This window comes from Sarcophilus harrisii, chromosome 1 (assembly GCF_902635505.1).
Source record: "Sarcophilus harrisii chromosome 1, mSarHar1.11, whole genome shotgun sequence".
Taxonomy (NCBI): domain Eukaryota; kingdom Metazoa; phylum Chordata; class Mammalia; order Dasyuromorphia; family Dasyuridae; genus Sarcophilus; species Sarcophilus harrisii.
The window spans coordinates 573624824-573769002 of record NC_045426.1 but is presented as its reverse complement, the minus strand read 5'-3'; the positions used below and the strand labels follow the sequence as shown (position 1 = coordinate 573769002).

Here is a 144179-nt window from a genome sequence, read left to right as displayed (position 1 = left end):
AAAGGAAGGAAGAAAACAAGCAAGGAGAAAAGTTTGTCTTCCATTGCTAGCTAGAAGAAATATCATTAGACTTCACAAATTTGCCAAGGGAATTCTCATAATTTACTTTCAGATTCATTAGCTATATGTAATTATGAAATGGATAATCAAACTTTTTATTCAAAAGATTTTTGCAAACAGAAGAATTAATGTCCCCATTGGTTGAAATGCTGGGTTTCTTTGGAGACATGAAAGGTTGCAATGTTATTTGGAGAAGTGATTTGATATGAACTGCTCCTTCACTAAATCTGGGAACTGTTTTCCCGGGTCCATATCTTACCTATAGGGTTTATTGCTTCTTCTTTTTTCTCTCTCTAGAATCCTTTGAATTCTCTTTTTATTTATTTTATGTTTTGAGGGAGAAAACTGCATGAAAGAGCTTAATGGCAAAAAATACATATTTTTGCCTAGAGATTCTTGTATATATAGAAGGTATCTCAATCACATGAATGTGAAATATTGATTTCAACTTCTCCATGATTCTCATTTTGTCTAATTTTTGTCAACATTATTCCATTTCTCCAAAAAAGGCCCATGTAACATGCTAATTGTCTACTTCTGGTTCTTTCTTTGGCTACTGTACTACAGATGGTATAAAATATAAGCAATCACGGCCATCTTGGAGACTAAGGGAAAGAGCATCAATGAGACAGAATAACTTACCACCTTTGAACTCTGATAAATGCATTTTGGTGGCTCATTTGCTTACTTTCTGCCATTTCTTGTGTTGTTTTCTAGTTCTATTATTTCTCCTCATCTAGTTATTTAACTACATCATATGAACTATTTCAGTAAAGAGCTTTAGAGTAGTTTTTTTGTTTGTTTTTTGTTTTTGCCTTTACATCTTTAGCATTTAGCACAGTGCCTGACACATTTGTGCTTGCTGTTAGTCATTCAATCACATCTGATTTTTCATGACCTCATATGGGTTTATTTGTTAGTTTGTTTTTTGACAAAAATACTGGAGTGATTTGCCATTTTCTAATTTCTAATGGATTAAGACAAACAAAGGTTAAGTTCCTTGACAAGGGTCACAGTGCCAGTGAGTGTCTTAGGCCCAATTTGAATTCAGGTCTTTCTGATTCTAGGCCCAGAGTTCTATTCACTAGTCTACCTAATATCTTTCTCCTGACACATAGTAAGTATTTAGTAAATACTTATTTACTGACTAATAACAATCAATCAACAAGCATCTATCATGTTCCAGATATTATACTAAGAGCTGCATATAAAAAAATCAAAAGCCAAAATGTCTTCCTTTTAAGAATCTTGCATTCTACCAAGGAGACTACATCTACCTATATGAGTATACATATTTGGATATTTTTTTAGAGGAAAGACATTAACAGTTGGGATATTGGGAAAGGTCTCATATAGGAGGTAGACCTTGAGCTGAGCTCTAAAATAAACTGGGGATGCAAAGAGAGAGAGGAAGAAGGGAGTATATTCCAAGCATGGGGAATAAGTAATTTGTAGAAAGGTAAGGAGTCTGGGGATTGAGTTTCATTTGTAAGGAAAACAGTGAAGTCTACTTGGGTGAAATTGAAAGGTATATGACGGGGGTGGGGCGGCACTGTGTCATGGCTGGAATGTTAGATTGTACCTAAGTTGTAAAGGACTTTAAATGCCAAATAAAAGAGTTTTTTATTGGATTATAAAAGCAATAGGGAGTCACTGGAATTTGTGAAGAAAGAGACTGACATGATCAGGTTTATACTTTAGGAAAAATTTTGTGGTAGCTGTATGGAAGGCAGACTGATAAAGGGAAGTGTGGGAAATCAATTAGAATTCTCCTGCAATGATTGAGGCAAGAAGCAATGAGAGCCTGAACTAGAGCCAGTAACATCACAGTACTTCCAATACGATGGATACTTTAATCCATCTTTCTCTTACTCTTTCTATTTATCTTTCTTGGGATTTCATAGATCTTTTTTTATTGGTGTTGTGATCTAGACATAAAGATACTGAGGACTGTGAAAAGAAGAATAGTAAAATTTGGCAGTATTGAGCCAGTCTATTTAACATTAAAAATTTTTCCTTTTGCCTCAGAACATTATTATTTTAGCAGGGCATATGCTTTTGTTGTTGTTTAGTTATTTCTGTGATGTCTGACTGAATGATTCCATTTGGGGTTTTCTTGGCAAGTGAGGAAATTGAGGCAAACAGGGTTAAATGACCAGTAAATGTCCAAACCCAGTGCTCTATCTACAGCAACACTCAGCTGGCCTTATGTATCTTTAAAATTCTTTTTAATCATTGACATTTACATAACATATTTAGGCTTATACAGAAACTTCTTTCCTTATCGGAAGCTAGGTGTTGCAGTGGACAGAGTGACAGGCTTGGCGTCAGGAAGGCTCATCTTCCTGAAATATAATCCAGCCTCAAACCCTTCCTAGCTGTGTGATCCTGGGCAAGTCACTTAATCCTGTTGATTTCCTCATCTGTAATCTGTGAGCTGGAGAAGGAAATGGCAAACCACTCCAGTACCGTTGTAAAAAAAAACCCCCAAAACCCCAAAGGGTCAGAAAGTGACTCATTGACAAACTTTGCTTATAGTGTCCCCTGTGAATTATGAATTTATGACCTATAATTTAAAGAAGAGGAAATTGAGACTCAGGGTATTAACTTGTCTAGAGTCATAATGCTAGCAAATGTCAGACACAAGTCTTGAACCTAAAGTTCTTTGAGTAAATATCCAGAGATCTTTTTACTACATCAGCTGGGGATGAGATGTGGAGGAAGTGAGAGGAAAAAAATATATGCATAAAATATATTTTTTTCCATTAGAAATAATTGTATTATCCATAGTGAACATTCTGATTATAGATGTTAGAATGATCAGGGAAAATGACAGCTATCTCAGAGAGAAAATATTAAAATAAGGATTAAGTGCTTGTGATGAAACAGATGATAACAATGAAAGCTGTTGCTTTTAAAAACACGGTCAGTCTTATTCATGAAAGGTTAATATGGTGACATACAAATTAGTGGTGAGTTGAGTTGTAAAGAACAAATGTCTCACTTAGGAATTTTTACAAAAGAACCAGTGATGGATATTCAGAATATCTTGTATCTCATCACCCAGCAACACCTCTATTACTTTTTATCATAAAAGAATTATGTTACTCCATATATGAAAAATGCATTCTTGAACCAGTATGAATTAGTTTTTAATGTACTGTGACCTTGGATTGCCCTGGGATATTAATACTAAATGATTACTTCTGAATGCTTTTAGAATAGCTGCATAGTGCAATTAAATGTGCCATATATCACGGATGACATAGCTAAACGCCTCCTCTGGTCAAGGAGCCTAAACAGATCTTGAGAATGATGATAATTCTGCATTGCTGAAAATGTTGGGGGGAGAGGGGAAGGAATCACTTGTTCATCCTGAAATAAACATAAGCTGAGTTAGGTGATAACCTTTGCCTGGGGTTAGTCAAAGTGAAATAAATTTTTGATGAATATCTAGAAAGAAAGATGATTTCTCTCAGTTGCCAAACCAGTGTCCCATTATATTCTGCCATCTTCCCAGAATAAGAAAGTAACACTCATCAGTCTTTCTGAGTGACAAGTAGCTCGTGTGTGTGCATGCGTGTGTGTGTGTGTGTGTGTGTGTGTATATGTGTGTGTGTGGGGGAGATAAAAGAATGAAGAATATGGTTCATATTCTAGCTCACTCCCCCCACTTTCCTATAATGGGTAAATTGAATTACACTTTGTCTCAGTGTGAAACCTCGTAAATCTTACACTTTATAAAATCTCTTTTTATCAAATTAGCAGTCCCTGGGAAACAATGACTGATGAAAGGATGGTGAGGAGGAGATATAATGAGGTCCAGAGTATTTCACCCGTAGGTCAAGGGTTTAAATCCAACCTTGTTTGCTGGTGGCTGAAAGCGATTATAGTCCAGCTGTTTGCAGACAGGTGTCCACAGCCTAATTGTCAGCGTCCTGGATGGAGCCCAAGGGCTCAATGTGCCTCCAGTCTGGACTGTGTTCCTTCTTAGGAGTGGTCCCTCCCCAGTACTCAGATGCAAGGGCTGCTTGAAGGGAAAGGAACCTGCTTCCCAGCAGCCTGTTGTTGAAGCTGTTTGGTGAGTGATCAGGAGACTTCAATCTTCTGGGACGTCGACCAGGGGGCATTTGTAACAAACAGGGAACTCACTTAATTTTTCTTTAAGTGATGACATTTTAAAAGGAAAGCATTAATTAGGACTTTGGTTTGCTGCCATGAACATGAGCTACAGTTGTATTAGTCGATATGACTTTAGAAAGCAGCCCTGAATACATCAGTTGAGCTCAGACCTGTGTCTGGGCCAACCCCCAGGGTTTTCTGATATATTTATCCCCAGCACCTTATAGCAATGCAACCTAATAGCCAGAACCGATATTAAATCCAATATGGCATTTCCAAGCTTCCATGGCTTCCTCTGAGCCTAGAGATTGACCAATAAGTCCTTTCTCTTGGACAACTAGGAGTCCATCACCATGACCTTTCCTGTTGGCTACATAAATAGCACCCCATAACAATGAAGTGCTCTTTATGAATGTCTATCCTTTCCTCTTCCTATCCATATGCACTTCTATGTCCATATTAATTTGGAAATAAGTATATAAAAATATCCTTCACTAGTTCCTTGAGAGTAGAGGATGTTTTATCCTTTTTCTTTGTATCTTCAGGAGCTTCCGGTGACCAGCACATAGTAGGTGACTAATAAATGCTTGACTGATTCACTAAAGCCCTCTCTGGGACTCACTTTTCTTTCTATCTAGAAAATGAAAGTACTACACTAGTCCAGGAATTCTTAACCCTTTTTATATGTCATAACCCATTCTGGGGGCAGTCTGGTATAGCCTATGGCCTCTTCTCAGGAAAAAATGGTTTTAAATTTATAAAAATATTTAAGCTTACAAAGAAACCCAGTTATATTGAAATAGTTATTAAAATATATCCCAAAAAACAAATTCCTGGAACATAGGCCAAGAATCACTGAAATGGATAAATTTCTAGGATCCTTCTAGGTTTGGTTGTATGATTCCCTATTTCTAATTTAAAAATCTTTTTTCTTATCTGCTTTGATAATATACTTCTGGAATAGAGTCTAATATGAATAATACATTATATTCCAATTAGATATGTACTTTTAAAGATTCTTTTAGATCACAGAAACATGTATCTAAGAATGTGCAAATCACTTGAATTTCATAATAATCTCATGAGATAATGAGGACATGGCTATTCTCATTTTATAGAAAGAAAAACAGATTTAGAGGATGGAGAATGTGTTTCTTGCCCAAATGGAGAGCCCAAGGGAACTCAGCCATGAAACAAAGGGACCAGCATGGCAGAGGGATGTTCCAGGATGAGGAAGTTCTAAATACTGAGATAAGTTTCAGGATGAGACCACAGCCAAAACATGATAGCAAAGTTTAGAAAGTTAGAGGCAGAACAAGGAGGGAAATAACCTAAAATAGAAAAGAAATATCCAGTGATTCTAGAAAAAAAATACTGTAGCATGTAATAAGCATCATGTAGCATGAAAAGAATTCTCAATTTAGAATCAGGAGAACTAGATTTGAGGTCCAGAACCTGTCCCTTACTTCAATAAGCTTCCTAGATTCTTGGAATCTGATTTTTCTCATCTGTGTAATACAGATGATACTTGGTACTAAATATTTCACAGGATTGTTGTGAGGGACAATGAGAGTATGAAAAGTAATAGTGTCACATTATGTAAATTGTTATTGTTGTTATTATTTACCACTCAAGAAAAGCTAGTTTTTTAATGCCTCCTTTTTTTTCATTCCTTATTAGAGACCACATATGTTTCAGAAATGAGTTTTAAAAATGAGTCTAAGATTTGCATAAAAAGTCTTTGATACACTGCAACAATTTACTAACTAATAAGTCACAAACTCCAAAGCAATCATTTACCAGGTTAGGAGATAACCATTTGGGGCGGGGAACCACATACACATACACACACATTATGAAAATCATGTAATAAATTCATGTTTTTTCTTTTGTTTAATTATAAATAACATCACAGCTCAGTTAAGATTAATACTTTTATTTTAAGTTCAGAAAAGCTATTATATTTAAAATTTAGCCAATCAGGAGCTCATTTCTCAATGCCTTATGTTTCCATTGTGAAGTCTTTCTGCCCTGTTCTCTCTCCACGTTATTAGAACTAGAAATTTAAGCAGTGTTAGCCTTATGAGAAGAAGTCTGGGCAGAATCTTTAAGACTGAACCACTGGCACGGGCTGGGAGCCAGGAGGAATCAATCCTGCATTCAATCAGCAAAAGCTAATCGGATCCTTAGGCAACCCTGGCAGTGAACTGAAGGGGAAGGGGCAGACTTCTTTGAAAATATTGCCATTGTCCTTTCCTGGGGGAGGAAAGATCTTACTTCATAGTTAACTGACTGTAGATATCTAGGAGAGGCCATCCTATGGCTTGGGTGGATTGGATTTTTGAATTTACCTTATCTTTTTATGAAGGACAGAAGGCTCATGTAGTTTGGTTATCCTTTACACGTGGAGTTTCTCTCCTCAGTGCCCAAATGGAGACCCAAGGGGAACTCAGCCACAAGACAAAGGGATCAGCATGGCAGAGTGATGTTTTAAATCCAAGTGTCATAAATTAACTTCTGGGATGGAAAGAGAATGTTCACCATCGAAGAGCTCCCATATGTTAAATGGAGCAAGGCACATCTAAAGATCTAGCCTCATTTATATAGTTCTATCATCATAGTATTCTTCACTAAATTCAATCAGTCAACATTGACTTTGTCAACATTTAGAATGGTGTGTGGAACATTGTTAGCACTTAATAAGCACATGTTGACTGATTCCCCTCTCCCAGACATGGAAAAACACCTATTCTCTCCCAGGAAAGAACAATGGCAATGTTTAAATGCATAAAATCATCGAGACAAGTAGAGGTTATAATAGATAGAATTCTGGACTTGGAGTCAGGAAGACTAATCTAGTTCTAATCTAGCTCCAGAAGTTACCACCTGATTGGATCTAGGCAAGTCAATTGATTTTTTTCAGCCTTGACTTCCTCAGGATAATAATAGCACTTTTTTTTTCATGGGCTTTTTGTGAGGAACAAGTGCAATGATATTTGTAAAAAATTAAAAACATTATAGAAATATCAATTATGATTATTTTTCAAAATACAGCATCTTAATAGTACTTTAGTACCAAGTTTTGAGATGACTCTGACGCTGATAAATGCCTTTTCAAAACGGAACCAATTTCTCACAGAATAGCATAACCCTTCTTCATTGCAGCCCTGAAGCTTCTTAGCTTTGATGGTTTCTGCTTGAACCTTTGGGAAGTCTTGTGATCTCCGTGTTTTCGGTAGTTGAAGTTAATATGACTCAAAGAAATTCTATCTAAGCTCTAGTTTTATCTGGTGTCAAGACAAGATTCTATCCTTATTTCCTATCTTTTTTTTTTTAGTGCAAATATTCATTATCTTGCTTATTTTTTAATTTTTAAATGACTGTATCATCTTCATCATTGTTGCAATTATCATTGCTGTATGACCAGAGCTGAATATATAATTCTCAAAGGGGCACAGCCACAAAATTACGTAATATATGCACAATGGATTAATGCTGTTCATTTTAAATGTAAAATTATAAATCAATTACAATAGTGGCAAAACCCCTTTCCTGACATGCCACAATTTACTTCCAAAGACATTTAAACCTATCTTGCATGCTGAACAATCTGTAATAAATTGTGATTTTTTTTTTTGCTTCAGAAATGAAGCTATAATTATGACAGTTGAATTCTTGTTCTGGGGAATAAGGTGGCATTTAATTCCTTGAGAACAAATGACACTCACAAAGGAACAGTTAATTATTCTCAGCTGCAAAAAAGGGGGGGGGGGAGGAGAAAAATTATGAAAGAGGACATGGTGGTGGCACTTTATGTGAAGAGTCTATTAACCAATCCTTAACTAAGGTTGAATGACAATAGGAAGTCTGTGGCTGTCTTTAAGACCAGTCCCCCTTCTGATAGGTGCAGAGAACTGTGGATAGAGTACTGAATTTGTAACCAAGAATACTAAGGTTCAAACCCTATCTTTGATATTCAGAACTTCACAATTGGGGTCAGGTTGTTCGCTCTATCTTATCTTCAATGCTCTCATTTATAAAATTGAGATAGAATTGGAAATTGCAGGGATCATTATCAATTGGGGAATGGCTGAAAAAGTTTTGTGTATGATTGTGATAGAATACTACTGTGCTATAAGAAATGATGAGCTCAGTGACCTTAGAAAAATATGGAAAGACTTGCAGAAAATAATGAAGAGCAAAATGAGCAGAACCAAGACAACATTGTATATAGTAACAGCGATACTATTTTAAAAATGACTTTGAGCAAATAAGTTACTTTGTCTATTATAAATATCCATATTAAATATAAAAAAATATGAAAAAAGATACTATCTGTATCCAGAGAAAGAATGATAAATAGAAGTACTTCTAGAATAATTTTACACATATATTTTTATTTTCATTATATATACATATATATTTTATGTGTGTTTATATATGTTTATAGACACACACATACCCATTTGTATCTAATGGTAACCATCTCTAGGGTGAGAAGAAAAAAATAGAAATTCACACAATAATTTTGTTGTATATTTAAAAGGAATGGCAAATTGGGCATGGTGGATTTGCAGTTTCATGTACAGTCATTTAAAAAAATTATACTATGTTATGAAAATGCTTGTTTTATTCCATAAATTAAAAACAAAACAAACAAAAAAAAAAGAAATAAAGATGACACCTCTAGATAATTATCTCCAGGACTGCTGTGGGGCTCACATCAGTTTATATATGTAACATGTTTTTAAAAATTAAGGGCTATGTAAATGTTTCAACTCTCAATGAGGAACTTGAACACAAGAGAACTACTCCCACTGCCCCATTTCAAGAAGCTTTATGTACTTGCTATCACAAATCTGTTGACCATTTGCTTTTAGCTGGACCTGAAGGAGCCTGACTCTCAAACACAAATAAAGCAGATAGAAGAGAAAGAGGTGTTTTCAATCTTGTTGCATAGACTTAGAGTAGAAAGGACCTTTTTAGAAATCACTGGTGCCAAAGAGATCTTAAAGGAAGGACAGGGACCTACATGTGCAAAAATGCTGTGGCAGCCCTTTTTGTAGTGGCTAGAAATCAGAAACTGAATGTATGCTCATCAGTTGGAGAATGACTGAATAAGTTATGGTATATGAATGTTATAGAATATTATTGTTCTGTAAGAAATGACCAGCAGGATGATTTCAGAGAGGCCTGGAGAGACTTTTATGAACTGATGCTGAGTGAAATAAGCAGAACTTGGAGTTCATTGTACACAGCAACAACAAAATTATTCAATGATCAATTCTGATGGAGGTGGCTCTCTTCAGCAATGAGATGATTTAGGCCAGTTCCAATGAAAGCCATCTGAACCCGGAGAGAGGACTGTGGGAACTGAGTGGATCACAACATAGCATTTTCACTTCTTTTGTTGTTGTTTGCTTGAATTTTATTTTCTTTCTAATTTTTTTTCTTTTTTGATATGATTTTTCTTGTGCAGCAAGATAATTGTGAAAATATGTATGCCTTTATTGAATTTACCTATATATATACATATATATAAAACATACAATAAATTATATAACATACAATATATAACATATATTGTATTACTTGCCATCTAGGGAAGGGGGTGCACAGAAGAGAAAGGAAATTGGAACAAAAGCTTTTGCAAGGGTCAATAGTGAAAAATTATCCTTGCATATGTTTTGAAAATAAAGAGCTTCAATAAAAAAATAGTCCTTCTATATCACAGAGATAACTGTAAACTCTATAGCTATGATAGTAAAGAAACAAATCAGCCTTATGTGAGTCAATAGAGGACTTTAGAAAGGGGAGAGGATTTGGACCAGAAGAAGTTGTGGGTTTGAATTCTGATTTTGGCATTTACTTGCCAAAAGTTTAATCCTGAGCAAGTCCCAAACTAGGGCTCAGTCCCCTCTTCTGTAAGGTCAAGAGGCTGGCCCCAGTGATTATTTTTTTCCACTCCTTTTTTTTAATTGAAGCTTTTTATTTTCAAAATATATGCAAGGATAAAAGAAGTTAAAAAAAAAAAAAAAAGAAATCACTGGGGCCAGACTCTTGACTTTACAGAAGAGGGGACTGAGCCCTAGTTTGAGATTTGCTATCCTGTCCCTTAGTATTTCTCTGCTAGAAATGTCAATAATAGTTCCACTGGCATTCAGAAGGGTCTTTTCTAATTTCCCCTTGATCAAACAATTTGGAAATCTGCTTCAGATCTGTAGAATTTGAGAGTTTAAAAACACTCAGAGACCACCTACTTCAAACGCTTCATTTTTAAGACAAGGAAATAGAGGCCCAGTGTTATCTGATGGCAAAACAAGGCATAGGATTGTTGTTCAGTTGTGTCTGATTCTTTATGATCCCATGATACCTACTTACAGCTATACACATCAACACACCAACTGGACCACACCTCACAGCTAATCGCTACATCAACAACTGCCATTTGAATAGCAAGTCATTAAAGTTATCACTTCCTTAGACTTGCCTTTTTTTCCCCAGGACCAATAGCTCTTCTGGAGAAGGTCCCCGCTGAGTCAAGTTCCCCATTTTGACTGCAATTAAGGATTGTAACTTGATTGATTTTGGGGCCTCTCTGAAACATAGCAGGATCAACACAGTTGCACACAAAACAAGGCATAATCCACTGGGTTAAATTAACGTTAAATCAGAGATGATTGGATTAATTGCTATTACATTTTATCTTCAGAACACATGTGCTCTTGGCAAGCTTTCAGAGCCTTTTTAAAATTAGCTTAGGATGGCATGGAAGAAGTACAGGTGCAAATGATTTGTACACTGAGTCTTTCCAGCACACACTGAGTCCAGAAGGAGGTATAATTTTTTTCCTCTCAAATTTGATTTTAAAAGTTTTTTTTTTTTTTTAAACAAAATCTATACCAAGAAAAAGCTTCACCCCTTACCATAGTCAACCTGTAGGTTTGTCAAGGAACATGATAACACTGCTGGATGAAGACAATCTGGAAATCTGCTTCAGATGTGTACAGTTTGAGAGTTTAAAAAGACCTCAGAGACCACTTACTTTAAATCCTTCATTTTAAAGATAGGGAAATTGAGGCCGAGTGTTATCTGGTAGCAAAACAAGGCATAGGATTTTTGTTCAATTGTGTCTGATTCTTCATGACCCCAAATAGGGTTTTCTTGGCAAAAATACCAGAGTAGTTTAGTATTTCCTTAGCCAGCTTATTTTATAGTCACTTCACACAACTCCTAAATATCTGAGGCCAGATTTGAATTCAGACTGTGAATTCAGGCCTGGGATCTATCCAAAGTGCCATGTGGAGTACATGTGTACTAAGATCCATTTCAGTACTTCACATAAAGTTGCATTTGTTATTGTTATGTTTTTTTTTTCTGTTTTTGCTGAGGTAATTGGGGTTAAGTGACTTGCCCAGGGTCACCAGGTAGGAAGTATTAAGTGTCTGAGGCTAGATTTGGTTCTCTTGACTTCAAGACTGGTGCTCTATCCATTGCAGCAACTAGCTGCCCCAATAAGGTTCCATTTTTAAGACTATAGGGGACCCTTTTCATATTTTTTCTCTTCATACTCATTCCGGTAGATACCACCTTCCTTCTTGGCATCTAGAAGTTGAAGGAGGTTATGTTGTCTCAAGACAGACTCTCCATCACTAAAAAGTCAGCAAATATTTCTTGAATGTTTATTTTGAGCAAGATATTCTGGAGGCAAAAACAAATCAAGCCAAGCTAACTTACTGAATAATAGGACCATTGACATTTTCAGGAGGGTCCTGTCCAATTCACTCTTGGAAAAATTTCTCTTCAAGTGTATACACTAACCTACCAACTGGACCAACCTACTCCAGTAGCAGCAAGTCATTAGAGATCACTTCCTTAGATTTGCCTTTTTTCCCTAGGACCAAAGGCTCCTCTGGTTCCTACAATATCTAGAGTGAAGCTGTGGGACCTTTGTCACAATGAGAAATTTGGAATGTCCTAGAATTTTTTTTAATCTTTATTGATCTAGGATTAGCTTTCCACTGGGTGATTTTTTTCTCCCCTTTCACTAGGCTAAAAATTCCTCAAGGATACATTTCTGGAATCAAGAAGACTCATCTTGAGTTAAATTAAGCCTCAGATACTTAATAGCTGAGTGACCCTAGGCAAGTCACTTTACCCTGTTTGCCTAAGTTTCCTCATCAGTAAAATGAGCTGGAGAAGGAAATGACAAACCCACTCCAGTATCTTTGCCAAGAAAATCTCAAATGGGATCACAGAGTTGGATATGATTGAAATAAAATTTTCTTTTTGGCCATACATCTAGGTTCCCATTTTTCCTTCCCTCTTAATGTCTTTTCCTGCTTCTTCCAGATATATAAGTTGCTAGTTTCTGTCAACAGGAGGACACAAAGAAATAGAAAGTAGGTGTTGGTGTTAGGATTGGGTAAGATAAGTCAATCAGTCACTCTATAAATTCAGGGATTCGATAAACAGAACTTCAAAATATTGCTTTTCACATATGCATATAATTTAAAAGCCAGAAAAATTTTGCTTTTTAAGGCTTATAGATATTTATTCTGTGATAGGTCAAATCACAAGTGCTATATGTAACAGGGGCCTAAAGCCTCTGATGGACTGCCTCATTCATAACAAGGACAATTCATATCTTGCCTAGGGCAGACAAATGCATTCTCCAGGTGCTATGGTTGGGGTTGCACTAGGCCAAAGAACCCAAGTTCATGAGTTTGATCCTGATGTACGCCAATGAGCTTTGATCCATTCTTCTCATCTACTTGTGTACCTGTACATATAGACTAAATTCCTTGTCATCAACTGTGTTGGCCACATCTAGGATCCACTGAGAATTTGGATGGGTCAATCCAAATCTCTCATGAGAACTGGAACAATGAGACCAAATATGTGTACAACTCCTGTGGTTCATGTCTAAAAGAAAGCTTATTAAGAGATTGAAACATAGCTACCTGTATCCATATCTACAGTCACACATCTATTAAGATCCCTTTGCATGTTTTTGTATAGAAAAGTAAAAAGCTCAGACTATGTGAGTACAGGTGCTAACAGAAACACCGTGGTATCTGTAACATTCTAGTGCTGTATTTGTAATGTGACAAATGAGTGACATACCTATTCTTTACTTTATCACCTTTACATTCATGCTTGATTAAACCTCCTCAGAAGGAGGGCTGTAGGCTAACCCAACCCCTGTGGAAAAATCAGAAGGTTGGGCAATTGACTTTATTTTTGCACACAGTTTGGGGAGAAAGCTGAAGATTTATTGATGTAATGTAAAATATTAGCTGGCAGGTAAAAATAAGCCTGTTAATGAATATGATTAGAATAGCAGCTGGAATGAATTGCAGTGTTTGCAACATCAATGGAATTAATAGACCTTAAAATATTCAGGGAATCAATTAAAAGTCATCTTTGAGATTAAATGTTCACATGTTTAACTTTAAAGTGAACCCCAAGAAAAGAACTGCCAGGTCAATGTTAAGGAATGAGGTCAAAGATTCCAAGGATGTCTCCTTGCTCCCAGTTTAAGTTTAGGAAGCATGAATTATGAAAAACTCCACAGCACAAAATCCAGATGTTCTTCCCTTCAATGGGTTGAGAAATGAGCAAGAGGGCAATTGAACTGGGCATAATTGTTATTCTCCCTGAAGAATTTGTCACACTATTGGCCTTCAAGAAGATCACAACTCTTCACCAAGATGAAACAGTGCAAGAGGTTTATACTTTTTCTAGATATGGTTTGCAGTGAAAAGGACTGCTGCAAAGAGATCAGAAAGTTTAAAAAAACCAAAGTGTTAAGTTGAATATTTTTTATTTAAAAGCAAAAATAAGTGAGCAGAACAAGGAAAATATTTTATATGGTAGCAACAATATTGTAGAATGATCAACTTGGATTGATCCAAGACAATTCCAAATGACCTATGCTGAAAAATGTCCACCTCCAGAAAAATAACTGATACAATTTGAATGCAGATCAAAATATACTTTTTTAAAAAAATTTCCTTATTTTTCTTGTTTGTTTTCTTTGGTCTGTGTTTTTTCTTTAAGCATGGTTAATTTGGAAATGTTTTGCATTCTTACACATTTATAACCTATGTAAATCAATTTCCTTATCTTCTTAAGGAGGGAGTAGGGAGAGAGGGAGAGAATTTGAAACAAATTTTAAAAATAATAATTTTTTTTGTTTATAATTAAATTAAAAAAGGAAAATAAAAGGAATTAATTTAAGAAGGAATTGAAAGGAATTAATCTAAGAATTTACCATGATTGATATTATCTAATATTAAAAGATTATTTAAACTCTGCTTCTTCAATGAATACACATAATATTAAGAAACCTTTTTAAACTCTGCTTTTCTCTGAGAAGTATCCAGTGGAGAAATTCATGAGTCCCATAATTGTGCAAATGCCATTATTTGTCTTCAAAGGAAAAATAAAATAGGAATATAAGATATTAAGGCATCAGAATCAGATCTGAATCAGATGCAGACCATTTGATCCAATAAAATATTGATCTGTCCAGACATGTAGTTAAATAAAGAGGGGAATGATCAGTCAGCAGTCATCTTAAGAGGATGCTGTCTTACTTTTTCCTGTTTTGAGAGATCAAGATGGTACAGCGGACAAAGTGTTGGATCTGGAATCAGAAAGAGTTGTGAATAAAGTGCCTTATAAATCTTAAAGTGATATAGAAATGCCAGTTATCAGAGATATTATCATTGTTATTATTATCATTAATCCCAGTAATAAATGGTATGAATAGAACTAATATCCAGACATCATTCAAAGGTAAAAATCACTTTTCCTACACTACAATGTCTCTCATAATAATATTTTACATTTATATTGTCATTGCCAGCTGAAGCTTATAAACTCTGTGCATGAGGAGTTGGGCTTGAAAAGCTGACGATTCCCAGCAGTCTTTTTTTTTTTTTTTTTTTTTTTTTAAATTTTGCCTTTTATTTACAGGATATATACATGGTAACTTTAGCATTACAATTGCCAAACCTCTTGTTCCAATTTTCACCTCTTACCCCTCCACCCCTCCCTAGATGGCAGGATGACCAGTAGATTTAAATATATTAAATATAAATTAGATACACAATAAGTATACCACTAAAAGTTATTTTGCTGTAGAAAAGAATCAGACTCTGAAATATTGTACAATTAGCTTGTGAAGAAATCAAAATAGGTGTGCATAAATATAGGGATTGGAATTCAATGTAATGGTTTTAGTCATCTCCCAGAGTTCTTTTCGGCATAGCTAGTTAGTTCATTACTGCTCCATTAGAAATGATTTGGTTGATCTCGTTGCTGAGGATGGCCTGGTCCATCAGAACTGGTCATCATATAGTATTGTTGTTGAAGTATATAATGATCTCCTGGTCCTGCTCATTTCACTCAGCATCAGTTCATGTAAGTCTCTCCAGGCCTTTCTGAAATTATCCTGTTGGTCATTTCTTACAGAACAGTAATATTCCATAATTTTCATATATCACAATTTATTCAACCATTCTCCAATTGATGGACATCCATTCAGTTTCCAGTTTTTAGCCACTACAAAAAGGGCTGCCACAAACATTGATTCCCAGCAGTCTTTGAGCAAACAAAGCATCTTTCTCTTTTCTTTACCTGTAAATCTTATTCTATGTTTATGTTTTTGAAAATGCTAAGCAATAATTATACATGCAGAAAATGCAGGCCAGTCTTTCTTCTAGAGGAGAAGGTGAGAGGGTTAGAGGCAAAAAATCTTTCCTAGTTTATCTGAAAGAATCAACATTTTACTGGAAGAATAAAAGCTGTTCAAGAAGAAACATTAAAGAAGAGAAAATATATTTACCAATTAAGATTTCCTTCCTTCCTTCTTTCCTTCTTTCTTTCTTTTTTCCCTCCCTCCTCCCTTCCTCCCTCTCTCCCTTCTTCCTCCTCCTCCTCCTCTTCCTCCTCCTCCTTCTCCTCCTCTTCCTTCCTCCTCCTCCTCCTCCTCCTCCTCCTCCTCCTCCTCCTCCTTCTCCTCCCTCCTCCTCCTCCTCACTTTCCTCCCTCCTCTTCCTTCTCCTTTTTCTTCCTCCTCCTCCTCCCCTTCCTCCTCCTTCTCCTCCTCCTCTTCCTCCTCCTCCTCCTCCTTCTTCTCCTCTCTCTCTCTCTCTCTCTCTCTCTCTCTCTCTCTCTCTCTCTCTCTTTCTCTCTCTCTCTCTCTTTCTCTCTCTCTCTCTCCAGGAAGATAAGTCTTTTTTTACTCCAGACCCAGCACTCCATTCACTGTACCACCCAGCTAACCCTAGAAACAACAATAAAAATTACATTTGTATTTTTAGCAAGGTGAGGACAAAGTTTTGCACAATATTTTGTAGCTGAGATGGAGAAACTTGTGTTGTATTATATAGCATTATTAGACTAATTCTACATTAGCTCAATGCCTGGGTCTAAAGAATGATGATTAAAGGATAAACATCAAAATAGAGTAGTCTCCATTTAAGTGGTCTAAATATTGGCTTTTTTATACTCTGGTGTTCAACATTTTTGATCAATTATTAAGTGGAGGCATAACTCATATAGTAATCAAATTTGTGGAGGTCACAAAGCCCAGAGGGACAGTTCACACAACAGGCCACAAGTTCTCAAAAGGCTAGAAGGATGGGCCATATATGTATAATAAGACTAATTTGGATAACTCAGACTAAAAAAATGAACTAACTTATTTAAGTGGAGAATGGAGGAGATGTGGCTAGACAATTGTTCATATGAAAAACATGTTGGGATTTAGTCAACTATAAGCAATAGTTGAATCAACAGAGTGACAGGTGAACCCTAAAAAGTAATGTGAATGAAGGAGTAATATCCTTGCTCTATTCTTTCTCTGACCACATAGAAGATTATATTTAATTCTGAACTGAAGCTGGTTTGAATCCAGATGCTGAGGGGACCAAAGACTATACCATATAGTAATAAGTTGAAGAATTATAGAATTATGAGTAGTAACTCAGTTCCCTAGAGACTATCTAGTCAATCACCTTTTTACAAATGAAGAAAATGACACTTGTGAAAGTGAAATAATTTATCCAGGGTCATAGGGGACAGTAAATTGCTCCTTTTAGTGTACCAGCAAAAGAATTGGAGATGTTTTACCAGTGCAGAGATTTATTTTAAAGGGGCTTGGCAATGTTCTTTACATGTTTGAAATAATGGAATAGATAAGAGGAATTTGTCCATTTCTTCTTGATCCTGGAAGAGTGGAAGCTTTAGAAAGACAGATTTATTTCATCTTGATGAGCACATACTCTCCTCCTTTTCCCTTTCCTTTTCCCTCTTCCTCTCTCTCTCCCTCCCTCCCTCCCTTCTCCTTTCCTCTCTCCCTCTCTCCCTTCTCTTTGCCTCCCTCTCTCCCTCCCTTCCTCCCTCCTTTTCTCCCTCTCTTCCTCCCTCCCTTGCTCTCTCTCTCTCTCTCTCTCTCTCTCTCTCTCTCCCTCTCCCCTATTTTTGAGGATACAAGATGTTTTCAGTGTGGTTAAAGAGTGATTTTCTGTTTAGATATGGTTTGTATTCCATAACCTCACAGGTTCCCTTGCTTTGAGATTCTGTGGTGATTTGACTATTATCTCTGTACTATCCCATACTATTTCCTCTGTATATATTCCTAGGATAGCATTCTCCTATTCTTGGCATATAGTCACTAACCTGAAAAAAAGGGTCTATTAGTAAATCTAAACATCTGGTATGGGTAATAAGATTCATTAAAAAGTTCCTAAAAATATACTCCATCCTGGAGATGTTTCTTTTGGCTTCCCTGAGGAACCACGATTTTAACAAGCATAAATTTTGCTTGGCATCTTGGAAAGAATGCTAGAAGAGGAGGAAGAAGACCTCAGGGTTGGTCTTTTCTTTGTCATTAACTGGCTGCATGATCTTGGGACCAGTTTAAGAAATGGAAAGATAAATGATCCCAAATGTGACCCCATGATGTTTTTAGTGGTCATTTGATAGATATCTCTAATGAGATAGTTTTATCTGTAAAATAAAGTATTTGAATTAGCCTTTCAGGTTCAATCAAAACCTAAATTTTTATGATTCAAAATTTGTCCTACCTCTCTAAAAGGCAATTAAAGTGATTATTCTTAATTAATAGATTGCACTAGATTCATGAATTGTTGTTGTCTGTCTTTTTTTTTTCTCAATGAGGACTATGACATCAGGGAGATGATACCATGATATGCAAGTGAATTGGATTTAAGTGAGGGAGGGCTGTACAAAGTCACCAGTCTCCCTATCTCCTTCAGAGCTATCTGGGTTCAGTTGGCCAGATAGAGATCAGGTCAATTAGAGATGGCTCTGGCTGCTGTGGGAGCCCTTAGCATGTTTAAGCTAAGGTCTTTAAAGTCTGAGGCAACACAAAGAGATCATAAAGAAGGGAAAGGGACCTGTATGTGCACGAATGTTTGTGGCAGCCCTCTTTGTAGTGGCTAGAAACTGGAAACCGAATGGATGTCCATCAGTTGGAGAATGGCTGAATAAATTGTGGTATATGAAAATTATGGAATATTATTGTTCTGTAAGAAATGACCAACAGGATGATTTCACAAAGGCCTGGAGAGACTTACACGAACTGATGCTGAGTGAAATGAGCAGGACCAGGAGATCATTATATACTTCAACAACAATACTAGATGATGACCAGTTCTGATGGACCTGGCCATCCTCAGCAACGAGATCAACCAAATCATTTCCAATGGAGCAGTAATGAACTGAACCAGCTACGCCCAGAGAAAGAACTCTGGGAGATGATTAAAAACCATTACATTGAACTTCCAGTCCCCATATTTTATGCCCACCTGCATTTTTGATTTCCTTCACAAGCTAATTGTACAATATTTCAGAGTCTGATTCTTTTTGTACAGCAAAATAACGTTTTGGTCATGTATACTTATTGTGTATCTAATTTATATTTAAATATATTTAACATCTACTGGTCATCCTGCCATCTGGGGGAGGGGGTGGGGCGTAAGAGGTGAAAAATTGGAACAACAGGTTTGGCAATTGTTAATGCTGTAAAGTTACCCATACATATAACCTGTAAATAAAAGGCTATTAAATAAAATAAAAAATATATATATATAAAGTCTGAGGCAACATCCATTCAATGAATAAGACTAGATAAGAAACAAATCAGAGAAAGGCCCTTTTTAGTTACTCAAAAAATAACAACAATCTGGGAGAAGATAATCAGAGTTTTAGTTCAAAACAGAAACAATTGCTATTTATGTTCATTCTAAGCCAATCAGAACCCTTGGCCTAGAACTTATTGTTGACCTATTTTTTGATTAATGGATTTTATGAGGTATGGGGTAGGGAAAGAAAGAGGACTGAACTAGAACCTGAATTTGAATCTGACTGCAAACCTGGGCAAAGTGTTTAAACTTTCTGGACCTTAATTATCTCATATGTAAAATGTGGGAATTGAATTAGATGATCTCTAAAGTTTCTTCTAATTCTGGATTTCTGATGGGAGGAACTAAATAAAATGACTTGAAAACTAGTGTTATACCAAATCAATAGTAATACTTCAATGGCATAATGATAGTTCAGTGGGCAAAGAATAAGGTAGACTAATCTTCTGGAGTTCAAATCTGACTTCAGGCACTTACTTGCTCTGTGATCCTGGGAAAGTTATTTAATCCTGTTAGCCTCAGTTCTTTATCTATAAAATGAGCTGGAGAAGGAATGGCAACTCACTGAAATATCTTTGTCAAGAAAACCCCAATGGTATTAAGAAGAGTTGGATATGGTTGAAAAATGAATGAAGAACAATAGCAAATGGCATAATGATAGGGGGAAATAGTTATCAAATTAGATGTTGACTGTCTAATGCTCAGTTGCTTCAGTTTCCTTCTCTGTCAAATAAGGATAATCAATAGTACCTATCTTCCAACATTGTCATGAGGATTAAGTGAGATAATGTGTATATATAATGCTTTGCAAATTTTAAAGGACTACATAAATGCTAGTTATTGTTGTGACTATTATTGTTATTATACTTCATATTTCAGTTCTCAATAGATCTGTGATCTTATTAAAGTTATTACCTCTAGTCAGAGGTAGTAGAGAAGATCAGAAGCCACCCATACCTTTTCAAAATGTGTGACTTTTATCAATGCTTTTGCATTAATTGTTCACAGGAAATGTATCCAATAAACTGGGAGCCTTCCCCTTCATCTCTTGATATTATATGAATGTCAGTGTAGGACACTGGATTTTTTTTTTTTTTGCTCTTTACCCTAGTGAGGGTAAAGGACAATAATAAATTATAATTACATAAATTATAAAATAATAAAGGAATAGGACCAGTCTATTTTCTTTCTTGGTCATACATTTCTATGGTATCTTTGAAATCACTTTTACACCATAAAACCATGTAGGTGGTACCGTGGATAAGTGCTGGACTTGGAGTCTGAAAGAACTGAATTCAGATTTGATCTCATAATCTTACTAGGTCTGTGACCCTTGGGCAAGCCACTTAACTGCTTTCTGTTTTAGTTCCCTCAAGTGTAGATTGGGGATCATAATGATATTTATGTATATACCATATATTTACATATACAAATAATATGTATATGTATCTATACATATGTATATGTGTATATGTATATGTGTATGTGTATGTGTATATGTATATGAGAGGGAGAGAGAGACCACAAGTGCAAGAGAGTGAGGCGAGTGAGAGTAAAAAGAGCAAGAATGAGAGGGAGAAAGCAAGAGCTGGAGAATGAGAGAAAGAAAGAGAGAGAGGAAGAAAGAGAGAGAAATAAGGAGGTGGGGGGAGGGATTAGAGAGTTTGCCTAGGAACAAAGAAGATCTGGGTTAAAGTCTGGCCATTCCACTTGTGTGCCTTGTATTAATGACAAAAGTCATTTAACCCTTCAGTGATCTCCATGTTCTTGCATGGAAGCTACTGACTGCATTGCAAAGGCAATTTCTCTCATTAGAAATTTCCTTTACCAATGAAATCATAAGTCTAGTCCTCACCTCTATGTGTAATATATATATATATATATATAATAAAATTAAACATTAATTTACACTCTGAGTAAAATATAAGGTTGAAATATAAAATACAAAAAGAAAGCTGCAAAGTGTTAAATTATTCTTAGAAAATGAATAGTAAAACTACCACATTTGAATCCAAGTACCATATTTGATAAATGGGGTAAGGGATTTTGAAAATTAAGTCACTTAATAGAGGCAATTTCTAATTTACAGATGCTCATTCATAGGTATACTGTTTGGAACTTGGAGGTAATTTTCTTAGAGAAATTATATTATAAGCTTGAAGAAATTCTACTTAACTCATAATGGAACTGAAATCCAATACTGCATATTTGCAAGGTAAAAATTGAAAATCATATCATTGTTACATTTATAATTAAACTTGAAATTTTCCTGGGGTAATTAATTGGGCAAAGATTGTAAGAGAGAGGGGAAAGGGGTAAGGTTAAAGTGTATTTGTGTTTATAGGAGAAAAGATTACTTGAAAGGAATAAACTGGGCTTTGAATGGTGAAAGGCAGAGTAGAAGGCGAAAGGTGAGGTAGGAATGATGGAATGAATCAGTGTGTTCTTAATTCCTCCTGAGAGAAAAAAAAGAGTAAAATAGGAAGTGGTATTGAGTCAATTAGTCCCCATGCTCACCACTAGGTGGCACCATGAGTCCAGGTCAGATTGCAGTTAGCATGATTAGGGGTAAGAGATAAGTCTTCCTTAGGAAAGATGGGGTAAAGGAGGCTGTTTGCTACAAACAATTTATGGGTATAGAATATTCAAAAAGCTACTATTTGTTATTTGGAAACATCTGTAACTGGAACATCTGTTATCAAAGTGACCAGCATCTTAAGCCAAGTTAATGACTTAACTTTCAAAATAAATAGTTTTAACATAATAGTTTATTACTTTTTAAAAACAAAATAGCAAGTATATTCTTATTCTTCTGTTTGATGCCTCATGGAGATGATCATGAATTTTTGGAAGCTGAATATGGAACATGAATAGTGGCAGGTCTTAGTGATGAGACTAAATACATGCTGCCTCTGTTCTCAGAGGACTATCCTAACTAAGCACAGGACAGAATTATCAAGAGAAGGCTGGCTAAGTGATAACTCTTTTTTTTGCTCATGATAAGCCATAAAACACAAAATGCAAAAAAAAACCTTTAGTCTTGCATAATTTTCTCATTCTATAATGTTAAAGACAGAGTGATAAAAATGAGTAGAGAGATTTAAGGATTTTGGAACTTTTAATTGCAACATGAATTTAATTCCTGCTATTCTTATTTGTATGATACATGGCACAGTGTATAGAGCATAGCATGTGGAGTTAAGAAAACCTAAGGATGAATCCTTTCTCAGACACTTTCCAGCTGTGTAACTCTGGGGAATTCATTTTTCCCTATTCAGACTCAGTTTCCTCATCTGTAAAATAGGATTATAAATAGCATCTACATCATGGATTTGTTATGAGAATTAAATGAGATATATAAGGTGTTTTACACACCTTACAATTCTATATGTTATCATTATTACTATGATTACTATTATTTAATCTTTTAGATTCTCATTTTCTTTATTCTTAAAATGAAGGAATTGGACTTGATGGTTTCTAAGGTCCCTTTGAGTCCTAAATTTATGATCCTATTTTGTCTAATAATCAATGAGCAGATTGTGATCCAAGAAATTGAACCATAGCCACATAGATAATTTTATTATAAATGATTTGAGATGTGCAGAGGGTTAATGGAAGACCAGTTTACAAGTTCTCCTATAGTGGTAAAAATCATCTTAGCAAGTGTAGTTTGAAATTAGGAAGTGAAAGAATAAAAAAAACCTTGTGAACTATTCAGTAGCCTCACAATAACAAATCATGGAAACTTTCTTTAAGAAGAGAGTTGTAAGGCATAAATTTGGTGCATAATGAACTACATCATGAATACAAAATCAAATTGTATCTTAGCAGAGAGTAAAGAACTGGATATCACCAAGGAAATTATTTCAGAATCAGATGAATATTTAGATTTTTAACTGATTATAGCAAAGATCACAATGTACAACAAATTTTGGGGAAAATTACAGATGAGAAAGTATTATATGAAATTATGGCTGTTCCAACCCAATTTTGTTCAAATAAATTATCCACCTTTAATAAAAGAATTACCAAAGGTAAAGACATAGATCCCAGTCAATGCCATTTCTTAGAAAAATTTAATGAATGGAAACTTGTTTCCAACAACAAAAAGAGATAGAAACCATTTAAATCAGTCAATACCCAATATCCTACCATGTCAGATAGGCACACCATCATTGGTCATGTTCCCAGTCCAGCCCTCATTGCTATCATCTGAGGAAACAATTCATTTGGGAGAAGGGGTCAGTCTACCCTCTGTAACTGTCAACCAACTTCTGAATGTGAGGCAGACAAGTCAGAGTAGATGAAATAGCTTGGCATTCTCAGAGAGAGATAGGAGGCAGTATAAACCCGACAAGTCAGATCACCACCACCACATCAGCCACCATCTTCCCTCAGATTCTGATAAAGGTATTATAGGATCTTGAACTGAAGAACCTCGGGAATAGCAATATTTATAACCCAGTGCTCCCAGAAATCTTCTTGGGAAGCATCTGTTGTATAGTTGCCACCTGACAACTGTTTTTACAGGTGCTATAACCATAGCAACTGAAAAATCTATAAAAGCAAGTTCCTGCCACCAAAATTCTTGGAGCTATCAAATGGTTTAATGTAGAAAGGTATACATCTTTGCTACTATGCCCTAAGAATCTTGGAGCTGACTTTTAGCTGAAAAGCTCTACCTTTATTTTCCTCCCATTAGATAAGAAGTTCTTTGAAAGAACTGTTTCACTTTTGCATTTGTGTTCCCAGAACTTAGCAAAATGTTTTGCACATAGCAAATGCTTAATAAATACTTTTATCCATCCATTTATCCATCTATTCATTCTTGCCAATAAGAGCTGAAGGCAATATTGGTTTAGAGAAAAATCCATTTGCAAAATATTGAGGAGGAAGAAAAGAATGAAAAATTATAGGAAATGAAGAGTAAAAAGAAGTTGAAGGGAAAATTAGTGTGCAGGAGATTTTGGCTATAATAGTCTAGCTCTACACTGATCTATGTTGATTGGTGATAGGACTGAAACCAGTACATTAATAATGTTTCCTCAGTTCCAAATGTGACATGTGAAGATTTTCCAGTGGCCCTTTAAAAATGGAACTTGAAAGCTAGACTTATATCTGCATGAATATCAATACCAATATCATCTATCTATCTATCTATCTTTCTATTTACTAGGTGGCACAGTGGATAGAGTGCCTGGTGTTGAGTGAGGAAGACTAACCTTGAATAAAATCTGGCCTCAGACACCTATTATTTGGGTGACCCTGTAAAAATCACTTAACCCTATTTGCCTCATTCTCCTCATCTATAAAATGAACTGGAGAAGGAAATGACCAACCATTCCAGGATCTTTGCCAAGAAAACCCTAAATGGGATTATAAAAAGTTAGACACGACTGAAATTTATGAGCAAAAGAAATATATGTATACATATTATATACATATATATGTACACATATATAGATATATGAAATTTATGCTGGAGGCAATTTCAAAATACTCAGTGATCAGTTTTCAAGATATGTCAAAGAAAAGGAGATTTTAAAATGATGAGAAAAGGCAGTGAAAGAAAAGAATTGAACGTGATATCAGGTCATACAATTTCCTATCTCTATAAAGTTTTAATAAGAATGGTCCATGTATGCAGACTATTGATGAAACTATGGGAAAAGAACAGGATGTTGTATAAATGATTTTTTGTAGCAGATTCTTGTCTCACATTGATATAAACAGAGGTGATAAAATCTTACTGATTCAATGGTTTGCTGATTTATAAAAAAAGACTAAAGATCCTAAAAGAATTTTCTCAAACTAGATATCTTCCCTACAGCGAGGTTTGATTAGAGTGGAATAGTCAGGGCTTTTATATAGTACTGTTTCCCCCTCCCCCTTTCTTCAGATTGTTGCATACCCCGCTACTGCTTTCTCTCAATTCCATTCCCTTGCTGGGATTACCCCCAAAAGGGCAAACTAGCTCTTGCATGTTTCCCCATGAAATTCAAATTATGTTATGGCCTGCATCTATTTTAAAGTCTTTTAATATTCTGTGATGAATATTGATGTGAAAATTACTTTTTTTAATGATTTACTAACAATATCAAATCAGGAGAAAAACAGGAAACATTCATTCACCTGAGGTCTTGAGCAGTACAAGAGAAGAAAGATTTATGACAAGTTTTTCACATGTTCCTATTTGTAGATGACATTATAATAATATTTGGATCTTTTCAGTGAAATCTAAATCATTCAAAATAATATGTACTAGAAAAACTAAGTAGATAAAAGTTTCATAAAGGCCAAATTATGATATCTAGAGACTTGATGGGGAACATAATGAATTTGTCCATTAAAGCCTGTATCTTAGGCAAAGGGCAGTTAGGTGGTACAATGGTTAGAACATTGGAATCAGGAAGACTCATCTTCATGAGTTACAATGAGTTACAAACTGGCCTCAGACACATTAACTGCATGAATCTGGACAAATCATTTAACCTTTTTTGCCTCAGTCCCTCATCTGTAAGATAAGTTAGAAAAGGGATACTCCAGGATCTTTGCCAAGAAAACCCCAAAATGGAGTCATGAAGAGTCAGACATGATTAAAACAATTGAACTATAACAATCTTAGATAAATGTTGGAAATAGATATTGAGTTGGAACTGGAATTGATTAGAGGAGGAAAATTGGGTCAAACTGCATTTGGGAAATTATATAATGGCTTTTCTGTTTATCTTATTATTAAGATTAATTTATTACTTTAATTACATTATTATTTCTACTTTATTTCTAAATATATCACTTTATCCTCACTTCCCCAGTCTACCACCCCTTATAATGAAGAACAATAAAAGGTGTTTGTGTAAGGGGAATAAAATCAAAACAACAGAATACATAAATAGGTAGCATTGTACAGAGGAGTATTGGCTGCAAAATTCAAGTTACTTTATTTTAAATTTAATATCATATTTTCCACTTAAAAAACCCAAACCTTCATAATAAATATACATAGTCAAACAAAAAAAAATCAGGAATCTCCAAAAATTTATGTTTCATTCTGTACCTTGAATTCATTTTTTCTATGACAGGAAGCAAGTAGAATACTTCATCACTAATTCTCTGGAATTATTGTTGGTCATTTATGGCACTAATTGGAATTCTTAAGTCTCTCCTACTTGCAAACATTCATCTTTTTAATACCAATATTCTCCTAGTGAGCTATTTGGTAGCAAATCATGTAATACCACCATATCAGAAAATTAGAATTGAAGGAGTCCCTAAAGAGTGCATATGATAAGTTAGAATACTGCATATTACTGTGATGAGTTATATGCATGAAGAAATATCAAAGAAATAATCAAGGATACATATGAAAATATGAGATAGTCATGTACAAAGAATGAGGGATAATAGCCTGAATCCTTTATTTTCATTCCTGAAATATTAAAAGAAAGAAAAAAGATTCCAGAACCTTGTGTGGAATGTCTATTGAGAATTTATTTAAAAGCCTGGACAACACAAGGCAGGTATGGAGGAGATGTAACCTGAATGGGAGAAGCACTTATACATACCAATGAGAATGTGGAGCCATTGAAATGTCATGGAAATGCACTGTTATTCTGGGAAAGCTACTGTCAGATATGGATGACTTTGCATCACTTATAACCAAGTACCCCCCATTTTCCTTTGCAAATGTTGAATGAGAGATTTTATGCATATCATGCAGATTTCTTGATTCCCCTTGCAGACATTAATGTACTTAAAGGTCAATGGAATGGTATGTGTTGTGGAAGATTATAATATAAGGCCTTTAAAAAATATAGATTTGACAGGTCTTTTGCAAGCTTCATTGTCTACAATGTAATGCTTAGTTTTAGAAAGATTAATATAGCCACAAAAGAAATCATTGCCAGTACTTTGACTACTGAATGGTTCCTTAGCCTTCTGTAACACTAGATCCATATTGAGTGAAGGTACATACAGCTCAGGAGCTTTTACAATATAACTCAGTTCCATGAGATTATGATGTTTAAGCAGCAAACAAGATCCAGAAGAAGTGTTTTTGCTATAATGTCGTCTCCAAATGGTACAGTGTTTGCTGATTTCCTAAGAAAATGCCAGTGTTCAAAATGACTGCTTGGTGTTGCAGGCAATGGGAATGTCTAGGGAGTAAGTAACATTTGTAATCCCTGAAGCAGACAGGAAAATGTTCTCTAGAATGCGAAATACAGGGGTCACTTTTAATGTAATAAATACTGACACACACAAACAGTTTTTAAGGTTTACATATCACTCAAAGAGATCAGATTAGAGCTAGAACAGGAAGAGAGGTCTTCTACTATTGTTTAAAAAAATCATAAAGGTGTTTGGTGCATAGACAGCATAGATATTATGCTTCTTTGGAAACTCAATGTACTTGAAGGCAAAATAATTTTTCACTTCCCAGCAAAGTATTACTACTGTTTCCAGTTTAATTGTCCCCTAAGAAAGGAATATATAAAATAACATGCATTCCTTAGCTGAGCTAAATGTGTTTCTTATCAGGTGTTTTATTAGCCCTCTCTTAAATCTTGATTTCAGAAACATTGTCATTGTTTTTTAAAAATATATTTTTATCAGTTATTTTTATTATTGGTTATAATTTTATCATAATGTATATACTATGTGATATTGAATATATACATTTGTTTACAATGTTCAAAATATGTATCTACATATTATATAGAAATATGTATTGAGCTATATCTTTATTTCTCTTTTCACTTATTCTCTCTCTCTCAGCTCTCTCTCTCTCTCTCTCTCTCTCTCTCTCTCTCTCTCTCTCTCTCTTCTAAAAATCCCTGAGGAAAACAGTGGTATAACACTGGCTGCCTAGTGGCCCCTTTTCCTGATACGCAGGCAGGAATCAAAATCTCCTTTTAAAAAAGATAAGCAATATGCCAGAAATACTGGTGCATGTCTCTCCATAAAGTGCATTTAGACACATCCATGTGGAAATACATATAATTTACTTGACCAACACTTGTGTCCTATACTTGCAACATCCCTGTGATTTCATTATAATTATTATGATTTCTTTCTAGAAAAAAGAGATAAATTAGTTATGTAGCAAGAGTGAAAGATAAAGATGTATAGTCTAAGTCTGCGAAAATGCAGAAATAGGAATCTAGTTCTTTGAGCTGGTCTTCCATGAGGTTTTATGGGAGGTCATATGGTTGTTACCCATCTAGGAGTTTTCTACAGAAGTGAAATTATCACCTTAGTCCCTATCCTTAACCTAAAGAAATTTGAGATGTGATTAATCCCTAAGTCTAGCCCCAAATTTATTATCTAGTAGAGTAAATCAGAATGCAATATTCCGTAACATCACCAACATTACTTTATACTTGATGGGTATGTATTTTCTGTTAATTTTTTCTGTACATTGTTTCCTCTAGTAGACTGTAAGCTCTTTGAGGGCAAGGGATTTTTTTGTCTTGTATCCCCACTGCCTTAGCATAATGCCCAGCACATCATAAATTGAACTGAACCGATTTGATCATATTGAGTCTTAACGTACTCCTTGATTTAGAAAACCACATATTAACATTGTGTCCTATTGTATTTTTATTTTTGTTAAATATTTTCCAATTACATTTTAATTAATTTTAATTTTAATTAATTTTAATTTTAATTACAATTTAATTTAAATTTGCAGTATAGTCTTTAGGCTGGATGTTTGACAGCTCAGACCTAGAGCATTAACATGTTAAGAATTTACTTAGGATTCCACAATGAACATGAGGACTTTAGCCAAGAGTTAGCCAAGAAAAGGACTTTCTGCCTCAAAAACCAACATCCCATCTAACATGGCATCTATGATGTCATTCTGCATCTTTATCTTGTGATACTATATGACATTCACCTCAACTCACCAGCATTTCTGATTGCATTCTTTTTTCATGTAAATTTATTTTTTCCTCTTTTCCTTCCCCCCCATACTAGAAATGATTGCTATTAAACACAAATATGTGTGTATATATGTGTGTGTGTGTGAATATATGTATATATATATATATAAAATCATTCTATCAGTTCTTTATCTGGATATAGATGGTATCTTACTTCATATGTCCTTTGTAGTTAGCTTGGAGATTTATAATAAAAATGACTTATTTGATCAAAGTTGTTCCTAAAACAATATTACTGTTATTGTATATAAAGTTATTATTTCTGCTCATTTTGCTCTTTTTTGTTTTGTAGAAGTTTATCCACATTTTTTTAAAGAGCATTGAGCTCATTATTTCTTATGGCACAGTAGTATTCCATCACAATCACTTATTATAACTTGTTCAGCTGCAAATTTCTGTTCTTTGTTACCATAGAGAGGTACTATAAATATTTTAGAACCTATATGTTCTTTTCCTTTTTTCCTAATCATCTTTGGAAATAGACTTAGTAGTATTATTGCTGAGTCAAAGAGTATAGGCAGTTTAATAATTCTTTGGGCATAATTCCAGATTTCCCTCAAATTTTATCAATTTACAACCGCACCAACAATGAATTAGAATCCCAATTTTTCCACATTCCCTACAACATTTGTCTGATTGTGTTTTAAGAAAATGTTATTCATTATTTAACTTCTAAAAAGTCCTTTTCTTGTAATAATCCACATTATAGACAAATTTTAGCTTGTGTCTTAAGAAGAGCATGTTATTGCTTTGGCTATGTACATCTAAACAGAACATTGATATGTTAATTAACATTGGTCATATGGACTCTTGATAAAAATAGTAACCATGCCCTTACGAGTTTTAAATAGTTGTAGAAGTATGGAGAATCATAGATGTCTGGAAATTCCTGTAGGATTGAGATAAACAAGTTGATTTGAGTCAATTCTTGTAGAGTTTCAGTGAAAAGAGTCAATCATAAAAGTTTTAGTGGTCATAGTGTAAATATCTGTACAACTAGGTGTGTGGAAGCTTGACTTTCTTCTCAATTAATTAAAGAAGAAACTAGGCAGGTTTGATTCACTAAAGCATTCCCTGGACTAGCAGCATTGTTAGCATATTTTGTATGGCCTCTTTTGAGGATACATTTGTGGGATGCTTAGAAAAACCTGGATGATGTCTAGAGCAGCTCAATTAACGAGTTTTTTATACTTTTGTTTTTAAGGTATGTACCACATAGCATGGGAGCAGCTGGGTGGACCAGTAAAGAGTATTGCTTCTGGAGTCAGGGAGACTCATATTCTGGAGTTTAATTTTGACAATTTGACTTCAGACATCTCATAGCTGTGTGACCTTGGGTCAATCCTTTAATCCTGTTTGCTTCAATTTTCTCATCTGCAAAATGAGTTGGAGAAGGAAATGAATGACCACTCCTGTATCTTTGCCAAGAAAATCCCTAAGTGGTTCACAAAGAGTCAGACATGACTCAACAACAACAACAACAACAACAACAACAACAACAACAACAACAACAACAACAACAACAACAACAACAACAACAACGCAACCTGCAGGTATACTAAAGTCCCTAAGTCTTCTGATATTAAATATCTTAGGGATCTCTTTAGTTCTCAAGGGAACCTTAATGGATGTTTGTCTATCAATGGATTGCTAAGTAACAAGAAATCTCTTGGGATCTGTGTAGATTATAACACAAAAATCTAGACAAAAATCATTGCATTTATCAAAGTAGGCTACCACTTTATGGACTATAACAATTGCCTCAGACTTTAAACATATGATTCTCTCAATGTATCTGTTGTCTCAGATTATTTCTTCAGGTTGCTTACTCTCAAATTGATAGTGGTCCTCCTGACCCCCAAATTATTTTGTATTTTATTTGTTCAAAAACATAGTTTTCTCCTAATAAAATAGAATTTTCTTAACAGCTGGGACATTTTTGTTTGTTTTTGTATTGTCTGTATATATAGCACAGTATCTGGCGCAAATGATTATTTAATAAGATAAGTAGGTGGTGTATTGGTTAGACTGCTGGACTTTGAGTCAGGGAGATGTGGTTAGGAAATATTATATAATTATATAAATTAATACATATCAAATGATAAGGACCCACTTCAGGACCCGGAGAAGCTGAAGTATGGAACCTCTTCTATCTTATGTGGCTACTCTGCTCTGGACTCACAAAGACTGTCTGACTAAGTTTAGTCCTAGAAAGTCTTATTTTATTTATTGTGTGACCTTGAAGAACTTATTTAACTTCTCTTTACCTAGGAAATTGGGGAAAAATTAGTCAGGTATTATGCTATGTACTGGTATAAAAATGGATAGAAAGAAAAAATTAGAAACAGTGCTGTCCTCAAGGTAGAGACTAGAGGATAACTGAGGTCTGTTCCCCATGTTATGAATGCACTCTTTACTAGAATCAATGATTCCAGGGATAGTAATCCATTCACATTTTATATATATATATATATATATATATATATATTTTCAGCAGTATGATATAAGCAAGAGTAATAGAATGCTATGATCTCAGGGGAATCAACATTGCAGGTAACTCAAAGGGCAATGGATAGATGAATTGTGAGTTGACTATAGCATATTTACTATGATAATTTGCACTGTATTTATGAAGTGAGGCAAGATGATCATGGACCATGAATTAAAGGAAAACAGGTGAACAACCAACCCAAGTTTAATACTTACACCCTTCAAATATGGTAATTACCAGGAAGAGATCTCCAGTGAGTTGGTTGAATTTTTTTGTGGAAAATTTATGGAAAAAATATAAACAAAAATGATGTAGAGAACCTGGGTTCTGCACTGGAGTAGATAGTGCCCACAAAGATATAAAAACCAAGGCAAATATTCGAGTTGTTATGTGAAGCTATGTAAGTATAAGTATTAGCATGACTATTGAGACACCTTCCATGAAGAATGGGTGAAGGTAGATTTATTGTGTCCCCTATCTCAGGAATCCATGAATTTATGGCATATGTTCTGCCTAGGAAAGCATGAGCCTAGGTTTTGGACTTTCCATTTTATATTTGATCTTTCCTAATCTTATGCTAATTCATGTCTGAGCTGAAATAACTGTATCTATGCAGTCTTGGGATTTGAGAGATCTGTAGGTTCTTTGTCCTTTCTGGTTGAAACTGTCAGGCAGTGAAGGAAGGCATCCCATGCAAGTATTCCAATGTTCTTAGAGAGAACAACCATCAATAAGAAGAAAGAACTCAGCTCATGCCCTGACTTGCTTTAAGACCTTGATTTTGAAGTCAACAAGCAATTATTAAGTTTGTTCAGACTTAGTCATGCAAATAGTTTCCTGATAGTTTTAGAAATGGTGTTAAATTCAAGTAGAAATGGACTTTGAATCAGAAACCTACAAATTAACATTGTCTATATTGTATTGTATTCTTACATCTTTTATTAAACATTTCCCAATAATATTTTAATGTGGTTCCAGAGCACTCAGTTTTACAGATGGAGACCTCCGGTTTTAAGTATCAATTTCACTACTACTACTACTACTACATTATTTGCTTATTGATTATATGTTGTTAAATGTATGCTGTGTTTTGTGTTTGTAGCAATTTAGTCATTTTAGTCATGTGTGATTCTTTGTGACCTTATTTGGGGTTTTCTTGGCAAGAATATTGACTGGTTTGCCATTTCTGGCTCATTTTTCAGATGAGAAAACTGAGGCAAATGGAGAATTGACTTGCCCAGGGTCATATAGCTAGTAAGTGTCTGAGTTCTGATTTGAACTCAGGAAGATGAGCCTTCCTAATTCCAAGCCCAGTGCTCTATCCATTATACTACCTATTTCTTTTTGTGTGTAGTGTCGAAATACTTGTCCTATGTTTCCCATTTTGGGGAGACCTAGATGTGAACCACAAAATAAGGCTTAAGCAAGTATTTATTGGGATCAAGGTTGAGGTTTAAATGAACTGATGAATGTGAGAAAGGGGGCCTAACCCTTCTTAGAAGTCAGGTTTCCTGGGGGAGGACCTAGACAGGCCAGAGCAGAGGGACCTTTTGGGAGAGAGAATGGTAGCAGTGGCTCTGTCCTTTGGAATGCAGTAGAGAATTCTTATATTGTTAGTTAATTATTGCATGTTATATAATTAAGTATATGATATTACCTAATAAAGTGTTAGATAGGTGTTAGGCAATATCAGGAGGGAGATAGAAGAGATATTAAGATATGCTTGAAGTAAATGCCTCACAGGAGGTGTTATAATGAAAAGTGTTTGGATTTTGCATTATATGAAGGTAAGTTGGTTTCATCATTAGCAGTTATTAGATTTCTGTGAGCTTCTGGACTTTTTTTCCTTGAAAACTAGATAGATTCATTAGATTCTGTGCAGATTATAAACCATGGAATTCTGTAATCATATACATATTCTATGCCCAGAAAACTGATGCCCTCTTAGGTCTATTGAGAGCAATTAAGATCATCTAAACATCTAAACTATCGATTAATGCAAAGATATTTGGATGAGACATCAAGTCAAAAACAGTGTTTGAAACTCCAGATGGAAAATGTGATTTCCACATAAAATCTTTTGCAATGAGTTCAGCTACTTCTTTTCAAAATCTGGGATTTCATGGAGAAGAGGATTATAAATATATAAAACTACAAGATACCTCAGAGACCGAGAGTCCAGTTTCTCATTTTAAAAATTAGGAAACTCAGGCACCTAAGGGTTAACTGACTTAGCCAAAGTCACACATGGCATATTAAATAAATGGGTTGTAAGTAAGGTGATAGAGTTTGAGGAAGTTCAGCTGTGCACCTGCATATATAGGAGCACACATCTGCTTAAAATTGCTAATTATTCTCGAAGCTATTTAAGAAGCTCCAAGATAAATTTTTGATACTAGTGTTAGAGAAGGTATCATGGTATATATGTAGCTCAGGAAATGTGAATTGCTTAATAGAGTGACTATAATTGAGAGTAAGAATAATTGCCAGGGAAAGAGTGATTCAGGAGAATTGAGTGAGTGGAGAAAACGGAATTGAGAATAAGAGAAAGTGAGTTGATAAGAGAAATAGGGAGTAAAGGAATGTCTCTGATATTGGATCTCCAAGTTTGTTCAGGACTCTAAACTAGAAAAAATGAAGCTAGTTGTGAGGAAAAATTTGACTTGAAGATAAACAGATAAAAATAATTAACCAAGAAGTTGTGAAAGACTTTTCAACTTTTTTATTCAGTGCAAATTTCTCTCTCCCTTCTAGTTAGGTTAAAGGAAATGAATTTTTTCATCTCCTACCATCACTTGGCAGATATCTTCTGCTCTACACAAATTACCTCATTTCCTTTTTAGATCAGGTTTGTGACTATTTATATAAAATTATAGAAATAATTATTTAAAAATTATATATAAAATTGCTGTCATCCCTTTGAAAAAATTCTAGAAAAATTTCCAGCAATCAATATTACAATGAGCAGTCTATAGTTTGAAATTTCTACTCTTTCTTTTCCTTCTCTTTCTCCTCCTCCTCCTCTTCTTCCTCCTACTTCTCCTCTTCCTCTTTCTCGTTCTCTTTCTTCTTCTTCTCCAACATTATCTATGCCCAAAGTATGAAGGTTTTGAAATACTGAAACAAATCCCAAGACCTTTTCTAGTTTGGACACTTTTCAAAACTCTTTAACCTGGTAACTAATATGTCTAGTACTGCCTTAGGTTGAGTTTTGTTTCAAGGCTAGGACAATGCAAATTGTTCTCTGTGGTACTGCTGAGCCGGAAATTATTGCCAGCAGAGGAAAATGTGATTTCTATCCAGAAAAAAGACCTGCAAATTGTTTGGGCCATCTTTTCATCTACAGTTTTGATTTTTAACCAATCACCAAACCTTGACTCTGATATAGAGCATTCAGAACAGCATCAGCAACTTACAAAGATGGCCCTATAAGCTGTAGGATATTCTGATGAACATTTGACATATTCTTGATCAAGAGTTATTAGTATTTAGAGTGAGAACCTGATTGAATGCCTGATATTATTAAAGCTATAACACTTCTATCTAGTGGCCATCAACTAAAATTAATATAATTCTTAAGGACAAATTGCAGTTTCATGGGGCCATAACAGGCAAATTCATCTTTCATCATATCAAAGAATTTCAAATGCTATGTGAATTCTTATAGATTACCTAGACTGATCAGATATTATATAGTCTTCTTTTTTATTAAAGCTTTTTATTTACAAAATATATGCATGGGTAATTTTTCAACATTGACCCTTGCAAAACCTTCTGTTCCAAATTTTTCTCTCCTTCCCCCATCCCATCCCCTAGATAACAAGTAGTCTAATACATGCTAAATATGTTAAAATGTATATGTTAAATTCAATATATGTATACATATTTATAGTTATCTTGCTGCACAAGAAAAATCAGATCAAGAAGGAAAAAAAAACCTGAGGAAAAAAAACAAAATCCAAGGAAACAACAACAGAAAGAGTGAAAATGTTATGTTGTGGTTCATACTCAGTTCCCACAGCCCACTCTCTGGGTGTATTCTTTTTGACAATTATCCTTTACAATATCTCCTGCCTAAACCCTCTTCTTTCTCTACATGCAACTACCATCCTAATTCAGGCTTTAACCACCACTCACCTAGACTATTATGACATCTTTCTAATAAAGCCTTCTGTTTGCAAGCCTCTCCCTACACTAATCTATTCCTCATCTAACTGCTAAAATGATTTTTCTGTAAGTATGGATACTTACTGTTTAACTCCCTTCCTTGATAAATATCAGAAACTTTCTGTTGTTTTTCTGTTTCAGAGAACAGAAACTCCCCTTTTTACTTTTACCTTACCCCAACCTATATTTCTAGGTTCATGATACAGCATTCCTCTTTCCACATTCTATCGTCCAGTTAAATCTTTTCTCTGTCTCCATAGCTGTACTCCATCTGTTGTCTTCATTTTTTTTGTACCCATGCTTGAACTATACTTCTCCCTCCTTTCAGCCTTTATAGATTCTTTAATTCCTTGGAGTTGCAGCTCAAACACAACACTTGACCAGATGTATCCAACTGTTAGTCCTCCCTCTCTCCTTTATAGTTAACTATCACATTTATTTTGCTTATATTCTATATATATTCATTCTGTAAATGCTTATGTAGCCCAGGCTTCTCTGGCCATGCCCATTTTGAGCATGGGATGCAAAGGAGGTACCTTTTGAGCATGCCCAGTTTGCCTAGTATGGAGCCTGTTGTATCCTCCTACCATGTGAATGGAGGTAGACTCCTTTGATTGGCTGCAGGTGTCTATTAAACTGGCAAGTCTGAAGTATTCATTCCTCCACTATCTTTTCAGTTGTGTTCTTTTCTACTATTCTTACTGTTATATTCTGCATGGACATCAAGATCTAGAGGGGAAGAGGGGAAGGGCTTCCCTTTCCTTCCCTTGCTTATCTCTCTCTTCCCCTCAATTCTGAGAAATAGGTTTGGTGTTGTTTGTTTCTGCCTTGTGTTGTTTGTCCTCAATTTCAAGTGCTGGAGGGATTCTCAAGAGGCTAAGAATTCTAGTGTGGCAGTTCTGCCACCAGGATGCAGGTAGGGTGGTGTAACTAGCCAACCCAGCATGGAAGCCCAGAGAAGTCAATGAGTCACTCATAAATATTGACTTGTCTCCATCAATAGTATCTAAGCTACTTGAATGCAAAGATTATTTCATTTTAAAAATCTGAAATCCCTAGCACAGTGGCTAGCATATAAAAAGTCCTTAAATGCTTATTGATTGATTGATGCTTGATCGATTCAACCCTACTTGAAACTAGTCAATTCAGGCACATTTGCTTATATACAGTGAACTAACACTGAAAACAAATTGGACTGTTCAAATTAAATTAATTTGATTAATTATTTAATTGCCCACTATGTGGCACAGTGGATAGGATGCCAGTCCTGGAGTCAGGAGAACCTGAGTTCAAATCCAGACATTAATTGTGTGACTCTGGGAAATTAAAGAAAGCTCTTTCTCTCAAGAGATTATTATACTTGACTGGGGAAAAAAAATCAAAGAGAAATTGGATTACTAAGCACAGATCTGATCATGTCAATCCTCTACTCAATACACTCCAGGAGTTTCCTATTGCCTCTGGGATCAAATACAAGATGCTGTTTAGCATTCAAAGACCTTCACAACCTAGGGCTCTCCCCTCACTTTTCAAGTCTTACACCATACTCTCAACATGTATTTTTTGATCCAGTAACACTAGACTCTTGGTTGTTCCAAAAACATGATACTCTATCCCTTGGTTCTGGCATTTTCCTTGGTTGTTCCCCATGTTGGAATGCTCTCCCTCCCCTGTTCTGACCTTTTCTGACTTTCTTTAAGTTCCAACTAAAATCCCACCTTTTCAATAAAACCTTCCCTACTTAGCCCTCTTAATTTCTATGCCTTCTCTTTGTTCTTTCTTTGGACATATTTTTTGAAATATATTATAATAGTTGTATTTTTCATTAGATGCTAAGTTCTTTGAAGGAAGGGACTGTCTTTTGCTTCTTTCTGTATCTCAGCACTTAGCATAATATCTGGCACATAATAAATACTTAATAAATGTTTTTTGATTAGCTTTTGGCTCTGTAGTTCTATCTAACTGGCCCACTTTCTGTTTCCCATATATTCCTTGTTTTCATATCCCAATCTCTAGGCTTTTGAATCAGCTATCTGTGTACCATTCCTGAAATAAACTTCCTTCTCACATCTGTTTCTTAGAATTCCTAGTTGCCTTCAAAGTCCAAATTAAATTCAAACTTTTATAGAACCTTTTCTTTCTAGAAAAAATAATTATACTTTATTTTAACATTATTATTTTTTAAACTTTGAATTCCAAATTACCCCTCTCATCCAGCTTCTCTTCCCTTCACTAAAAAGGCAAGCAATATGATATCAATTATACATGTGAAGTCATGCCAAACATATGTCCATATTAGCCATGTTGCAAAAAAGCAAGAAAAATAAAGTTAAAAAAGGGTGCTTCAATCTGCATTCAGAGTTCATCAGTTTTTTTTTTAAATCTGGATGTGAATAGCATTTTCCATTGTGAATTCTTTGGAATTGTCATGGATCATTGTATTGATGAGATTAGCTAAGACTTGCTGAGTTGATCATCATTGCAATATTGTTGTTATTATATCCAATGTTCTGGTTCTGTTCACTCCACTTTGAATCAATCCTTATAGATTTTCCCATGTTTTTCTGAAACCATCTCCCTTGTAATTCTTATAACACAATAGTATTTTATCACATTCCATATGCCACAGTTTTTATGGGAACCTAATCTTAATCCCTTCATTGTTTTATTTTTTTTCCTTAAAATTTTTATCTACATGTTTACCTTTTTTTCATGTTGTATTCTACTGGTAGCATAGAAAGTCAGTTCCTTGAGGACAGGAACTATTTATAAAATTTTTGGTATCTTTTGTTTTTACAACTCCTATTCTCACAGAGAGCATATGACTCTATTGAATCCTTTGCACAGTTATCTGTCCTTTTTAATATATAACTTAAGAGAAAAAAGAAAAAAAAAACTGCATTGTAAAATGAATTAATACATCAAAAAGTCTGACTGGATAATTTCACAACCAAAGTTCACTAATTCTGCAAAGAAAGGAAGGAAATTTTACATTCTCATATCTCTTTTATGGAACAAAGCATCATTAAAATTTCACAGTATTGTTTGTCAATGATTTCATTATTGTTTTATCCATTTACATTGTTAAAGTCACTTTGTATATTGTTTCCTTAGTTCTGCTTATTTTACTTTGCATCAGTTCATCCAAGTCTTCTCATGTTTCTCTATATTCAACATGTTCTTCATTTGTCATGGAAAACTTGCTATGATCCCCCAATTAATATATATAATTTGCTTCTAGTTTTTACTCCATCAGAATGTATAGAGAGGTATTAATTCATTTTTGTCAATTAATGTCTTGTATATGAAATGTTTAAAAGTGCTCATTGGCTTAAAATGGGAGATTTTAAAATTCTATAGTAGAAGCAGCTATGTGGCACAGTGGATAGGATGCCAGCCCTGGAGTCTGGAGAACCTGAGTTCAAATCCAGGCATTAATTGTATAACTCTGGGCAAGTCACTTGACTCTTTTTGCCTCAATTTCCTCATTTGTAAAATGATGTAGAAATGGCAAACTATATCAGTACCTTTGCCAAGAAAACCCTAAAAGGGTTCATGAGGAATCAAATATAACTAAAAAAAATTACTGAAGAACAAAACTTTTATAGAGGACCTAATTTTTTCTTCAGTTTGTTTATTTAATAGTTTATATTGTTTCATATGTCATATTAAGAAAAATCTATTTGAATTATCATAGATTTTAAGTGGACAGAGTTAAAAAAATAATCAGAATTTCTTGGCTTGTTCTTTGTTTCTCAATATGTTGTTACCTTAATGGTCCTTAAGAGACCCACATTCCATCTACACTTTGCCATGCAGGGACTACTGAGAAACTCTAAACCAGGACTGGCCATCAATGTTCCCACCTGTTATAATTATTCTATAATACTAGTGAATAGTTTACACTCAATATTGCCAGCTGGATGTAGTCTAGGGAGTTTTTGTCTCTAAGCCTTGCCCAAATTTTCACTTCTACCTTGAATCTAAAATGATATTTGTTATACAAAGCAATCTCAACTTTTAATGCAGCTAAATTTGGAGGCCTAAACACATTCTGAAATAATGAAGATTATACATTTGATCTGAGTCTTATCCAAACATTCTCTGCTTCATATATAATGATTTAAGGACTGTAACTAGTAATTCTGACATATAAGGAAGGCTAATAAAAAGGCACTTGTAAGTCAACTTTGGTGTAGATCCTAGGACTCTTCAAAGTTGCTTCTGTGAAGTCATCACTAAGGAAGGGAACTGAGCAGAGATAGATTAGAGAGGAGTTCAAATATGGTGTGATTGCATTCTACTTGGCAAAGTGTGTCATCTGCAAGGTTATTATTTTATCTATTCTACTAGATCTTAAAATCAGTTATTTCTTCCTGCTGAAGATCTATTGTGTTGCTGTTCAATTGTTTTTCAGCCATGAAGAGTTTGCTATCCATCCATGTCATATCCAAGTCTTCATGACCTCATTTGAAGTATTCTTGGAAAAAATACTGGAATAGTTTGCCAATTCCTTTTCCAAGTCATTTTTTCTATATGAGGAACTGAGACAAGCAGGGTTAAGCAACTTGCCCAAGGTCACACAGTGACAAAGTGTCTGAGGTTAGATTTGAACTCATGAACATGTCTTCCTGATTTCAAGCTCACTGTGATATCTAGCTGTCCCCTGAAGAACTGTGATTGTTGTGGAAACTCTCTAATTGTTTTTACCTGGAGCAACTCTTTATATGTTCTGCATTGGTTACATAGCCACATCTCTGGTTCTCTCAATTTATTTTTTTTCTCTCTATTTCTCTGTATCTGTCTTTGTCGCTGTTTGTCTCTTTCTTCCTTCCTCTTTCTCTCCTTCCCTCTTATCCCTGATCATTAGAAGTCCAACATTAATCCTCTACTCATATGCCATTCTCTAGTCTACGTATCACACTCCACAACTCTCAACCCTCTGAGACACAAGCATCAGAATTCCAACCATAATGATTGCATCAATTAACAGCATCAGGAAAATGATCTTGCAACTCTTTCAGCTTTCAGGGTAACTACCAATCCTAAGTAGTTATGTTTGTCTTTTGTTTTCTATATGTAGCCGTCTGCCCTTTCATAACATTTCACACCTAAGAGTAGGTATGGAATTCTATATAAATGATAACAGATGATGAAAGAACGTGGTACAATAGACCTGGGGTCATCTAATCAGAATTACTTGGTCATAGCAGCAAATTATCACTAAGTTTTTCTGTCCCTTAATTTTGCATCAAAATAGCATCACCACAGATCTTTTATTGACTTGCCTGAATGTTGTTGTTTTTGTTTTCTCCCAGATCCCCAGAGCAGAAATATACATGCCACAGACAGTCTTTATTCTGATATCTGGATTATGTTCTGGAACACACCACATGAGGGAAACATTAGGGTGGGGAAAGAAATTGTAGCAAGAAATAAAAAAAAATTCTTTGACAGATTGGCTGAACAGATTCTGAAGTCCCTGTTGTACACAAGGAGGCTTGCTGAGGTGCAGATGAAGTGGGTATTTTGCCAACTGTGGCATCAGTCAGAGTGTTGTCTAATGGTTTTAGCACTGAAATAAATACCAGGAATCCCAGGTTCTGTTCCTGATTCTATAAAGCCACTCTGCCTCCTTCTGCTGCCCTTTGGAAAAGGGAAACATGACATTTTTTCTCCTGAACAGGGTAGAGTAAAAAGGAGTATATAATTGGTATTTTACTCCTTTCTCCCTCTTATCATAAATCCTTTAAAAATTTGGAATGAACCATAATTTCTCATAAAAATGTACAATAGTAATAGAATAAAATAAGGAAGAAGAATTCATGGCAAGATCCCCAAATAATAGCAAAGCATATTTATATAGCTCTTTCCTGTAAAACTCCAGTACCTGAATGATTTGTCATCTCATTAATATAGTATCCCCTCCAAAGATACATATGGCTCTCCCTTTCCTATTGATGCCTGCCTATCCATGTTCTCCTATAAATCTGCTCCTGTGATGTCATCATATATTCTAGGGGTTTTCTTCATGGTCTCTTGGCATTGAGGGGATACTGATGGAAGATACAGATTATACAATGGCTGTGCCTGGCTCTCCCTATGTAACTAATTCATTTTTCCTACTCCAGGCATACAATTTTTTGATATAATCTTTTATACTCTTTCCCCTACCTAATTTTTGATCTGTAATATGTTTCAGACTACATATGAAGATTATGCACCATCCATTACTCTTTTGTGTACCCTAGTTATGGAGCATCTATCTGATAAGTGATAGTTCACTTTGATTCTTCTGAAACTGTAGCATTTCATGACTTGTAGTAATCCCCTATCCCCACAAGAGTTTTATTGTTGCTCCATCATTTCAATCATGTCTAACTCTTCATGACTCTATTTGGAGTTTTCTTGGCAAAAATACTGGAGTGGTTTTCTATTTCCTTCTCCAGCTTGTTTTACAGATGAGGAAACTGAGACAAACAGTATTAAGTGATTTTTTCAGGGTCACACAGTTACTAAGTTTCTAAAGTCAGATTTGAACTCAAGCTCAGTGTTCTATTCATTATGCTACCTAATACTCCATAAACCTCTTCAAGAGCCTGTTTTTGTTGTTTTTGCTCCATGATTTCAATCATATCTAACTCTTCATAACTCCATTTGGTGTTTTCTTGGCAAAGATATCAGAATGGTTTGCTATTTCCTATTCTAGTTCATTTTTACAGATAAAGAATTAAGGCAAACATGGTTAAATGAGAAGCTCAGGGTTATGCAACTAGGAAGTGCTTGAGGCCAAATTTGAATTTACAAAGATGAGTCTTCCTGATTTTAAGCCCATTGCACAACCTAGCTGCATCTCTTCCTCAAAAATGTTTATTTTTAAAGATGGATCTTTGCTTTAGGAAGAAGCTTAAAGAACTGTAGAAAACAAAAGAATAATCTACAAGGAAGAAAAAAAGATGGACATGTATGAATATAAACTCTTCTATTACTATATATGCTTTCTTGAACTGGAAATTTATTGTTACATATTGTGAATCATCACTGATATCCTTTTGGGCACATGACAATGTTTTGCTTTTTATATTCCTTTTCTGTCTTTTTCTATTTTGCTTTTTTCTTTTGTATTTAGTTTAATAAAAACATATTTAAAAAGAAACTATAATTTCTCAAAGGAAATCCAGTTTTTCTTCTTCAATAAGCTCAGGTGCTCAGTCATTGTCCAATTTCAATATCTGTCCCAGATTTAACTGATGCATAAAATCTATACATTTTCCATACAACCATGTATGATAGGGTAATAAGCATTTTTTATTCATTTGACTTTTATTATATGACATTTCACTATGGTGAGACTCTTCTAAATTTATTTCATAAGGCTCTTCAGGATTCTTTCAGTAGGTGCTTTAGTATTCTAAGATTTGGTGTAATCAACACAATGTCATAAAAATGTAGGATCCAGAAGACCTTATTAACTATAGGATATCGTTGACTGAATCCTTTGCAGAATTGCTTCCATAACAGTGCATATCCTTCTCTCATTTTATGCTTCATTTTATAGGAACAACCTGAGAGTAGCAGAACAAAGATATCATTTTTATTACTTCTTTTAAGGTACCTAGAAATTGGAGTGTGTTTTATCAAGATTCTTTAGCAACTGATTTTCTTCTAGTCCAGTGAAAAAAATCATAGAGAAAGAAGGGTAGATAAGATACAATAAATCTTTTAAAAAATTAATAATTTTTATGTTGAAAATACATGCAAAGATAGCTTTTAACATTTACCCTTGCGAAACCTTGTGTTCCAAATTTTTCTAGCTTCTTTTCCCTACCTCTTCCCCTAAATAGCAAGCAATCCAATATAGGTTAAATATGTGCAATTCTTCTAAACATATTTCCACATTTATCATGGGGTGCAAGCAAATGAAATCAAAAAGGGAAAAAAAATGAGAAAGAAAAAGCAAGTAAGTAACCAATAGCAAAAACTGCAACAGTACTATGTTGTGACCCACATTCAGTCCCCATAATTCTCTTTCTGAGTACAATTGACTGTCTCCATCACAAGTCTATTGGAATTGGCCTGAATCATCTCATTGTTGGAAAGAGCCAAGAACGTCGCAATTGATCATCATATAATCTTATTGTTGCTCTATGCAATGTTCTCTTGGTTCTACTCACTTCAGTTCACATCAGTTCATGTAAGTCTCTGCAGGACTTTCTGAAATCATCCTGCTGATCTTTTTTGTTTTTTATAGAACAATGGTATTCCATTACATTCAAATAGCATAACTTATTCAGCTATTCTCCCACCAATGGACATCCAGTCAGTTTGTAATTCCTTGTTACTACACAAAGGGCTGCTACAAACATTTTTGCATATGTGCGTACTTTTCTCTTTTTATGATCTCTTTGGGATACAAATCTACTAGAAACACTTCTGGATCAAAAGGTATGCTCTCCAAAATGGTTAGATCAGTTCACAACTCCACCAATAATGTATTAATGTCCTAGTTTTTCCACATCCTTTCCAACATTTATGATTATCTTTTTCTGTCATTTTAGCCAATTTGAGAGGTGTGAAGTGTTACCTCAGAGTTGTCTCAATTTGCATTTTTCTAATTAATAGTTATTTAGAGCATTTTTTCATATGACTAGAAATGGTTTTAATTGCTTCATCTTAAAATTGTCTATTCATATTCTTTAACCATTTATCTATTGGTGAATAGTTTGTATTCTTATAAATTTGAGCCAATTCTCTATATTTTTAGAAATGAGGCCTTTATTAGAGTTATTGGATGTAAAATTTTGCCCTAGTTTTCTTCTAATATTGGCTGCATTGGTTTTGTTGGTAGAAAAGCTTAAATTTAATGTAATAAAAATTATCCATTTTATATTTTAAAATATTTTTTTAGTTTTTCTTTGGCTGTAAATTAATCCCTTTTCCACAGATCTGAGAGATAGATTTTTCCTTGTTCTCCTAATATGCTTGTAATATCACCCTTTATGTCTAAATCATGAGTCCATTTCTACTTTACTTTGGTATAAGGTGTTAGGTATTGGTCAAGTTTCGGCCATACTATTTTCCAGCTTTCCCAGTAATTTTTGTCAAATAGTGAGTTCTTATACCAGAAGCTGGAGTTTGGGGGTTTATCAAATACTGGATTATTATTGTCATTGACTATTGTGAAGAGACAACGAGTCTTAAAGGTGGTACAAAAAAGAGTTTCAATCAATTCTAGGGTCAATGTTTTTAGTGGGTATGCTTTCCAAAACCTCCAGCATAGTTACCAGTATGATAATTAGCTGGTAGAACCAATTAACTCAAAGTAAAGATGTTTACTGAAATGGCCTCATAAGAATTAATTGCAAAACATTCCCCACATAAGCCTAGGATATATACTCCCATAACTATACATGATGTTGGGAGCATTAAGGGTGAAATTGGAGCCATTGTGACTTTTGTGGTGATGTTGTGCTCATAAATTTACTACATAGATCCTGCCATCAAAAATACAACATGAGGAAGATACCACCTAAGAGAGTAGAACAAAGAGGATTCTGTGACATCACAACAGAAATATGATTAGGGATAGGCAAAAAATCAGACAGAGCTGACTGACAGAGCTGACTTGTGTGTGCTATTGAGATGAGACAGACTGAGACAGAGACAGAGAACAGAGATAGAGCGACAGAGATTGAGAGACAGAAAGACAAAAACAGAGACAGTCAGAGGCAGATAGAAGAGGCAGCGAGAGATGGTAAGAAGAGATACAGAGAGAAACAGAGAGAATAGAGACAAAATGACAAAGAAGGAGAAAGACACAGAGGCAGAAAGACAGAAATAAAGACAAAAAGATGGAGAAAGAGAAACAGGAAACAGATATAGACACATACACACAGAGAAACAGAGACAGAGAGAAAGACAAAAGCAAGGAAGAGGGGAAGAAAGAGAAAGAGACAGAAAGGCACTCATACACAGATTTCATCTAACTACAGGGATATTCTCAAGTAGGGACTCAAGATGGATAAAAGTTTATATTGATCCATATTATAATAGTCTTCCCAAAACAGAGAAGAAAAGTGCATCTAGCTCAATACCCAGATGCATATGATCAGGTTGGTACTGCAGTCAGACAATTGGAGCTATTCTATGAAATGTTATCTCAGACATTTTCCCTCATTCTTTTTTCCTTCCCTTAGGGATTAAAAGGAAAACTCTTCCCCTTGAATGATGGACCTAAGGGTCCATCTAGCAGAATGTCAACACTACAAAGGGAGGAGCTGGAATATTGTAGTACTTCACACATACAGGTGGGAAACAACCAAGACAAAATAGTTAGGTTTTGCTCATCAGCCAAACATTTTCATTCCAGCCAGTCACTGAGAGCCAACTTTCATTTTTTTTACTCTAATTATATATCATGGTGGAGTGGAGAGTTGTGTACACTGAATTTGGAATCAACACTTGCTTCCTAGTTGTAAATGGGGTACTTTACTCCTTTGAATCTTATTTTCCTTATCTGTCAAATTAGGGATTAGAAGAATAATAAATTTAAGAATTTAAATCTCTACCAGCAGACATATTTCTAAAGTAGATCATCTGAGGCAATGAACCAGTGACTGGGCAGCAAGACTTGATAACTAGATGTGTTGCTAGTGCAGACCCGGGGCTCTTACATCACAATCTTGAAGGCAAAGTGAATAGTCTTCCTGTTTCTTTCTCCTAAGAATACTCATCAGGAGGCCATTGTGAGTTTTTTCTTTTTCCAAGAAGCCTTGATTTTATATTAAAATGGATTTCTACTAGCTAGAAATGTTGGATATGAGGAAAAGATTGGGCAGCTAGGTGGCACAGTGGATAAGAGTGCCAGATCTGAGTCCAAATCCAGACTCAGACACTTACTAGCTTTGTGATCATAGACAAATCACTTAACTTTGCCTCACTTCACTTGGCTGTAAAGTGAACTGAAGAAAGGAGATGGCAAAACCCATGTCTTTGCCAAGGAAACCCTAAGAAGGGGTCATGAAGTATTGAATGCAACTGGAAAACAACCATATAACATGAAGACAGGAAAATAGAGCACAAAATGTTTTTTTTTTTCTTTTTAGTACTTTATCGCCTGGAGTGACCATACAAAGCAGATCATGAAGGAGAGTGTGGTACGATATATAAAGTGATAGATTTGGTATCAAGAGATCTAGTTTTAACTCTTTCCAATTCTACTTAAAAAGTTCATGATCACAGGAAAACTACATAACCTCTTACAGTTTCAATCTGTGATGTAGAGATAATGATATTGACAATTTTCCTCAAAGGTTTGATTTCAGAAAAATACTTTTAAACTTAAAAACTCCATAACCATGTGAGAGGCAGCAAACATAGAGATTGGTAAGCACTGTACTTAAACTCAGGGAAACCTGGATTTGAATCTCATCTCTTGTCTTGCTATATATTAATATGAATTGGCAGGGCAAGCAACTTAATTTTGAGTTTTAGTTTTCTTATCTACAAAAGAAGGAAAATAATATCAACTTCAGGGCCTTTTTGAGGTTCAAATGAAACAGGATATATAAAGTGCTTTGAAAAATTTTAAAGTGCTATATAAATTTGAGTTATCATCTCATTAAAGACAAGGGTTGAAAGGGTATATTTATTATTTTATACTATGCAGCCCTGCTATTGCTATAGCCCCAAAGTGGAATAACAGCAGGGAGGTTCCAATTCTATAACTCTCACTGTTTTTCTATTTTCAGAAATAAGAAAATATACTCAATAAATCAGGCTATGCTTTCTGGCCCAAACTCAATCTGTATCAATACTTCATTCAAATTTTCAACTAATTCTAAATGCTCCTCCAATGCTTCTTAAATTGTGAGTTGTGACCCCATATAAGGTTGTGTGACTGAATTTGGAGATTATATAACTATGATTTATTATCAGTAAATGTTTGATTTGTATATCTATTTTATAAACCTATATCTGCAATATTGTGTAAAAAATTTCTAGGGTGAAAAGAGTTTGCAAGTGGAAAAAAAGAGCTTTTAAGAAGTTCTATGATACTCATCCTGAGGGCTTTGTCCCACATGTGGTTTGACTCTTGGATTTCATTAAACTATTGTGCAATGTCCTAATGTTCCAAAGATGTAGGAATTGCATTGAGGAGGGAGGAACATTAAAAACAGACAAAAACAAAACACAGTCAGAGAGACACATGGTCATGGCAGGGCACCAGCTTCACCAGATGTCCCAAAACTACTAACAGGCTGTAACTATCAGATTTCCATGGAGGGCATCACCGGACATATTTCCTACCTTTGTGTGGCTGTGCTGCTTGACTCCAGAGGGAGGGAGGACAGAATTAGGAACAATGAGTAGAAAGTAGTAAAGGGAGAGATCATGGAGAGACAAAAAAAATCTTTCTAAATAATCAGAGCTGTCCAAATGTGGAATAACTGTTTTGGCAAGAATGATTTTCTTGTTTTTAGAGGTCCTCAGACAGAGACTGGTTTAATTTCTGGAGTTGTTATAGGGGAAGGGAAAAAGAATCCCATTAATGTAAGAGTTGAACTAGGTGGCTTTTGGGGAACCTTCTGGTTTTTAAAAACTTGTGATTCTATATTCCCAGATAATCTCCTCTGGTCTTCTGGTCTATTCTCTTATAAATATTCTACTTTCTCTTGTTCTTGAATCCTAAAATGTGTATGGGGATACTAGTTTCAATTGTAGATTAAGTTTTCCGGATTCTGGAGTTGTGATATCCATTAGAATTCCTTATTCTAATGAGGAGAGTTTAATAAAAAGAGAAAAATGTGTGGTTTTTTCCTACAAAGATCTTCATTCCTCAAGAGAGTGGGGAAAACTATGAAATGCATCAGAAATGCTGCATATAGTTGATTATCCAACTAATCTTCAAGTTGAAAGGGATATCAGAAGTCATCTAGAACAAGATATATCTAAACAAAAATTACTATAGTATTCCTAAAAAGAGGTCACTCAGTCTTTTCTGGAAGATATTCAGTGGATGTGCAATCTCTTGACAGATTCCCCTTATTGTCCTCAGTTCTGGATGTGAGAAGAACAAGTCTCCTCCCTGTTTTGTGGCAGAGGCCTTCAAATTCCTGAAGATGACAATCATAATTCTTCTTGCCTATTTTTCCATGGCAAACATACACAGTTCCTTAAAGTGATATTCAAATGTAACAATTTCAATGCTTGTCACTAGCTCAGTTATCCTTAATGGATGGTCTCCAGTTTATCAATAGCCTTATTAAAATGTGGCCTCCACTTCTGAGTATAGGATTTTAGTTGTGATTTTATTTTTCAGGGCTGCTTGCTATGATCAATAAATCTGTTCACGAATAAAGTTCTTAATTCAACTGAATGTATGCAGATTACTTTTCAAAGACTCTATATGATGTCCTAGTTCTCCTGAGTTCTATTCCCAACACCATTGGCTGCCTATTGGATATTTTGAACAGTATGTATTATAAGCATCTCAAATTCAACACATTCTAAATAGCACTCATTATCTTTTCCTCACTTGTCTGTTTTCTGAATTTCCCTATTACTTTTGAGGCCATCACCCTTTCAAGAACCTGGGTTTGTAATCTTAACGTCATTCTTACGTGGGATCTTCCAGAATCATTCTTATTGTTCTCACTGACCCCTTTATCCAATCAATTGCCAAGTCTTACCTTTTCTATATTTACAACATCTCCAAAATCTACTTTTTTCCCAATCACATACCACTTTTTTCAGGCCCTTACCAACTCTTCCCTACATCACTGCAGTAGAATCCTCATGGTTTTCCCTGTCTGAGGGAAATATCTTCCCTTTATAATTTTTCATTCACATAGTTGTCAAAAGGACTCTTTTTACAAAGCACATCTGACTATATGTAACTTTTCTACTCTATAAATTCCAGTGGTTCTCTAGTACATCTAAGAAAAGTACAACATTTGTTTGGTGTTTAATAACTTTCGTAACTTGTTTCCCATCACCATTTCCAACTTTATTATTCAGCACTCCTCCTCATGAAGTTTGTGAGTCAACTAATCTAGTTCTCTTACCTGCCTTTTAGATAAATAACTCTCAACTCTGCACCTTTATATATATATATATATATATATATATATATATATATATATATATATATATGTATATATATATGTATATTTCCTCTTTGTCTAAAGTGCATGTTTTCCCTTCTTACAATCACTTAGTAGAATTCTCATTCTTCCTCAGAGCTCAGCTACATCAACTTTGCAGATCCCCCCAATTGCTAGTTCCTTGTATCCTTCTCATTACCTATATTATCTATATCTATCTATCGATATATATATATATATATATACATACATAAACATCAACAAAAATACAAATATGATATATATGCATATATATAACATGTAAATGTAAATGAGTAAATGTATATTTCTATTTTTTGCATTTGATTTATCTTTGAGGATAGAGAATCTTTTGTTTTTGTCTTTGTTTCTCCATTGTCTGATACAGTGCCTAAAACATAGTAGAATAAATAAAATTTTGTAGATTCATTGCTTGAGTATCTGTTTCCTCATCTGTAAAATGAAAGGATTGGAGTGGATGATTTCTGAATCCCCTCTTCACTATAGATCTACAATCCTAAAATCATCACCTTCCTAGTCTGAGATATGTTTCCTTTCATGTGGCTTAAAATTATAATAGCTTTTTTGATTACTATACTATATACTCTTGACCTATAGAGAGATTGTACTCCACCTAAAACCCAGATTTCTTTCATACAACCTGTTGTCTAGTCATGCTACAGTATCTTATGCTTTTAAAATTGATTTTTTAGACTAAAACATAAAATTTCACATTTATTCTTATTAATTGTTAAATTCTTATTTCATTCTATCTAATGTTCTAGCTTATCAAGAACTTTGAAATAGCTGGGTGATGCAGTAGATAGAGCACTGGGATTGGAATCAGGAAGACTCATTTTTCTCAGTTCAAATCTGGCCTTAGACACTTACTAGTTATGTGATCCTGAGCAGCTCATTTAAGCTTATTTACCTCGATTTCTTCATCTGTAAAATGAATTGGAGAAGAAAATGGCAAACCACCCTAGTATTTTTGCCAAGAAAACCCCAAATGGGGTCACAGAGTTAAACATGGCTGAAACCACTGAACAACAACAATCAAGATCTTTTGGAATCCTGAATCCTTGAGCCAGTAGCTAGTCTTCCTAATCTTGTGTCATTGATAAGAATATTAAACAGTTTGGGGCCAAGCATCAGTGCTTTGGGACATTCCCTTAGAGACTACCTTCTGTTGCCATTGAGCCATTAATGATTACTCTCTGAGATGGACCATTCAAGCATTTTGTAATTCATCTAACTGTATTATTGTCTAGGTCATATATGGCCATAACAGTCTAGTAACTTTGTAAAAAATGAAGATACTCTTTGACCTATTTTTGAAGCCTCTTTATAGTAACTTTTTTTTTTCTTCTAGATGCTCACTAATAATTACTTTACTGATACATTCTAGATCAGAGGTGCTCAGAAGGCCAAATCCAGTGCTACATTTTTATGGCAACAAGATAAGATGGCTTTTATATTTTAAAGCCATCTTTTTTAATATAAGAAACATTTTAGTTCCCTAGTCATGTAAAAATAGGACAACAGTAATTGACCTTTCAGCTGTAGTCTGCTCAATCCTATTCTAGAATTTCCAAGAAATAAAATCAACCTCACTCACCTAATTTGTAGACTCGATTCTCCTTTCTTTTCAAAAAGTGGGCTTTTTCCATTTGTCCAATAGTGTTGTACCTCTTCTGTTTTCCATGTTCTTTCAAAGCTCACTGACATTGTCTCATAATCATTTCCATCAATTCTTTTAGTACCCTATATTATAGTTTATCTGGTCCTAATTATACTGAGACACTGCCCTCACTGAGGGTAGCTAGATGCTTTTATTGTCTTCTTACTTGTATTTCAATTTCCTACTGTGCCTTTTTGTTTCTCCCTTTGAATCCAAAGACCATTCTTCTTGGCAGAGAAAACAGAAAGAAAATGAAAGTTGAAGTTGCTTTCTTCTCTCTATTTCTCATTATTCTTATTATATCCATGCTGAGCAGAGATCCTCTTCTAACTTTGACCTTGACATGCCATGCTGCCTCTATTAACACCATCAATTCCACTTCCTTCCCCAAATAACCTGGAATCTGTTCATAAGTCCTTTGGTTCTGACAGGTCAGCCTTTGCTTAGCTTGATGGAATTCAAGCCTTCATGGGACTTCTTTTATCTCTCTTTGCTATATTCCCTCCATTCCCTTTCTGTCTTTTTAGTAGCCTATGCTGTCTTTCTCCATTAGAATATAAGGTCCTTGAGGGACAGGACTGTTGCCTTAGAACAAATTTTGTAGCCTTAGCACAGGCAGCACTTAATAAATTAAGTATCCTTGTCTGTCTCTCTCTGTCTCTATCTCTCTGTTTCTGTCTTTCTCTTTATAGTCCCCTTTTCAAGGGATTTAATTTTCTTTTGCTGTTCCTCTCCTATTCTACACTCATATCAGTGATGACCTTTTATTTCTTGGATATCATTTAGTACCTCATTTGTTTATCTTTGAAGTCATAGCTACTAAATTATAGGATGGCTCAGGTTCTGACAAGGGGGAAGAAAAGGAAGGCTACCTTTCCCCCAGAGTCTCAGGCAGTTCCAGAACTCAGTTGGTGGCAGGAACACCTACCATCACTTGGGGATGGATTATCATGGCCCCTTATATTCCCATTGCCCTGCCCTGGGATATATCAAATCCAACCAGGGAAACAAATCAGGAAGTACATTTTCCCAAGGGTCACTCACCATTTTATCTTTCTATATTCCTGAATTTCTTGACACACAGTGTTCAAATGCAATGGACGTCAACAACTCAATTCCTTTTGAATTTATAGAGTTTTATCAGTCCTTTACTATCTGTTATCATTGCTTTCTAATATCCCCTCCATCTTACCTTCTATACCTTATTTTCATTTCTAGAAGTCCTCTGGCACTATCATCTGCCCCAAAGTTGTATCTTTTTGAACTTTCAGGTTTTTCACTGTCCCAGTAGGCCAATTTATTTAAAAAATGTATTTCCTCCCCCAATTAGAGTATGAGGTCCTGAAAAGAAGGAACTGTCTTTGTACCCCAGTTCTTAACAGTACTAGCAATATATTAAATGGTTAACAATTATTTTTCCATTCATTCATTCAACCATCCATCCATTTATACATGCATGCTTGCATTTCATATTGTGGTGTTTGTTTACATATCTTTTCTCCCTATTAAAGTGTAAGAGCTATGAGTACAGGGACCACATCTTAAACAAGTTTTGTACCCATTACCTACCACAGTGCCCTGAACACAGTGGATGCTTAAGAACTATTGTTGAATTAGAGGAAATCGTGATGTTTTTGAACAAAATGATTTGCTAGACTTCCTTCATATTGAGATGGAAAATTTTATTTGCACTTAATGTGTTTAAATGAGAATGAATGAGAAATATTAGGTTAGGTCTGAAGATCCCTCCTACTTCTAAATTCTATGAACTTACTATGAATATAAAGAATAACTTCTACAAATAGTCCTCCTGACCTAGAGAGAATAAAAAAAAAATCCAGCATGCCAAAAATGGCTAATTGAGCAAAAAGTAGAAATGACTTCACACAAAAGGCAGGTTAAGGCTTTTCTGAGCTGTTTGGCCCTATTCTGAACCTTTCTGGTAGATGACTCCCAAGCTTCTCTTCCAGCCAACATCTGTTGGCATTTTAACAATGAAGCTTCCCCCTTAATTAATCAATTTGAGACCACATGGAAGAGATTTGTGTTTACAGTGTCAAAAATCCTGACAAAAACATGCATGGGAGGAAACTAGGCATGCATAGGAAATGTAATTTATTTTTTAAATACATGCAAACAGTAATCTGTAAACCACATATATGCAAGAAATATGTGCCTACTTTTGCAAGTAAAATGTATTTATCATTTTTTAGAAAGGATATGTTTTGGTTAGCAGAATTAACCTTATATCACAGTATAGGGGTTATGGAAAAGGTGATATATTTAGGGAAGAAAAATAAAGTCCACAAAATAAGTTGTTAGACTTTGTATTTTTGAGAGAAGAGAAAGGAGGAGAGAGGGGATATAGTGACTTACAAACTGAATATAAATCAATCAGCACACTTTGCCCAGAAGAGCTGTTAATAAGTAAGTCTGATGTTGGGTTATATAAATAAGCGTAGAAATCAGAGTATTTTCCTATTACCCTTTATCACATAAGGAGGATATGTCCATTTTTGAGCTTTTCACTTTAAGAGGACCTTAGACTAGGTCCACAAAGGTAATTTCAAGGTTGGAAAATCAGAACTAAGGGAAAAAGTATTATCTAAACTAAAGAGGAAAGTGATTGACTTAATAACTGCACAGTTTATTTAATGGTTATTAAGGAGTGATAAAGAATGACTCTTCTATCTCTACTCAGGAGTATGAAGAAGTGAAATTTAAATGAAGCAACATGGATTTGGATTAGACCTGAGGAGATACTATCTGAGATGGCGCTTTGCTCAACCATGTAATGGACATCTGGCAGGGCCTAAAATTTCCTTTATATGAAAGTCTTTAACATGTTTGGATGGTATTTGGTATGCCTTGACATAAATTAGATTAGCAGTTCTCAAAGTATGGTCCTGTGATTCCTTAATGTCTTTTCAGGAAACTGCAAGGTCAAACCTATTTTCATAATAACATTAAGACACTGTTTATTAAAATACTCTGTTCTTTTCCGACTACCTATTTGTGCAAGACTGGTTTTTCTTCATCTACTTTACCTAAAACAACATATTGCAACAGATCGAATGCAGAAGTAGATATGAGAATCCAGCTGCCTTCTCTTTTTTATGAGTATTTTATTTTTTAAAATACATGTAAAGATAGTTTTCAACATTCATTTTTGTAAAACTTTGTGTTTCAAATTTTTCTTCTTCCTTCTGTTACCTCTCTCCTCAAGACATCAAGCATCTAATATAGGTTATACATGTACAATCCTTTGTCATGTTGTACAAGAAAAACCATATCACAAAGAAAAAACAAAAAAGAAAAAAGGCAAGCAGACAGCAACAAAAAAATGTAAAAATACTATACTTTAATCTACATTCAGGCTCCATAGTTCTCCCTCTGGATGCATATTAAATGTTCCTCCCAAGTCTATTGGAATTGTCTTGAATCACTGCATTATCAAAAAGAGCCAATTCCATCAAAGCTGATCATCATATAATCTTGTTGTTACTGTATACAGTGCTTTCTTGGTTTTACTTATTTCACTAGTCTTTCCAAGCTTTTCTGAAATAATTTTCCAGCTGCCTTTTCTCAAGCCAGATATGAACTACGAACTAAAGTTCTTCTCCCTAATTTTTTTTGGTTTGTTTTAGAAATATATCTCTATGCTAATGATTTTTTTGTTGTTAATGATTCTCAAATGCACTTAGCCATAGCTAATTTCTCTGTTGAACTTTAGTCTTGTATTTCCAGGTATTAATGGGACATCTTGAACTAGATGTCCTGTAGTCATCTTAAAACACTACAAAGTCAAAATTGAATTCATTATCTCCTCAAACCTCTCTCCCCTACAGACAATTTTCCTCCATTCCAAATTTCCCTGTGTAATATTAGGGGCTACTTAGTATCAAGGGCACCACTATCATCTCGGACATACAGGCTTTCAATGTAGAGATCACCCTCATTTTCTGTCCTTTTCCTTCTCCTGAATATTCAATCTGTTGACAAGTTGTGTTGGTTTTACTTCACTAATAGCTTTCTCATATGCTCCTTTCTCTCCTCTGACAGTGATGCCCCTGAATACTGGTCCTTGTCATTTCACACATGGGCTATTTCAATAGCCACACCTCTCTCTCTCTATTTAATTTTATCCTCCTCTTAGACATGTGCAGTGATGACCAAGCATTCTTTGCATGCTTATAAAGGCTAGTTCCTCTTTGGTCATTTACTCATTAAATTTGATAGATAGATGGTTGATAAATTGATGGATGGATAGACTGATAGATAAAATAAATACCACAGATACTTTGTTAAATTATTTATTAAGTACTTACTATGTGCCAAGTATTCATTTATGTGCTCAGAATACAAATTCATGCAAACTGGAGAGTTCCGGCTCTCACATTTTTTTCTTTGTAATGTGGAAGACAATACAAAAGTGAATATGAAAGAAGGTTAAGGGGGCAGAAGTAAGTGTGGTATCATCTTTTTGAAGTGGCTAGGAAGTGTCCTGAAGGCCTGCTTCCTTTTTGGTAAGACATGAAAAAAGTTCATCTATCAGCACCTGGAGTTTAAGGTTGCAGTCTGAGAAAAGATAAAGAGTGGCTAGAGTGTAGGCAGTATGTTGAGATTATTATTTTTGAACACAGTTCTTTATTGTCCAAGTTACATTTTCAAATTGTCATTTTCACATGTAGTGGTGCATTTTTTTCTTTAGAAATTATTAATATCCTTTGTTTTTACATTCATATGTATCTTTTCTATGTCTTACCCAGAAAACTAATAGAAGAGGATGTAAAAGAAAGTTAAATATTAGGGATACCTTTTTCTTTTTACTTTTTAAAGTATAATTCCCAATTATTCTTTAGAATTGTTGTACCAATTCATAGCTCTACCAACATGCTGCATTAATTTCTAAGTGCAAGGAAGAATCACATCAGAGAGGAAATGCCATAAACATCAGTACTTAAAATTGAAATTTTATTACATTTGATTCATATGATTATAGAGCTATAGATTTAGAGCTGGAAGAGACCAGAGGTCTAGTCCAAAGCTTCTTAAACTGTGGGTAATGACCTCGTGTGAGATTGCATAACTGAATGTAAAAGTCACTAAATTGTGATTTATTGTTAGTGAATGTTTGATTTGTACATCTATTTTATTTATGTATATACTTGGGGTTGCATAAGAATTTCTTGGATGAAACAGATGAAAAACAAGTGGAACAAGTGTAAGAAGCCCTGATCTAGTCTAACAGATGAAGCAACTGAGACTTGAGAAGTAAAGTGACCTGAACATGATCATAAAGGCAAATGGCAGATGTGTAGATATGCCTTCTTTTGTACTTTAAAATTACCCAGTAATTTGATTGTAATATTTTTATAATGTGTAATATCATTTTAATGGACATTTTCGGCATCTGATTATTTTTTTTCTTCCTGTAGGATTATATGGAGTAAACTATCCCCAAAATGTTAATATCTTTATAAGCTCCAGTAGTCTAAAACTGAACTGAGATTTTTGGAATACTTTGTATTATTTGAGGAGGGTTTTTTACCTCTTAAATCAAGCTATTAATTTTCTTTCCAACTTTTTATTTCAAAGGCTTTCTTTCCTACTTCTTTTCTCTATTGCTCTCATTTCACTTATTTTATTTTTAAAACTCTTTTTAAGCTTTGGAATTGTTCTAATTTTCTGATTCATCTCTTGAGCATCACTAGTACCATAATAGCTTTTTCTTTTCCTTTTCAGGTTTGCATTCTTTGGCTATTGAGAGGTATGCTCTAGTATCACAGGGCCAGTTTGATCAGGAGCTGTAGTCTTCTAGTAGGCTTTTTCATTAAGATCAAAGGCTCACAATTTGATTGCTATCATTATGAGCTTTCAAAGTTACAGGCCTAACTTTGGGTCTAAGCAATATAAGTTATAGATTTTTCTTTCTCTGGTATGGAGCTACCTATTCTGTTTAAGAGAATGGGCCTTTGATCCCCTCTGAGGACACTGCTGGTCTATTATTGTTCTCAACCTAGGTTAGAGTCCTATCACCTCTAGAAAATCCTGGGCTTCTGGTTCAGAGCTGAGTCTGTGATCTGCCTTAAACAACTGTGAGCTATATTATTGGTCCAATTCTTTTTGGAAACTTAGTGGTTGAGTTCATGATTCCAAAATGTACCTGTTCAGTTTTTGCCCTGATGGATTTGCCAATGGATTTAATTTGTGATTGTGGGCTAAAAAGATTACCTACTGTGCTTTTCTCTTAGATTTTTTTGATTACTACTTGGTCGGTCATTATTCTTAGACTTTTGTTGGAGTGGTTATGTTGAGAGAGAGAGAGCTGAACTCTTTTGATCTCTTCTGCTATCTTTCTTTGTCTCTCAATATTAGATTCACCAAGGTAAACACATATCTGAGGTGAATATATAAAAATTGCTAACATTTATATAAAACTTTGGGGTTTGCAAAATGCTTTCAGATAATTTTTTGTTTTGATTTTCATCATACTTTCAGAAATGATTTCTACAAGAAAAAAAGCAGCCCCACCATATGAAAGAAATCATACTAATATTTTATTTCAAGGGATAGTCTTCATCAGTGTGCCATCTGGCATTTAATGTGATTCAGGTGAAGAAGAACATAAAATGATTAATTTAATTACTACCTCAGTCCCCAAACTCACTATCCCAATATCATCATCATCATTATTAGCATCTCATTTTAATCGTGTCTTACTGAGTTCCTAAAGAAATACTGGGTGAATTCACTATTTTGCCATTATTCTCTTACTTCTAATGTTCTACAGACCTTTGTACAGGTGGGCAAAATAGCTATTTTCAATATTTTCATAAAAGAAGTGAAATTGAAAAGTCACAGCAAAAAGAGAACTAAACTTGTAATAACAAAACCCTCAATTCAGATCCAATTGCATACTTTTACTACCTATGTTACTCTGAGCAAATGATCTATCCACTTTCTGCCTCAGTTTCCTCATTTGTAAAATGAAGATAATAATAGCATCTACTTCCTAGGTCTGTTATGAAGATAAAAAATATGTACAAAGTGCTTTTGCAAACTTTAAAATACTATATAAATATTAGCTATTATTAAGTAATATTTTATTAGTGAAATCTATTTTGTACTTTTTTATGGATCACTTATGTTTAGATGATTATATACAATGGTTTTCTCTCTGATGGTGAGTTGGTTCCAAAATTGTTGTAGTCATTGTCTTCTTCTTGAGGACAAACATTCTGTAGTTTCTGATGCTGATAATCTGTTGTAAAACTTCCTTAACTTTTTAAAACAAAAGTCTATGACAACTTTTTAAGGATGCTTTTTTATTGACATAATACTAATCAATTTCATGCACTTTGCCTTTTGATTTCTCTTTTAGATCAATATTTCATAGACTCTATCCAGAAGTATGCTACTTTTACTCATATTGGATGGCCTTCTTTTATCTTAATTTGGGGATAGCTGCTTGTTCCAAAATTGTTTCAGTAAATTGTTTTTTACTTATTTACCATATGATCCTCCTCTTCCTCATTAATGGTATCCCCTTTAATATCAACCATTAGCTACAAAACAGTGTAAATTTTGGGGTTTAATTAATATTTGTTGCTAAAATCCTCTTCTAGTAACTTTTTTACCCCTGAGGCAATTGGGGTTAAGTGACTTGCCTAGGGTCATACAGGTAGGAAGTGTTAAGTGTCTGAGGACAGATTTAAACTCAGGTCCTCCTGATTTCAGGGCTGGGGCTCTATCCACTGCACCTCCTATCTGCCCCTTCTAGTAACTCTGCCCACATGGATATCTTTCCGGATTCTTAAAACCCACGCATAGTAGCAAAATTCAAGCTCTGGCAACTTCTACCAGAAGTGGTCCAGAAAATCTGAGAGCTCGTTGTCAAGGATCAATCTATTCCCTACCCAAGAATTAGGTGCTTTTTGATTCACTTTTTTTTTGTTATACCAATTCATTAAACTATCTCCTTAGATATGAAGAAGATATAATTTGCATTGATAGAGAGCGTGTGAATAAAATAAAAAAAATCTTCGAGAGAATGAAATAATATTTGTCTTTTAGGTTATGAAGACTTTACTCCATGATCAATGTTTTTGAAATTAAGGATTCTGAGATATCAAAAAATTCAATTAATTAACAATTTTTGCTATCTACTATGTAAAAAAAATTGTGCTGAGGTTAGGGTGAGATAGATAAAAATTAAACAGTACCTATTTTGAGAGAAATTACACTCTACTGGGAAGATACAATTTGTACACAAATAAATGTCAGAGTAAATGGAAATTAATAAAAAGTAATTTCAACAGGGAGAGAATGGTTATAATAGAGAAGAATAAAAAGAAAGCTCATGTAGATGGTGGCACCTCAATTGTGTTTTGTAGGAAATTAGAAAATCTACAAGGTAAAGGAAATGAGGGAGGACATTCTGGACATAAATACCATTCATGCAAAGGTCAGAGTTGGAATATCATGTATAGAGAATCAGTAATAGTACAGTTTTATTAGAACAGAGGGTATATAAAAGGTAGAATTCTGAAATGATTGAAAAGGTGAGTGGGAGCCAGATGGAAAAGAAAAGAGAAGAGAGGAAGAGAATAAATGTTTATCCAGCACCTACTACTATGTGCCTAGTGGGGGTAGCTAGGTGGGGCAGTAGATAGAATCCTGGCTTGAAGTCAGAAAAACCAGAGTTCAAATCCGATCTCAGATACTTACTAGCTGTTTAACCCAAGTCATTCAACTCCTTGCATAAAAGTGGAGAAGGAAATAGCAGACCACCTCAGTATCTTTGTCAGGAAAACCCCATGTCCCCAAATTAGACATGACTGAGCAACAATATGCTGGGCACTGTATTAATTGCTTTACAGATATCTTCTTTGATTCTCACAACCATTCTGTGAGGTAGATGCTATTATGATCCCCACTACACAGTTTAGGAAACTGAGGTAGAAGCAGAAATTTTTTTCTAGTTATATAGCTAATGTGTGAGAATGGATTTGAATTTAGGTTTTCCTAATTCTGAACCCAGCATTCTATCCATGGTGTTATCTAATTAGAGGGAAAGCCTTAAACTCTTGGGGTCAATATTTTGAATTTTAGTCTAGAGACAGTAGGGCAGCACTGAGAATTTTGGATAAAGTCAAATTGGAGACATTGAGGAAGAAGACCTAGACTAGAACTATGAACAACATTTGACTTTTAAGGAAGTGGACAAAGGACAAGGGACACAATTTTTAGAATTTTTGTCCAAAAGTTCTTGGACTAGATAACCTACAAAATCAATTCCAATGATATGATCCTTTGATTAGAAAATTTTAGAAGACCAATTGAGGAAATATCTTCAGAGAGCTTTTTGCCTTCATTTTCAATTAGCTTCTCTGCTTGGTTTCAACTCCACAATTGTGCCTTCTACCTGAAATCTCATCATTAAGCCAATTGACTCAATTTTGATGTTCAACATCTTCTCAATTGCCTTTTCCCAGTGATTGGGAAGGCTGAAGTGCAGAGCAGTAAACTCAAACTTCCTTTATAGAGAGCTCAAAACTTTCCAAGTTAGCTCTTCATTTTCTATCTAGGACTCTGCTTGGTTTCAGTTCCATGAATATCATCTCCCCTCCCCTTTTCTGAGTGTTCCTAGGTACTCCCCCTTTCAGCTTCCTTTTGTGTATCATTTTTCCTCCTTTGGATTGTAAATTCCTTCAAGTCAGGGTTTGATTTTCTTTTTCTTATTTGTATCTCCATCTCTTAGTGCTATGACTGACACATAGTATACATTTAACACATGTCTACTGACTATTGCAACAAAAAGAAAGACATCAAGAAGTAGTTGGGGATGTGTGATCATTGGAGATAATTGCTACACACAGATTTCAGTGATGGATTTTTAAAAAATACAATGTCTCTTGTTAAGTTCTGTCTGACTTTTTGTGACTCCATTTGCAATTTTCCTGGCAAAGATACTGGATTGGCTTGCCCTTTTCTTCTTCAGCTTATTTTATGGATGAGGAAGTGTCAGAGGCCAGATTTGAACTCAGGAATAATTATTCCTAAACCCAAGCACTCTATCATTTATGCCTGAGTTGCCACATTTCCTACATTTTTCTAACCTTTAATCACTGTAAGAGTTGCATCCATGGGAATGATTCTTTCTCTATTTTCTTACTCTTTACTTTCATTGCTACCTAACCTTAATTACTGAATGGATATATAACCTCAGTCAAATTAAGATCTGTTGAAGACTTAGATTAAAAAGGCCATGATCTGCCACTACTTCTAGGGCCATCTCCAGTTGCCCTGATAAATATCTTGCCGTTAGACCCAGATGGCTCTGGAGGGGAAAGTGAGGCAGTTGACCTTGAATAGTCTTCCTCACTTAAATCCAATCATGTGAAAGTCATGGCATCATTTCCCTGATATCATGGTCTTCTCAGAAAACAAAGGAAAAACCACAACCTACATTCTGTTCTCACTCTCTAAATAATATCAAGATGTTTAGGTAGCAGCCCAGTAGCTGTTCTCCCGGTCTATATATTGTCCTCACTTCAGAAATGACACTGCTGACAGTAGTATTTCTTGGGCAGTTTACATCCCCCAGAATGTGCTGAAGTTGTTTAGCAGCTTCTCTGATTAGGGTAATCATCCACACAGACACCAGTCATCATTCTGCACCTGCACAGCCACTGAATTCTGCATATTCCAGGCGTGCAGTAGTTGCCCAGGCAGAGAGCTGCTGGATTTTCCAACTCTCATCCATATTGCACTTGGCTATTTTGCTTGCTCACACACCTTAAAAGTCCCCTCCTTCTCCTGAGTGACTTATTTGGAAAGTGGAAGGCATGCAGTAAGTGGGGATGTTAGAGGGAGTTAGATGAGGCTGATTATTTAGCCTTGGCTCATGGTTCTATGGGAGAGTCATTTAAATGAAGAATGATGGGAGCACCTCTCACATCAAGATGAGAACTGTAACTAAGTCACAATAGATCTGTCTGTAAGGTTCCCATAATTTTCTTGAAAGCAGGAGTTATCTTTTACCATTTATTGTATCCCCAGAACTTAGCACAGTGACTGGCACATAGTGAACAACTCTGCCTTCTTTAATATACATACACACATTGTTATAGGAATTTCTAGGAATAAGTGATGCCTGAAGTCTAGAACCATAAAGAAAAATGAGGACTTGAGATGAATCCAAAAGAAAATAGGAAAGGAGAGGGGAGAGTATTTTGGGTAAATGAAATGGTATGAATAAAGACACAAATTGTTGGATATTTATATACTACATTTTTTTTTTTGGTTATTGTTTTATATCTTCTCAAAGTGGCAGGTGGTATAGTGGATAGAGCTCCCAGTTTGAGGTCAGGAAGTCATCTGATTTCAAATACAACCTCAGATACTTACTAGCTGCATGACATTGGGCAAGTCATCTAACTTCTGTCAGCCTCAGTTTTCTCATCTATAGAGGAGGATTAATAAAAGCCCTCCCCTCTTAAAGTTATTTTGAGGATCAACTGAGATAATAATTATGAATGCTATATAAATTTTAATTACTATGATAATAATAGTCATTATAATTTTGATGAAATGTTCTATTTCCTTTAAGAAGCCTGGTCATAAAATTCCAAATCATAGTGTGGCATCAAGTAACAGAGAATGGGCTTGAAAGAATTAAGATTTGTTGGGATGTAGATATTATGCATTCTATTTTTTTCTAGGTTTGTAAAGGAAGATTGAAGAGGAAGAGCCAGATGACATAGATAAATCAGAGAAAGCAGAGATAAACGCTCTTCAAAGTCTGCCAAATTTAGAATGTGGAAAAGAATCAGGTAGGGAGATTTGGAGAAAGGAGCTAAGAAGAATAATGTAAATATAAGTAGCAAGAAAGCATTAACATTGAATTTAATTATTTAACAAATTATAAGTAATGGACAAAGCCCTGAAGAAGGTATGGGGTATGCTGTTGAGGCATTAATAAAAATGATTAGCAACTTAAGGCTTATCACACCTAATTGACAAAGTATGCTTTTTATGCTTAGACTTTTAGAATCTCTTTGTGTGATAAATTGCCATTTATATTTAAACATATCTCTCTATATATTATATGCTACATGTATATGCAATGAAGTATATTTACATATATAGTATGGGTGTCTTAAGCAAGACAAACTATGATAAGAACGTGTGGATGGTTTTCCTTTATCCCAATGAGGGAAGGAACTACATCATGGTTTATAGACCAATGAACTTGGAGGGGGATCTGGGTTCAAATTCTAACTCAGAATCTTTCTAAATATATGACTATAAATAATACATTTATTCTTTCTGAATGTGTTTCCTGATCAGTAAAATGGACATACCTATCTGATAATTTTTTGTGGGAAAATGAAATGCTTACAATTATAAAAACTTCTTGATACTAATTGATATCACTGAACTATATTTAAGAATCAAATATATTTTATATGTTATTGTTCTAAATAAATAATCATGTTTCTCTTTGGAAAAATCCACCTCCCCCACATTGTAGTGTAAAAAATGGTATGAAGTTCAAATGACTTGCATTTCCTTTGCTTTTCATGATCAAAGAAAATTTTAATTGCTCAAAGCTTTGCTTATAATCCTCTGATGGTCTGTACCAGAAGGACAACCCTTGCCAGAATATTTTAGTGGATGTCCTAAAACTTTAATCTATAAAATATAAAAACATATCACATGTGGATACTTCATTTTCTCCTTTTTTTCAGACTAAATGTCTCCCCAAATGGGTGTTAAAGTCTCAACATAAAACCTACTTTTTGATTGCACTCTTTTCCTTTAAATATTTAATTTTAATAATATCTTCTTTTTATATTACTTTCATTTCTGAATGCATCTCTTCTTCTTTACCACTCAGTGAACTATCTCTTTTAAAAAACATGAAAGGGGAAAAAAGCAGTTTAGAGAAGCTAACCAAATAACGACTTTTGGTAAGTCATTTTTCAGTTGTATCTGATTGTAACCCTATTTAGTGTTTTCTTGGCAGAGATACCGGAATGTTTGTCATTTCCTTCTCCAGATCATTTTACAAATGAGGAAACTAAGTCATCAGGGTTAAGTGACTTGCCCAGAATTGCTAATAAGTGTCAGACTAGATTTGTGAGTCTTTCTGATTCCAGCCCCATTATTCTATACAGTATAATCTATACAGTATAATCACTATATATATGTGATATTCTAATACTTATTGTCATTGAACTTTGCAAAAAAAAAAAATAAAGAGATACATTTCCTCATTCCTTCTTAGGGTTCATTATAATTGAAAAGCAGTTTAATTTGGGTTTTTTTTTTTATTATTTCCTCTTTTTTGTCATTGTTTATATTGTCTTTCTGGTTCTATTTGCTTCCCATACATTTATATATCTTCCTATGCCTCCTTAAAATTTTCAAATCCACTCATAGATGCTATTCAGTTGTTTCAGCCATGTCCTACTCCTCATGACCTTATTTGGGGTGTTCTAGGCAAAGAAACTAGAATGGTTTGCCATTTCTTTCTCTAGCTCATTTTACAGATGAGGAAACTGAGGCAAACAGGATTAAGTGACTTCTCCAGAGTCACAGCTAGAAATATCAGATGTCATATTTGAGCTCAGATCCTTATGAAAAATAGTTCTCTATTCACTGAGTGACTTATCTTCTTATAGTGTATTAAAATTTCATTACATTTGTGTATCACAGTGTGGTCATTCCACAATTGATGGGTATCCACTTTTTTGTTTTAGTACTTTTGGTACAAAATATGCTCCTATAAATATTTTGGCATATGTGAGATTTTCTCTCTTTTACCTCCTTGGGATACATATCTAAATAGCATAGGGGAAAATCATATCTAGGTCAAAAAATACAGTTTAGTTACTATTGTAGTAAAATTCCAAATTGTTTTCCAAAATGGTTGAACTAATTCACAGCTTCACCAACAGAGTTTTAATGTGTCTTTCTTTTGCCAATTTCTTAAACATTGATTATTTCCATCTTTTATCATATTTGTCCATTTTCTGTGCATGAGATAAAATCTGAATTGGTTTGATTTGCATTTCACATTATTTGGAACATGGGATAATTTTTCCATGTGTTGTTAATAATTCATTTTTTGGGGGAGAATTTTTTTGCTCATCATTTTTGTCCACTGGGGGAAAATGAACATCCACATATATATGCCAATAAACACACACACATATACATATATGTACATACATAGATAAGTGTGTGTTTTAACTTCTCTATATATCTTGGATATCAGATATTATCAGTGATATTTTATGCATTTTTTCTATAGTAGCTCTTTTTCAAATACTTCTTATGTGTTTTATGTATATTTAAAAGAATAGGTAATACTTTCTATGCCTATTTTACAGGAGTTGTGGCCGAGATCTCATATGAGTTAGTGATATGGCTAAGAATATCTTCATTTCTTTGATTGTGAGTTCAGTGCTCTGTGAGACTATCATGTTGCCAGAGAAACTGTCTTAGAAGTAGCTAATAACTTTTGCTTTTGCAGTAGGAGAGGGGATGGGAGGCAATTTTGCAAATTTAAGAACTTAAGATTTTTAGAGATAGAAGGCAATTTGTAGGTCTAGTGTAAACCCCACGTTTTATCAACAAAAGAACTTTTTTAAAAAAATAAAGAAACATCTCATTCCTCAATGAAAACTTCTCTCGTTAATATTGTCAATGATCTCTTATTTTTTATATCCAAAGGCTTTTTGTTAACTCAATTCTGTAAAATTGTATTGCTGTCTACCAGCTCCTTCTAGTTTTCTCTTCTTTATGGATTTTACAGATGAAAAAACTGAGACAAATTGAGTTGAATGACTTGTCCAGGGCCACACAGCTAGTAAGTATCTGAGGTTAGATTTAAACTCATGTTAAAATATGTATATATACATATATGTATGTATATTCATGTACATATATTCTATTTCATTCACACACATATATCCACACATACTGTTTATGTAATGCCAAAGGTCACTTTTAATGGGGTGACCAGTTCCTCCATTTGTCCTATTTCATATTTCTGCCTTAAGGTTATGACCGTCCCCTCTTAATGGTTGAGATAAAGGTGTTATAGACATTCCTTAATATCATTAGAATATCAGTAACCTCCATTTATGAGGCTATCCCCACCTAGGTCTCTGCATTATGTCATTGTTCTTGTTATTCCATAACAGGCTCGCTGTCTGGATACTCTGGGCTAGACTCTTTGAGATGATAGTCTCATCTAGCCCTGGGATCCATTGGTCCCAGTATTTCTCTCCATTTAATAAACTATTGAATTGGTCTCTAATCTCTGTCTTGCTCAGTTTCTTTTGGCATTACATTTATCTCAATATATGTTGTCCCTTCCTGGAAAACAAGAACTATTTCATTTTTGTCTTTATGTCTCCTGTATCCAGCACAATGCAAAGTGTATAGTAGACATTCCTGTAATATTTGCTGAATAAATGAACATCACAGTCTTAAAAATCTAGATACTTTCTTCTTGCTAAGGCAATTGGTGTTAAGTGATTTGCTCAGAATCACGCAGCTAGGAAGTGTTAAGTATCTGAGACCAGACTTGAACTCAGGTCTGTCTGACTTCAGGGCTGGTACTCTATCCACTGCACCACCTTAGATACTTCTTTACAATGATGTAGCATCTTTATATCAGACCATCTTTTATCTGGGAGATATCACACACAAAAAGTACTAGCAATGCCAGAAAATATTACATATTTCTCTATCATTTAAATGTATACGAGGATGATACTGGCAATTTAGGTGCTCTTAAGGATTTTCAATAACTCTGAAAGTGGCTGAAGCAGATGCTGTGGAGCTCTAAGCTTGGTCAGACATTAAAGACTTCAAGGTCACTGACTGAATCCTGGGCTATCACCACTTGACTTTATCTTGCCACTGGATTCCAGTGACTCTAGAAGATAATTAGATTCACTGGATTCCAGTGACTCTAGAAGATAATTTGTGCAATTCTGTCCCACTTAAATCCAGTTTATTGGTATGTCAAGACATCAGCTTCATGGTGTCACTGATTCTTTTAAAAAATGAAGGACAAACAACAAGAACATTAACTTTTCTCTGCTGCATACTCTGCAATTCAAGAATGCTGGTTTCTTTGCTGGTCTTTGCACAAGAGGCTATCTCCTGACTCTAGGCATTTTCCCTGACTGCCCCTCATTCTTGGAATCCTCTCCCTCCTCCTCCTCACTTCTTTGTTTCTCTGATTTCCTTCAAGATTCATCTAAAGTCCAACTTTTTCCAATAAGACTTTCTCTATCTCTGTTAATTCTGTTGCCTTCCTTCTGAGATAATCTCAAATTTATCCTGTACTTAGATTGTTTGTACCTAGTTGTTTGCATTTTCCCTTCCCCTTTAGATTGTTTAAAAATTATTTTTCTTTATATTCCTAGAGCTTAGCACAGTTTCTGGCATATGGAAGGTATTTAATAAATGCTTATTGGTTTTATTTGAAAATGTAGGGGAGAAGAGGACTTGATGGTAATCCCAAATTACTCCCACACCTTCTAACATAGAATGAGCTTTTCTCAAAGAATTTAACTTTACCACCTTCCTAAGGTGCTAGCCTAGAGGTCATGCCAATCCTACCCTTTCCTGAATTTTGAGGATAAATATAATCAAACTAAGAAGATTATACCTAGAGTATTTTGTGATACGTGGAAATCAGATTCTATTCTCTTATCAAGCCAATAAATATTTAAGTTCCAATTGGAGTAGCTCTCAAAAACTGGATATAGTATTGGGCTTGGAGTTAGGAAGATTTGTTTAAAACCAGGCTCAGATTACCTACTAACTGTATGACTCTAAGCAATTTAGTCTCCGACTTAGTTTCCTTATCTGTAAAATGGGGATAAAGTAGTAGTAGCTACTTTGCAGAATTATTATGTAGATAAAAATACACAATATTTTAAAGTACCTGGCACAAATAAATGCTATTTAAATTTTTATTCTCTTTTCCTAGTGTGATCAAAACTCTGTGCTCAGGGACACAAAACTTTTTAGTCTGTATTAAATATGTACTAAGTGGGAGAAGCAAGCCCAAGGAGCAGAATAATTTTCTTAAGCAATATAAGACCATTGGACCTTTGAAGGGTATGATGTCTCCCTTTATTCTTCATAAGGCTGCATAAATTATCAGGAGACCCACATTTGTTTTAGCACTGGTGCAGAGGCAATAAAGATTATATTTTATAGAAGAGCAAAGTTTGTGTGAAAAATATACTTGATACAGAAATGAAAAATAAGGTTGCTGAATTTCCATGTGACAAAATTTAGGAAAAAAGTAAGGAGTAATGATTGCAAATAAAATGTGATAACAGAATAATATAATGGAGAGAATTAAGGCTTACAGAAGGGAAAAGAAAGTGTTAGAAAATAAATTGGTGTAAGCCCAAGGGTTATATCTACCACTTAGCAAAACACGAATTGAGAATGGGGAAAACATTTTCTAAAGAACAGGGAAGTTTAAGGCAATTTATAGTGGGAAAAAGTAGAAACTTGTGTGAGATAGTAAAGAATCAGCCCAAGGAATAATAGCAACATTATAGAATGAAATTTCAAGAATATAAATTGTAATCCAAAAAGTGAAATAAAAAAGGAAAAAAGGAAACTATCTCTGATTTCAAAAGGAATATGTAACCATTTAAAGGAATTAGCAGAGTCTATAAGAATCATCAGACTCTATATGGGGATGTTAAAAATAATTTATTGAAAGCAGAGGTCACTGATAAAATGTTTGGTGCATTATAAGATTAAGTATCTCAGAGAAGATGATGTTCAGGAAATAATGAATCAAAAGATAGTTCCCAAAGTCTCTTCTCTTCTATTAATAAAAATATTCAAGAATTGAGTACCATAGCCTTTCACAAGGACAGGGAATACTTGCATGTCTCATAATTCTCTCCCCTCCCCCCCCCCCATCATTGTTCTACAGGCTTAATTTAGGATGAGTCATTACATAAATTCAGACAAAAATAACTAACAATTTTTATAATAATAATGTCATAAATCACATAATGCTCCCCCCCGAGAACTCAAAAAATGTATTCACATATAGCATTTTATTTATTTTCCAACCATTTTTTGCATAGTATAGAGAAACAGCTATAAGCATTCCTATTTTGTAGCTCCAAAGCATTGAGATGTGTCTCATATCTTTCCTGATCCTGACAGTTAACTTTATTTTCAGACTATCTAGATTTCTTTCATTTTGACTTCTCTCTCACAAAAATCTTTTCCCAAACTCTATTCAGGGATTTTTATCTTAGGCTCCATGAATGCAAAAATATGTTCTTATATAAATTAAAATTATATTAATAAATCAATATATCATATAATCACATTACCTAAATTAATTAATTAAAATTAAGTTGATATGTAAATTAAAATATTATATGCATTAAAATAAATATTAGCAATATTTAAATATTTGGAAAAGTGTTTTGAAAAGTATTTCAATATAATTTTTCTACATAATTCTATGCATTTTATTTTGCGCATTTAAATGCATTATTCTGAGAAGTGATACATAGACTTTGTGAGAGTACCAAAGGTGTCTATGGCACACAAAAGATTAAAACCCCTTATTCTCAGCTTTTTAATTAAAATCAACATAATTGAACTTATAGCACAATTATTTAGGTTTATTATGGGCAAAGCATTGTAGCTAATGCTATGGTGAATACAAAGTAGCTTCCTATATTTCCCCTTTCAGTTCATCCTCTACTAATCTATAAATCCAAGCTTCCTAAAGTATTGGATTGAGCATGCTCTGCTCAACTATTCTCTATTCAACAATAATCTCTCATTTTCTGAAGCTCGAATAAGATTTGCTGCAATTTTTGGAAACCTTTTGATCAAATACTGACCCATCTTTCCAACTTTATTATGTTACTTCCTTGTCAAAGATATAAAATCATGACAATCTAGACAAAGATAAATTTCTTTATATCCATGTTCCTTATACAAAAGATTCCATTTCTGTTTTCTGTACATTTTTGCAAAGGTGTCCCCCATGCTTATAATTCACTCTCATCTCATTTCTGATTCTTAGAACTCATTGTTTCTTTTATAGTCCTGAAAATGAAACCTTATACATGAAGTATTTCCTGATTTCCTGATCTCCACAATTTATTTTTATGTTTTACATACACACACACACGCACGCACACACACACACACACACAACATGTAAGTGCTTCAAGGGCAAGTTTTTTTTTTTTTCCTATTATCTTTGTATTTCCACTGTGTAGGAAGATGTTTGGCATTTGGAAGACAAGTATGTTGATTGAGTGATGTTGGAATGTATGTGAGAGATGTATTTGTGTATTGGCTTAGGGTATTGGGGAGGATGCATTGTAAGGCATAAAGTCACTATGGGAGTAGATACCAGAAGTCTTAGGACATAGATTTAAAGCTAAAAGGGACATTGAGGGTAGCATAATATGATAGAGAGAGAGAGAGAGAGAGAGAGAGAGAGAGAGAGAGAGAGAGAGAGAGGAACTGAAAGTTAATATGACCTGGATTTAAATCCTAGCTGAAACTATGATGATACTATGCCAAAATTAAAGTATGAGTTGATTCTCTATTGGTTGTGCTAATTTTGGTATGACCACTAACACCAAGAAAACACAGCTATCCCATCAGTCAGCAATATACCATTCATATGTGGAACCATTGATCATAGCACATGGAGAAAATCTGAATATTGTGGATAAGTTCACTTACCTTGGCAGTATACTTTTTAAGGATGTACACCTAGATGATGAGGTTGTCATGGCATTGCTAGAGCTAGCTCAGCATTTGGGAAGTGCTGAAGGATCTTGCCAAGTTGAAGAGCTGTTGTGCTAACCCCATTGTATATTTGTGAAACCTGGGCAGTTTATCAGCACCATGATAGAAAACTGAAATGCTTCCATTTGAATTGTTGGCAAGTTCAGATACTGGACACTGAGGTCCTTTCTTGAGCTAAACTGCCAAATATTCAAACTACTGCAGGGATTTCAATTCTGATGGATTGGCCATGATGTTTGAATGCCAAATGTATGTTTGCCTAAAAGACTATTTTACAAAGAACTCATAAAAGAAAGTGCTCACATAGTGGCCAGCAGAAGCAATACAAGGACACCCTCAAGAGCTCTCTGAAAAACTTCGGAATTAACTGTAAGTCATGGGAGATAAAAGCAAAAGGTCACTCAGCATGGTGTGCCTGCATCAAAGGAGGTACTGTGCTTTATGAACAAAGCAGAATTTCACTAGCTCAAAAGAAATGTGCATTAAATAAATAAAAGAAATGGGTAATGTACAAGTTTAGAGACATCTCCACTTCAAATGTTCATAAGTATTAAGCGTGTCCAAATAATAAGGTAGCTCAATCTCCAGAGCTAATGGATAGTGTGCTGTGCTGGTGTGGAAATACTTAGAGTATAAGTCAAAGTAGTCAATGTGTTCTAGATGCTGATCCAGAGATACAGCAAAATAAGGAAAATTAGGAGAAATACTGAAGATGAGGTATGAAGAAGGATTTGAGAGTTCTTCAGAATGGAAAACAAAGTTGGAATTCGAATCTGGGAATTTAGATTTGAGAGGATTAAAGAGTTAAAACTGAAGGAAAGAAAGAACTAGAATGAAGAGAAAGATTGGAATAAAATAAGGACCTAGAGAGAATTGTTCATGGAATTGTGAATTGATCAAGCTATTTTGGAGAACAATCTGGAATTATGTCCAAAGAATTCTTAAACTGTCTAGGCCCTTTGAACCAGCATTACCACTACTACATCTATTTCCCATCATCTAATTAGGGTCAGCGGAAAATGGAACAAAGAATAGGAGTTAGTGCTTCCTTTCCCAAAGATTGGAAACAGCTGTAAATCTGTAAACAATTGTGTTCCTTTCTTGGGGCATATATCCAGTATGTGATCAAGAATTCAATACATAAACTAGATAACTGCTACTTGCTTATGATGATTCAAGTGATTACCTGAATAAATCTAGAAAACAATGCTAAATATTATGAAATCTCAGGCAAGAAACTAAAGATATTAACAAGTGGTATCCTCACACTTGTTGCCAACCCAAGATAAGATCATCAGAAGAAAAAAGTGGATTTAGAAAATAAATAGGTAGTTGAGAAATTAGTATTTGAAAATCAGGTTAGATTTCTATATGTTGCTTAATTAAAAAGAATGATTAACTTCTGATTACTAAGGATATCAGACCAGGAGAGATGGGCTACTGACTATCAAGCATGCAATTCTGAAAACAAAGAGAAATAATTCTTATGAAGAACAAGAAGAAAGCCAATAACAAGGATTCTATATCTACCTCCTTAACAGAGAAGTGATGAATATAAGGTACAGAGTATTTCTTGAGCATAATTTATTTTGCTTTACTACATGTGACTATAAATGAGTAATAAGGAATTTATTTTTCTTTTTTTTTCCTCAAAGGGATGGTGTGGGAAAATGATATTAATTTTCTGTTAGTTAAAAATTAAAATGGATATGCAGGATGCTCATCAACCAACCTAGATTTTTAAAAGACGTCTACAGGTTAAAGCAAGAGTGGAAATGAAGGATAGCACAATTATAAAAGATATTCTAAAATTCTAAAAATATCAACTCAGTGACCAGCCACGATTCCAGAGGAAGGATGATGAGAATGTTACCCATACTTTGGAAGACAGGAAATGGGCTGAATATCCAAGAATAAGACACAATTTTGGACCTTACTAATATGGGAATTTGATTTGCTTGAATAGGAATTTTTGTTTTCTTTTCCATTTTTTTCAGTGGGAAGAGCAGAATTATAAATGCTTGCTAATTAAAAAAAAAGGCAGCTAGGTGGCAGAGTGGATTAAGTGCCTGTTAGTTGCATAACTCTGGGCAAATCATTTATCCCTCTTTGCTTTATTTTCTTGATCTGTAAAATGAGCTGAAGAAGAAATGGAAAATTACTCCAGTATATTTGCCAAGCAAACCACAAACGGGGTCACAAAGAGTTGGACATTATGGAAACAATTGGCCAACAACAATAATTTTTTAATAATAGCTTTTTTTATTTTCAAAATTTATGCAAAAATACTTTTCAACATTCACCCTTGAAAAACCTTGTATTCCAATTTTTTTCTCTCTCCCATCCCTCTCCACCCTTTTCTAGACAACAAGTAATCCAATATGTGTTAAACATGGGCAATCCTTCTATACATATTTCCACATTTATTATGCTGCACAAGAAAAATCAGATCAAACAGGAAAACATGAGGAATAAAACAAAAAGCAAGCAAATAACAACAAAAAGATGAAAATATTATGTTGTGATGCACATTCAGTCCCCATAGTCCTCTTTCTGGATGCAGATGGTTCTCTCCATCACAATTCTATTGGAATTCGCCTGAATCACCTCATTGTTGAAAAGGGCCACATCCATCAGAACTGATCATCACATATTCTTGTTGTTGCTGTGTACAACATAGTCTTGGTTCTATTCACTTCACTTAGCAGCAGTTCATGCAAGTCTCTCCAGACTTTTCTGAATTCCATAATATTCATATACCATAATTTATTCAACTATCCTCTAACTGATGGACATCTACTCAGTTCCCAGTTCTTTGCCACTACAAAAAGGGCTTCTCCCAAACATTTTTAAAGCAACAACAATAATTTTTTAAAATGCAAAAACAAAACAAAGTCCTGTTAGTTTAACATAGAGAGTGCAAAAACACAGAACGAATTGAATCTAGTGACAACTAATGACAATAAAGATCTATTTCAAGGTTTATTGGGGAAATGAGAAGGATCAGAAAATAAGAATAAGTAAAAGTAAATCTACTCAAGTGCAGACCCCTGCTCAGGATGCATTGAATGATAACAGAAAATACAAATACACTAGATTTTGCTTGATTTTTTTTGTTTCTGTTCTTTTTCGCCTGCCAAAGAGAATGATCTTTGGATTGGAAAGGGAGAGAGAGAAAAAAAGAAGACAACACCTCAAAAAAGTAGGAAGTTGTTCAGAAAGGATCTAATTACTTTTAATGAGAAATATTATGTGACCCCAGTAAGCTATATGCCAGAGATATGTTACAGATGTGATTCTGAGTAGTCAGTTATCTTGAAAGAGTGTAGAAACTTTGTAATGACTAAAAGCAGAAGTAGGGATGGTGGATATAAGTTGCTTATTTTGTTTTACTAAAAGAAAAAAACTTCCTGGATAAAATGGGTTGCTTTCATAGAGAGTAGGCTTTTTTAACCTGTGTTTTTCAAAGATCAGATGACCACTTGTCAAACATATTATATTAGAGGTAGTTTTTTTTTCAATTATAGGGTGAAATATATTTCTAAATTCTTTTTAATTCTGAGATTCTGTAAAGCTATATGAATTCAGAGGAAGGGAATACCACACTTGATTAAGGGAATTTAATAGTTAGCTTTATGGAAAAGGGAAGTATTTAAATTGCATCTTAAAGCTGGATCTGATGTGATTAGGTGCTATCAGTGTAATACTGTCCACAAACAAGTGCACCTGGAAAATCTCATCATAAATACTATTTCCCCATTATTTGAAATATCTCTCTTTTTGAAATATCTTGAAAGTAAATCCTTTAAATAAATAAATAAACTTAACAGAATTGATTATATAAATGATAAAAAAGTCACACAATGATAACAATAGATGCAGAATTTTTTTTGATAAAGTACTATACTCATTTATATTAAAAACACTTGAAAATCTAGGTATACATGGATTTTTCCTTAAATTGATTAAAATGTTAACTTAAACTTTCAACAAACATTATTTGTATTGAGGATAAGTTAGAAACCTTACCAGTATTATAAGGTGTGAAATAAGGATGCCCACTGACACTAATATTATTCAATATTGCATTGGAAATACTAACCATAGCAATAAGAGAAGAAAAAGAAATATATGGAATCAGAATAAGGAATAAGGTAACAGAACTATCTCTTTTGTAGATGATATGAAAATATACTTGGAAAATCCCAAATATTAATCTGAAAAGTTGATTGAAAAAATGAATAAATTTAGCAAAAGCAGGATATAAAGTAAATCACATAAATCACCAGCATCCCTATATAGGAAAAACAAAACCTTACAAGAAGAGATAAGAAGAGATAACCCATTTAAAATAACTCTGGAAAGCTAAAACACCTGAGTATATCTGTAAATACACACCCATGAACTATATGAGCAAAATTTTAAAAATCTTATAAACAAAATTGAATTTAAATAATTGGAGAAATATTATTTGTTCATGAAAGGCAAGGCCAATATAATAATGCTATGGGCCAGAACTGAACTTTAAACAAAGGATTCTTACAAGATACTAAGTCAGTGGAATTGATAGAGACAATAGTTATCTAATTTAGCATGGTTCAGGATTATTGATTTAATCCTACAAGGAGATGTTATAGGCCAGAATTCATACTAAATGGAATTGAGGATACAATGGTTAAATCAAGTTTAGCACTGATTTAATCCTACAACAAATAATGGTTTTCTAGTGATATAATGAAAGTTTTGAACTCAGTGTATAGCATATAAGCAAGAAGCTCTCAGGATCAAAAGGAACAAGCACACTAGCAGCTCTCAGAGGCTGAGACAGATTCATTCCATCTTCCACCTTTGTAGTGGCTGGAGGCTGAAGCACAAACCTTCTTGTTAAGAGATTCAGAAGCCAGAGAAGCAAGGCGGCTCAAACTCTCAATACCAAGGAGACAGGCTTCCAGAAAAACTAGCCAAGCCCCAAGTGAAGGAGACAAGACTTTTGAAAGAGACAATGAAGGATTTGGACTTTAATCCCTGGCTGCACTTGTGGTGATTACTGAACTGAAATGAAGGCTCCCTCCAGAGACCCCCAAAAAACCTCAACAGAGAAGATTATATTTTAGAGAGACAATTACATAATAAAATTGACAATTTTACCTAAACTAACATATATTTAATACCTTTCTAGTTAAATTACCAAAAATATTTGACTGAATTAGAAAAATAAGAAAATTCACTTGGAAGCACAAAATACTCAAAAATATGAAAGGAACTAATAAAAAAATATAAAGGAAGTTTAGCAATACAGATCTTAAACTATATTATTAGGCAATAATTATCAAAGCTATCTGGTGCCGGTTAAAAATAGAAAGGTAGGTCAATAGAATAAAGTAGACATACAACTTACAGTGGGAAATGAATACAACAACCTTGTATTTGATAAGTATAAAGAACTAAGGTTTTGGGATAAGAATTCTTATGTGACAAGTGTATATGACAAATGCAGAGACAAGATTTGGGGATAAGATTTCATTATTTGGTAAAGAATAGAAGAAGAAAATAAAAATGTTCTTACCCCATTTGCCAAGATAAAATCAAAATGGATACATGACCTAGATATAAAGAAACATTAGAAGAAAATGGAACATATTACCTATCAGACTTATAGATAGGTGAACAATTTATGAGCAAAGGATAGAGAGTAGAGGGAAGTGGAAAATAGATAATTTCTATTATATTAAATTAGAAAGGTTTTGTACAAATAAATGTAGCCAATATCAGAAATAAAAGCAGAAAATCAGGGGAATTGTTTATAGGCATTTTTAGATAAAGATCTCATATATAAAATATATAAAGAATTTTGTCAATGGTCAAAGGATATGAACAGGGAGTTATCTACATTCTAATCTACAGTCATATGAAAAAATACTCTAAATCATTATTGATTTGAGGCATGCAATTTAAAGCAACCTCAATATATCATTTTATACCTATCAGATTGGCTAAAATGATTTAAAGAAAAGTGACAAATATTGGAGGGGATGTGAAAAAATTGAGACACATTCATTGTTGGTGGAATTGTGAACTAATCCAATCATTTTGGAAAACAATCTAAAATTATGTCCAAAGAGTTGTTAAATATTCTGTACCCTTGGCCCAGCAATCCCTACTATATCTATTTCCTAAGATGAATAGGAAAAAAGGAAAAATAATCTTTGTCTTCTAAAATATTTATAGCAGCTATCTTTGTAGTGGTAAAAAACTGGAAATTTCAAGATTGCCCCTTAGCTGGAGAATGCCTGAACAAGTTATATGATTGGCATGAAATACTATTGTGCTACAGGAAATTATGAGCACAATAATCTCAGAAAAACGTGAAAACTTACATGAAATAAGGAAAAGTGAAATAAACAGATCCAAGAGAACACTGTATATAGCAATATTGTTTTAAGGACAAGTTTGAGAATATAAGTCATTTTGGCTATTATAAATACCCAAATTAACTAAAAAGAACATATCTGCATCCAGAGAAAGAACTGATGAATAGAAGTGGGTACAGAATGATTTTACATATATACATATATATTATGCACACACATATATATATATATGTATATATATATATATTTGTGTCTAATAGTTGCCATCTCTAGGGTGGGTAGAAGAAGGGAAAAAAAGAAATATACATGATAATTTTGTTATATATTTTAAAAGAATAGTAAGTTATACACAATAGATTTAAAATTCATATGCTGGAAACCCACAGTTTTCCATTTATTAAGATATATTTAATTTTATTTCATGATGGGTTTTTTTTTGACTCACCATGTGAATGAAATGCCTTATAACTCTTTTATTAATACATAAAGTTTTAAATATGAACTTTTTATCTCTTTCATTTTTAATCCTGACCTATATTTTCTAAACTATCTTCACCATCATTATTATATTGAAATATCAAAACATTAAGGTATATATTGACTTAGCAGGGAGGATCTTATCAACTTCTCTGTAGAAATTTTGTACTTTTTCATCCTCTACAATAGAAGTTGACACATTTATTTCAAGGAGCTTCATGGTGAACATTCTTTTTATGCTTATTATGTACACTAGAAAGGACAGCAATCAATTGTCCCAGGAAATTCTTTCCCATTGCCTTTCAACATAAGATTAAATCTATTCAGCTGACTCCTTTATTTGATATGCCTCTTCCTAGTAAAACTATGAGCCATCATTCCCTTTAGCTGCAATGTCCTTAAGTCTTTTTTCATTTTATTTATAGTGAGAATGTCAATATTTATATAGTTCATTTCCTCTAGCACAGTATTAACTCATTGGTCAATGGACAAAGATGCAATAATTATAGTATTGACAGTAAAATTAATATTTATACATGGTCTAAAACTATAATTCTTAGTACTTTCTTGCTCCCTCTTATGCTATTTTGTTCTGAAAAGGAGTGACATTTTGTGTCACCACATTTGGTGAACATACTTAATTTGTATAGCCAAAAAAAATTATCACCTAGTGACTGATCTACTGTTGATTGGCATCTTCTGATTTGTCTAGGCTGCTGGGAGATAGCAAGCATTGTTATTTGAATTACAATAGTGCCAACACCTATCAATATTTATTCCTATCCCCATGTCAAAGATTTACTTTCCCTAAAAGGCAACAAAATCATACATGGGATCCTGTTAGTCCTTATCTCATTTGATTCAGCTTCCAGGTTACCTAACAGCATAAAAAGGCTCCCTCATTTGAAATTGCTTTACCTCTCACTCAATAGATGTTGGAATGCCAGAAAACTCACCACCATGCCCTGCGGATCATTTCTACATCAAGACAAGGGGATAGGCATGTCTATAAAAGCTAAATATCATTGTGTCCTTGTTGTATATCCTTACTATGTTAGGGATAAGTAAAATGAAAGCTGAATTAACAAGGTGTTGTTTCTAATGTTTACAGGGATTTAAAAACTTTCTTACTTGGTAATACTTGTCTTACTAGGTTATACCAACTACCTTACACAAAATGAAGGAAAATGTCATAAGATTTTCCCAATAATAGCATATTGATGAGCAATAGTATTGAATGGTAATGAAAAGCTAGATTATAAACGTGTATAGTCAGGTAATATACATTTACTAAGTACTTACTGTGTGCTAGACATTATGCTAAGCACTAGTGATACCAAAAAAAAAAAGGCTAAAAATGTTCCTGCTCTCCAGGGATAGCAATTTTGATCTCAGATTAAAAAAAAAGGAAAAATAGATCTTAATAATAAGAGATAAGGAAGGAAAATACATTTTCATAAAGGGTATAATAAACAATGAAGTACCAAGTGGTAGAGCAACCAAATTCTTAGAAAAGATTTTAAGCCAGTTACAGGAAGAAATAGAAAACAAAACTATATTAGTAGGGGACCTTAACCTTCCCCTCTCAGAATCAGACAAATTTAACCACAAAATAAACAAGAAAGAAACTAGGGAGATTAATAGAATCATAGAAAACCTAGATATGATAGACCTCTGGAGAAAATTTAATAGGGACAGAAAGGAATACACCTTTTTCTTGGTAGTACATGGTACCTACACAAAAATTGACCACGTGTTAGGACATATAAACCCCCAATCAAATGTGGAAAGACAGAAATAGTAAGTGCTTCCTTTTTGGGCCACAATGCAATAAAAATTATATCAAATAAAGGGGCAGGGAAAGATAGACTAAAAACCAATTGGAAATTAAATAATATAATTCTAAAAAATGAGTGGATCAAGCAATAAATCACAGAAACAATTCATAATTTCATCCAAAAGAATGACAATAATGAGACAACATACCAAAACCTATGGGTTTTGTCATAAGCGAAAACTTATGCTAAAAGTTTTTGCCAAAAAAACTGCCAAAGCAGTTCTTAGGGGAAATTTTGTATTTCTGAATAGTTAATAAATAAAATAGAGAAAGAGATCATTGAATTGGGCATGCAACTAAAAAAGCTAGAAAAAGAACAAATTAAACCCCCCCCACTTAAATACCAAATTAAAAATTCTGAAATTCAAAAGAGAGATTAACAAAATTGAAACAAAGAAAACTATTGCACTCATAAATAAAATTAAGAGTTGATTTTATGAAAAAAAAACCTAACAAAATAGATAAACTTTTGGTTAATTGGATTAGAAAAAGAAAAGAAAAAAACAAATTACCAGCATCAAAAATAAAAAGTATGAACTTACCACCAAGGAAAAAGAAATTAAAGCAATAATTAGGAGCTATTTTGCCCAACTGCATGGCAGCAAATCCAACAATCTAACTGAAATAAATGAATATTTACAAAAATATAAATTGCCCAGATTGATAGAAGAGGAAATAAATAATTTAAATAGTCCCATTTTAGAAAAAAAAATTGAACAATTCATGAACTCCTTTTAAAAAAAATGTCCAGGGCTAGATGGATTCACAAGTGAATTCTATCAAGTTTTAAAGAACAACTAATTCCAATACTTGGAATAGGAAAGTAAACTACTTGGAAAAATGGGTAAAAAAGGAGTTCTGCTAAATCCCTTCTATGACATAAATATGATATTGATACTTAAACCAGGAAGAGCCAAAATGGAGAAAGAAAATTACAGACCAACCTCCCTAATGAATATTGATACAAAAATTTTAAATAAAATATTAGCAAAGACATTATAGCAACTTATCAACAATATAATATACTGTGACAAGTTGGATTTATACCAAGAATGCAGGACTGGTTCAATATCAGAAAATCTATTACCATAATTGACTATATCAATAGCTAAACCAACAAAAATCATATGATAATCTCAATAGATGCAGAAAAATATTTTGACAAAATATATCACCCATTCCTGTTAAAAACATTAAAGAGGATAGGGATAAAGGGAACTTTCCTTAAAATAATAAACAGTATCGATCTAAAACCAATAGCAAACATTATTTGTAATGGAGAATAGCTGGATGCATTTCCAGTAAGATCAGGGATGAAACAAAGATGCCCATTATCATCACTATTTGTGGTGTTCTCTTCTTTTTTATAATATGATTGTTCTCTGGGAGCAGGTTTCTCGGGGGAAGTTTTCTGGAGGCAGCCTTAGTTTCACTTCAGCGTAATAATCACCTCAAATGCAGCCAGCTGATAAAAGTTCAAATCTTTTATTGTCTCTTTCAAAATAGCCCGGTGAGTTTTCTTAGAGGCCTATCTCCTTCCTTCGTTCCAAGAGCTCTTGCAGCTTGTCTGCCAGCTTCAGCCTCCAGCTCTCTCTGAATTTTGGTTCTCCTCCTCCGAATCCTTTGTTCTGCCTGACTGCAGTCTCTAGCTTGTCAATCTCCTGAACTGAAATCACTTCACTAACTCAGCTCTTTTTATGCTTTTTTAAAGGGGTAAACTGAAAGGTTGACTTCTCTTCCAAGAGTGGGATTATGGGAGGTGTGAATTCACAAAGTTACAAAGTTAACATTGTGAATCTCCTGTACTTGTGAACTCCAATGTGTGAGCTCTAATGTGTAAACTCTCTTAAAGGTGTGAGCTCTAATGTGTGACCTCTAATGTGTAAAGTCTTAAAGGTGTAAACTTAAACATTGTTTCTATCAACTCTAATGACTTAACACTTTGTAAGGATTCTAACAACTATTATTCAACATTGTATTAGAAATGTTGACTTCACCAATAAGAAAAGAAAAAAAAGTAATTAAAGGAATTAGAATAGGCAATGAGGAAATAAAACTATCACTCTTTGAAGATGATATAATGATAAACTTAAAGCCTAGAAAATCATCCAAAAGCTACTCAAATAATTCATAGCTTTAATAAAGTTGCAGGATATAGAATAAATCCACACAAGTCATCAGCATTTCTTTTTTTTTTCATTTTTTTTTAAATTAATAGCTTTTTATTTACAAGTTATATGCATGGGTAATTTTACAGCATTGACAATTGCCAAACCTTTTGCTCCAATTCTTCCCCTCCTTCCTCCCACCCCTTCCCCCAGATGGCAGGATGACCAATACATGTTAAATATGTTAAAGTATAAATTAAATACAAAATAAGTATACATGTCCAAACTGCCATTTTGCTGTACAAAAAGAATCTGATTTTTAGAAAGACCTGAGATTTACACAAACTGATGAGTGAAACAAGCAGAACCAGAATACATTGTACACAATAACAGCAAAAATGTGCAATGATCAACTATGAAAGACTTGGTTCTTCTGAGTGTTTCAGTGATAATACCAAAAAGCAATACCAATAGACTTTGGACAGAAAATACCATCTGCATTCAGAAAAATAATTATGGAGATTGGATATAAATCAACACATGCTATGTTCACTCCTTATTTTCTGTTTTTTTTCTCTCCCAAGGCTTTTCATTTTGCTCTGATTTTTTCTCCCAATATGATTCAAAAAATAATGTGTATTGAAAGTAAGTAATTTTTTAAAAAAAGTTCATGCTCTCAAGGAGCTTACATTCTGAAAGAAAAGAAAATATATTAACAAATAGTTATATATAAGATACATACTCGAATTGGAGGATGATACTAGGCTTAGATCTAAATGTTTCAACAGCAAATTGGTATTTTATCTGAATCTAGTATTTCCAAAATGTAGGAGCAATGAGGCAAAGCGTGGTGAATAGCCAGTACAAAAGCATATAGAGATAGAAGATAGAATATATTATATGAGTAGGCTAGTATAGTTGGAACATATGCATATGAAGGAGAAGGAAATGTAAGAAGATTAGAAAACTAGGAAGAAGCCAAATTGTGATTTACCTTGAATGCCAAACAAGGGACTCTATATTTGATACCAGATTTAATATGAAGCTCCTGTAGTTCATTGATTAGGACAGTGTCATTGTCAAGTATATGCATTAAGAAAATCACTTTGAAAAACAAACAAACAAACAAAAATCACTTTTACATTTATGTGAAGGATGAATTAGGATTGTGGTAGACTAGAGATAGGGAATTCAAATAAAAGAAGGGCCCAATAGTCTAGGCAAGATGTGAGGAGTGCTTAAATTAGAGTAATAGCTGTGAAAGAAAAGAGGTCTTGGGATATATCATAAAAGTTGCAATAAAAAGACCTGGCAACTAGTGGATGTGAAAGATAAGAGAGAGTGAAGAGTTTTTAAGGGCTATAGGAATTTCAGAAAAGGGGAGGGTTTGGAAGAAATAGAACTGAGTTCTGTTTGGACATGTGTTTGATATACCTATATCTGTTTCTAAATGTCTAATAAGCAGTTTATAATATGACCCTGAAGCTCAGATGAATAATTTGGTCTGTATATTTGGGTATGAAAATAATGTTCATGGAGATAATAATTTAATCCTTGGAAATTGAAGAGATCTCCAGGACAGAAAAAAAAAGAAAGCCTAGATTAGAATTAGAGGGCATGACAGGAATGAAAATCCAACAAAGGAGCCTGAGAAAAAGCAGTCAATTAGGAGAAAACCAAGAGAGCATTTTTCACAGAAATTCAAAGAGCAAATAGAATTTAAGAGATGATAAATTGTAGATAGATTAAGAATGAAGGTTGAGAAGAAACCATTTAGGATTTCTGGAGATAGAGTGAATATAGCAGAAAGGAGAAAGCACTCAGCTGAGCTCTCCTAATATCCACCTCCAAACAACTTTAAAATAATTCTTTAGAGAAAATCTTGGAGTGGCAGAGCCAAGAAAATATCAGTAAAATATTCTTTTAGCCCAAAACAACATAGGAAGTTGAAAAAAGAGATCTGTGTCTTGGGGGAGGAATGATTCAGAGTCCAAGCTGTTGAAAAAATCAGTGGTGGGATTAAAGGGCAGTGACAGAAACAGTGGTAACTTCAGGAATTCTCAAGCCAGAGATGGTAAAATCCATTCGGAAAGAGATTACAGGGGACTCATGTACTAGCACTTGACATGAGATTAGATGATGCTTTACAGCTCCATTGTCTATAACCTTTTCTGTGCCATAACTCAAAGGCAGGAAGGAACACATTAAATAAAGAGAGAGTAGAAGCTCTGAAGGACAGTATCACTTTCAACCCCAAGAGATCAGGGAAGTTAACAGAGACCCTGAGAAGCAGTACTGACTGCAGTCTCAAGAGAGATTGAACCAGAGCCCAGACCCACAGCAGTGACCAACTTCTTCTGAAATTATATTTCCTTGGAAACACCAAAAACTTCTAACCTCCTCCCTGCTCAACTAGCTCTGGAAAGAACAGTGAAAAGAAAATAACCCAAAACAAAAACCTCAAAGCTTGAAATAGTGCCCTTCCCCACACCATGCCATGGACATATCCTAAAATTAACGTAAAGTTCCAAATCAAGAAATAAGGTAGAATGATGAGTAAAAAATAAAAAAAGAATCTGACCATTAAAAAAACCAGTTACTATGGTGACAGGGCACAAACTCAGGGGAAGACAAAGAAGCAAAAATAGCTACAAGCAAAGCCTCAAAGGAAAAAATGAATTGGAATGAATCAAACAAGAATTCTTAGAAGAGGTAAAATATTTCAATATTAAATAAGAATGGTAGAAGAAAAATCAGGTAAAGGAATAGAAGCATAGAAATACAATTATGAAAAGAATTAAAAGCTTGGTAAAAGAGACACAAAAATACTGAAGAAAACACATTGAAAAGAGAATTGCAAAATGGAAAAAGGTAAATTGACTGCTAAAAACAACTCTAAAAAGTAAGTTGGTCAAATGGAAAAGAATGATATGAAACACTCACTGAAGAAAATAATTTCTTAAAAATTAGAATTGGACAGGTGAAAGCTAATGGCTTTATGAGACATCAAGAAACAATACAACAAGATTAAAAGAATGAAAAAAAAATTGACAAGTAGATCAAGAAGACATAATTTGAGAAAAAGACCATTCAGATTTGGTAGTTTCAAGATTGGTAACTTTGGAAGGAACAATTACAGTAGAATGGTGAAATCAGAAGCCAGATTATAGAAGGCTGAAGGTACTAAATATGGATAAACTTTTCAAAGAGTTTATTCAAAAGATTTAGAACTATAACTAGAAGATATAAAGAGTCAAATAAAGTTTTAATTTTAATTTTAATTTTAATTTTTAGTTTAGGGGAGATATGAGCATATTTATGGGTGCCAGGAAAACAGAAAAAAGGAGAGATTGAAGATTAGAGAGAAAGAATAGTTGTGCCAAATTGTAAAATATATTTGAGATGATAGGAGGAGAAAGGATCAATGTTACTTGTCAAAGAGTTGGCTTTGGCAGTCAGAAGGGTCACTTCTTCATCAGGGACTGAAGTAAAGAAAGAAATAATGGGAAACATGCTGGAGGCATATAAGGTGAGAAAGGGAGAAAAGGGAGATCTCAGATAATGGGCTAATTTATTTATTCATTTATTGTGAAGAAAAAAGTGAAGTTCTAGCTAAGAGGGTGAGGCTAGGGATAAGAGAGACTAAAAGATTTATATTAGCCACTGAGGTAAATGGAATAGCTTATCAATAGGGAGGAGTAGAAGCCCTGGCTTTTTTTTTTTTCTTTGCAGTGAGGGACAAATTGAGATTTTGTTGTCCAATCTTTTCAGTTATGTCTCTTTATGACCCTATTTGGGTTTTTCTTAGCAAAGACTGGAGTCGTTGCCTATTTCCTTCTCTAGTTCATTTTTACAAATAGAGAACTGAGGCAAATGAGGTTAAATAACTTGCTTAGGAAAACACAGCTACCTGAGTCTGGATTTGAACTCACAATGTTGAGTTTAACTCTATCCAATGTGTTACCCAGCTGCCCAAGTTAAAATTAGATAATGCAAATTTGTAATAGATCCAATTAGCATAGGCTTGTTATTTTTCTTCAGCTGTATTCAGTGGCACATGAATATGGGTGAAGGAGGTTGATGACAAGAATGATCTAGGTTTAGTGACTGGCAAGAGGTGAATAAAGATAGCATAAGAGGGCAAGGGATTCTAGAGTAGAGAATATTTTAGAGATGGTGAAGAGGAAAGAACACTCTTAGTAATGTCATATAAGAGAACATTGCTTCCCAGTTCAGGATTGATGACCTGGGAAAGTATTGTGAGATGAAGAGATTGGAAGTCTTGGTGAATATTAAAAACAGGATTGTTTGTAAGGCATAGATTGAAATAAAATGGTAAAAGAGCTTAGAATCATTCACTTATTGAATGGAATCATGGTTTAATAGATAGGGCATTTGATTTGGAGCCTGGAGGATGCTAGGTTTAATTATTACTTAGTTGTTTTAATCTGGAAAAGTCATTTAATTCCTTCTTGCCTCAGTTTCCTCATTTGCAAAATGGAGAGATGGGTGGACTCAATTATCTTCAAGGCACTAGCTTTAAATATATGATCCTATAATCTATAATAACAGAATAGAAAGGTTGGAGGGAAGAATTTGCATTTTTGTCTCCACTTAGTAGCTGGAGTTGCCAAAAATCTAGAACCAAAGACTTCTATTTTAATGATGTACATATTCTTTTTGGGCAAAGGTAAAAATGAAATTAACCTAGGACAAAAGATTCTATAAAACAATAGAACAAAATTAAAACTTCATCTTAATTTATAGTTATTTCCAAGACAGAGATCATGGAATAGATATTATCACAAATCTACATCTTAATTTGGGAGAGGGAAAGAGATAAAATGGTAGGAAAAGAACAGGAGAGAAAGGGGGGAAGTGGAGGAAGAGACACAAAGAGAGGAGGGAGGAAAGGAGGAAAGGAATAAGAGAGAGAGAGACAGAGAGACAGAGACAGAGACAGAGATACAGAGACAGACATAGAAAGAGAGAGAGAGAGGGAGAGAAAAATCAAATGAAATGAAAAGGAAAAGGAAGGAAGAGAGAGATTGTATTGTGGGGGGGGGGGGGATGTCAGGAGAGAGAGAGAGAGAAAGCGCTGAAGTTCCTTGTGTCTTTTTCAGTCCAGGTTTAAAGGATGCAACAGATGGGAATGCCACCCACTTCATCTGGCTGATTTCACAGTCTAATGAATTATTGTCAAAATGTTCTTGATATTCAGCCTAAGTTTTCATTTCATCCAATTTCAGACATTATTCAGTAATTAGAACAATAGCAAAACTTAAAGGAAAAGAAGTCAAGGTTCCGTGGCCTATTTGTAAAAGAAAGAAAAGATATAATTCCTTAAGCTCCAAAAACATCAGGTTCACTCTTATTGATGCTAACTTTATCTTTTAGCACTATTTCAAAGAAATAATTTTCTTTTCATTTTGCTTGATGAATCATGATGATACAACCTAATCTATATCATATTCCATATAGAAATTCTGTCTCGATATTTCAAAATTTTTACTAGGATGGTCAAATTTACATATACTTTTCTCAGATATCCAGTGTTCATCCTCTCCATCATATCAGACTCTACTATATAATGAACCTAGAGTCATGGAAAGGGGGAAGAGGAAAGGAATAACCTTTTATATGTGAATATAATATATATTTATATATACACAGAGACACAGAGAGAGACACACACAGATAGATATACATTAAAAGATACAGAGACAGACAGACAGACAATTTATTATCTGCTAAGCATTTTACAAATATGATTTCATTTGATCCTGACAACAACCTTTTCAGATTTCTGCTGCTATTATCCTCATTTAATAGTGGAGGAAATGGAGGCAAACAGAGATTGAGTGACTTGTGCAGGGTCACACTGCTAGAATCTAAGTTCATATTTGAATTCAGGTTTTCCTTATTCCAAGTCTAACATTCTAATCATTCCAGTCCCAACATTCTAACCACTGAACTAATGGGTTTAAATTTTACCTCAAATACTTTCTTGCTCTGTTATACTGGGTCTATCAATTAATTCCTCTGAGCCTCAGTTTGTTACCTATAAAAGGTCAATGATAGTATCACTTATAGCACAGGCTTGTTACTATATCATGATATTATATATATATATATATATGTATATGTATATATATATATATATATACATATATACACACATATATGTGAGACAGAGAGACAGAGACAGAGAGACAGAGGCACAGAGAGATAGAGACACAGAGAGATAGAGACACAGACAGACAGAGATTTATGGGAAAGCAGCATTTACCAAAAATAACTGGATAATTTCCTCATTATGTATTTATCCCTTGCAAAAATTTCTTCTTCCTGGACTTCCCCTGCCACCCCAGAATTAGAACCTTTCCATAATAGTTTTATCGATTGATTGATTAATCAATAGTTGGGGTATTGGGGGAGATGGCTCATGAAGGTAGAATATGTTCAACTAGATTTTTTCCCTTTCAGGAAGTCTTTTGGGTTGCACGTATATCTGTTGGAAAGTTACTTAACACCAAGCTAAATAAAACTACACTTTGCTTCCAAAGAAAGTGGGATTGTCCTGAGTCAATAAAACCTTAAAGGACTCTGAGGTTTTTTCAGCAAAATCTATTGAAAGGCAAAAATATTTTTCAAATGCACAACATTTGGCTAAGGAATAATGTTTCCTCACCATTTCCTTAGAGAAATACTAGTTGTTTGGAGAACCTTCCCTCCCTTTGGGCAGATAAGTTGTATCCAGCTATATAGATAGAGAAGCAGTTTGTGTAGATCACCTGACTCTGGGCTGGTCCCATTGGACATCTGAACCTACAGTACAGCACTGAGCTTTAAAGAGTAGGGAGATGATGTATGTCTGCATTCTGTTTTGCTGCATTTTTAATTAAAAAAATTAATAGGCATTTATTTTTTTTCTCTCTTACTCCCACTTCTTACTGGGGGAAAAAAAAAACGCTTATTACAAATAGCATTGTCAAGCAAAAGAATTCCTACATTGGCTATGTGCAAAAGTACGTCTCGTTTTGCATATTTAGTCCATGATCTCTGTCAGGAGGTGGGTTTTTTGGCATATTTTTAAAAATTTGTATTTATAAAAAGCTCATTTGATGTCTCATAATGTTTTTCAGTAAGTTATTAACATAGAGCGCCTCCCATTTTCTCAGTCCCCAGTTCCTTGCTCCTAATAGAGGGAAAAGCTTTTACTCAGAGGAGCTGAGTGACATTGATCACTCCAGATGGCTAAAGTTTTGTTAGATTATAGATCAAGTAGATATGTGTAGATTTGTCCTATTTTCTCTTTAGGTGAATCTAATCCAGTTTATATCAAGAACTTTTAAAGGTCTCAATTTAAATCATATTTGCCATTTTTCCTAAGTAAGTGATCTGAGGAAAATTACTTCTATAAAACTCTTCTTCCTTATCTATTATATAAGATTAGAATAGAAAAACTCAAAGGTCCTTGCCTTCTCTAGAGCTATAATTTCATATACTTATTTTGTGTAGGAAATTGTAGGGCGACTCCCTTCAAGTTCCTGCTCTAAAGAGTTTACATTTTATTGAGAGGTAGGGGTAAAGAAAGGTAATGCTAGGGGTGATAGTATTAAAATACATTCCAATCAGTCAGTCAGTAAGCATTGATTTAAGCACTTAATATTTGTCTGGTACTGTATTAATCACTAGGAATACAAATACAAGCAGAAAGAAAAGCAGAACTTGCCTTTAAGGAACTTACCTTCTACTGGGGGAAAATAACACCTAAAATGAAGCTGAAAGGGCAAGTGGGAAGACATAAAAGTACCTCCCAGATGACTCAAGGGTATAAGAGAGGAAGGTCAGAGTATAACCTAAAAAGGGATATCCTTACATGGAGATTTTAGGAGAAGTCATTCAATCAAAGGGAGAAGCTGCATGGATAGAGGATGCTTTGAAGGTGACAGTTCTAGGATGGTAGTGAACTTCAGTCCATAGAACAATCTCTGGGAAAATGAAGATTTTGGCTATACTGGATGTTCTTCATAAATGAAGTTTCTGGGAAGCAATCTGAAGCTGAAGGAAAAACTAAGAGAAACTGTCAGAAATTAGGAGAGTAAAAGATTGGGAGAAGACATTCCAGGATTCCAAACCAGATTCAGTCTGCAGTATGATAGTCATACTTCTAAGGACTATGATTTCATAATTTGTGTTTCTTAAAGTCTTTCTGATATAAGTTTTTTGGGGAGAAACAAGTTGGGGATACCCACATTGCCTCCATTTCTCTTTCTCTCTCCCAATAGAGAATATGTTTCCATGGCATTCTTCTCCTCCATGAATATAGATATAATAAATAAAAGGTAATTTGTGGTAAAGAACATTAACAGCTAAGGGGTTTCTGAGGTGAAAAGGGAACTGAAAATTCTTAGAGGTTAAGTTGAAGCCTTAATATATTCTAGTCATAGATAGGGAATAGCTTCTGTGTATGAATAGAGGAGGAAGACACTATATCTAGATCAGGGAACAATTTCACTGAGATCCTTTCTTGAATTAAACTACCAAACATTCCAATTTTACCGAAAAGAGCACAACTCCATTGGGTTGGCCACATTGTTCAAATGCCAAATGTATGGTTGCCCCAAAATTATTTTATGGAGAATTCACATAGGGCAAGCCTCACAAGGTGGTAAAAAAACAATACATGGATGCTTTCAAGGTATCTTTTAAAAACTTTAGAATTGTTTGTATGGCATGGGAGACATTGGCATAGGACCACCTAGCATGGTTGCCATGGTGTTGTGCTCTATGAGCAAAAACTAATTGAATTAGCTCAGAAGAAACACAAGATGCGCAAAATTGGAGAAGCTACTCCAAAATGTTCATATGGACTATTTGTGTCTGACATGTAGCAGACTATTTGTGTCTAACATGTACTCTGAGATGGTATTGGTCTGATCAGCCACAGCTGGACACAGTGTAATTTGACTAACATACTGATGCCATTTTGGTCCTCTTTGAGAATTAAGGACAAGAAGAATTCATTCCTTCATACTGTAAAGGATTTTAAGTTTGTGGAGAAGAGATTTGTGACTTTTCATGGAGGTGGTAGGAACCACTAAAGGCTTTTCATCAAAGGAGTAACATGATGTGACCTTTGGCTTAATAAAATTGCTTGTAAGGGGTAGATTGGAAAGGGAAAAAAATGGGGGCAGGGAAATCTATTGAGAAGTTATTATAATAGTCTGAGAAATTGAGGGTCTGACCTATGGTGGTAGCTTTGAATTGAAACAAGGAGATAGATGCAAGAGATACATAGATAAAATTGGCAAGAAAAAAACAATTTGTTAGTTTTGAAAATAGAGGGAAAAATCTATCTAGGATGCATCTGAAGTTCTGGTTGATTGAGAGAATAGTAGTATCTTTAACAGAAATTGAACAGGTAGCAAGAAGAGCAGACACAGTGAGCATGTAGCTGAGACTGTTGAGTTTTCCTTTAGACATATTGAGTTAAGATGACAATGTTGCATCTGGATATGTGGAAATGTGTGACTGGAGTTTAAAAGAAAACTTGGATAGGCACATAGTAAGTGCTGAATAAAATGCTTGTTGACTGATTCATTCCAACTGGATTAATTAGTCCAATGATATTAAGAGCTTAGTGATTTTTTTTAAAAGATAATTTTAAATTGTTTCCAGAACAAGTGAACCAATTCACAGGCTTTCCAACAATATATTGTGTCAGCCTTTTTCCAGTCTTGCTGACATTGATTCTTCTTTAAAAAATTTATTTGTACTATCACAAGGCATAATGAAGAGAGCTGGCTTCAGTCACATAGACCTGGGTTAAAGTCCCACCTTTAATAGGTTCTGGCTCTGGGCCCATGTGATCTTGGGCAATTATTCATTTAACTTTACAATTCTTCAGCTAAATGTCTAAGATTCATTTTCAAAGAGAATTCTTGGAGTGAGGCAGTTTTCACACACAGATTTATATGCGAGGTAGAGATGGGGAAACCAAAGAAATGAGGAAAACGGCAGCATTTTTGTCTTAGGCAAATTATTTAACTGTGCTGAGCCTCAGTTTTCTCCTCCATAAAAAGGGAGTGAAGTAGATAGGAGATGGGAGTAGGGAGGGAACTGGATAACCTCTCAGATTTCATTCGGGATTTCTATCATCTAAATTTGAGGAATATGAATGGAAATATTTAGTCTTGGTGTTTACTGAAAGTACTGCTCTTTTTTGTTATGGTTATATCCAGTTTAACCAAATAGCACATGCCATGTAGCTGACATAACATAAACTCTACACTCCTCTTTATCCCTTCATATGCCAGGAGGAAGTTGCCAGAGTTCAAAATTGTGTTTGGAAAACCACAGCAAGCAGATCCAGGCCCAGGGCTTGTGCTATTCTTATTCTTTCTGGCAAGTGGAAAGCTAACGCTATCGACATATAGGATCTGAAATATTAGCAACAAAGTCAAGTTTGCTCAATAGAAACAATCTGTGTAACTCCCTACAGAGCCTCTGTCTTCTTGGCTGTCCTACAGGAATCCAGTCTGCTCAGGTTTCTGGAACTTATTTGATAGTTGCTGAATTGGAGCACTTGTAGACTAGTCCTGGATTCATAGTGACTCTTCTAATTCTAGATACAACAATCCTTTTTATCAATGAGAACAGAGAATATTATGGAAAATGAATTGCAAATATTATGTTTTGGGGAGTGATAATAATAGCCAATGATGAAAAAGGAGTCATTGATTGCTTTCTTAAGTGCCAAACACTGTACCAAAGATTGGGGATATCAGTAGGAAAAAACAAGGCAGTTCCTACTTTCAAAGAATTTACACTCATATTTAGGAGACATAGTTACATAGCATTTCATGTTTTACAAGGCCTCTTTCTCACAATAACTTTGTGAGGCACATGTATTATCTCCGGATATTAGATGTGTGGAGAGTACATTGGTCCTTCTGGGTCAAAACTATCCAAGGTTGTTTAAAGGAAGCTAGTAAATGGCAAAGTTAAGATTTGAATGTAGGCTTTTTACAACTCCAAACCTAGTAATCTTTCCAGTTTGCCAAAGGATGGTATGTGTATGTGTATATATATATATATATATATATATATATATATATATATATAACTGAAAATAAATAAGTAGAGGCTAGATGAGCCATCTTTCAGATATTATGGAGGAGATTCCATAATATCCTCCAGGAAGAGGTTGGAAGTATATATCAGAGACCCCAGAGGTCTTTCCTGATTCTAAGACTTTATGATCTTATGTTTAAATAAACATCCTCCCACATATCACATGGCGCATCGCATCTTATAACAACAATAGACAATTAACCTTCATCATTTTCTTTATGGAGGACATTATTAATCATTACTGGATACATGAAGGCCCTCTCAACAGGGCACTCAGATGATAACAATAGTACCAGGTCACAGAAATGTTTGATGTTATATGGCATGTACTTGCCTTATTTCTTTTGCTGTTAGTCAGTATATAAACATTATATTCTATTATGTGCCAGATATCGTGCTATGTGCTGAATATATAAAGAAAGTGTAGAGTTTCTGCTTTCATTGAGCTGTCATACAGATTGTGCATGCAATACACAAATACCTATGTATTGATAAATAAATTGAAAATAAAATATTTGGGAATAAAAACATTTTTGCTTAACATTTTTCTAAGGAAAAAGTATATTTAATAATTTTTTCCTGTGAGAGTTTGTGAAACTTTTTAACGAGTGTGATTTGCATAAAGTTGAAATTGGAAAGATAGACTATATCGGACTTGAGTATTCTGAAGCTTTTTTTTTTTTCACAAAAATATATAATTTCAGAGTTAAAAGCTACCTTAGTAGCCATTTAATCCAACACATAATTGGAAAAAAAGAATTGCTACTACAACATACTCAACTAGTTACAACTTATGTTTGAAGACTCTTTAATGAGAGGCAATCCACTGCTCTCCAAAGCAGCCCATTTAACTTTTGGACAACTGGAATTATTAGAAACTTTTCCTTCACATTAAACTTAATTGGGTCTTTGGAACTTTCATCCATTACTTCTAATTTTGCTTTTTGTGACCAAATATAACAAATCTAATTCTTCTCTCACATGCCAAGTTTGGTCTTTCCAATGATTCATCATTATATGATATGGATCTTCACCATTTTTCTCCTTTTCTGTTTGATAAATGCCATAACTTCAATGCTAATTATGAGAATAATCATTATTACAATCATCCATAATAAATGTAATAACCTGTGTGTCCCTGCACCTATCTCTTCAGTGAGGATTATTTCTCCATAGGGACATTTTATAATTACTCATTGAGCTTATAAATCAGGAAAAGTTATTACTAATAGTAAGACAGAAAATCTGAGTTGGGAGGAATTTTTAAATTCTTGGATTTAATGAATAGTATGAATTTCCTTTAAAATGGAACATGATGATAAAATAACTTTATAATCCCTACTAGTCAGAATCAATTTGTATTTAAAAAGTAAAGTGGACAAAGTATATGAAATATTATATCTCACAATAATATCTCACTCATTGGGCAGATTCCTGTTGTTCTGTAGGAATATGCCAAAGTTTTTCCATTCAATTCAATTTAATTAGTATCTATTAAGTTCATACTTGTTTGCCTCAGAGATATAAACACAAAAATTAAAACAAATTAGTGCCATCACTTTCTAACGTTCTACTGATAGTTACCAAATTTAGAGTACTAGGATCTTATAATGAAGATACCATAAATAAGACCCAATGATCTGAAGATTCTTTGGAAACTTGGGTTGTATCTATTCATGCAAATTGAATCTTCAAGTCATAGAATAGAAAGGAACCTTAGAGATTATTAAGTTCATCTCATCCTCCCATTTCTATTTTTTATCTCTCTCCTAATACAATCTAATACATGAATTTGCTTTTGTTATATTTCCAAGTGGTGACCATTTAGTTTTTATTTTAGCATTACTACTTATAGGTAAGTATAAGTAATAAGCTCACAAAACAAGTCACTCTATTTTCTAAATGCTGGAATATTTGTTATAGTCATCATCTTCATTCTTGTGAGTTTCATCCATTGGTGCTAATTTACTTTTGATGTTATATACAACTATACAGTTATATACAGTTATATCCATTTAATTCTTCCTCCATGAGAGAATTCCTTAGACATTTGAACTAGTTAGAATGTTCCCTTAATTATTTTCTTCTTTAGTTTAAAACATGCTTGAGTCTTCACCTCTTGGTCACATTTGTCTTGATATATTTCATCCTCTTCAAAATACACTATCCATTATCAGAGCTAGGGAAAATAATTTGAGCATCCTTAGCAAACTTTGGAAATTGTGCTCTTTAGGCTTGGAATTCTTTTGATTATTTTACTTTTGGGATCCCAGAATTTTATAATTGTGAACAATCTTATCTGCTGATTTAATTTACTTTATACCCAAATAGGACAGCCAGACAGTACAGTGGTTAGAGCTCTGGGCCTGGAATTGGGAAGACCTGAATTCAAATCCACTCTCAAAAACTTACTAGCTCTGTTACTTTAGGCAAGTTTTTAAATCTTGTTTGTCTCAGTTTCCTCCTCTGTGAAATGAACTGAGAAAGAAATAGCAAACCACTCCAGTATCTTTGCCAAAAACCCCAAATGGGAATCATGAAGAGTCAGACAGAACCGAAAACAACTAAACAACAAACCTAAACAAGAATCCATACTATAACTTTCCTGACAAGTAGTTTTCTAGTTTTTGCTTGAGAACCTCTAGTAAGGGAATATCTACTATGTCCTGAAGGAGCCCATTCAATTTATATACTGCTTTAGATATAAGGAAGTTGTAAAAATTACATTAGATATAAGTTTATCTCTGTACTTTCATCCATTTTCCTTTGTTCTCTGGAGTCAAACAGAACAGATCTAACCAACTTCCTCATCACAGTCCCTTGAACATTTAAATATAGCTATTGTCTGAATTTTTTCCAAATTAAACATTTCCTCTAGTCAATCTCCATGTAACATTGATTCAAGGGCCTTTATTATTTTAATCATGTCTGAGTAGATATTCTTATTAATGTCTTATTCAAAAGTTGTCCTTAGAACTGAATACAACACTGTACACATGTGGAGTCTGACCAGGACAGAATAGAATGGGGCTCAATCTTGAAAGCTATACTGCTCTTAAATTCTTTGAACCTTTATTATAATTCATGTGATTTTGATATTTATATACATATATATACACACACATATATATATATGTACAAATATATACATATATATGATACCAAGAACAGAATTATCTAGCATTAAAAGTATGTACATTTATTAAAAAGTAATAATTAAAAGTTGTCCTCATTGGGAACATACTAAATACAATATGTGCTCTAGGAGTTGTATATCTTGAGTACTCTGAGTTCTGAATCTACCAATACTGAAACATGGTACTCTAGATGTAGCCCAATGAATGATTTAATGAACAATACAATTTTTTTTGTTTGTTTTAAACAATTTGGCTATGTTTTGAAAAAAAAATCAATATGATCTGCCATGCTGTTAGTTCACATATAAGATGTTTTGCTACTAAGAGTTAATGTAGTTATGATGAGAATCTTCCTGGCAACTATTTTGTTGTAAAAACCTATAAACTGGCCAAATGGTATAGTAGTTAAATGACTGGTATAAATGAGAATTTAGAATATAGGCCTCAATATGTTTAGAATTGTTGTAAAGAAAAGTCAAGATTTTAAGATTTCCTTTGGAGGAGATAAAAAAGTTCTGCTTTCTGAGGCAGTTATTAATTTCCCTATTCAATGATAGAAGATCTTAAGGGTGGGCCATATGTGCCACAAACCAGAGCAAACTTAGCAGAGATGCTTGGCTTCTATGTTTAGTAGTTTATTTGATGACTTTGAGTCAAAATACTTTTACTCCATTATTTTCAAACTTAAACAGGATTTCCTTTCTCACAAAGGACCACAGACAAGCTGTTTTTAGTTCCCAAATTCAGATGCTTTGTGGTTATTTGAGCTCAAGAAAAGAATGATGTGTTTCTGGAGGGGAAAAGTACATTTTTTCATCTAATGTTTAGCAGCTGAAAAAATGTATTTCAAATCTCTTTTTTTCCATATCCTTAAAGCAGCACTGGGAAGGGGTCAATATGAAAGCTTTTAAATCTCAAAAGATTTAAAAATATATATATGCTTTATAAGAGAAAAGAAATCTAGACCATTCAATTTTTGAATATCTTACTTTATGATAATTTTTCTACTTGAGAGGCAGAGTTGTTAAAAAGTCATAATTGTTCAATTTGAAGGTTATATATCTATTACATTTTCATTTTACTAATAAGTTATCAAGACATAAATGTTCTAGACAGAATTACTTAGAATCTAAAATTTTATTTAAATTGTAATTAGAGATGGAGGGAGGAAAAACCTCGTTAAATTGCACGTCTATTGCATTAGAACATTGTTTTTTTCAGTTTACTTTGGGGAAAATTAATATTTCTTTGATACGACAGTGGATAGAAGAGCAGTCATAGAGTTAGAAAGTCTTACATTCAAATTCTACATCTGACACAAATAAGTGTATCACTATAGATCAATCACTTAGCCCTAAGAACTCCTAGGAAATTGTTAAAGCTACACTTTTTGGAAAGGTTGCCAATTTTTCTTAGTGGAAGGAGTTTTCACACTGCAACTCCTCACTAAATAAATGAAATCACAGACCTGGACAAAAGGATAAAAAAAATTATTTAGAATCTCAGTTTGGTCACATGTTCAGTTATTTCAGAAAGATGATCAATCATGGTTTAGTATATTTCTTATTCTAACTAGCAAGAAACTTGTTATTTAATATGTTCTTTATGCTGGGTCTAGAGAAATTTCTATAGTCCCTTCCCATATGCTGCTATCAAACTTTCTTCTTGATTTAACAAATAGAGAAGTGGAATTAAAGATATGTACTCATGAGAAATGCTCTTTTAAAAATCTGTAACAACGTAACCATAACTTGTAAAAGTTAAAACTCCGTTTCCTCACGGTAACATTTGCAATCAATCAATCTATCAATCAACATATATTAAACATATTCCGTCAAACAGTGTGGTAAGTACTGGGGATTTTTTAAAAAAGGAGAAGAAAAGACAGCCCCTGACATTGAACAGTTTATGTTCTAGTAAGGAGACAATAGGCAAACAAATATATAAAAAACAAGCTGAATACAGGATAATGAGAAAATAATAAGCAGAAGGAATTTCACTGAATTAAGAAGAGTTGGGGAATAAGATGGGATATTAGTTGGGACTTAAAGGAAGCCAGAGATATTAGCAGGTAGAGCATATATTTCTATAAAGGTAAAACAAATTAAATGTCCTGTATGTAATCACAAAGGAGGTCTTCCTCTATGTTCTTGTGGCAAGATTCTTTCCAGAGTCTTCATTAGAGTGATCCTTCATCTGAAAGATGGTCATCCACCTAAGAGTCAGTGTGGCTTCAGAAAGGGTCAAGGAATGGTTGTTAGGGTGTTTATTGCCAAACAACTCCAGGAGAAAGGCTAGGAGTAGAACAGAGATCTATACATAACATTTATTAATCTGACTGAAGCCTTTGATACTGTCAGTTGTGAGCACTTTTGGAAAATTATGGCAAAATAATAGTTACCCAGAGAAGTTCATCAATATTGTACATCAAGTTCTGGATAACGGAAGACACTCAGACATTCTCAGTCACCAATGGAGTGAAACAAGGATGTATATGCTTCTTTCTAGTATTTTTAAGATGATGTTTTCAGCAGTGTTGTCAAGTGTTGTCACCTTCAGTGAGGATGAAAATGACATTAAGATCATTTAATACATTGATGGTAAATTATTTAACTTGAAAAGGCTACAAGTCAAGACTAAAGTGAAGGGAGAGTTGGTACATGATTTTTTTATTTGCAGATGATTGTGCACTTATTGCAACCTCTGAAGCTAATGCCACAAAATATAGATCAATTCTCTGCTGCTTTTGGTAATTCGTAATAATAAAATAACACTGAGAAAACACAGGATCTTAACAAGCCAGTACTGTATCATCCATACATGGAACCATTGGGTATAGCTAATGGAGAAATTGTAAATGATGTGAATAAAATCACTTACTTTGGCAGTGTTCTACTTTCCAGGGATAAACACTTAGACACTGAGGTTGATGCATGCATTGTCAGAGCCAGTTCAGTTTTTGGGAGCCTCAGAAGGAAAGTGTAGGAGAGAAGAGGTATTAGACCATCTACTAAACTGAAGGTGCACAGAACCACTGTGTTTACCTCATTATTATTTGCCTGTGAAATCTAGAGAGTGTACCAGGTCCATGCCAAGAAACTGACTCACTTCCATTTGAATTGTCTTATGAAGATTCTAAAGATTATTTGGTACCAGACGCTGAAGTCCTTTTCCTTTTTGTCTTTTTGTTTTTTTAATAATAAATTTTTATTTTCAAAATATTTGTAAAAAGGGTTTGTAATATTCACCCTTGAAAAACTTTATGTCCCAAATTTTTCTCCATCCCTTTTTCCCCTCCTCCCCTAGACAGCAAGTGATCCAATATATTTTAAACATGTACAATTTTATCATGCTGCACAAGAAAAATCAGATCAATAAAGGGAAAAATGAGAAAAAACAAAAAATAAGCAAACAACAATAAAAAGGTATAAAATCCTATGTTGTGATCAGTCCTGATAGTTCTCTTTCTGGATTAAATGGCACTCTTCATCACAATTCTATTGGAATTGTCCTGAATCACCTCATTGTTGAAAAGAGCCTCATTCATCAAAGTTAATCATCACATAATCTTGTTGTTTTGTGTACAATTTTCTCTTGGTTTTACTCACTTCACTTAGCATCAGTTCATGTAGGTCTCTCCAGGACTTTTTGAAATCATCCTGCTGATTGTTTCTTATAGAATAATAATATCGCGTAACATTCATATATTATAAATTATTCAGCCATTCCCAACTGATGAGCATCTACTCATTTTCCACTTCCTTGCAACTACAAAAGGGCTGCTACAAACATTTTTGCATCTGTGGGTTCTTTTCCCTTTTTTATGATCTCTTTGGAATGCAGATCCCAGTATAGACACTGCTTGATCAAAGGGTATGCACAATTTGATAGCCCTTTAGCCATAGTTCCAAATTGCTCTTCAGAATGGTTTGATCAGCTCACAACTCTGCTAATAATGTTTTAGTGTCCCAATTTTCTCACATGCCCTCAAACATTTTTCATTATTTTTTTTCATCTTAGCCAATCTGAAAGATGTGTAGTAGTACCTCAGAGTTGTCTTAATTTACATTTCTCTAATCAATAGTGACTTAGAGCATTTATTCATATGACTAGACATGGTTTTAATTGTCTGTTCATATCCTATGACAATGTATCAATTGGAGAATGGCTGGTATTCATATAAGTTTGAGTCAATTATCTATATATTTTAGAAATAAGGCCTTTATAAGAACTCTTGGGTAAATTTTTTCTCAGTTTTCTGCTTCCCTTTTAATCTTGGCTGCATTGATTTTGTTCATACAAAAACTTTTACTTTAAAATAATCAAAATTATTCATGTTGCATTTCATAATGTTCTCTAGTTATTCTTTGAACATAAATTCCTTCCTTCTCCACGGATCTGAGAGGTAGGTATCCCTTATTTTCCTAATTTGCTTATAGTATTGTCCTTTATGTTTAAGTCACGAACCCATTTTGACCTTGTCTTCTTATAGGGTATTAGGAGTTGATCAATGCAATACTACTTTCTGCCATACTTTTTTTCCCCAATTATCCCAGAAAATTTTGTCAAATAGTGAGTTCTTATCTGAGAAGCTGGAGTCTTTGGGTTTATCAAACACTAGATTATGATAATCATGGACCATTGTGTCTTGTGACACAATTCCACTGATCAGCTACTCTATTTCTTAGCCAGTACCAAATGGTTTTGGTGACCACTGCTTTATAATATATTTTTACGTCTGAGATAGCTAGTCCAACTTCATTTGCATTTTTTCATTAATTCCCTTGAAATTCTTTACCTTTTGTTCTTCCAGGTGAACTTTGTTATTTTTCTAGCTTTGTAAAGAAATTTCTTGGCAGTTTGATTAGTATGGAACTGAATAAGTAAATTAATTTAGGGAGAATTTATCATTTTATTATATTATCTTAGCCTACTCACAAGCACTTGATATTCTTTAAATTGTTTAAATTATTTGTGTGGAAAGTGTTCTGTAATTATGTGGAAAGTGTTTTGTAATGTTCAAAGGTAGACTCGCGAATATTTTATATTATCTACAGTTATTGTAAATGGAATTTCTCTTTGTATCTCTTATTGCTGGACTTTGTTGGTAACATAGAAATGCTGATCATTTATGTGAATTTATTTTGTATCTTGCAACTTTGCTAAAGTTGTTAATTGTTTCAAGTAGTTTTTTATTTTATTCTCTAGAATTCTCTAAATACATCATCATATCATCTGCAAAGAGTGATAATTGTTTCCTCATTATCTATTCAAATTCCTTTGATTTCTTTTTCTTATATTGTTAAATCTAATATTTTTAACACAATATTGAATAGTAATGGTGATAGTGGGTAACTTTGTCTCACCCTGGTCTTATTGGGAATGCTTCTATTTTATCCCCATTACATATGATATTTGCTGATGCTTTTAGATAGATGCTACTAATCATTTTAAGGAAAGCTCCATTGATTACTATACTCTTTAGTGTTTTTTTTAACAGGAATAGGTGTTGGATTTTATAAAATGCTCTTTTTGCATCTGTTAAGATAATTATATGATTTTTGTTAGTTTGGTTATTGATATACAGAGGTCCTTTTTTAAGCTGAACTGCCAAACATTCAAATTCTACTGCAGAGAGTACAACTCCAGTGAACTGGTCTCATTTTTTGAATTGCCTAAAGAACTATTTTACACACAAGGCAAGCAAGCACTCACATGCTGGTCAGAAGAAGCAATACAAGGATATTCTCAAGTCTGAAGTACTTTGAAATTAATTGTGTGACATGTGTGATGTGACGCATGGTGTGTCAGTATCAAAGAATATGTTGTACTCTATGAGTGAAGCAAAATTACAGGAGCTCAGAGAAATGTGAAATCTACAAATTTAGAGACATCTTCACTCCAAATGTTTATATGGACTATTTGTGCTCAACCTGCAATCAAGAGCTACCATTAGTCTGGAATAATGGGACACAGTGAACATTGACTCTAACATAGTGATGTCATTTTGGTTCTCTTCAAGAACAAAGGACAATAACCAAGCAACCAACCAGATGGAGCAGAAAAGCTTGTTCTGTGCATGGGGGGAGGGAGATCCAAAAAGAATGCTGGGAGCAAACAGATGAAGTGTGGGGCAGAAAAGGTAGATTTAGGAATCCTCACCATAAAGGTGGTAACTAAATCCATGGGAACTGATAAGATCACTAAATGCCATGTGAGTCTGGAACTCAGGAGAGAGGTTTGATCTACATTTGTAAATTCATTTACAACAATCATTCTTTCAACAAGCATTTTCACTATTCAGAGATAACAGTCCCTATTCACAAGGAATTTATATTCTGTTTTAGGGAAAACTATATGTATATAAACAAAAACAATTTATATGTAAAGTGAATATAAGAGATGATTTTTGAAACTATGAGAGTCTCCAACTTCACTTACAATTGAAACTTTCTCCTCAAAGAAAGAAGTGATGTTTTAATCATTAAACTTAAGGGTCTTTTCTCAGTCTTGGTCTCTCTGAGACCTCTTATCAGTCTCCTTGGCTACATCTTCTCTCAGGTCATATCTGCTAACTAGGTGTCCCTCATGACTTTTCTCTGGGTCTGTTTCCTCTTCTCACTCTATTCTCTTTCACTTGGTGACCTTACCAGCTCCCATAAATTCAATTATTATCTTTATGCTGATGAATCTCAAATTTATTTATCCAACCCTGAAGTGTCTTCTGATTCCATTCTTACATCTTAAAATGCCTATTGGCCATCTCAAACTATGTCTGATGGTGTCTTAAAGTCATCATGTTCAAAAGTAGTCTAATTATCTTTCCTCCCAAATCCTTCACTCTTCCTAATTTCCCTATTCCTATCAAGAATACTACAGTCTTCTCAGGTTCAGAATCTAGGTGCCCATCTGATTCCTACTATACTCTTCTTCCTCAATCAAATCTGTTGTCAAGTTCTTCTACTTTACAATATCTCTTCTATATACCTCTTTTGGGTGTTCAGATACTCTCACCATCTTGGTACAGGCCTTCATCATCTCACACCTGGAGATTTACAACAGCCTTTTGGTTGACTTCCCTGCCTGGAATCCCTTATTAATATAGTCTATCCTTCACCTATCTGCCAAATTTACCTCGAAAAAGATCAATTCTAACCATACCAGCCCCTAAACTTTAGTGGTTCCCTACTGCTTCCAGGATAAAATATAAAATCTTCTGTTTGACTTTGAAAGTCCTTTATAGCCTTCCCTATTCCTATTTTTTTTTATCTTACTCCTCTCCATATACTCTACTATTCAGTGACTCTGGTTTTCTTGCTATTCTTTATGCAAGTTGATTCACTTCTTGACTTTGATGTCTCCTTAAAGCTAGAATTCTCACCTTCCTCATGTTTGTCTCCTGTACCTTCCCTGGATTCCTTCAAATATTTGCTAAAAATCCTGCCTTCCTGCAAGAAAAATTTCCTCTGTGTTAGTGCCTTTCTTTCAAAATTATCCCCAATTTATTTGACATATATCTTTTATATACATAGTTGTTTTCTATGTTGTTTCATTCTTCACCATTAAGTGTGATTCTTGAGGGCAGGGACTATTTTTGTGTTTCCCCAGTTCTTAGCATAGTGACTGGAATAGAGTAGTCAAAATAAATATTTGCTGACTTGAATGGATATTTCTAAAAGAGGATAAATACTTGATAGATGCTTTTTAAAAATTGTATCAAATTATTATCAAAATCTCTCTCATTCCTTCATATACACTATTCAACTAACATATTGAGAGTTTCTTTATTTCATTAACTTTCTTCCAGCTATGGTAAAAATAAGTCGTTCAGACAACTAATCATCAATGATGAGGGTAGTTACAGTGTCTAACTCTGCTCTTCTATCAAGGTGTGTAACAATCAGGCCAACAATCCCAAACAATCCCCAAATCAAGGGTAACCAATTTCTTGTAGTCAGATACAATATTGTATTTTCTACCCTCCATACAAGCAAGTGGGCCTGGTGATCATCACTACTGATGGGATGTGACAAACTGCTATCACATTTTGATATCTTTTTTCAGTTTTTGTTTTTGTTTGCTTTCCTCTTTCTATAGCTGCAAGAGTCTTCAGTCAAATACCTGTCCATCATCCCAATCAGACAGGTCTTAATGTCTTTGCATTATGGAGAAGGTCCTCAGCTGCTTTACAGCCCAGCATTTTATCACACATTCTGCTTGCATAGCCTTCCCTGCACCTCCACAGAAAACCTTTCCAAGTTGGCAGCTTTTGTGTCTACTGTCATTAATCTTCACTAGGCTGTGAGCATGGGGCAAAGGATGATTTATGGCAGATACCTCCAATAGTGCCGAGCTCAGGTGAGTAGGGCTCCAATGTATTTACTGGGCTAGATTCCATTCTGGAACATCCAAGGAATCAAACATGCCTGCCTTGCTTTTTAGAGATTTGCATTTGTTTTGCCCATCAAATGTTATTTAACTTAAAGAGAGAAATGGATTGAGAGAAGAAAGAATGGGAATGACTTCAGATTAAATTAGAATGATGTATAGATACAGAATAGAACAAAATAATAAACAATAGGAATGACACTAATACATGAAAATCCATTTTGACTTCTTGGTTGTTTCTGACTTCTTAAACATTGAAAAAAAATAAATTGCACCTACTTGACACTTCCTGTGCCATCTGTTTGAGGTGATTAAAATCTATCTTCCTAGTGTGTTGGGTTGGATTCCTTGTCTTGTGCTCCATGGGCTGGCAGTGGGAAGTGAATGAAGTAAGCATAACACGTTTTCAGAGCCTATGGAATAAGGAGGGAGAAAGGTGTTGAGGAAGAAAGAAGGAAAACAACTGTCACATAAAATCAGGCTCCTCAAGATGAGTAATTCCTGAAGTTGTTTATAAAGTAAAGTTTATAAAATAAAGTCGCCTGTGACTTGAAGATTTTCATTTGCACTAAGAGAGAGGCAGTATAGTTCAATCCCAAAAATGCTGGACTTCAATTCGGTCTGGAGACTTATGTGTGAGCCCTGGTTTTGTGACTATGAATTGATCAGTCTAAATGACAGAGCCTTGATTTGTAAATCTGTAAAACAGGAATAGAAATACTTGTGCTATAGACATTGTAAGATTGTTATAGATAAAAGTACTTCATATACTTGCAAGTATCATGTCAATATGATTATTGATATGATATAAAAAGATTTGGGGGAGCTCTGATCTAATAAAGAGGAGACTATTTTTGGAAGAGTGGGATAAAATCTTTTATTTATTTATTTTCCTAAAGCTTTTTATTTTTAAAACATATGCACGGATAATTTGACAACATTGACCCTTGCGTAGCCTTGTGTTTCAGATTTTCTCCTCCATATTTATACAATTCTCTTGCTGCACAAGAAAAATCAGATCAAAAAAAAAAAAAGTAAATAAGTAAGAAAACAAAATGCAAGTGAACAAAAACAAAAAGAGTGAGAATGTTATGTTGTGATCCACACTCAGTTCCCAAAGTCCTCTCTCTGAGGTGTAGACGGTCTCTTCATCACAAGATTATTGAAACTGGCATCAGTCCTCTCATTGTTGGAAAGAGTCATGTTCATCAGAATTGATCATCATATAATATTGATGTTGCTGTGTACAATGATCTCCTGGTTCTGCTCACTTCACTTAGCATCAATTCATGTAAGTCTCTCCAAGCCTCTCTGTATTCATCCTGCTGGTCATTTCTCACAGAACAATAATATTCCATAACATTTATATGCCACAATTTACTCAGCCATTCTCCACTTGATGGGCATCCACTCAGTTTCCAGTTTCTGGCCACTACAAAGAGGGCTGCCACAAACATTTTTGCACTCATGGGTCCCTTTCCCTCTTTTAAGATCTCTGGGATATAGGTCCAATGGAAGTACTGCTGGGTCAAAGGAATATGCACGGTTTGGGGATAAAAAGCTTTTAAACTCTACTTGGTAGCGCTGATTCAGTCACAGAGACACTGATTTTAAAAATGACCTAAAGAGGCAATAAAGTAATACACTGGATAGAGTGCTGAACCTGGAGTCAACAGAACCTGAGTTCATATTTGGCTTCAGACACTTATTATCTACACAAACACAAGTTTTTTATCTTCTGGAAATGGTCCCTGAATCAGTGGGTAACTATTTCTCTTCTCTTGTTCCTGCTTCCCTTATTATGCATTTGGTTTCAGGCAAAGAGTTAGAGAATTGATTATGAACAGGATTGTTCTGTGTTCTTGGGAGAGTAGGTTTTTAGAAAGCTCTGTTGATCAGCATGTACTGTTTAGGGTTTAGAGCTCCCTGGAGCTTACTCCTGTATTATGAGATCTACCAGCAGGTTGATAGTTAAAGATGAAAATTGCTAAATCTATGCTCAGAAATAATGATTTGAGATACTGCCTCAATTGTTGTCTACCCTTAAATCACTGAATGAGACCTATTGAAGACCTTAGCTTAAAAAGCCCAAGGTCTCCAAATTCATCCAGGACCATCTTACAGTCTTCTTGAGCTGGGCCCAGATGGCTCTGGAAAGGAAAATGAGGCAGGTGACCTTGTATGGTCCATCTATACTTAAGTCCAATTCACTTGCATATCATGGCATCATCTCCCTAATGTCATGGTCCTCTTCCAGAATGAAGGATAAACAACAACATCAGAGGCAAATAAAATGGGTAAACACATTGATATGACACCTCCACTTGCATTGAAGATGTCCTGAGAATTAAAATTTCACGGTATAGTCAATCACTCTATGCAAAGAACTAGAAAACTTCTGTGCCCATTTCTGACAGTTTGGCAACCGTATTCATAGATTTTTTTTTTTTTATCAAAACCATTTATTAAATATGCCTTAGAAATGGTAAAAAAAAAGTTATCAGCAAATAAAAAGTTGTAAAATTTTTTTGATAATGATTTTTTGTTATTCAGTATCATAAAGTTAGGAGAGAAGCAATCTTGTGAAGCCTACATCCATGTGACCATAGACAAGTCTTTTGGTTTCCTGGTAAGTCCAGTAACTCTTTAGCTGAAACTTCTGAATTTCTATAATTGAATCACTAGGGGAAATTTCTACAAGAGAAATGCTTCTGTTCTCTTTACCTTTTTTTTATTTTTATTTTTGTCTTATCCAATAATTTCATTTGTGTCAGATAGTTCTATTGGATAAATTCCCTCTATCAATGGAAATTACCAATAATTCTACTACTGATAATCTTTAAAATTGCCTTGGGATATTAAAGATCCAGTGTCACACAATCAGTATGTACCTCAGGCAAGATTTGAATCCAGGTCTTTCTAGTTACAACACCAGCTTCCCCCCCCCCCCCAATTTGGCCTTTAGTAATGGTCCCCTAAACCACAAAACAAACAAAAAAAGGTAAGTGCTTCATTCCATATGACACTCCCTTTTTCTTGGCCTTCTAAGGGAAATAACCCTATTTCACAGATTAAAACAAAATAAAACAAAGCTGAGGGTTAGATAAGATAAATGATGGTACTTCATCTAATAAATACAAAACTGTTTAGTTTATTGGAATCTTTTTAAAATTATGTATGGTAAGAACAGAATTGGTTATAAGTTGTTTATATTGTGTATATATCTCTTGGAGTTTAATTATGGAAGTGTCAAAAGCATCTAATTAAAGTTTGTCTCATCTATCTGCTATTGCCTTGGCATGGCCTCCAAGAATGATGAACTTCAATGTAGTTTAAAGGAAATAACCCTATTTTAGGAGACAAAAGACTTGGGTTTCTCTCTTAAATTTGGACAAATTATTTAATTTCTTTAGGTCTCAGTTTCCTTATCTGTCAAAATGGAGATAGCAATGATTATTTAATGATTTCATAAAATTGTTATGACTCAGATAAAGGAAATACTTTGTAAATTATCAAATACTGCAGATGTGTCTACTAATACCATGATTATTGCATAGTGATATTATTGTTTTTGTTGTTATTGAGGTTAGTAGTTATATGTTATTTTCTTTCAATTCTTCCTCTGAGGAACTGAAAGGGGAATCATCAGTTCCTTATGTACCTCTATACTCTTCTGTGATAACATTATCTATTTCCATGGCTTCCATTATCTCCTCTAGGCAGATAACTCTCAAATTATATTTATTCTCTAACCTCTTCTCAGAGCTCAGACTGGAAATCTATTTCTGGATCTCCTGTCACATATCAAACTCACATGTCTAAACCTCGATTTCCCCTAAACATATTCTTATCCTCTGTTGGAAATTCTCTATTTTTGTTGACATCAGTGTCCTCCAAATTATCCAAGCCTGTAACCTCAGATTAATCTTTGACTCTTCCTTATACCTCCATGGGCGTCCACTCAGTTGCCAGCCCTGAAAATTCTGCCTCTGCAGCATCTCTGACATCTGTTCCCTCTTCTCCACTTTCAGTGTAATCATTATCCACAGTCTAGCTCTCCAACTCATCCCTCACTCTCTCACCTACTTCCCTTTCTTTCCTCTCTCTCCCTCCCTCCCTCTTTCCCTCCTTCTCTCCCTCCCTTTTTCCTTCCTTCCTTCCTTCCTTCCTTCCTTCCTTCCTTCCTTCCTTCCTTCCTTCCTTCCTTCCTTCCTTCCTTCCTTCCTTCCTTCCTTCTTTTCTCCCTCCCTCCCTTTCCTCCCTCCCTCCCTTCCTTCCTTCTTTCTTTCCTTTCTTCTTTTCCTTTGCTTCTTCTCATACATTCCACTCATCTTCATAGACCCTGATCTGAACAACAACAACAAAAAAATTAAGCCAAATGAATCAGCCCATTGGCCAAGTCTGACAGCATATGGTGCATTCTGCTTTAATAGTTCACCATCTTGCTCCCTGTAGGTGACAGGCATGCTTCATCATTAAGCCTTAGAAGTGGCAATTGGTCAATACATCGATCAATATTCATATATCTTCTAATGGTGCTTACTTTACATTCATATAGCAATTGTGTATTGTTCTGTTTTGTATACTTTGTTTAATACCAGTTCATACAAGTCCTTTCAAGTTTCTCTGAATTTCTCACAGTCATTGTATAATATTCCATTAAATTTATGTACCACAATTTGATCATCATTGTCCAAGTTAATGGGTGAAAGGGATCTATTTTTTCCTAGTTTTTTGTTCCTTACTTCACATTATTTTCTGGCTTTATCATGTTACTTCCCTTTACACACTCTGTTTCCAAATAACTATATTATTCTCTATCTCCTGAATCTGGTCCAGCACTATCCCACCTCTGTTCCTTTGCTCACATCATTCCCCATACCTAGATTGGATTTTCTAGGTTCATCTTCATCTGCTGACATCCTTTTTCCCTTCAATGAGATGTGACTCGAATACTGCTTCCTCCTTGAAATTTTCCATGAGCCCCACTTCTCCCTATTGTGCCACAGTTCTCTTTTATTGTCCTGATTTCAGTTTCCCTAGTTGTCCTGACTCAGTTTCCCTAAATTGTCCTGCCTTGGTTTCCCTGAATTGTTCTGCCTCAGTTCCTAATTGTTCTCAGTCCTGCAACATCACCCCTCCCTCCTAATCATCATGATCCAGATAAGGAGAAAGACCTTCTCTCTTAGTCATTATGACCCTAGACCTTCCCTACTTATCAGAATGTCATTGTTCTTCTTGATCCCATCTTATCAGAATGTCTGGTACCTCCCTTATCCTGTCAGAACTGGATTGATAGTCCTTTCTCTCTCTCAGTGCTCTGACTCTGCCCTTGATCTACCCCCTGGTACCTTGGAATTTCATGCATATATATGTCATTGAGAACTCATATTGGCTGCTGGACGGTCTCTTGGACCAAACCATGGATCCATTTGGTCTCAGTAAATCTCTCCCTTTCAAATAAAATATTAAATACTCTCTAATCTCTATTTTGCCTCAGTTTCTCCAGCGTTACATCCCTATCCTAGATGAAAGTGATCTCTTCATTCTCACATTTTTTATGACATTTTTTCTGGGCCTTTCCTCTTCATAGAATCTGATTATTCCCTTAAGGAGAAGGACATTAGGCCGCACAGTCACCTAATTAGTTTCTTGAGGCTGCCCTTTTATACTCTAAGTTTAAGAAGTGTAGAGAAGAACCCAGAGGATGGTTTTCAGGACAAAAGTCATATTCTACATCCGAATGGCTTATTTCTGAGTTTACTGTTGCCTTCACATAGGAAGAAACAATATTTGAGAAAGGAGGGCTGTGCTTTGATGGGCCTAGAATTGAGGTCCCAATTGACTTGTGAATGGGTCTGTAAACAATGGCTTTGTACTTGGGTCATTCTTTCTTTTATTTTGGTTATTCATTTCCTGTGTTAGTCTGCAAGTTCCTCAGACCATCCAGTTTACCTAGTCCAACCCATTCTAAAATAATGCTTGTCATCTAGATCCTCCTCTTGCTAAGTGACCTGCTTTTTTCTGAACACCATTTCTTCAGCTTAACTGTGCCAATGAATACCATTCTGTTCAGGGCTGAAGGCTGGGAAAGTGGGGTCTGGAAGCATTCAGTTATACACTTGTGGAACTCACAGCTGTTCCACTCCTTTGCTAAAGCCAGGGAAATTGATAAATAAACAAATAACTAAGGCCTAGGGTTCAGTTACTAAATACCCCCAATATGTGCAAGCAAGCAGCATCAGGCCCGTCAAGGGAAAATAAAAGCATAATCTAGTAATAACATGTTCGCCTCCAGCCTCCTGCTTAACCCGAGTGTTAAGTTAAAAAAGGCAAATAAAGGGGTTTGTAGTACCCTTTTTATACCTAGTTTAAAGAAAATAATGTTTTCTGGGGCCAACCACATCCTATGTTAGTAGGACCTGGCACCATTCCCCTCCCTGTGAAAGGGAAGAGCTTTAAAAATAATTGCTAGCAATTAGTCTTTATTTACCCTTCAACTAAGGAATCGTACCATTCCTAGAGAAAGTTGCTGTTAATGGAATCACAGGAATGGGAGGGATTCAGCATTTTTCTGGGTCAGTGACCAACTCTTAGGGTGGATTTAGCAGAAACTGTACAGAGTTCCATCTTCAACACAGACAGACTAAGAAAAGAGGGGAACCACAGGTTGTTAGTGCTTGACAGATAATAGGTTCTGTCCTAAAATCTTTATAAACTAACTTCTGTGGTGTACAGATAATGCATTATCAAGTGCCTACTATTCCCAGGTTCTTCAAAAGCTTCTCAAGTCAAATGTGGGTAGAGAACCTAATGACTAAAACATGGGTTCATAGGATTATAGATGTAGAGCTCAAAAGGTCCTCCTAGTTCTCCCCTTACCCACCACTTTTTTAAAGATGAAAAAACAGAGACCCAGAGAAATCAAATGACTTATCTAAGTGGCTGGGCTGGGATGTGAACCCCAATTCTTCTGATTTCAGATCCATTGTACTTTCTACTATTCCAATCTTGATCAAAGGGAATTATATTTGGCTACATATGACTGTATGCTTTTCCTTTGCCTTTTTAAAAAAGAAAAATCTTTGGATTCTTCTGTATCCATCTTGGCATGTATTTTACCTAGAAAAGCTTTCCTGATCCTAGTAATTTAGGGGAATAATCAAGAGAATCCCTTGATCATCTCAATGAGCTTTCATTTGAGACTTTGATTATACAATCCTTTAGAGAATATGGACATGCCCCTTGGTACCACTTGGAGGATATCCGTGACTTTCTAATTCCAGTTCTCCATTCTCCTGTGTTGTTTCTCTGATTAATTGCACTTTACTTTAATAATTCTTTTACTACTTATCATGCTTATAGTTGCCTAGTGGCCCAACAAGGGACTCCCTCTCTGGAACAGAAAGCTTTAAGTTCAGATTTGTCTTGATACAGAGAAATAGTCCTGGATTGAATCTGACTTGACTGTTATCACTGATTGCTTTACCATGGGATATGGTGGGTGGGAGTGCTCGACCATGCAAGCTGCAAAGTCCAACTGAGACAAACACTAGGGAATGCATCTTCTATTCCCCATGATACTTGCACCAAGGGAAAAGGCAGATGCATGGCACAGTTACAACTATGATGGTTATTGTTAACTAGCAATCTTATACCCTAAAGAGATCCACATAAATGGGATTTGTTCCTTCTCTCTCCAGTTGTTTTGAAGAACTAAAGAGTTGGGCAGGGAGCTTTGTTGTAAGAATGACAGTACTTATGCTGAGATCCCTCTCTTAATCCTGCAGCTTCCTAAATACCTGGTACATCCTGAGAATGCTTGTGTTCATTATCTTTCAGTAAAGTATTTTATAATACCCATTAATGTGTTTCATATGCTTAAATTTGTCTATACAAATGGACTATAGGGACAAAGCTAAGGGACAGAAAGATATCTTCTGATGTCATGATCCTGATCGAGTTTCTGCTATGATCTCACCTTAGAAACTCCCTCAATACTTGTGGTCTCTTCATCCTGGAACATCTAGCTCTCTTTTCCCATTGGCAAATTCCTCCTGAGTTCTTCATTTTGGAGAGGGGTGAAGGTTAGCAAACTTCCATTCCCTTCTGGTTATGCTTCTGACTGTCCAGATTTCAGTATCCCTTTACTTCCCATTCTCCCATGGGAATAACCTCTTTGTAAACACTTGCTGATTGATAACCTAGTTTCTATATCAAATAAGAAGACAGAAAGCCTTCTTACCCAGCCCTATGAATACTTCTCATCTGAAACAAGCAATAACATTGGTTCACAATACTTACAAAGGAGGTAAAACAACTGATACAATACTGAACAAGGATACTAGGTTGTCTTAGCAACTTATAATTTGTTGTTTTGTAGTCTTTATGGTACTTATAATACTTGAATTATAATGTGTATTATTTTGCTACTGGAATGCAAAAGTGCTGAGGAATATGCCTAACATATTCCAATTTTATATATATATATATATATATATATATATATATATATATATACATACACATATGTATACATTATATTTATAATATAGTTCTTCAAAAATCATATAAAATTATAATTTACAAAAATATAGGCACCTCTTTTTTTTTCCTGATGCAATTGGGTTCAAGTGACTTGCTCAAGGTCACACAGTTAGGAAGTGTTAAGTGTCTGAGGTCAGATTTGAACTTAGGTCCTCCTGATTTTAGGACTGGTGCTCTATCCACTGTGCCATCTAACTGTCCCTAGGTACCTCTTTTGAAAGGAAGACAACCCCTAAACGCAGTGGACTCTAAGAAAATGGATAATCCATTCATAAAATGACAACTTTATATTATGTACTATCATAGAAAAAGTGAATATTATCAAGGGACAATTGAAAGGAAAGAATCTTGGAAACTGCAAAATTTACTATCTTTACTTTACAAATGTATATCTAGTCAAAGGACTTACCTTTAGAAAACACCAGATATAGAAATGTTGTCATAAGATTAAAAACATGTTTTCATGTTATATTAATTTTTAATTGGGAAATGGATATAAAAAATATGACTTAAATGTCCATACATGTATATGATATATATAATACATATATTATATGTGTGTGTATGTATCTGTATACATAGATATAGATATCATAATTGAATATAATTTGGACTAATTATGTTAGCCTTATCTATAGAGGATCAATTTGGGGCAAAAATTGAAAATGGCAACATGGAATTGAGGAAGATCAAGTTATTGATGCATGTCAGACACTTTAAGAAATTTCTTCTCCTTATGAAGAGCCCTAAAGTTGGAAAGATAATAGAAGGAAAAATGAATTGAAGTACAGAAGAAAATGAGATTAAGTAAAATTTTCCATATAGAAAAAACTATTTCCTTTGTATACTTTTAGTTGGCAATAGAAGCTGCCATGTTAGCTTTCTCTGTTGGCCAGGTGTATTGAATAAGCAATATTATAGGATCTTAGCTTTTAAATGGAAAAGATGTTAGAGGGCATATGGCCCAACATTCCCATTTTCTGGTAAAGGGATCTCTATTCCTTTATTAATATTAACCAGTTTGGTTACTATTAACCAGTGTGGTAAAATGATTTGTCCACAAAGCTACAGACAATGTGTAACAGAGCCAGGATTTGTAGTTCTCCCTGCTTTCTACACTAAAAAAAGAAAAAAAATGGAAGGAAAAATTACATCTTTGAGACCTGTCATCATTAAGAATAAAAACAGCTAGAATGTCCCTAAGAATGGCTTCTTCAAGAAGACTTTCCCAGTCTGCCTTAATATAGTGTCTTCCCTCTGAGATTATCTTCTATATATCCTATAGATATCTTTGTTAGATATCTTGTATGTATTCTTCACACATACATCCTTGTTCCCTTAAATTGTAAACTTGAGAGCAGAAACTTTTTTAAAAATTTTCTTTGTATCCTTAGTATTTATAATACAGTGCCTGGCACATGTGGTCAATCATTTTCAGTCACCTCTGACTCTTTGTGAATTTTAGGGTTTTCTTGGCAAAGATACTAGAGTGTTTGTCCATGTCCTTCTCCAGCTCATTTTACAAATGGGGAACTGAGGCTGAGGATCATATAGATAGTATCTGAGGCCAGATTTGAACTCTGGTTTTCCTGCACATAATAGACTTAATAAATAAATGCCTTTTGACTTGTTGACTTGGTGTTGATTCCAAAACTCTTTCTTTAGGAAGAACCAATACAGGTAAACAAGATATTAGCTGTCTTTGATGTTTATTAATTAATAAATCAGTACATGTATGATTAACCCAAGGTTAGATGTTTAAAAAATGATCCCCTGGACCTCTTTAAAGAATCCAACTTTGTCCAAAAAGATTAAGTGAACTTCAAAGAGCAATTTAGATTAAAAAAAATCCTAATAAGATGATTATAAGTCTTAAGCTTTTGATGTTGATGGAACCCTAAAGATTATTTATTTAAAATGAAGTTGTATGATTTCAGATTCATCATTCTTTTCACAGAATATAGCTAGGATTAAAATGCAAACAATAATATCATATAGTCTCAGAGTTAGAAGAGACCTCAAAGATCAACTAGCTCAACCTTTAATTGAATAACAATCCTTTCCTTATTTATTGATGTGTTTATTCAGTTAACATGAAAAGATCCCCTGTGATGAGAAATTCTCTATCTACCAATCCATTCCACTTTTGGTTGCACTAATTACTAGTCTTTACTTATATCAATTCAAAATCTACCTCTTAGCAACATCAGTCAATAAACATTTATGAAGGGCCTACTCTATGTCAAGCATTGTGCTAAGATGTGACAGTCCCCTCATTAAAGGAACTTGCACATTCTAATGGGGAACATAATATGAAAATAATTATATACAAACAAGATATATACAGTATATATTGAAGATCATCAAGAGAGGGAAAGAATGCACTCATGCTCCTAGTTTTGCCTTGTGGGTTCACACAGAGCAAAGTCTAATCCCTCTTGAAGATGATAATACTTTAAACACTTGAAGATAACTCTCACATCCTTTCCCCCCAAGTCTTGTCTTCCCTAGGATAAATATGTCCTTCAGCTCATCTTCTTATGAGCTGGTTTCAAGGCCTTTTACCACCTTTGTCACTTTGCTATAGATACATTTTAGGTTGTCCTCTCTGGCAAATCACATCTATATTGAGTGCCACATATTAAGAATGACATTCATGTAGGAACTCTCCTAGGATTACCTCCAAATTGTACCCTTCCCGGAATACTGAAGGTTTAGTTTCTATTTTCACAGCTAAACTAATTCTACTGAAAGGCAATAGGACTACAACTAACTTAATGTCTATTAGAAGTAAGGAATGATGGCTCAATTACTCAAAGCACCCTGTATCTTCTTCCCTCATTTCATTGACTCCTCTATTTAAAAAAAATAGATAGATAGTAGATAGATAGATAGATAGATGATAGATAGATAGTGTTGCCATTATCTTCCTGAACTATAACTCTTGTCATGTACATTTTACATTAAAAAACCAAAGCCAAAATGTTCTGTGGCTCTCTACTGACTACTGAGTAATGTTTAAACCCTTTTGCTTGGCATTTGGATCTCATTCAGCACCACTCTACTTTTTCCTGGCCTTGTGTTTTATCTTGTTCATTCTGTTCTCTAGGCCCAGAATGTACTCCCTCCCTTTCTGTTGTAGTAGTACCCATCCTTCCAAGTGCAACTCAAAAGGCCAGTTTTCCAGGAAGTCTTTCCTGAGATCCAATCAATAAGAGGTTTTTAACTTTATTTCTTCTTTCCTTATCTGATTCCTTGTATTTTTTTCCTTCTCTTCTTGCTATTTCTAAGACTACTGATGCAATATTGAATAATATTGGTATCATTGGGTATCCTTATTTCACACCTGATATTGTCTTAACAACTTAAAGTTTATTGTTTTGTAGCTTTTTATGGTACTTATAATACTTGAATTATAATGTGTGCTATTTTGCTACTGGAATGTAAACTTTGGAAAAACAAGAGATTTGTTTGCTCTAAGCTTTATGTATTCCTCTAGCATTTTACATAGTAGTCAATGTACAGTATGCATTTTATAAATGTTGAATTATTAAAACATGTTATGCTTAGCTTTGCTTTTTTCTTTTTTAAAATTCACTTTACACGATTTATTATGTTGGTTAGTTGACTTTTTAAAAAGGTGGCCAAATTGACTCACACATAATACTGTATATGAAGATAAGGTTGAAATGGATTCATGCTCTACATATAAAGAATGATATTATAAGCAAATTAGAAGAACAAAGGATAGTTTACCTCTCAGACCTGTGGAGGAGAAAGGAATTTGTGACCAGAGAAGAAGTAGAGAACATTATTGATTACAAAATAGATAATTTTGATTATATTAAGTTAAAAAGTTTTTGTATAAACAAAACTAATGCTGACAAGATTAGAAGGGAAGCAATTAAACTGGGAAAACATTTTTACATTCAAAGGTACTGATAAAAGCCTCATTTCTAAAATATATAGAGAACTGACTCAAATTTATAAGAAATCAAGCCATTCTCTGATAAATGATCAAAGGATATGAACAGACATTTTTCAGATGAAGAAATTGAAACTATTTCTAGTCATATGAAAAGATGCTCCAAATCACTACTGATCAGAGAAATGCAAATTAAGACAACTCTGAGATACCACTACACACCTGTCAGATTGGCTAAGATAACAGGAAAAGATAATGAATGCTGAAGGGGATGTGGGAAAACTGGGACACTGATACATTGTTGGTGGAACTGTGAATGGATCCAACCATTCTGGAAAGCAATTTGGAACTATGCTCAAAATGTTATCAAACTGTGCATACCCTTTGTCCAGCAGTGTTTCTATTGGGCTTATATCCCAAAGAGATTTTAAAGGAAGGAAAGGGAGACACATATCCAAAATATTTGTGGCAGCCCTTTTTGTAGTGGTAAGAAACTGGAAAATGAGTGGATGCCCATCAATTGGAGTATGGCTGAATAAGTTGTGGTATATGAATGTTATGGAATATTATATTTCTGTAAGAAATGTTCAGCAGGATGATTTCAGAGAGGCCTAGAGAAACTTACATGAACTGATGCTAAGTGAAATGAGCAGAATCAGGAGATCATTACATTATACACAGCAACAACAAGATTATACAATGATCAATTCTCATGGACGTGGTTCTCTTCAACAATGAGATGATTCAAATCAATTCCAATGGTCTTGTGATGAAGAGAGCCATCTGCACCTAGAGAGAGGACTATGGGAACTGAGTGCGGATCACAACACAGCATTTTCACTCTTTTTATTGTTGTTTGATTGCATTTTGTTTTTTCTCAGGTTTTTATTTTCCCTTCTTGATTCATTCTTTCTTATGCAGCATAGTTGATGTATTAATTAAATGTATTAATGTATTAATTAAATGTATTAATGTATTATTTATATATGTAGAAGATATATATATGTATGTATATGTATATGTATGTATATATATATGTATGTATATGTATTAATGTATTATAAATGTGTTAATGTATTAATGTATGTATATGTATTAATGTATTATAAATATCTATAATGTATAATGTATTATAAATATGTATTTTATGTATTAATACATTTAATGTATTAATATATTTACATTAATGTATTGGATTTAACATATATTTTTAACATATTTAACATGTATGGGACTACCTGCCATCTAGGGGAGGGGGTGGGGGGAAAGAGGGGAAAATTTGGAATAGAAGGTTTTGCAAGGGTCAGTGTTGAAAAATTACCCATGCATATGTTTTGTAAATAAAAAGCTTTAATAAAAAAAAGGTAGCCAAGAGGTTAAATATTTGAAAGAGGGAGAATCTAGGATTAAGTTTGGAGCTAGAGCAGTACCTGACTCTGGTCATAAGATGTAATATTTATTTTTTTTTTTTTAAGTTTTACAAATAATTTGATTATTTACTTTTTTAAGTTTTACAAATAATTTGATTATTTACTTCCAGAAAAAGATGGAATATTGTCTAAGTACAGATTGAAGCACACTATTTTTCCACTTTCTTTAATTTTATTTGCTCAAGTCTTTTTGTCCAAAATGACGAATATGGAGGTGTTTTATATGATTGTGCATACCTATGGAGGTGTTTTATATGATTGTGCATACCTAACCTATAGGAAATTGTTTGCTATCTCAGGAGGGGAAAAAGGGAGGAAGAGAGGGATAAAATTTAGAACTCAAAATTTTAAAAAAATATTTTAACATGTAATTGGGAAAATAAAATATAATAATAACTTTTCTAGTTTCACAGATCATTTATTAATTGTATGGCCTCAATATTTTCTCCAAATATTTTGTCTCAAGAAATATAGGAAAACACAGTATGGGTAGGATTAATACAAAAGGATTTACCAGGTAACTATGGGAAACCCCAGTAAGTCATGATAATAGTTAGCATATGTGAAGGTTTTCTGGAGGCAGCCTTAGTTTAAATTACAATCAATAATTACTCCAAAATCGCAGCCAGCTGGTAAAAATGCAAACGTTTATTTCTCCTTCCAAAATAGCCCGGTTAGTTGAGGCCTAACTCTCTGCTTGAGCTCTTGCAGCTTTGTCCTTGGCTTCTGCCTCTGCTTTCTTCAGCCTCCAGCCAGCACCAAGTTGGAAGATGCAATGGATCTCTCTTGCCTCAAAGATAGGGCTTGTAGGCTTTCTTCCAGAGTCTCTGTCTCCTAAGCCCCACAAGAAGAACTAAGCCCAAGCTTCAAAAGCTCCCTATATATGTGATCTCCCAAAAGGTTAACTTCGCCTTCTGGAGGGAGAGGGATTCTGGGTTATCTTCCAGAGTGCTCTCTGGCCATAAGGGAGGTGTGAATTAGGACTAAGCCCTACAGGTGTGAACTCCATTGAGTACTTTGATACTTATGAGCTCCCTAAAGGTGTGAACACAAGCATTGTTCAATCAGTTCCACTTAGTACCTTGTTTCAAGTTCTGGCCCAAAATAACTCTTTCTAAGATTAAATTAACTCCAATGTCTTAACATTTTGTAAAGATTCCAACAAGCATAGATACAGGTTAGGATAAACAGTGCACTGAGGAACCCATATGCAAGCATAAGAAGACCATTAACAGGATGGCTAGAAGTTTGCTTCCCCAAATTTGGACAGAGCATATTTAGGACTATGGAAATTTTATGCAAAAGATATTTTAATGAAGGTAAATAAAAGTAGAGACAGTATCTTAAATCATAGTTTTAGTGACATTGGGTGCATAGTGAATGAAGAAAGAACAATACTTGCAACTATCATGCATATGAGAGGAAAGATATTTCTTAGTGAATATAAAGTTGTATTTCAGAGGAAAAAGAGAGTAGCTATTCTTTGATTCTTCCACATAACTGCTAGTTGAATGTGTATAAGTCAAAAAAAGGCTCAAACCTGGAATTATGAGTTTGGAAAAGTCATAGAACAACATAATGCATGAAAATATTTTTCTTAAAATAACAACAATAACAACAACAAAGAACCTTATACAACTCTGTGAATGTAGACTCCCTCCACTTAGGGATATCCCCAATAGAGGGGCCCTTCTTTTTTTCCCATTTTGAAGCAGATAGGGATATTCTCTAACTACTTCCTGTGTGCCATGCTGTTAATGGGTTGCTGAGCCAGAAGTCTCTTTGCATTCCCCTCCTTTCCTTCTCTTAAACCTCCCTTTCCCCCTCTCCTTTCTTTTTTTCTCCTCTCCTCTCCTCATTTCTTTCTCTTCTGTGTGTTTGTATGTATATTTATATATATATATATATGTATATGCACTTAAAATCTGTTTTTTTATATATGTATGTGTACATACACATAGAGAGATATATATGATATATACATATATATCATCTCTATATGTATATAAACATGTATATGTATGTATGTATCATCTATTTCCACTATGGGAGCAACCTCTACCCTTCAAGCTTTCTCACTAAGATTTGGTAACTCTAACTTCTAAGGGGTTGCTGGATATATGGGTGTTCTTCCTTCTATTAGGCCCTCTTAGGGTTGCAAGAGCCACCTAGGCTTTCAGGCAAGAGCCATACTAGGTAACTATAAGCAAGAGAGATGGAAGTAGGATCTTGGTTCCTAGAGCAGTTTTCAGATTTGGTTACAAGCCCAATCTTCAGAGTTCAGCTATTAAGCATATAAGATAAAACATTTTATAAAATATATCCCCAGGTAGTTTTCTTGATTACCAAAGCAGAAGCACAGGTTTAATTTATATAGGCTGTGAAATATAAAACTTTATAAAGAGCTGTACAGTCCTCACCCTTGCCACACTAAGGTGGCATTTACAGTTATACTCAGTAAAAATGTTAAAAAAAAATAAGAGCTTTGTTGTAAATGAATAAAGGCTATAATAACATCAACTGCAATAACAGCGCCAGTGAGGTACACAGGGAATAATAATCAGTAAAATGGGAGAATAAACTGGAAAAAAAAACACTCAAAAATTTGCATGGATTGGCTGGGGTTGGGATAGTATAGAGAAGGGAAAAGGGATAAAAAAGACATTTCACTTCCATAACACAGGGAGAAAATCTATTGTAGTTTGTTTGGTGACCGGTACCCTGTCTGGATGTACTAAATGCCTGGTATCATTCTTGAATCATCTTTCTTCTCTCTATTTTATCTTTCTCTCATTTTCCCTCAATTTTGTGATTCCAGAACTCATACTCTCTTAGCCTAACCTAAATCCTACATAGCTCCCTTGAGGAACTCTCCCATTGACCTTAGAAGCAGGAAGGTAGATATATTACAAATACACCTATACATACACATATACAAATCTTCACAACCAATTGAAAAGATAGGTGCTATTAATTATCCTCATTTTATAGATGAAAAAACTGAGGCAAAGAGATTAAATGACTTGCCCAGGATCAGAGTTTAGTGAGTGAGTGAGGGCAGATTTAAACTCAGTCTTTTCTGACTCCAGGCCTGGCTTTCTATCCATTGCACTAAAAATCGAACAATGATTCATTATTTTCACTAAAAATGACCTAGCTGTAGCACTTTGTTGTTCCCTATGCCAGAAAGGAGACAAGCAGCATCAGACACATTAGAAGTGGTTGGTCTGGCCTATGCTTCCATGAAGAATGAGTAAAGAATAATTTACATGATGGATTTCAGAGAAGCAGGATTCATGTGAATACTAGATTAGTTCATCCCAATGATAAAATATATGAGATGCGACATAATCAACAAGGTCACATCACAGTCTGTGGGTGAATAGAAAAGGACCTTTAATATTATTAGCATCATCACAGATGAGCTGGTCAGAATTGGTGGCTTGGGGCTAGATTTTCTAAATGCCCCCAATGAAAGTAGTGCAAGGGTCTGGTTAGTAAGATGGAATTATTAAGAGAGAGGGTGGAGCTAAGCTTGGCCATATGGTGAGTGCCACAACTGGGGCAAACCTGTCAGGGCCAGGAAAACTGGGAAAGCAGGCGAAAAGAAATTATCCTGAAAGAACAACATGCATTCCGCCATGGAGAAATGAGGACAGAGGGCTATAGGCAACACACAGCCCAGTGACTGACACTTTCACTGATTGGACATAACAGTGGAAGTTGAGTCATGTCTAGGCAAAGCTGATTAGGATGGATGAGAGTCCTCCCATTGCCTTAAAAATACTTAATACAGTGTAAATCATTTCTCCAAACCATTCCTAATAAGAGGTTGGTTTGTTCTTGAAACTCAGATGAGTGATTCACCTAAACTAGTTGGAGTAGATTTAAGGAAATTAAATTTCTCTAACCAGGCCTTGCTAATACGCCCCCCCCCCCCAATAAATCAATTATCAAAAAAATCTATTTTATCCATCTGCAATAATCCCCAAAGTATTAAGTATAGAAGAATAATAGCAAGATAGTGACTTATTCATCGAGCACCTCTGTCCCAATTCCATTGAAAATAGATTCCGTGTGAATCCCATTTACATTTACATTGAACTTTAAGGTCTAAAAAGTGCTTTATATACATAATCTCATTCAATACTTTCAACAAACCCTTGAGACAGCTTCTATTTTATTTTCAAACCAGATCTAAGACTTCATGCAGTAGGGAGTTTTTTTTGAGGAAACTTCCCATACCAAAGAATATTAGTAGTATTCTATAATGTTCTGTCTTAGAGAGTAGTTAGGGAAACAAAGACATTGAGTGATTTGCTCAAGATTATACTGCCAATGTGATAGAGTTGAGACTTAAACCCAGGGTTTCTTAACTCCACAGCAACTTCTTTGTCATTTATGATGACTAGCTCTTTCTCTTCAACATGCTGCCTCTTAAAGGCTTGGTATTTTATCTATTGTACATATGTATATATGCTAATATATACACACATATGGGAAGCTTCTTTCCAGCTCTTGTTACTAGAGCCTTCCTCCCACCTAAATCACTGTATATACATACACAACACATATATGTACATGAACATGAATGCACATAGATATGATATATGTACCCATGGTTGATAACACAAAAACTTTGTATAGAATATATGTAGACATGTATTAGAATACATGTATATACTCACACACACATATATCCTCTGCACATATATATGTATACATACATACAAAGTGATTAGCACACTGCCTGGCATATGGTAGATACTTAATAAATGAATGTTAAGTACTGTGTATATATTTATTGTTTCCCCTCAAGAGAATGTAAACTCCTTGAGGGTAGAGATTTTGTTTTTGTTTTTTTGTATCTCTAATGTATCACTATACTATCTCTTTTATATCACTATACTAAGGTATAGTGCTTGGATCCCTTTTCAGAGATGGAGGAATTTTAGAGTCCAAAAGTCTCCAATTTTTTTTATTATCCAACCCTATCTATTAGAATATGTATTATTTGTAGACATTCAATACATATATTGATACCATGTATGTATATGTAAATATACACATACATATAGATACACATTTGTGGACATTATATAATGTAGCACTATATTACTATATTTGTACATTATAGAACATACAAAATAGGAAGGATAAGAAGTAAGTATAGGCATACAGTTATTGTATTACCTTTATTAATATACTTATTTATACTTAGTTTTATAATTATTTAGTGTTAAGTATTAAATTAGAATAATAATGTATGTTAATAAAATTTTAATGAGAATGATGTGATTGAAATGCTTCATTATTTTAAAAAACCAAAACTATGTATACAGGAGGATAAATAGGTTGGTAAATACTAATTGTTTGTAATATACTATTCAGTTAACTTGAACAACTCTAGTTAGCTAAGCAGTTGGATTTCCTTTTTTTTTTAAAAGATGCTTTTAAAAATGAAAGATACAAAATGCAGCAATCAAATAATAGGTCACAGTAGTCAGTATAAGTAATAGCTTTTCAGCAGGAATTATATTTTTCTGAGTGAAGATAATCATTACACACAATGCAAAAACAACATGCCCACGTGAATTATTTCTAATTTCAACTAAGCAGAAAGTTTTCCACTTAAACACATTCCTTTTTCTTTGTATAATTCTCTTTAATGGACGATATCATATCTAAACTTTCTATTTATATTTGGAAGTTTTTGAACAAGTATGAATAATAGCAAAAAGGCCAGTCTGACTGGACCTTAGAGTGCAGGAAAAATAATAATACGTAGTAAAACTGGATAGTTCACTTGGGCCCAGGTTACACAGAGCTTTAAATACTAAATGGAACAGCTGATAGTAGGTCTTAGAGGCAATGGGGAATCACTGGAGTTTTGGTAGGTAGGTGATGTAGTGGCTTGGGTGTGGAAGTTCAAATCCAGCCTCAGACACTTATTAGCTTCTGTGTGACCCTGGGCAAGTCACTTTATCTCTATCCCAATGTCATCAACTGTAAATTAAGGATGATAATAGCCTTACACTCTCAAGGTTATTGTGAGATTCAAATATGATAATATTTATAAAGCACTTAGCACAGTGCTTCATCCATAGTAAGCACTATAATATTATTAAGTATTGGAACAAGAGAGAGAGTGACATGATTAGATCTGAATTTTGGGAAAATCACTTTTAAGCCATATGGAGGACAGAATAGAGAATGAAATGACAGAGGCAGAAGGCATCAGCTTGAAGGTCAGTGGAGTAGTTCATCAACAGAGAAATGAGAAGAGGCTGAACTAACAAGGTAGTTGCTTGAATGGAGAGAAAGGGAAGAATTTGAGAGAAGTTGTGGGGTGGAAACAGCAGAGTTTGACAACCATTTGAATATGTGGGGTGAGACAATGAGGAATCAGATAACAAAGTTAATGGTCCCCAAAAGAGAAATTAGGAAGTTTGGAAGAGGGAAATGTTTGGAGGAGGGGAAGTAATGTAATGATAATGAAATCTATGATGTAGATCTCAACTAGTCCATGAAAGCTTTGAGAGAAAGCTTGGTATAGTGCAACTTTTTCTACATGCAACCCCTTTTTGGTTGAGGAATTTTTTCATCATCCTGTCTCAAATCTGAGCCTAGGTATTTCTGGAGGCATTTGAATGTGTGCAGAACAAAATTCATTACATTCAAGCTGTAGTGAAGTTACATGAGATGCAACATGGGCAAGCACTGCCAGAAACAACCTGGATTTTTTATTTTTTGTCATTGCATTCAGAAACCTTTTATCATTGCCATTCCACGTCCCCACTACATCCATATTCAGTTACATGACCCCACAGTTTAAAAAAAACTCTAGATTAGTGGATAGAAAGGACTGGGCTTGGAGTGTGATAGACTTGAATTTGAAAGTGGCTTGAGTTAGTTACTACTTGTGTGACTCTGGACAAGCCATTTAACCACTATCTATCTCATTTTTCTATCTGTAAAATGAGGATGATAATATGTCTGACTTTAAAGAGTTGAGATACTCTATGAGATACTATAGGTTAAATATTCTGCAAATTTTAAAGTGTTTTATACATTCTAGCTAGTAATAGTAATAAGGCATCTAGATAGTGCAATGGATAGAGTGTCAGATTTTGAGACAGGAGCATCTGCATTCAAATCTTGCCTCAGATATTTACTAGCTGTGTAACCCTGGGGAAGTAATTTATTTCTGTCAATCTCAGTTTCCTCATATGTAAAATAAGCTAGAGAAAGAAATGGCAAGCCACTTGGCCCGTTTTGCCAAGAAAACTCCAAATTGTATCAGAAAGGGTAGAATATTACTAGAATGAAATGATTGAACAATAATAGTGAGGAACAACGAACAATGAAGTGACTGAACAACAATAATAATATTTACTGCTATGTTAATTTATGTTATTCATTCTATGTCACCCACAATGAAAATGAAGAAAATCTCATTCATTCACTGGTCATTGGGAGTATGGATTAAACTGGGAGTGGAATCTGAGATGGCTCTGATCTATTGGACAAGGGTTGAATAGGCTGGGGAGAAAGGAGATCAAAGATTTTTTCAAAGGCAACTTCACAATTCTTGCTGTGGGTACCCAAGTAATGGTTAGATTGTAACTGCTTTGAGAGCATTTTGGTTGAAGGATGAAGGTTGGAATCTTGCATAACCGAGTGAGGGGAAAATGTGTTTATATTGGAAGCAAACGTCAGGATTGGCTGGGATACTTCTCATGCTCTGATTGGTTGATTACATATTCCTTGTTATTGTGCCTTGGTTCTCCTGGGGAATATAAATATAAAGTGCTACCTCCTCCAGTTTGGAAACTGTTCTCATTCAATACTTTTCATCCTACAAATGAGGAAATTGAAACAAGAAGGTTAAGGGACATCTCTCCATGGTCATACAGGTAGAAACAATCTCAAATGAGATTTGAACCAAGTTCTGTGACTCTAAGAGTCTTTTCTCTCTTCATTGTGTCACAAGAAACTTTCAAAAATTCAAAAGCTTAATACTTGATTTATTGACAGAATATCTTCATTAAGTTGGAGGACATTGCTATATTGAGTTTAAATAAAAATCTTTACTATATCATACATATATACATAGGGTATGTAATACATAAATATTGGGTTCAAAAAATTTTAAGTGAAAGCAAGTGTTTGGTATATGCTATATTTATAAATAACAAATTTGGTGAGGAGAGTGTTATGTGAAAGGGATTCTTTGCTAGTTCCAAAGCATTACTGCTTGAAAGAATAAAAATGACTTTGTTCTTCTACTGCAAACATATGTAAATGGAATATAAGCTATTCTTAATAAAATATGACTTTTTCCCCAAAAAATGTTCTGTTGCTAATCTTAGGATTTTATAAATAACATTGAAAATTTTATTTTTGATAGCAGGCTCCCTCAATGTTGGTCCTGGTGCTATCAGACATAAAAGAATAGGACTTAGCCCAAAGAGAAACTATGGAGTATTGTACACCGCTTTGTGAATCACCACAGCTTAAATAGCTATATAGTAGTTCAGACAGTAAATCTTTGTGCTTTGCAGATGTTTTCAGACATTTATTACCCTGTAATATCTGAGCTTTCAACTAAACAATTCCTTGAGGGCAGGGACCATGCCTTCTACTTCCTTTGTATTTCCCTCAAAACCTAATACATATAGGGCTAGATGCAAAGAGGGTGTTTAATAAACCCTCATTAAGATGAAAGGTTGACTATGTTGAGTTGAGTGTTTCCAGCACTGAGATAGTTGGTTAATATCACTTGAGTATTTAATTTGGCCAAATCCTCCACTTAAAAAGATATAGAGTTTAACACTGGCATGATATAAATCCTCATATATATCCTGGAAGCATTGATTATGCAGATCCAGTCCTTTAAAAGAAAACACATACCTCCAAAAAAGAAAAGAAAAAAAATCAACAACCATATAGTCATCTGGAGCAAAATATCTGATTACAGAGACAAAAAGTGCTTTATGTACATAATTTTTCAAAAGAAAAAAAATTACAAGCCAGCAGCAATGAAGCACTTAGCAGTTTCCAACCTTGCTGCGATTACATTTCAATCTGAGGCAGCAAGAAGATTCTGCTGATCGTAAGCTAACGAATGTCAAGGAGGAAATGGCTTTCTTTCTTCTTTTAGCAGGTGGTTATTGTCTTTGAAATGAAAAGTCTTCAAGCTGGCTGGATTCCAAAATATGTCCCACAATCCAGATCCAGAGATAGGCAGTGAGCATCCCCAATCTCCAAATATTTGATTAGGGCATATGTAAATCTATCCATCTTCCTGGCAGGGACTGAATCAGGGATGACAATATGGATTATGATGTTCTTGGAAAATCAAAGAGATTATTTTATGGGGAGAAAAACTTGAGTCAGGAGGTCTAATACTGCTTGCTAAAGCAGATAATTTCTTTGGAAATAAAAAAAATGTGGCAATTCATGACAGTCTCTAAACATTGCTGAACTATATAAAATTAATAATACAGCAAAAAGAAATATATAGTCATTCAAATGTCTCCCAGTGATTTATTTATTGACTGATTTTCAAGCATTATTTAAACTCCCTCAGTCCAAATTTAAAAAAGAAACAATACAACAAAAACCAAGTAGAAAACAAAAACCTTGGAGTTCAGAGCTGCTCAAATCTATTAGAACAATTTAAGAGCTGAGTATCTGTCAAAACAACTGAAATACTAATGGGAGATAGCTGTCAGCTTATTCAGTTACTGTCAGTTTAGTCTGGAATGGTATCGTTTTTGCTACTAGAATATGTGAATCAATGCCATATATTTCAACTAACTGAATACTATTAATAATAATAACAGACAAGTAAATAGAGCTTTGAAGTTGCAAAATGCTTTGTATAGGATATTTCTATAACTTGTGTCTATACTTTACACTCTTATTTACTTCATTTTTTTCCCCTCAAGTAAATAAGAAAGGGGGGAGGAGAGAGAGACTATGCTATTTGTTATTTGTATAGCCTTGAGTAATTGTCATTTCACTCCTTGAGTCCTACTTTCTCCACCTGCAGAATGAAAGATTTGGTCAAGAGGGTTTAAATATGTCAAACTGCTAAGAAGACTTGGAGAAAGCACTATCAACCATCCACTAATTATCCATGAAATGATTACATAGCCATCATGTCTGCCAGTGAATGCTAAATATCAAATGTTGTCAAAATGATGCCAAGTAAGACCTCTCTCATCTCAATAAAGAACTATGTAAATTGATCTAGAGTTTGGCAAGAGAATGACTGTAAAAAAATTTAATTCTTGTGTCTTTGTTTTCACATCTTTAAACTAGAAAAAAATCACATAATTTGCCATATAAGAAGAATTATTCTGTGTGGGTTCAAAACTTGCCTTCTAAGAAAAATTAATCTGTAAAGGGTTCAAAACCCAAGGCAACCATACATTTTTTTAACCTATTAAAGGGTTAATTAAATTTCCTAAAAGACCTTAAATTTTCCTAAGGATTTAGTTAACTTTTTCAATTAGCTATTGTCAGTAATAACCATCTGTGAAGAAAGCAAGTGCTAAGTAATTGCAATGAAATGGTTTAATTTCTAGTTTGCATAGAAAGTCTAGAGTAGAGGTAAGTTTAAACTCGAAGGACATAGAAAGTCTAGCCTATGTCAGAGAAGTGAGAAACTGAGACATCCTTGAGGTAGAGATGTTTGAGAACACAGAAAGCTTATGATAGAAAATAGATGAGTTTACAAAAAGGGATTTCCATGATCTCAAACTAATACAAATTAAAGTAATTTTGATTAGAGGAGAAAAAGATATAACATTTAGATCCACTATTAAAAATTATCATCTCAGTCAAAGATAATTTTGGGATTTCTTTATCCTACAACTTTCAATGTAAAACTTGGATGGAGATATTAAATAAATGAGGAGATTTAGTACTCACTTTCTGAGCTTCTACCATAGAAGATAGGAATAGTTGACAAGAGATATTTCCATGAATTTAAAATTTATATTAAAAAGAAATACACATTGAAACTGTATTAGGAATTTGAGCCTCAACTGGCATCCTGCAATTTGTATCAGAGAGACAACCATTGCCTCTCAGGCCTGAGATCAATTATTTTTCATCTTTGAATCACACTCAGGGCTTCTTAAAAGCACACTGAAAAGATCAGAGAATATAAGAGCTGGTCCACAGTTATGTCCAGCTGAAGATTTAATGAGCCAAGCTGGAAATATTTGCAGCTCAGAGACATCAACCAAAAGAAGAAATGGAGAGTAGAGTGATGACAGTAGGATAAGCTATCATAACCAGCAAACATCTCAGAATAGAGGACTCAGACTGAATCTATTGTTCATACTTAGCTCTTCAAAAGCTGAGGGAAATTCCCAATTGCTATCTTCCCCACCTGATAAACCAACATCAAATTTTTCTTCTATTTCTCTTCCCTGTCCAGGAACAGACATTGTAATATATTTTGTTCATGGCTTTTACCTAAATATTTTCTGTATGATTTTTGCCTCAAATATTAAAAGACCAGAGATAAGTTAGAAAAATATAAAACTTTAAATTAAGACAAAAACTCAAACATCTATCTTAAAAATTAGAAATTTTCCTTGTTGGGAACTCTGAATTATTTTGATTGTACAAATAATATTTTAAAATGAGGAAACATGGACATAGAAAGGTCAAATGATTTTCAAAGTGTTATACTATTAAGTGACTGGAGTGGGATTTGAATTCATCTTCTTGACTAGCCCCTGATGAGAAAAAAATTTCTCTATTTCTGGGAACAAAAAACTAAAATGAGCTACTGGCAATAAAAGTTGAGCACAGGCAAAATAGAGGAAAGAGTCAAAGAGATTCATAGCATCTCAGAGCTGAAAAAGACTCATAACTAAATAGGAGTCTCTTCTCCACAGACCCAAAATATGGTCTTCTAATCAAGGAGGGATATTCACTATCATCTGATCTAACCTAATCCACTTTTAGATATTTCTAACTGTTGCATCAGACTTAAAGGTTTTCCTTTTATCAAGTTTCTCTTGAAGCATAGCCTGAGAGCTGAAGAAACCACAGATATCATCTAAGCTCACTCCCTCAGTTTACAAAAAGTAAAAAAGGAAAATGAAGTCTTAAAAGGTTGTGACTTCTCCACCACTTGTGAAAGCATCTTAATAAATTGATTATGTATTTTTAACCATGTCTAATTGTTAAAGATGCTTAGAAAATATCTTCTGAGTTTATATAATTTAAATAGTTTTATAGATACAATATGATAATCTATTTTTTTAAATTTAAAAGAGGTAATCAAAACTTCCATGAGAATCTACTTAAAGTTTTATTCTGGCAGAATAGTACTTTAAATAGCCCACTGAAATTACAATTTGACTTTAGAGGAAGAGACATAATCCAGATCACCTCAAATCATTTGGATCTCCATTTTATTATCTGCAGATAGAGGGAGGTGGTGGAATAAATTAAGTTTAAAAATTCTCAATGAATTGTTTTCAATTGATGGCTAACTGCTTTGATTCGATTATAAAACAGTTAAAGAACAGAATTTCTTCTGAAGCATATCCTGAGATATCACTACTTGTTCAGGAGAATCCAAGGTGTGGTTCCATGTTGCTACAGAGCAGGAGGGCTAGGACAATGCTAAAGAAGTCCCCACATCTCTTGCAGTGAGAAGTCAGGCTGACATTTGGGGGAATATCCTAATATGTAAAAATGATTAGGAACAAAATTATATTCCAACATTAAAATTTTATCTTTGATAAGAGCTGATATTTATCTACGTAAGGTGTTCTTAACTTTGCATATGTATGTTAAGAATCCTTTTGGCAGAGGAGTGAAAGTGACATCTACTAACATGTTTTTAGATGAATAAAATAAAATAGGATTACAAAGGAAATACAATTATCAAGATATTAAATAAAGGTAATATTTTTCTTCATTCTTCATGAGGACCATGACATCAGAGGTAATGCCATGGCATGCAAGTGAATTGGATTTAAGTGAGGAAAGGATGCACAAAGTCAGACACCAGTTTAAGATCTCCTGACTTAAGAGTTTTATATGGATTATTTCATTTAATCTTTAAAACAATCCTGTGAAATAAATAATATAGACATCTGAGTACTATAGTGGATAAAATGATGACACCAAATCCTGAGATCAACTCTTGCCTCAACTGATTTCTAGTTGGGTGTCCTGCCAATTAGTGATAGTAATAGCATCTAATTCTCAGGATTTTGGGAGGATAAAATGAGATAGTATTTGTAAAGCACTACATCAAGATGAGCTATAATTATTTTATCCAGTTTCATAAAATCTTCTGTTGGAGACCCATATAATCAGTACTATTTATAATTAAACAAGATTCTTCTATGAAATAGAACCAAGTCCATCCCAAACCATTCTCCTTTTAAATAGATATAAATTTTTGGAAGTTTTTCCTTAGATCAAGCTTAAATTGGCTTATTTGAAATTTCTAGCCACTGGTCCTAGATCTACCCTCTGTGACTAAGCAGTGTATATATAATCCCCTTTATATGATACAGCTCTTCAAACACATAAAGGTTGCTATTATGTTCCTTACCGCATTTTCTCTTGTCCAGATAAACCATTTCGAATTTCTACAATTGGCACAAAAGTAGTTTGATTTTGAATCCCTTCATTATTCTGGGTGCTTAATTCCACTCATATGGAAACTGAGACATAGAAGGTATAAATGACAGCTATTATTATAGTTTATTAATTAATGTTTTAGAAACTGGACTTAAATTTAGATCGTTGCTGACTCTATACATATGCCATTCAAATATGCTGCTTCTCACTAGATTTTTTTGCTTAATTTTATTTTTTTTCAATGAACATAACTCTACCTTTTGCCTTCTTTTCCACCCCCCAGTTCAAATCAATTTTCATATAATTAAAATCTGTGTGACCCTGTAAGTCACAACCTCTGTGTGCCTCCATTTCCTCATCTATAAAATGTGGATAATAAGAAATTTATTCCCTAGGTTTGTTGTGAGGATTAAATGCAATGATTTTTGTAAAGCACTTAGCACAACATCTAATGCTTGTTCCTTTGTACTCTTCTATATTCCTTGGGACTCCCTCACCTTAATAATGAAAGAAAAAACTCTAATAAATTTGAATAGTTAAACAAAATGAATCCTTACATTGGTCATGCCCCACAATTATATGCCTCAGTCTCCATCCTGAGCTTATCATTTGTCAGGAAGTAGGATACATTTGTCAGGAAGTTTCAGTATGAGTTCTCAGGAAAAATGGTTGGTTACTTCTTTGATGAGAGTTCTTAAGTCTTTCAGAATTGTCTTTATGATATTGCCTTTATCATATAAATTGTTCTGATACTGCTCACAAATTCAATTCATAAAATCCAATTTAATTCGATAAACATTTACTAAGTCTACACTGTGTGACAGATACTGTGCTAAGAATTGGATGTACATATAAGGAAATAAAAAAGACAGTCCCTGCACTCACAGAGCTTACAATTTAATAGGGGAAAACAACAAGAAACACACACACACACACACACACACACACACACACACACACACACAGAGCTATAAGTGGGGAGAAAGGGAAGAAACCAGAGAATACCTAATGTAAAGGCATACTATTACATGGGGTTAAAATCAAGCATTGCTGTAGAAAATGAAGAGTTACCTGGAAAATCCTGAGTTTTCTAGAAAAGAAGACTTTAGAAAGAGTTTAATGTTCTGCCTTCCAGCCTTTCTGGGAGAAAAAAGTAGGAGCTTTGAGGTGTTGAATCATTTGGCATGTTGATGAGATTCCAGGTGATCAGTAGCTAATCCTGGGGCTACACAATGTTCTTAGAATGGAAACCTAGCAGAATTACTTGAGGCAAGTGGGAAGTTGTTTTACTTTTCTCTGAAATTCCATCATTTTTATAGTATAGTAGTGCTTCATTATCTTTGTATATCATAATTTCTTCAGTCATCATTCAATTAATGGGCATCTTCTTAGCATCTAATTCTTTGCTTCCACAAATTTTTTTTTTTGCATCCCCCTCTAAATATTTTTTTTTAATGTTGTTCAGTCATTTTTCAGTTATGTTAGAATTTTCATGATTCCATTTGGGGTTTTCCTTGACTGGAGTGGTTTGCTTTTTCTTCCAGCTCACTTTCTAGATGAGGAAACAGTCAAACAGGATGAAGTGACTTGTCTAAGATCACACAATTTACTAAGTATCAGAGGTCAGATTTGAATTCAAATTTTCCTGACACTAGGCTCAGTGCTCTATTACACCATCCAGTTCATACATATTTTTGTACGTGAAGTCTTGTCCCTCTTTCTTTTACTTCTTTGGATTAGATATCTTGACTTCCCTGAATCAAAGAGTTAGTATAACTGTGCAAGTTTGGGGACATGGTTTTCAATGGTTTTACAGGTTGGCTTGACTGTCGTTAACCTTGAAAAGGAAATTTTTGAGCCCCAGTGGCTACTGATTACCTCTAGGAATAATTGTAAGCTCCTATTTGGCATTTACAATTCTTCATAATATGGTCCCTTCCTACCTTCTAGTCATTTGCTTTTTCCCCATTCAATGAACTCTGCTGTCCAGCCATACCAGCTCTTCTTATACTACAGCTATCCTATGTCTTTTTGTTTTTATATTGATTCTCCTCCATCCTAGAAATATTTTGCTCTTTCATCTCTACCTCTTAGCTTCCTTGGTTTCCTTCCAGATTTCGTTTAAATCTTATATTTTGCAGGCTTTACATATTCCTCCCAGCTGTTAGTTTCCCCCTCTATTCAATCAATATTTTATATAGCTTATATATATATCCATCCATATATATATATATATATATTATATGTATATAACGTAAACACGTACCGATTCTCTTTGTCTCTGTCTCTCTGTCTCTCTGTCTCTGTCTCTCTCTCTCTCTCTCTCTCTCTCTCTCTCTCTCTCTTTCTCACACACACACACACACACACACCCAGGGCAACTAGGTGGTACTGTGGATAGAGTGCCACATCTGAGAGTCAGGAAGAAACAATCTTCCTGAGTTCAATTCCAATCTTTCTAGCTGTGTAACTGTAGGAGTCACTTAACAGTATTTGTCTCAATTTCCTCATTTATAAAATGAGATAGAGAAGGAAATGGTAAATCATTTCAGTGTCTTTGCTAAGAAAACCGCAAATGGGGTCACAAAGAGTCAGACACACCTGAAAAATGATTGAATGGCATCATACACACAAACACATGTATATACATAATATGAGAAATATGTATACATGGATGCATATATATGCATTTATTTTACTTGTGTCCCACCCATTAAATTACAAGTTCTTTGACTATAGAAACTATTTTATGTAGATTAATTGACTTTTTCAGATGAAGAAAAACCTTCTAATAACTAAAGAGATAGTTAAGAACCATTCAAAGTGCTAAGGAAAGGATAATAATTGCCCAAACATTTTTTTCATCTAATATCATTAGTTAAGATCTTTTCACTGAAAATCACCATTAAAATTCTCTTTTATTTTTCAAAAGAAAAATCCTTCTCTAATCCCCATGAGTCTTAGAAATTTGCTAAAAATCTGTTCAGGAAATTGAAGGAATGAATATCAACTTAGCTTCAGCAGTCACTCTCCAAAGTCCTTTAGTCAACTGAAGTGGTTGAAGTCCTTTGAACATTCTGTTTAGAGAGTTTCCCATTCATTCCCAAAATAAACGGATTAGATTCTCAGAGGCTGTTCACTCCAACCCCTTCCTTTTACATATGAGGAAACTAAGGCCCAGAAAGGATATGTCTTGCCCAAAGTTACACAGCTTGTAAGTCTCAGATGAGGGAGTGTTAGGGGATGCAGTGGATTTTAAAATATCATGTCTGGGGTCAGGAAGTTTCATCTTCTTGAGTTCAAATCTAACCTTAGTCACTTACTAGCTGTGTGATCTTGGGCAAGTCATTTAACCTCATCTCAGTTTCTTCATCTGTAAGCTGGAGAAGCAAATTACAAGCCACTGTTTTTCCCAAGAAAACCCCAAATGGGGTCACAAAGAGATGACTGAAAAGCAAGTGAACAGCAAAATTTCAGAGGCAAGATTGAATCTAAGTTCCAAACTCCAAAGACTGAGTTCTCTCCATGTATTACATTGCTCCCTAAAATAAATAAATAAATCAGCACATTGTACTATTTTTGGCTGGCTAATTTGCATTATTAGCATTTTCTCTATCATTTTCTTAATTCTAGACAATCAACAAACAACAAATCCTGACTTGGCTTGTGGTCTTTGCTTATTTTTGAGATATAAATGTTCACACTGAAAATTTAACTGGAGAGATAGTTTGAGCTAGTTCCAGAATACTCCAGAGTACAGTGACTCTGAGGAATAGATGTCATAGGATTTGTGAATTTAAAAAAATAAAACTTCATTTCAATTTCAGTGGTTTTCTTTGTAATACTATGCATATCATTTTAGCCATTTAACAATATTTTTGAGAAAAGGTCTAAGTCTCCAAAAGACTATTAAGAGTAGATGCATGGTATACAAAAAAAAGTTAAGAAAACCTCTATTTAGACTTTTTTTCATATTTTTATCCTCTGTTCCTTGTACAGTCTATTAAATAGCTTTAAATTGCACTAAGACTTTTGGGACATGCTTGTGGAAGTAAAGCTAATTGAACATAAAAGATAGGTGTTAGATCTTATTATTTCCCCCTGTGTGAGCAAAAAACTCAGTTAGCTAAATTTCCAATTAGAATTATATCATAAAATAGTAGAAGAAATCAGTATACAATTGTATTTTATGAATCTTATTTGAATACTTTAACCATTATGTCATGAAGATAAAACTCCATGATGTTCTTCCTAGCATTGACGCATGATTCAATTAGGTACACTTCAGGATTCACTCTTCCAAACCTTTCTCCCCTCTATGGTTAATTTGATAGATATTATAAAAGACAAAGAGAAGTATACATGAGTTTAAATAAATAAATAATATCCAGTAAATATTGTTGTCCTCAAAATTAAATTTCATTGTTTAGCTTCCTACTGGCCCTTTTTTTCTGCTAAAGATTTTCAGAAATTAATGTTAATTCCCCAATTTTGTTAGGTTAGAAGTAATGTTGGTGAGCCAATAGGTTAGGCTAGATTAAGCTAGATTTATTTTCCCAAAAGCAGGCATGATTTTTAAAGGAGTGTAATGATGAAGCCAATAGTATGTAATTAAATAAAACAATTATATGTAAAGTTCATTTTTGTTTTAAGACTTGAGTATATGTGGAATCATATGCACTTTCTCTATGGATTGGGAAGCTTCTTGGAAACAGACTTGCCTTTGAACTCTTATCAAGTGTTTATTTTAGAGAAATAAAGAAATAGGAACTAGGGAACATAGGATGGTAATACTAGCTTTTCTTAATATCTTGTATTGAAAATAAGGAACCTTAATTGTTTGTATTTCAATAAAACTGATAATATGGCTCACAAAATATTTCTTAAGAAGAAATGAATTCCATTTTATCCTTACATCTTATTTTGATATTTGCCACTTCCTTTCCTTTTGGAATATCTACATTGTCTTGAGAGTACCATGTAAGCTCATAAATTCCATTAAGTCTCTTTTTGGAGCAAGAGAAAATGTGTTTGAAGGAATTAAGGTTAGTTTGGGAATTCTGATTTTGGCATTACATTAAATTGGGTCTATCAATGTGACATAAATGCTTTGTCCCATAATAAAATATGCCATTTTATATAGGTGTTAGAGACCTGCTCATAAACTCAGCTTACAGATACATATGTGTGAATCAATGCAAATCTCCAACAAAGAAAAATGAATAGGAAAAAAATGACTTTTACTATGGGAGCACAAACAGGACAAAAAATGTGCATTACTCATAATCAAACTTGTTTTTTTTTTTTTTGTTTATGCAACACTACAGTTATGCTAATTGCATACTAATATGCTGCCCCTGAGGACTTTCTAGTAAATATGAGGTGAAAGCCTTTTCTCAAGGAGGCAGATTTCTTTTCTTTGAAACTGACTTAGGGCATTTTGTTGTTGTTGTTGTTATCACTGTTTTAATTATGATGTCACAGTGATACCCCCCAGGGGGGTAGATTGGCAGATTGAAAGTTGTCCTTACTCTTGCTAACTGGTTACCAATCTCACATTAAGCAGTAAGTACATGGCAGGTAGACAGGCAGAGATGAAATTGTTTTTCTTTTGACATTTGCTCAAAAAGATTTTGGACAGTACTGCTTGGGTATAAAAAAGTTTATATATATATATATGTTTATATTCAGATATATGTATATGTGTATGTGAAACAGAGAGGAGAGAGAGAGAGAGAGAGAGAGAGAGAGAGAGAGAGAGAGAGAGAGAGAGAGAGAGAGAGAGCGCTCATAGTGATTTGTGTATAGCTTCACTAGGTGGAGCTCTTGGCTGCCTGTTCAAATGCTGACCATTGTCTACTAGAGACAATTTTTCTTTGTTTGAAAATTTACAAATCATTAATGAAAATGCTTCTGATGAAAGTTTTAGGGTTGAAGTCAGTGTCTCACAATACTTCTTTCCTTCAGGAAGGGGTTTTGTGGGCTCAATCCCTTTGTTTGTCAAGAAACTCTTTTCTTGTACCCTCCCCATTCAACAAATTTCAGGCTAAGTGTAAATACTTCTAGTTACCTAGTGATTCAGTATCTCCTAATCTGTATACAACCCAGGTTTTACTGGGGCTTGGGTGCAAAAGAGAAAGGGAAGGAAGGCAAGAAGAAAAAAAAGAAGGAAAAAAAAAGAAGGAAAAAGAAGAAAGGGAGGAAAAAGGAAAAAAAGATGGAAGAAAGGAAAAATGAGGGAAGAAATGAGAGAGGAGAGGGGAAAGAGGAAGGGAATAGTAGTAAATGCCTACTATGTGCCAGATAATATATTAAGTGATTCGCAAACATCTTTTTAGAGGATTGCTTAAAAAAGAAGAGGAAAGAAAGAAAGGATTGAAGGAAATGGAAGGAAGAAAATATAAGATGGAAAGAAAGAAGGAAGGAGAAAGAGGGAGTAAGAAGGGAATGAAGGAAGAAAAAAGGAGAAATGATTTCCACAAACTTTTCAGCATGTAGGTTGAAGACTGGATTTATTTTCTTTATATGGTACTGGTAACAAGACTTCCAGTAAGGACACTAAATGTTATTTTTAAGCAGAATGAGTTTTGCTGCTTCCAGATGTGCAGTGATAAGAGTTATTAGGAAAAGTCCAGCAAAAAGATGGCTAATTTTTTGAAAATTTCCCCACCCCACCCCATCCTCTAAAAGGGAAAAAAAAAAAATCGTACTCTAGTCCCAAGACTTCAATGACAGTAGCTCAGATAATTTTAGGGTGTTAGAGATTTTGTTGGTCCCTCCTCCCCAAACCTACCTCCCATTTTTGTCTTCTGAAATTGTGTGTGTGGGGGAATAAAGCAAAGTGCTTCTTTCCCTGGCATGCTCCTTCCCTTTTTTCTACACTCTAATGACATTTGGCAGGCTCGGCTGTGTAATGCTTGGCTGGTTTTATTGTTGTCTGCTCCCAGTGGGGAATAGTTGACACTGCTCTCTGCTTTCAATTGATATCCATTTTCAACAATATTGCTTTCTATTAGATTCCTGCACAGTTTGTGCCAGGCAAACTGAATATTTACTGTGCTGACCTCAAAGCCTTCAAGTCAACAAACACTGGAATAAGCAAAATATGCATTTTCAGATCAGATGTTTTCAACTGCCCCCTTTCAAAATTATTATTTTTAAATGCACTATGAACTGCATATTAAGGAATATTATATTGCCACTTATGTCAGTTCATTTTTATTTATTTATTTTGCATGTTTTAAATAATGGAATTAAACCTTATGAGAATAAAGCAGCACAGTCCCTACCTATCAAGGTTAAGAGCATTTCATCTCTCCCCTACCCCCATATTTAGCAATCTCTTCTCAGCAATATAGCATGTTTGTTCATAACTGTTTAATGGAAATACATTCAGCAATATCAAAGAGATTAGATTCACTGAATCCTGACAGGACTAAAATATGGACAGCCATTTCAAAGCACTTAAAACAGCTAGGGCTTGGGATAGAGCACAGACATTTAGGCTATTCGTGCTTGTACTATTTTTAGCAATGTTCCTAAGAAGAAGCTGCAGATTTTAGGATGTGAGCAGCATGAACCATTGAAATCTGGTCCAATATACTTAGTCAATTAGAAATGGCATATGATTCTAACCTAAGTGGAAATAAACTTCTACTATAGTGTCTGCATAGAGGAGAAGGATGAGTTAAGGCAATTTACCTGAGCCTAATCAAGGTGAAGAAATCTGTTAGTAAGGCAATATTCTATAGATATTACTATCTGTGTTCAGCAGAGTCTTGCCATAAATCTCTTTGTTAGAATTTTAAACTATCCATTAGTGGAGCAAAGTCTTCTACTAGCTAAAAAAACTTTTGCAAAGGATTTCTCATATTTTTCAGTATTATAGATAATTCATTCTTTCATTGATTCCATCAACTATTTGTTAAATGTTTTCTCTAGGAGAAACATTGTGCTAGGTGATAGGAAAAGATTCAAGGAAAAATAAGATACCAACCTGCTCTTATCAAGTTCACAGTCTTGTGGAACACTGAGTCAAATTCTTTATGAAAGATTTTTCTCAGCTGTAGTATTATTTCTTTTGCACATCCATTTACATATGTATACATGTGCATATATGTATATAGTTTCAACATATGATTGTGAATATTTGCATTAATATTACAAATGCAATGCTATACAAATAATGTGGAAGACTTTAAGGTATAAATTGATCAGAGTTGCACAGATTAAGCAGACATTGATGGGTTGCATTCTCATAATGGGAGAGAGTACCCACATCTATGATTTTATTATAGATCCATTGAATCAATGTAATATTTGGGCACACCAGATTGTGTAATAATGGTGTAACTTTCAAGGTACCTTAGAAAATGTGGTTAAATAGAAAACTGCACAAAACTGACAAGCATTTTACCAAAATGGGACCTTTTTCATTTGTACTATCTTTAGTTATTATAATTGAAAGCCAGGTATGATAAAAGCTGTCCATTGTGACTCTCGATAGCTAGTTGATGGGGTAGATGTGAGGAATAGTGAGAGTCTACAAACCTTTTCCAGCTCTATGGAAAAAAATACTACATAAATTCAAGGAATTCAAGTCATTCATAAGAATCAAGGCACATTTGTATTTAGACTTACTTTCTCTTTTGAGAAAAAAAATACTGGATTCTTTATCTCCAGATTCATCTTGGAGTCTCAGTGGGGTAAAAAAAAATGAAGCTGCATTGTAAATCAGGACTAACTGGAATTCAATAGCTAATATTGGACCGGTATAAAAATAACATGACTCAGTGGAAAGAATATTGGACCAACAATCAAGAACCCTGGGTCTTAATCCTAGAAAATTACTTTTTTAATATTAGGCAAATTACTTTATAGAATCATAGCATTTTAAACTATTAAGGAACCTTAAAAATTATCTGGTCCCATCCTGTCAATTTACAGATGAGTAAATTGAGGCCCAGAGAGGGTTGAAGAGACTGCTCAACTTTCATTATATAGGTTAGATGCTGCTGCCTCCACCACCAATGATGTTGATGAAAATGGTAGTTCATATTAATATATTTCTTTAAGAGTTGCAAAACTCTCTACATATTTCATACTCATTTGAGTTAGATATTATTCTTTTGAATTATCCCTATTTTGGAGATGAAGAAACTGACTTTTAGAAATGTTACATGATTTACTCAGTTACACAGATACCAATGGATGAGACTAAATTTCATCTTAGATCTTTCATATCTCTAAAATGTACACATCCTAGAAGAGTCAGACTTTGTGATAAGGTCCTCTGCCTCCACATCCTTTGTTCTTTTCATCATGTAGCACTACATGTTCTGTCTCTTTACATCTTTGGTTACCTATCTGAAAGAAAAAGAAAGAGAGGGGAGTAATACATACTCTTCCTGTCATCTACTCCAAGTGAGAGAACAGTGTGACCAGTAAGTGCATGGAAAAACAATGGAGCTCCAAATACTTGTAACAGCAATCACCTGGAGATTTTCAAAGTAAGGTGAGTGAGGTAAGATAGTTCTTACCTCTCCCTTTTGACTGGTTACACAATATTTAAAGATTTTTTAAAAAGAACTTTGGATAGATAGTACACTCTGCTCATAATTTCTTCTATTACACTTGTTTTGATTTTCAGTGAGGATTAATTGTTTTCCACTTAGCTATTGGGGCAGCCAAGGTAGTATCTCCTTCTTGATAATGTATTCTAGAGAAGTTTCTCTCAAATGTCTCAGGTAAGAAAAATATTTTTTTATTCTTTTTGGAAATGTGCAGAAATACATAAGTTCTACTCAGAAGAAAACACTCCTTTTGAAGCCATATCTAAAATACTCTGTTCTCTAATTACATATATGATTTTCTTGTTTCTATTAAGTAATCTTAAAGATTCTCTAGTCTAAAACCACCTTTCATTGGCATCAAAAGCACAGGGTTCAAAAATTTTTTTCATATTTTTATAACCTTAAGCAAGTTGTAATAACTAACATTTATATATACATATGTGTCTATACAAACATGTATACATACATACATATACACATATAGCTTTAAGGTGTTCAAAGTGCTTTACAAATATAATATTCTTTTCAGCCTAAAAAACAACCCTGTGAGGTAGCTATATTTTAGAGAAGAGGTAAAAATGACTTACCCAGGATCACACAGTAAATATCTTAGGTTGGATTTGATTCTAGATCCACTGTGCTAGCTAGCACTCCAACTTAAACTCTGTTCATTCCCATTTTTTTTTTTCTGTTAAATGAAGGAGTTGGACTAGATGGCCTCTGGTGTCTTTTCTACATCTACATGCTCTGTCTCCTTAGATTTCTAGTTACATATCTAGAAAAAAAAAAGAGAGGGGGGAGAATAATAATTCCTTTCATATCATCTACCCTGACAGGTGGCTAAGAGAACACTGTGACTTGTGAAGTACATAGATGTCCAAATGGCAACAGAATTTTATGGTTCCTGTGATTTCTCTTTTAGTTTGAAAGGGAATGATTAGTCATCAGGATACTGGAATGGAAATCATCTCTGCTGATTAATAGGAAATATAAGAATAATTGTGTGAAGATTTCTTTTTTGTCTTGGCAAATGTAGAATTAAAAATGGAAAATTTTAATTTTAACAATGAAATGATGAATGAAATTTATCATATCATGCTATTATGTTAATTGATGATTACATTATTGGTTAAAATTCTAGAATTACATAAATAAAATCTATATCATGTTGATATTGGTTGAAATTAATAAGGGAAGAAGGGCATTGTGGAGAAGGGAAGGAAGTGAAAGCCATATTCCTCTGATATTTTATAGTGATGAAATTTTGAATCTGATTATTTACATATGAACCCCATGTATTTTTGGGAAGTGTGGGTTAAGATTGAGTAAAGTAATTGCTTCTTCCTTCCCCATATACACTAACTGGAAGTTTCTTTGACTTACTATCCATTTTTTAGAAGCTCAAGATCTCTAATTTTCCTGACTTGGAATATAATACTAATTTACAGTCACAATGTAGCATAGACTACAAATCACTCTCCTTTCCTGGTGTCTTAAACCTGTGCAAAAAGTAACTGATTCTTTCCTTTCCCTTTCCAGAAACCATCTCACTCAATTTAAATAGCCTAAACCTAAATCCAGGGAAAGACGGTGGATGAATAAACAAGCAGGGTTCCTGCTCAAAGCTTCAAAATTCAAACGAGGGGTTCTAGCGTGAGCAGAAGATATTGTGGGGAGAGAGCAGCTTGGCAGGACTGTCTCTCAATAAGCCTGCTTGAGATTGAAGGCAGACACTTGCTTGAATGGTACAAGAAAGAGAAGTTCCCTTATTTTCTGTTAATACTGTAATGATGATGACCTACCCATGACATCTGGAATTGTGTTTAATGATTTTTGTATAATTTAAGAATCAAGAGAGGTGCGTTTAAGCTTTAAAATACCCTCAGAGATTTATTTTATAGGGACCCATTTAGAGAATTGGTCTCCTGGGAAAGGGTGGTTAAAGCCCTAAGAATAAGTTTCTGAAAATAAATATTTTGTATGCATATTCAAAGT

General features: G+C 34.3%; 1 long non-coding RNA gene across 3 annotated transcripts; it reads left to right on the top strand.

The window, feature by feature from the left end:
* The first annotated feature begins 45834 nt into the window (after positions 1-45834).
* Positions 45835-129251, top strand: LOC116420662. Of its 3 annotated transcripts, XR_004231047.1 has the most exons (5): positions 45835-46078; positions 63497-63607; positions 64675-64747; positions 104791-105051; positions 129041-129251. It is a non-coding gene; the product is annotated as an uncharacterized LOC116420662 (long non-coding RNA). The 3 variants fall into 3 exon arrangements; XR_004231046.1 differs by lacking the exon at positions 104791-105051; XR_004231048.1 differs by lacking the exons at positions 64675-64747; positions 104791-105051.
* The last annotated feature ends 14928 nt before the right edge of the window (positions 129252-144179 follow it).